The sequence below is a fragment of the Poecilia reticulata genome, chromosome 15 (genome assembly GCF_904066995.2).
Source record: "Poecilia reticulata chromosome 15, P_reticulata-male-v2, whole genome shotgun sequence".
Classification (NCBI taxonomy): domain Eukaryota; kingdom Metazoa; phylum Chordata; class Actinopteri; order Cyprinodontiformes; family Poeciliidae; genus Poecilia; species Poecilia reticulata.
This window is the reverse complement of record NC_088844.1, coordinates 18076015-18197910: the sequence shown is the minus strand read 5'-3', so window position 1 is coordinate 18197910 and position 121896 is coordinate 18076015. Positions and strand designations below refer to the sequence as shown.

Genomic DNA, 121896 nt, shown 5'->3' with positions numbered 1-121896 from the left:
TAGTTTAACATTATGACGTTTTCCATATGAAGACATTTTGTTTTATTGGTAATGTACTTAAAAATGTATAAATTAGCTTTGGCAGAGACCGGCTTCCTTTCTAATACAACCAAAATTCAAGTAATCATAAACAAACAAACAAGGAGAGTTATTTAAAACTGCTTCCTTGCAGAAACATGTCTGGGATCAACACATAAACAAAGCTAAGCATACAGTACATACAGCACAAAATCATTTTTAGGACAGAAGACGCAACAATTTTCTGCTATTATAGCCTTCAGGTGTTTCATGAAAGATCATCTGATTCTGCAGTGCAATGGACAGATAGTTAAAAGTGGCCTCAGCTAAAATATACTTTAAGATTAGGTGCTTTTACCAACTAATTGCTTGTTCTTACAGTATTTTGATGCTTATTTGTGTATTAATACAGATTAGTGACCCCCATTTTTTACTTAATCCACGTTTCAACAAAATAGCCATAAATAAACAAGTTCAAATGAAATTAGCATAATTAAACAGAATTTTATTATTCTTTTTCAAACATCACAGTCTGCGACTTATGGACAACTTGAGCATCACTTGAGACCAGAAAGAAAAGGTCACATAAGGCTTTTTTGGTGTATCTGGACATGGTGAAGCCTCAAATATGGAGAAACATTCCCAGCAGGCAAGTTTTGAAACACCTTCTCCATTACTCTGACACTGCACACTTTTCTGAAGACATTTTTATTAACTTTGTCAATAGTCGGAGCTGTTCAATTTGAATTTTCTCAACATATAATAAGCCCTATAATAAGTAGTTACCCTGTGGTTTACTTTCAAAAATTTCCTCTTTTTGTTTTTGGTATTCTTTTTAAAGCAGAGGTTTTACCTCCGACAACAAGTTAAAACAACATCCATTTTCCATTCTCCTGATCAGTCCTGACCCGGGTGGCTTTAAGAAAACAAATGAAGTCAGTGTTCATTTCAATGCCCACTGGGACAACTTCCAACAACTCTAACCTCTTTGAAACGCCGTTTACATTGACCAGATACAGAAGTTTGAAGTATTTTAAGTTTAGTCCACGCAAACATAAATACCAGTGCCGTAAAGCAGGTTTAACAACTTCAGGTTATCTTTCGTTTTTCTCACTTAATTAAGTCAAGTGGTTGAAAAAAAATGCCCAGAAGTTTCAAAATACTGATTAGAAAGTCATCAAGTAATCACGTGTAAAACTGATTAAGCCAAGTCAAGGTCAGGTTGTGGAGGTGCAATTTTTTAAATAATAAAAAATAAAATCTAAACTATTTATAATTTAAAGAATTAAACAGTGTAAATGTATAAATTAAAGATGTTAACACTGAACACACCATGGCCGTAATGGCACACGGTGGAGGTGGCATCATGCTGTGGTGATTCTGTTCTTCAACAGAAAGAAAGAAATCATTATTAAAGCACAAAGTGGTCTGTTGAAATTATTTGCTTTGTATTTTTCCTATGAACAGGATGAGGCTATTTTCTTGAGACATGTGAAACTTTGAGGCCTTGTAAAATCAGATGGAGTGCTGCCTGATTTAAACATCACTTCATAATAAAGACAAAATAAAAATGATAGTTTTAACCAGGATTCAACCTTTCATAATACACACTCTGACATGAATCCAAATGAAAATATTTCAGTGTTCAGGTATAATTTTAAGAAATTAATGTAAAGATAAATGCTCCAAATTTATATGTGTAATAAGTAGAACGAAACTGTTTCAGCCAGTTTAAGTATTTCCCTTAGGGTATGAAGACATTTCGCTCCTGCAGATGCTTTTCACGTTAAATTCACTATTACTTTACCAAAACTATTAATTCTGGTTCACAGTCCAGGACCAGAGTTGTCCTCATCCAATCAGCACCATATGTAGTAATTTAAGAGCTAGGACTAAAAGAAGAAGAAGAAAAAAGGCCAACAGCTCACCTAAAACACGTTAAACTGACCTGTTTAAACAGGATGAGCTGAGAGGTGGAATCTTTATGGCCACTAAAAATTGTGCATTAAAAATAAAAACATTTGGTTTTTCGACTCCTCAAAAGCAGATAAAACACTGATCTAAAGTTCTTGCTGAAAGTTTCACAGCTATATCTTCAAAAACCCGCCGTGATAGTGATGTTTTGCTCTGTAGTCCTCGTTTGTGCTTGAAGTCGGTCTCTGAAAGCAGCTGCAGACGCGAGAGGCGTCTGCGCAGCCAGACACTGGAGGAGGAACTCCAACAGGAAAAAGGTGTTGGATTTTTTGCATAAGGCAAACTAGAAACTCGCAACCCTATTTTCTTAATTGTCAACAAGTACAAAAAAACTCCCTCCGATCTTGGCTGAATGGTCCTCTACTGACCTCTTGAGGACAAAATGGAGACAGACAAGACATCAATAGGCAAGTAAAGATATGCAGACGCTTTAAAAAGAACTGACATTAGGTGACCAATTAAAAAAACAAACAAAAAAACAATGGGGATCTGAAGAGCAGAGGCAGTGTGGGTTACGAGGTTTTCAGGCTGAAGGAAGAGCTTTGCGGCGTTCCTCATTTGAAGTCAGGCTTTTCTGGGAAGGTGCATCCTGCTCGTCTGATGATGACGTTAGCAGAGTAATGTGCTGCCCGGACGCACTGATCCAGAGGTTTCTCCTGGACAAGTCCAGACAGGAAGCCTGCACCACCCAGAGGACAACGTTACTATGACTGCAGAGGTAAAACAAGAGACACACAAAGTCAAATATTCTTACCTCCGACAAAAGCGTCGCCTGCACCATTTGTGTCAACAATGTCCTTTGGGTCAATCTTCAGGACAGGGAATGTCTCAATCTTATCACCTAAGCAGACAAGAAAAGACTTCAGCCTGAGAACATGAAAATAGAGATTAAAGACAAAAACATCAAGAGAAAGAATCTCTTACTGTGGGCCATGATAGTTTCGTCCTTTCCCTGGGTAAATACAACGATTCTCTGTCTCTTTGTGTTAACTTTGGTTAACGCCTGGGCTTTCTTGGCAATCTCCTTAATGTCTTTAGTCTGGGGCGGAAAAAAAAGTAAAAGAAAACACCAACTTAACAGAACCTGTTAATGGATGCACAAAAAACAAGAACAACGCAGAAGAAAGTCCACTCACCTCAAAGTCCTGCTCCTTAGCAAAAGCTGCTGCCTCCTGAATAAGCAAATATATCACAATCATGATTCTGATTTACATCAAGCACAACAGATCAATATGTAGTAATCACTGTCTTACCGATTCATTGCCGAATAGCACGTCGATGTAAGGCATAACCTGCATGAGGTTGTCCTTGAAGAACTGGCAGATGAAAGGTGCAGAAAGGTTCATGCAGAATAGCTTGTTCTTTTCAGAAGCGTGCTTTGCCACTTTCAGGATGGACTCCAAAGACACAGTCAGGAAGAAACCCTGGAAAAAAAAAAAATCACACCGTTTTTAAAACAGACCGGACATCTAGAGCAACTAATGAATCACTTACAACAATAAATCAACAGGGTTAATTATAACAGACAGAAAATCAGGGCTAATTCCCTACTAATTTCCTACTTTTACAGCTAAATCAATAATACTCCTAATAACACTCCTAAATTAGCCATTTAGCAAGAGGTCCTCAATTGATTCTGGTCCCTCCCCCCCCCATCTTCTTTTTCTCGCTTAATTGTACAATTGTTTAACTAAGCCATTAAGATAAATAGAATTAAAATGATTAAAAAAAGCAAAAACTTAAAATACCTTTTTAATCCATTGAGTCTAACTTTACTATTAAGTGAGATTTTCTCTCTAGTAGTTCAGCCCACTTTTACTTTCGACCCAACCTTTATGGAGTGTTTGTTTAGCTCTACTAAACAGCTTATTACAGCTTATTACTTAAGCTGTAACTTTCCTTCACCTTTCACATCTATCTTCACCTTCTGTCGCTTTAGTTCATTCGTTTCTCGTTTGTTTTGCTCCATCCTTCGTTTTATGTGCAGGAACTTTTTTTTCTGGGGAAGCTTTTCTCCTCCCTGCATTTTGAACACACTTATGAAACCTGTCAACTACATCTCATCTCCACTTCAATGAGTTAGAGATAAAGTAACTCATTAACGCGTTCTAAAGAGATTTTAACAGGTTAATGCACATAGAGATTAAAGAGATCTCAGCTACTCTGGACTGCTGAGCATTCACTAATTTTAGGTCTAAGTGGAGCAGAAGCTCCGCAGCTGCTGCGTTTGGATGTGATTCCTCAAGAGACTTATCGCTCCGTCTTTAATTATTAAAGATATGCAGATTACTACAAACTTCCTCTGAGGTAAAACTGGTTTTAATTCAGCGATTAAGCCTGCATTAGGTACTGGAACTACGCTGTCTGATTGCACTGTATTTAAAGGGATTCTGCCTTTGCGTGGGTGGATATCTGTGTCCTCAGTTTGCAGCAGCAGCACTCATACAAATTAGACACTCAAAATCAGGCATTAAGAGACCTAATTTTGAAGCTCTAAAAAAAAACCTTGGTAGGTTAATACTCACAGCAATATAGTAGACTTTAGCTTTTTCCACCAGCTCCCAGTTTTCTTCCAAGTCTAAATGCTTCTCCTTCTTATAACAGTTAGCAGCTGCTAGGTTAGCTACCAAAGACCTGGGAGACAAAAACAATATAATGAGACACTCATCATTAACACACTTTACAACTCCCCTTTTAATCACTGACCTGTTATCTCCGGTGATGCAAGCAGCGCACGTCCCTGTGGGCTCTTGGTCTTGCTCGTAGTAATGGGCGTCCACATGGGCCTCCGCCGCCTTCTGCTGGAGGATCTCTCCAAACTTATCTTTCCCAATGCAGCCGAAGAACGTGCCGACTTTGTGGGGCTCTTGGATCATCCACTGTGGGTCGCCGCAACAGCTTACATTAGAAACAGGCCAATCAAGTCTTCACGCAGAAACGAACATTTGTGGCATCGGAGTGTGTGTGACTGACCTGAGCGATCTTAATCGAGTTCTGAGTGGCTCCACCGGCGTGATACTCTACTTTGAATTTCTTTACAAGCTCATCAAATCTAAACAAGTGAAAATAAAAAATAAATCTGAATTTATTCATCAAAGCAAGAGTCACCAATATGACATGAAGTTTATATCAATGCAGATTTTAATATTGAAAAATAAAAACTTTTTCACCCCACTTTTATTCTGTAAATATATCTGTAAATACATATTCATTTTCTCTGACTATTAAAAATCAGAACAAGGTCTTGCTTCATAAACGGAGATTATCTCCTAATTCTTTCAATTTCTACTAGATTCAAAACTTCTACATCTGTCCAGAAACCTGCAGCACGTTTTCCTTTGTGGTTCATGCCACTCACATTCAACTCCTTTAGGTTATAATCTTTAGAGAGACAATTGGAATCAGCATTAATCAGACCTCTAAGTGTATCGGCATCGACCTGTAAAACCACGATGTGGTTCATCTCCGGTACCAAGAGAAATCCTTAAACGAGATCTGGGAGATATTTTAATCTACTAAGTTTTCAACAAAAAGATACAAAAAGAGAATAAATCAGAAAATTATTTGCTCTAGTAATAAATCTATCTATGAAAATTACTTAAAAATGAACACTTCAGTGTATCACCATATCTATTTACATAATTAAGTCCAGATATAGATACTTAATTTGGTCCAATAAAAATTCACTGCTGGTCAAAATCTAATGAAAACAAATGAGATCAGCTGATTTTTTTTTTTAATGTGCAACCTTTTGGGTTTAGGTAACGCAGTTAATAGATGTAAACCAACATCCTTGCATGGAATTATTTTTTAAAAAAAATCCAAACAAAGAATAACATCATTCCAATTTTCTCATCTATAGTTTCAGATTTTCACGCTGGTCGGCACAAAACTGTAACTGTGATGTATGGCTGACCAGAGCTGAACTGTGTCTCTCTGTCTTATTGCTGCTCGTTCTTCTGAGAGATGCTCTGCTTGCAGCGCTGCTAAATCACTGTAGTTCCGGTCCAACGGTTCACGCTCCTGGCGCTGCTCATGATTAAACTCATCATTATGTCTGATAGCAAACAGCATTGTTTGCCGGTCCACTGCTAATCTAGATGAGAAATGTTGTTTCGGGTTTTCAGTGACGTAAACCACGAGCCAATCAACAAATGCGGACAGCTGTTAAGCAAAAACGTTTCCATGCAATACGCACAAAAACAGAGAAGAGCCACATAGGATCAACTAATGGAGATGAATCTGGCCAGAGCAGAAGTGGTTAAAGATGCTCTAGTGGAGAAAAGGCTGAAAAGACTAAAGTAGCACAGTCTACTACTGAGATAATTACAGCAGTTCTCCAATTGTGACCTTTAGAAACTTTTATTGTACCTCCCTTATCTGACAAACAAACGTGGATCTGTCCAGCCTCGTTTGTCAACAGTGCATTATGGTCATTACTGTAGATTTGAGCAACTTTTGGTGAGAAGCAATTTTCTGATTTAAGATCACATTAATGCCTCATTAGAATGTTTTCTTGTCTTACCCAAGTTGAGGACTAGTTCAGAGAAATCGGCTGGTGTCTGATGTCAGCTTCATGCCACAGCAAAACTAAAACCAGTGACGACGTCTCTGATTGCAGGATTTTAGATTTTTTTATAACATACTAATGACTCGTCTGTGTCCCTTTGTAGATTTTCTGACAACAGCTGTGACTGGAACATTGTAACATGGCATCTCTGCAGAAAGCAGCGTCATACTTTTCTTTTCTCAAAATAAATACACAACACACGCATGACTGACCGCTGATTATACAATCCATGTCATTTTTTTGTCTGTTGCGTAACGCGCTGCAGCCGTGCTTTCTTGTTTCCCCTTTTGGGCTAAAGCCTGTTTAATTGACTCATAGATTTCAGTTTGCCGGACCTGCAGAAGAACAGTCGCCTTCGCGCTGTCAAGTGTGTGTTTGCAGATATATTATTAGGAACAGCAACAACCCCACTGCTGGTAAAGGTCCTGAGAGGAAGTGAGGGGTTAGAGAAGGGGAGCGATGAAGCAGAGGGGGAAAAACATTTAGTTGTCTGTTGTAAAAAATATATATATATCATATATATCTATATATATAGTCAATATGATGTTGCTCTCAGAGATAATTATGAGAAAGTCTGACAGGGTGAACAAGCAGGTGTCTACCTGCAAAGAGTAACACCTTCTGCTCTACAGATACATAGAAGAAAGAGAGGATTCATTTTAAATCATTTATCCCCTAAAAGATTTAAATCTGAAATGATTATCAACAAAATTTCAAATTCATAAGGGACAAAAAGAGGACGATCGGGTCCAGATCAGTGTGAATAAACTGTCACATTCTGCTCTCTTATCTCCTGCTGTTAAATGTTTGCTTTGTGGCTCTGGTCTCGGCGGGACTGGGGAGGTGAAGTGTCCCGCTCCGTCATTGGACGAGACCGTCTCACTCTGCTCAGCTCGCTGCGCTGCCATTGGCTGTGTGCGCAGGAACAGAGGTCAATGGTAGCAGCTTTCTTGTGTGTGCCTGTTTTGGCTGGCCCTCTCCAGAACAGAGGCGCAAACTCGGGATGAATTCGGACGCATTTTTCCCTCGCTGCAAAAAACCCTGACAGAAGTTCACATGCGTGGATCTGCGCTAATATCGCAGGTACTCTACAGTAAATGTTGGAACACATGAGGTACGAACAGTGCTTTGTGCTTGTCCTCAGCCAGGATCTGATCATTGGGCTTCAGAGAGTACCTGGAGATGATTAAAAAAAGGGGAAAAAAAGGAATATAATATTAATTATTGTGAAAGATTGCAAAAAATGCATTTCCTGAAACATCCAACAGTGTTCATATCATACAATAAATCAATTTCTGTCTGCATAAGAAGTCTATTTCCAAATCAATGTGCTAATCAGAGAGCGATTTCCTTGAAAGAAACACAAAGGTTTGCTGAGGATTAAAGGGCAGTTTTAGTCCTGCTTTATTGAGGCCGAATTAGACCTGAGGCTGGCCGGTTCAGCTCTAATCCAGGAGTTTACGCAAGGGGCTTCTGACAGGACACGGAGCTGGAAACCAAAGCAGCCCTTTGCCCTGTTAAATGTGGTCCACTGGAGACCGAGAGAGCAAACCTTCAGGGCAGATTCAAGACTCAGATGAGTCTCTGGATTACTGCAGGACTGATAACGAGTAATTCATTTTGCAGGGATATTGTACCAAAACAAAGAGCCATGGACTGACAGATAATTTATGTTCAGGATGCATTAAAGCAATGGATCAACTGCTTTTTTCTGTGCTTATTGGCTTCCTTCCTTCCTTATCGATCACAGGCCTAAATGAATCTCTTTCCTCTATAATCTCCCCGTGACCTCACCGATAACAAAACACAGGATGTCAATTGATCTGGAGTCGCTTATTGCATACTTATTTTGTTTTGCCTACTTAGAACTTTTGCAGCAACAAATCGATAAAAACCACTTGCACGGAAAAATAGATTTTTTTTGTATCGTTTTATTTAAACTTACTTGTCCAAGAAGTCTTTATCAACAACAGCACAGATGTCGAGTAAGGGGTTTCCCATCCCAAAGAGCGAGTTGGAGCTGCAAGAAAAACAGAAACGTGGATGAAGTTTTAACCGCTGATTAACAAACTGTAAGGCTTCTCAGACAGAACCGTCTGTGAGAGAGAAAAGCCTGATAAATAATTGAACAAATCTAAAAATAACACTATTCATATGTAGTAACCTTACATTATTTAAATGTTTTTATTTAAATTATTAAAATATGCTGCGGGAAGACATTTATTGTTAGAAATATTTTTATTAATGATTATTTTAAGTATTTATATACATTAAATGTGCATAATATTTATTATATTCATGTAATTTTAAAATAATGGATTAAAAACATTTTCCTAAATTAATGTTTATTACATACAACAACATCTACATTTTTAAAATTGTTACCTTAAATCTTAAAATAATCTACAGAGCTCAGAGTGGAGAGACATTTTTTTTTCTTCATATTTAGAAGAAAAAGAAAACCCTGAGTGTGCAGTACTACTTTTGCAAAAACTGTAACTCCACACAAGAAAAGCAGAAATAGCGCAAACAAAGCAGATGTTTAAACAACATTCACAAAAAAAGAAATAGACGTATGTGATCAGTGGTGAGGATCTGGGCAACCATGTATGCAATTATATTATGACACTCGCAGAGAGCCAGTCCACTGACAGAAGTAAACTGCATATTTCTGCATTTTTCCAAGACAACGAAATTAACTGCAGGGGTTGACCATCTGAAAACGTCATGGTCTTGTGATGCCAACAGACAAGAAAATGAAAAAAACAGACATATATATATATATAAACAGTTACACTGGACGCCTGCACTTTGTTTCATGTAATAACACCAGCGCCTAAAACCTGTTAGGCAATTGGGTAACCTATTACAGAAAGAAAGGTTATGATGTAACCTCTACTCTCTGAGAACAGACAGAACTAACAAGTTAAAACCCCTAGATTTATTATGAGTAAGCAGACCAGGGGGAATGAGGATATGAGTAATACAAAAAGTCAGATTAGTAATGGCGCTTGTTTCGCTCCTGCACGCCTGAGCGTACTCGCCGTTTCCATAAACTTGTCGGTGTTTGTGAGAAAACTGCATATGGCCAAGTGTCGCTGACAGATGCTCGCTCCATATGAACATGTGCTGCCATGTTTCCCAGGAAGCCTCTCTGATGCACATGGAAGCTTTTCAGGAACCAAACGCAAGGAACCGGTCACCAGAGCTACAGAGCAACGCACCAAAATCTGAAATAGACATCTAACCAGAGGACACCGCACCCTTACTATCATCTCCCTCAACACACCCATCTGGTAGTATGCAGTCTGATGATTAATGGGGCTTGTGCAGCCAATTACACTAACCCAGTGCCCAGATCTGCTCTGCTGGTTGTACCTCCATCAGTCTGCTCTTACCTCACAGAAGACATGGTGTTCTTCTCTCCCAGTATGTGTGCACCAGCAAGACACTGACAGACCTGTTGAGCAACCTTTAAAAAAAAAAAAACCGGTTCTGAAAAGACTAAGCTTTGGGGGGGAAAAGAAACAATTTGAGCTCAGCTCAGCGTGCGGGCGGATCAATTCCTTTTCCCTGCATCTACAGCTCCTCCCACTGGGGACCGACTGATTGGAGGCATCTGAAGAAGGGAGGGCCACGGCAACCTGCCTCTGCCCGATGATTGGCTTGCTTTTCAGACTCCTGCTATGTTTTACTGCACCGCTCCAAGCTTCATTTCCCCCCACACGAGAAGCGTCCCGATGACTGCGGCTTATATGAATTAGGCTCTGATCTGATTTCTTCACAGTGAAAGAAAGAAGAATGATAACATTGTCCAATGCAGACCACGTGATCACTCGGCTGTCCTTTGTTGTCTTTGGAGGCTGGCGCAGGACGGATCCTGCGTGGACAGTCTCCAGGACACCGGTCCGGGCCGGGCATGCTGAACTAAGGTTAAATATTTTTTCCCAGCTAGCACAGTCCTCACTGTTGCACTTAAGGGGCGGCTAATGGTTAAATCTTAGCTGTCGGTGTTAAAGAATAACAAGATAAAGACACTTTGCAGCAGGACAGTTCCTCAGTTGGTGGAGGCACACTAACGGACTCGAGAGACCACTGCACAAATGGGCAAAGTCGTTATATAAATGGCTAAACTGTTGCACCTGGGGTAACACTTTACACAACAATTGGTTTGGCACACAAATCACGACTCGGGTAAACGCTGTTTCGTCCCCTGTTGCTGAAAAACAGAGGAGCCGTCACAGCGGATTTTAGTCACCTTAGTTCGGCAGCGGCCTTTTTGCTCGGAGACTCTGTCTTTTCATCCTCGGAAAGTTTGGGTTTCTTTGCTTTGGGTTCATCAGAAGCCATGGCTGTTCAGACTGAGCACGTTGCAATCACCTTCTGAAAAGCGGTCATGCAATGTATGTGTTGAATTTAAACCCCGAGTAGAGACTCGCAGGCATCGATAGCCAAAAGTTGCGCCGTGTTAAAGAAATACATAATTGAAGTTAATATTTATGCGAAGGTTAAGAATTAATTTTACTGTGTCTTCGTATGTTTTAATCTTTGTGTCACATCCACAGTCATTTATAACTTCTCCACTAACTGACAATATGAGGTTTATTGTTAAAATGTATTTGTTCACTTAAGAATTGCTATATTTATTAATTAAACGATTTCTCATTTTATATTTGTGCATGTTTGCTCATTTGCACGTGTTTTGTTTTCCATGCAATTGTTTTCTTCAGTAACAAGTGAATTTGAACAATCTTTAGGGTTCTGCAGCAGGACTATGAAGTAATTTAGTAAACTCTCACAAAGTAATAGATCATACAATAAAACCACGTTTTAGGAAAAGGCATTTCTATCTATGTAGCACATGTCAACACCATGTATAGCACATTTCATTATATAATTGAGAAAGTACCTTGCAGTGACACACCAAGGAAAGTAAGAAAAGTTTGAAACTGAAATGAATGTTCCAGTTAATATAACTAGAACAATTAAAAAAAATCTCAAAATAAGTGAGTTTTTAATCTTTATTTAAAGGTAGTTAATGCTTAAGCATTTTATTTCAGTTTTCTGGAAGTTTGTTCAAGATCAGAAGAGCATTAAAACCAACTGCTGTTTCTCCATGTTTGTTTTTGATTTATTTTGGGGCTGCAGGGACAACTTGAACCAGCACATCTTGTATAAAGGATGACTAATTAATCAATGTATTTTATTTCATGGCAAATTTGGCTCCAAATACAACTACAAACTACATTGTAATTATTAAGGTACCTTAATAATATAACCGTACACCATAATATAACCACATATCAACTGGCAGACGTTCTATTACCCTTTCTTATCACACTGATTTTTAAGTTTATAAGCTTCAAAATCATGGAACTACTTAAACATAGCCTTAAAAATATAACATGGTACAAAGCCTGTGAATTCCCCTGAAAGAAAAGGAAGTGTTTACCACTATTGGAACTACAAATAGTACCTGCAAGACTTTACTCAGGGAATAATATCTCCACGGTTAAATGCAAAGCACCGGATTATAGCTGCCCACAAATTGTGCCTGATTATAAAAGAGGTGAAAAAATCTTTAAGGTAGTCAGTCTACTATACTCATTGTTTTTCCAAGTTGTAAAAAACCCATAGAAATATTTGAACACTTTTTAAAAAAAATTAAGTAGGCTTTATTTTGTGACTTTAACTATTTTTTACACGTCACCCAGTTGAGTTTACGTGGGGCAAACATCTGCAGGCGTCTCCATCAAATCTTGTCAGCACAATCAGCTGCAGTTAGCAGGTAAACTTTTTACAATCTTACAACTTTCATTTTAATATATTATGTTTAAAGCTTTAGAATAATCATGACACTTGTAAGTGTCCGATTAACTTATTTTTATTTTTAAGAGTAAAGCTGGTAAATATGTGCGAAGTCCGACTGCTAACCAGACCGAGAAGTCAACTGATGCGAAAGTTAATTTGACTTAACAGGAAGTAAAGCTGGCTAACAACTTGAAATAATAACATTTTGCGTGTCAGTTACTATAAAAACACACGCGAACAAGTTATGCTTGTCAGTCTGCTGATGCTTAGTTGGTCTATTTAATTTTTTTCAGTAGCAAACCAACAACGATCACCTCACTGTTCCTGCTGAGATGATCAACAGTCTGTTTCTGATCAGCCACTCTGGAGACATCTTCCTGGAGAAGCACTGGAAGAGTGTCATTAGCAGGAGTGTGTGTGACTACTTTTTGGAGGCCAAGGAGAAGTCAGGGGACCCAGAGAATGTGGCCCCAGTGTTACAGACCCCACACCACTATCTCATCTCTATCTACAGGGGCAAACTCTTCTTCCTCTCAGTTACCCAGACTGAAGTCCCCCCACTCTTTGTCATTGAGTTCCTGCACAGGGTGGCAGATACTTTTCAGGTGGGAGTTTAAACTATTTAAATTGATCATACCTGTAATAATTAATTCGTTTTTTTTTAATTTGCAGCAGAATGGATAGTTGCTGCTGTCCTATTTAAAAAAAATAAATAAAAACGTATAGATCAGTTATACAGTTGTGTTAATTTTTGTGATCATGTCATGAAGCTGTAGTATTTTTGTCTTAAGGTTTTTTATTCTTTGAAAAAAGTAGAAGCATAACAAAACTATCAAGCCACACCTTTTTAATGATCTTAGCAAACAGATGACAACAGATGTTAGCTGAGTGATGCACGGTGGTTTTATGTTGGAGGTTGTTATGCAAATGTTTTACCTGGAATCTTTTTCCCTGCACTCTTTGTTTCCTGTGTTGCATTTGAAAAATGTATTTTGCCTTGCATTAGCCGTGTATTTATTAAAAATATTTACACACATTTACAACTGCAAACGTATCTGCAGTCACGGACTGGCATTAGGTTCTAATGTGTATTGATTGGGAGGAGAAAATACTATAGTTTAATTGGGCTTCCACAAAAATGTATAGCTAATTACTTTTATTCTGAGTGGAAAAGCAAGGGTTATTCTTCCTGCTAAATTAAAATATGCATTTAGTTACGGTTATAATCACCCAGCCGGCTAGTGAGCACTATCAGTCCTATTATAGAGCATTTTTCATGTCCATAAGTGTATTCAAGACATTTAAAAACATGTTATCATGTTAACATGATATTCAGTAGATAAAAAAAAATAAACAATAGGTAGACAAATAATTACTAAGGATGAAGAACTGATTAAACAAACTTGTGTCCAGTTTGACAGCACTGGAAGCAAATGCTGAAATGTGCAAAGATTGTAAAATAAAACAAAAACAAACAATAATAAATACCAAAAGTTATCTTAAGGAAGAATGTTCCAAAGATGAGGGATAATATAAATAAATAACTTAACGCCTGACTGTGAGTTTTATGTCTCATTTTAAGCATCAACAGAAGACCTGGAGGTTCTGATGGGTTTGGGGAATAGATCCAATTAGTACACAGCAACAAGTGGGGGAAGGGACAGTTCTTATGTTTCTTTATATGCCATAAAGCTGAAGAAAACTCATGTCACTCCAGAACTTTCTCTGGCATTTTATTTAAAAGTACTCTCCAACATGGAAACAATGTTACAGAACAATTTAGTGGTTTTAAAACCAAAAATTGTTAAAACGATGTTATACCTCGACACCACTAACTCCTCATGCCTTCACTTCTGTATGTACAAGGGATATCTTGCAGTTTTCCAAACGATAAGTCATTGTACTGCAGGCAGAGGAGAACTGATAGGAATCATGTGCATGTGGTTTTATTCATGATGCATCAAATTGTTTTGTTGTGCTTCTCCTTTTGTCAATGACGCACTGTTTTGGTGTAGAAAACAGGAATTGTTCTGCAAACGTACCACTATCGTCGTCGGCTTTGCGTGACTCAATTCTGCCAATTTGAATGATTACTCCTTACAGCTAATGAAAACGTAAACCTCAGTTTCTTACAGAATGAAATAGTTATACAAGGATATGGAGCAAGGTCCATTAAGACCCACAATTTAAAAACTGAAAAACCTGCTTCAGTTTTACTCTAAAGAGACACCAGTCAGAGTTAATCTTCTGTTTTGCCAGTAAGAAATTCCACATGTTGACCCCTGGAGCCGAGAAGGCTGTTCTGGCCTCGGTGAGACATTTTTCTTCTTTATCCACAGGATTACTTTGGGGACTGCTCAGAGGTTGTGATCAAGGAGAACACGGTGACTGTTTACGAGCTTCTGGAGGAGATGCTGGACAACGGGTTTCCTCTGGCAACAGAGTCCAACGTCCTCAAGGAGATGATAAGGCCTCCGACCATCCTGCGGTCGGTCGTCAATACGCTCACAGGTAATCAGAGGTCAGCTGAGGCTGCAAGAGCCAAACTATATGGAAAGTCTTTATTCCTAATTGCGTCCTGTGTTTTCCAGGAGGCAGCAACGTTGGGGGAACGTTGCCTACAGGCCAGCTGTCTAACGTTCCCTGGAGGCGGGCAGGTGTTAAATACACCAATAATGAGGCTTATTTCGATGTGATAGAGGAAATTGATGCCATTCTTGACAAATCGGGTAAAACAAATAAGCGTATTCAACGATATCGTCGAATATATTTGCTAAAGGTTTTAATGCATTTCAGAATGTAACTAGAATCGTGTGTTCTGCAGGTACGACTGTCTTTGCAGAGATTCAGGGTGTGGTTGAGGCCTGTGTGAAGCTCACTGGGATGCCTGATCTCACCCTGTCCTTCATGGTGGGGTCCGTTTTATTTCAGCATGCGCTAGTTGTTGTATTTGACACGGTGCGCCATTAACCGAGTTTTTTTTCTAATCTTTGAAGAATCCACGGCTCCTTGATGACGTGAGTTTCCACCCGTGCGTGCGTTTTAAGCGCTGGGAGTCGGAGCGCGTCTTGTCTTTCATCCCGCCAGACGGAAACTTCAGGCTCATGTCGTATCACGTCAGCTCTCAAAAGTAAGCACAGATGTCCCTGTGTTGTACATTGAGTTACAAAACCATCTTGAGTTTTCTATGTTTTGTCTCAAACTGGATTATGGTGAAGTTTAAAAAAAAAAAAGTTATTACGTTTTGGAACCACTTTTTGTCAAAATTACACCTCCTGGTATTTTGTTCAATGTCTTTTCAGCTTTGAATAGTTAGAGCAAAAATGACAATTCTTGAACGCAGTACTTGTAGTAAACCCATGATGCAGCGGATTGCTTTGTCTCCTGAGTTGTAATTCTTAGTTGACAATGTCTGGCCCTGTGAAATCTCTGTGTGAGAAAATCTGGCCCATTTTAACATGTAATTGAGCAGCCCTGACCTAGAGGATGATTCTTTTTATTTCTCCTCAAGGTCAGTCAGGTTAGATGGAGAATGTGTATTAGAGCATATTCTCTAAATATACTCTCATGTGTGAATCCAGTAGGAAGCCTGGTGCTAATCAGAGTCCACTCGTTGCTGACGGAGGCCTGTTCTGTCTACGTTCCCTGTCCCAGTCTTGTAGCCATCCCGGTGTACGTGAAGCAGAACATCAGCTTCTTAGAGACGGGTTCTTGTGGTCGTCTGGACATCACAATTGGGCCCAAGCAGACCATGGGGAAGACGGTGGAGAACTTGACGGTCACTATTCCAATGCCTAAATCTGTGCTCAGTGTCAATCTCACAGCCACTCAGGGAACCTACACCTTTGACTTAACAACCAAGGTAATCAGCCAGCATGGCCTTCCTCACCAGTGATGCATGACGAAGGGTAACAGACTTTAATTTGCTAGCAATAGATGCTATGCTTGAAGTAAAAGCTGGTAGGAACTCGAATGCAGCCCTGTCTTATCTGTCCTATTATGAACACAGACATTCAAAATTCTATTGGGACTTTGATGTGTTATGAGTTGAAACTAGATTAAGTTTTTTAATAACAAATGCTGAAAATGAGTTGGGGGTGAAACAAAGGGTCAGTATGTAGAGAAGTCCCCATGTACCTACTGGAGTGAGGGTGCTGCTTTAGAGGGAACATTGTTAGTACATGGCACTGTTTATTTTTTATTGAAAATAATAATTTTTCCCTCAATGCATAAATAAATTTACTCTTAAATAAAGCCTTAGTCAGAATATAATTATCCTGTTGCAGTAAAATGGGAATATATCAAAAGACATTTGACATGTCTTTGCCAGGCATGCTAGTAATTGTGGAGGGCAAGTGAAGCATTTTTATATACACCACCGGCTGGTCAGTGCAGATGTTAGAACCTGGCGGTGAGAATAAAAGCGGCGTTTTGTTGTATTATCCCGACCTCAAGCACTCGTTCTGTGGTAGGCGGTCCTTTGGGACGTCGGGAAACTTAACCCCCAGAAGCTCCCCAACCTGCGAGGAAGCATCAGCATTCAGACGGGCGCCCCGAAGCCTGAAGAGAACCCCTCGATCAACATTGATCTGAAGATACAACAGCTGGCCATATCGGGTAAGGATCAAAGATCAGCAGGAACTAAAATTGAGCTTTTACTGAAGTTTAACATTTTGATGTGTCTAAATGGTGACAGTTCATGATGTCAGAATGTGAACATCATAATGAAGAGGGGTGTTTAAATCCTGTTGTGAATTTTGTTGTTCAGCTCCTTATTAAAGAACAGCAAGTTGCGCAAAAAGAAGTGAAACGTTGGAAAGTTAGAAGTGCGTTCAAATGTTTAAAGAAGCTGACATTAAGTGAACCTGTGAACGTTTTAATGAAGTTTAGGTTTATCCTGAAATTTCACGTGAAAGCCAAATATCTCCAACTTTTTGTGAGTAATGTAGCATAAACCAATGCAGACCCTTAAGATTTCATTTTGGACTTAGGAAAATTACTTGTTTGCTTATTTAATACTATATTAAGCAGTTGAGCTATGAAAATAACAATAAGTATTATAAATATGAATATTTATAATGAATATATTATAATACATATAATATATATATATATTGTATATATATGTATATAATATATGTTACTTTCCATGACTATCTCATGGAAGGTAAAAAAAAAAATATTACCATGCAATAATTTTGCAGGAGATTTTAGGAAGCGGACATTGTTGTCTTTAGAGCCTCAGAAGTGAGTCTTTATTTTTCATTATAGAAAGAAAATGATGCAATGTTATAAGCAAACACTCAGTATTCCATGCAACTAATTTTAGGATTTTAAAGTTTGAAGTAGCAGTAAATTCATTGCTAAAAGAGGGCTTTCCACCCTCTTTTTTTTTTTTTTTTTCCAGGTCTCAAAGTGAGTCGTCTGGACATGTATGGAGAGAAGTACAAACCATTTAAAGGGGTCAAATATGTGACTAAAGCGGGAAAGTTCCAGGTCCGGACCTGAGCGAGGGAGGAAAGCTCAGCATTCCGATGCACCAAACAGGGGAGCGAGGGTTACCACACTGCCGAGTCAGCAACAAGTCTTGCTTATCTACATCTGCATGGTCAATAATGAAGAACTCTGCATTCTAACAGCTATTTATTACACCACGTAAACCATGCTTGGTATTGTATTTTAAATTTACATGACTGAACAACTTTGGCCTGCAAAGGGAAGCCTTAAAATCAATGTGATTTCTGTTGATTGTTGGGTTTAGATGTAACGCATCATATGGAGAATTTTCCATTTGCTGCATCAGTCGATATGTACGCACGTGTATTTCTTTAACATGCTCAAAATGTTGCAGAAGGGGAATATTTTTTGCTTTAAAAACAAGCAAGCTCCCTGCCTTACTTTATGCTACATCTCTGAACTTGAACATTACAGTCTGCGCGCTGCCTTAAGAGTTTGAAGGAATACCTTTGAAAAGGTTTTTACATGATACTACCGTAGGTAGCCCATTTTATTATAATAATTTCAGATGAAACTTTGGGGTGAAAATGTATGTACTGCCTACATTCTGAATGGTTGCGATGCAGATATGTCTGCACACATTCAGCGTTTAATTCTGTGGCCTTGTGAGAGGAGTTGTAAGAGCTCTGTAAACGCACACTACAGCACAAGCTGCAAGCTCAGGAGACTTGAGGGAAGCATGTTGAAAACTGTATTATTTAAAGAACACAGTAAAAGTGTGACATTGGGATGGTGTGTGTCCGATTTAGTTATTCGGGTGTTTTTTTTGGGAGTAACTGTAGAAACTACATGTTGTTGAATCCAGCTGTTTTCTATGAGCAGAGAATTTTTAGTCACTATTAGAAAAACATCCTATTTAAGAAGATAATGTAAGAACCTCTAAACCAGATGCCTTATTGTAAAATCTTTATACTCCTCCTTGTGTTTAATTGTTGTCTTTGTATCCAGGCTGCCAGATTAGCTTTTTGTTTGAAGAACCTTTTTGCGGTGCCTTTCTACATGCTGAATTTTCTCCTGCTATTTTTGTGTCAACTTTTATCCCAAAATCTAAATGAGACTTTTGTCCAAAGCTCAAATGCTGTATGTATGATGAAGAAAATGTAATAAATTACCTTTCAATCATGTGCCACACAAGTCTAGATTTATTTTTTTTGTTAACATGACTCATCTGTTATATTATGAACGCATCTTCTGAAATGCAGCTGGTGATGTTATTCAGAGATGAACTGAGGAAACGTTGCAAACCTACATGAGAGGCGGAGAGGAGCTCGGCTTTTCTGACCTCGGTTTTATGCATAAAAAACATGTCGACTCTTGTTTTTATTATAGTCTTTATTCTTTCAAGGCACAGCAGATGTTGGCAGGGCTAGAGGCTATCGGAGTACATTCAGCGTGTGGATTAACGTCTACGACGTACAGCGCCACACGCCGAGTCTGTGACTACTACAGTACGCCTCTTCCCCCCAGAAAGAAAGAAAACGGGTAACAGTCTGTGCTGCAATTCAGAACTTCATCCCTAATCATACCAGGGACGGCTCAGTAATAGTGTTAAAATGAGACTACACACACACACACACTGTCTCAATGAGACATGTACATTTACCCACCCACATTTTTTTTTTTAAGAATTTGTTAATGGAATGAAAATATGCATTTACTCCTTTAGTTGTAAGTACAGTTCTGGTTGGAAATTTCCATACACTCATCCTGGGCACAAATGCCATGTTTTTGGTTGTTTTTTTTTTTGTCTTTTAATCATCCCCAAAAAACAGGAACCCTCAAGCCAAAAACATCTTGTAACGCCACTGTAGTTTTACATCAGCTGAGAGGAAAGAAGCCTGATGATTTCTGAAGAAAATGAATCTAGGGAGACAAATACTGAGCAGTTTTGACACAAAAAGAAGAATGTTTGGAGGAGTTAAGGTGGGGCTTTTAAAAAGAAAAAGAATGCAACACAGACTCAAGCTTGTGCAGTTGATTCTTATCTTAAAAGCCATTAAAGTTGTCTGAAAGAAACCCCCCAGATCAAATAAATTGTCTAGAGCAAGAATGACATTTATGCTGATGAGTGCAAGTAAACTTCTGACTGGATCTGTATGTGACATCAGTTTTTTTTCTTTCAGCTTCTTTTAATTAACGAACTAAAACCACTAACAATTATTTAAATGTTTAAATCTTTAAAAAATATAGTTTGTTGCTCTGGTTATTACAGAACTTCTTCTCAAACCACCGGGGTCATCTAAAAAATAAAAAAAAAGGAAAAATAAAAGTTGCATCAGAGAACTCAGAATGGGACAGCTAAAAGCTACGGTTGCTCTACTACTGTAAATCCCAAACAGTTCAACTGTTGCTGAATGCAGCCACAAAAGAACTACATTTAGATAAAAAAATACAAAGCAGAGAAAACATTCACAAACCTTAGTTGTTTTTTTTTGCTAGTAACAAACATCAACCATTACTACAGCATCTTTAATGAAACTGATCTGCATTATTTTTTTTTATAATAACCTGGATTTTGAGTGTTCAAACAATTCAAAGAGGTTTGTAAATAATGTAAAACAAATCCTTTGGCATCATTAAATGTAAAAGCTCATAAAAGTAATCACATGTTAAACAGCTAAACTTCACTTTCTCACAAATCAATACTGTCATCTTTTTTAGATATTACTAACTTTTAATAACCTTTCTTTTATTTTTAAACCCACAAGATCTTTTCGTTACTGAAATATAAACATCACCAGTGGCAACAGTGATGAGGCACCTCTGTTGATTTCATAGATTTTCAGATGACTGAAAGGAAACATGAAGCTCCCTCAAGACTCTACACTTTAGTGTCAAACTTGGTGAATCCTCCATGAAGCAGACAATTATTGTATATACAACATACATTACAAAACCAGGACTGAAAAACAAAGCAAGTTTCAAACATCCTCTAAGCGTTAAGAGTCTCCATGTCAGAATCTGCTTTTAGAAAATACAAAATGAGTCATGCAAAAAATATATACCTAGGATTTAGATAAAGTCTAATAACCCAAAATACCAAAAATATATATTAAAAAGTCTCCTGATAGACCTGTGTGTTTCCACAGTTGAGAACAAAAGCGAGCCAAGCTAAATTCCCACCCATAAATGAAACCTGCATGGTAACAAATCAAAGACTCCCGCCTAAAACTACAGGGGAGAATGGCTCAAAATCCTGCAGTTTCCTCTTGATACGCCTGCTCAAAATGACAGAGTGTGTTGCTACTTTTACTCGTTGAGAGCAGGTAAGTTCATTGGTACCACGGCGTCTTGCGCACCCAGCGGAGGGTGAATCCTGCGTCTGTGCGGATCTTAATGGAGGCAGCTTCTGCTTCTCGCACCGTCTCCTTTACGGACTGCATCAAATTCTGGGCGTTGTGGACCAGCATCTCCGTGGCCTGGAATGGGAATTAAACGAACGAGGAGCTGTCAGTGAATATGTAACAGGATAATATTGCTTTCCTGAAGTGCAGACGTGTCATTCTGTGTTACCTGCTCTGACTCCTCTTCACTAATGTTTGTTCGTCCCAGCATGGTAGCTTTTACGGTGGAAAGGATCTTCAGCTGAGTGCTGATGGTGGGAATTCGTTCGCAGACCTGCACAAGGGGAGATCGTTTAGAAACTACAGCAATCAAAGTCTCAGATTAAGATTAATCTAGGAGATCTGGTCAAAGGAGTTTCAGAAAACATTTATTTATATTTTAGTTCAAATACGAATTTTGAAAATTATTTATATTTTTCCCTCAAACGTCGAAAAAAAAAAAATCGTATTGCCATTACAGCACTCAAACACCTGAACAGCTTTTTGCATGTTTCGCCAGGTATTTTGCTGATGTATCTTGAGTCGAAGCCCTCCTCGCCATAACCCTAATCTTTAGCTTCCCACGCAGATCTTCCAGTAAATTCAAGTCTGGATTCTGGCTGCTCCACTCAAAAATGTTAAACAACTTACATTTAGACTAAACCTGTTAGTAAATATATATATAAAAAAAAGACTTTAAACCTGAGTCAAATCTGCACTGGTGTATGAATAATTTTGGACCTAGCTGTATTTTTTTTTACCTGCAGCAGGTTTGTCCTGATGCGTCTGTCCGTGCACTGCTTGGCCACTTCTTTAGCCAGTCTCGTCACCTCATCCGAGGCCTTGGCGATGTCTTTTGCGCACTGAATCAGCGCTCGCTTGTTTCCGCTCCCGCCACGCACCAGCCGAGACATTTCAGCCATCAGCAGAGCCATCCGCTTGGCTGCTGCTATGATGTCATTACCCTGTGCAGAGAAATAGGCGGGTGGCGAGAAGTCAAAGCAGCCGTGACCAGAGGAGCAGGGCGTTGCAAAGCATTCACTGGTGAGCCGTGTCTTTGCAAAGTACTCCGATAATATAAAGTGGAACAACAAAATAGTGCTGTGAGGTAATGAATGAAATGACCAAGACAAGCATCAAATGTAAGGATGTTTAACAGCCCACTGCATGCAGTGTCCCAGCCGTTTATCACGTTTTTCACTTTTAACGATCATCCTGACACCACAGTCAAACTGAGGTTAGTTCCTGCGAGGTAATGCCACGGTGCTGAGACGATTAGCGCAAACTTGAAACGACAGGAAGCTGAAGCGGGTTGTCATACTGAGTAAAGCAGGTGGTTAGATGTCAAAGCTGCATCACCCTGGAGCCTTTAGGAAACTGTCATCCTTGGCCTTACTGGTTGGCCGGCCGTAGCAACAAGAGTGAGACTGAAGCTCCTCCACTGAACCGTTTTATTCATGAACATGTGGAGAGGACAGTCGTTGACCCACTGTGAAACTTTAGCAATGGGATCAGCATACCTGTGTGTGTCAGCCATCTCTGAGTAAAAAAAAACACAGCAGCAGTGAAACAACAGCTGCAGCTGGTGGGGCGTGTCCATGGTGGGAGATGCACAGCTGATGGGTTCACGCAGCCACGGTCACCGTCTGCTAAAACTCCAGGAAGTGTTTCTCGTCCCGCATGGCCGTGGTCTGCATGCTTGGGTGTGCTGTGCCTTGCAGCAGTATTCATACCTCTCAAAGATTTGAACATTTTGCCACCTCGCAGCAACAAATCTGAATGCTTTTATATAGATTTTATGGAACAGACCAACAATCGCCACTAGACCAAGTAGTGCACACTTCTGAAGTAAAAGAAAATGATGTGTGGTTTTCAAAATCGAGACGTGCTAAAAGAAAATGAATACTGGTCACCTCCCTGGACACAATATCTGCGATATGAAACTTGCTGTGGCGATCCTTTTCTTCAGCAGAAACAGGCAAAGGTGACGTAAAGACAGACAGAGTTAAATACAGGGTAATCCCGAAAGAAAAGCCGTTAGAGGCTGGAAAAGACATAAGACTCAGCGGAAGTTCAAGTTTGAGCCTAAACATAATCAAATCAAAACATACTTGTGTTGGAATGGCCCAGTCAAAGTCCCAGGCTTAATTTATTGGAGAATTTTTTGCAAGACTTTAAATTTTTTGCTTACAGACACTCTGCTAAGCTTCTCTAAATATGTCTGTATTATGTAAAGGTGGTAGAGACATATCCAAAAAGATGGACACTTTAAACAACTGCAACAGATGGTGCTCCAAAGTACCGACTCAGCGGTGTTGAATACAAATGCATGCCGCACTTTTTAGGTTTTTATTTTCAATAAAAAGAAATCTGAAAACCACATATTCTTTTCCTTTCACTTCAGAATTATGAACTACTTCACATCGATTTGTATTAAGTCTTTGGTAGTGCCCAATCTAAACATTTTAAACGGGTTTGAATACTTTTGCAATGGAGTGTATTTCAGGGTGTGTGTGTGTGCGTGTGCGTGTGCGTGTGTGTGTGTGTGTGTGTGTGTGTGTGTGTGTGTGTGTGCGCGTGTACGCTCTTGTGCATGTACGTGCGCAGACCTTGCTGGACCACTTGCGAGCCTCCTGGTGGAGAGACTGGGCAGCTGCCAGAATGGGCTGATTGACAGGCTGGTTGGACGGCATCATCAGCAGCTCTGGCTCATAGTCATCCTCACCATCAGTAAACTCATCTTCATCATCTACCTCCCTCTCCTCTACTGCCTCCTCATCCTCAGGCTGGGCCAGGCGGGGAGTAAGACGAGTGGAGGGGCGGGGGATTTTTGTGGTGGTCGGAGGATTGACGGGAAACAGGGAGGGAAGGAGAACAAAAGGCGGAGGAAGGGGGAGAAACAAAGGAGGAGGAAGGGTAGGGGGAAGCAAAGGGAAAGCAGGTGGAGAGGGAGGCATTTAGTTCAGTATGAGCAGCATTGAATGAAAGAACAGAGGACAGGTAGTTTAACAGAAGCATGGTGAAAGAACAGGGAGAGGGTGGTGAAACGGCACGCCAAAGGGGCAAAAAACAGCTTTGATGGGAGAGGAAAAGAAAAGAGGACAGCAGAGATCTGCAAGGAGGGCTGCAAGTGCATGAGGGGATGGCTGAGTGGACAGTTCAATGATCTACCATCAAACAGGATCTAACTGCACCCAAAGTCAGCGTCTGACTTATTACTGGTAGGCTAAAGAGTTGAGCAGTGAGCGTGACAGAGCACCTTAATGAATTCACTTTTTTTTTTTGCACCTGTTTTCAAACAGATTTCTCATGTGTACAGAAGATCAAAATCAGCTTTTTCAACAAAAAAAAGAGCTTCAGAGGAACTGAAAAGGAGAAAAGTTATGAGACACAAAGAGATGATAAGAGGATCCTTGATTATCCTTGTTTTTGTCCTCAGTGACAAAACTTGGTCATGAAGTGCCAAAGCTAATAAATCAATCAATGCAACATCAGGTCCTATATTAAGAAACACCTTAATATAGTACATGCAGAACAGACTCCTTGTTTAATCCTTATGTTATGCACTTTTCTTACATTTCTCCATGTAAGTGTGCACGCCTTCAAAATGAACAGATGACAGTTTCCAGTTTTCCTCTGAAAGTGGAGTCGAGCCGCCGAGCTCCACATTTCAGGATAGCAAAAGAAAAAAATTTAGATTTTCTCAAACAAAATCACAGGAAAAGCATCTTGGTGCCAATGGAGAGCAATGGTTCCGCTCTGCAACAGTAGCTTAAATATTTTCACTGAAACAGACACGATTTTATTTCTGTAAAGTTTATGAGTGTGTTTGTTTGAACTGACTTTGCTTGACCACTTGCGCGCTTCGTCGTGCAGCTGCCTGGCCGCCACCATCATGGGTTCGCTGAGCACCTCGCCGACCTTCTGCTCCGGGAACTCCTCGTCCTTCTCCTCCGGGGGAGGGGGACGGGGCGGAGGCACCTCACCCTCTGGCAGCGGAGGCTTAGGTGGAGCCTGCTCATCGCTAACCTGGAAGAGCAGAACTTTACACTCATCTTTATACTTTTTACCCTCATAATGAGCATGAATTTCTTACTTTTCTCTTCTTACTCAAACCTTTCTCTCTCCAGAACACAATCATCTTTAAAAGCAAAGAGTTGCTTCACACGATTCAATTTACTCTGATTATTTTTCTCTTAATTTCCACAAATGTCAATGTTTCATGCATGTCAAAGCAAAAACGGGTATTTCGCCTAACATTTCAAAACTGTATTTTTTTTTCCTTGACAAGACGGAGACCTGCAAGTTTAAAATTAGAAAGCCTAAAGGACACAGTGACGATCGAAGTAATTTCCAAACAGTTGCAGTGTCTCTAAATTCTCGAATTTTAACTCAAAGATGGTTGACTCTAGTTGGGAAAAAAACAAAAAAATTATTATAAGAGGTCCTCAGATACATCTACTCTGGTTTTGTAGAAGAAATAGCGTGCTAATAATAAATGGGCTCCCTGGACAAACCTTGAACATCGTAAAAATCTTTGAGCTTTGGTTTAAAATACATTTTTATTCAGGATGGCTTTTGCTTAATGTACTTTTTGTTTTAGTTATTCTGCAAATACAATTTTACTTGCTTACTTTACTTAAAAACTAGAGAAGAAAATCAATATAAATGTACTTGGGCTAAAGTTTAACCCAAATATCAATGAGATTAATACTGTATATGGATTATCTGCTCCAAATAACTCAAACATATTTACTACAGCCTCTAAATATGTTGATGCTGTGTGGATGGCAGCACCTAATAAATTCAAACTCCACTCATATCTTGTTTTTAAAAATTATGGCCATTGTTTGCTGTATGATCCTTACAATCTGGAGAAATAGTGTCTCAAATATAACAACTAAAACTAGAGAACGACAGTTTTAGTTGAGTAATTCGTATGTGCCTACATGGAGCTGGTCCAGGTCAGGAGGCGGAGGTGGGAAGTCTGGTTCCTGAGGCTGGAAGGCTTCTCTGACTTTTCCCACTGCAGCCAAGATCCTTTGACAAGAGTCCAAATATGCTTTCTGTAGACCTGTGACCAAAATCATTCAGAAGAGAAGGAGGTGAGAGAGAAAATAACAGCAACTCATTATTGCAGCATCCTTGCATGGCTGCATTTGGAGCAGTAACCTTTGTCTTGTATGTTCCCGGCCACAGCCTTGGCGTCCATCACCATGGGTGAGATGGTGTGTGAGAGGATGTCGGACGCATGTTTTACAGTATCTCTGAACCGGGGATCTTCAGAGTTCTCCACTTCCCTCTTGGCCACCAATAAGACCCGGTTAGCTCGTCTCGCTATGCTCGTTGCCCCGGCAACGAGCATTTGGGGCTGAACGTTTGCCATGGCAACTCGGCACTTGTCAATGTCTTTTTTAATGGCTTCCTCAGAAGCATCCAACAAGGATTTGGTGTCTATGGCTTCATCGACCAGACCTAAGGCACACAAGGACGAAAACGCACATCGACTGAACATGCAGTTGCTGAAATTACAGTGAAAATTTAAATTTAAAACGGGTCAAGAAAGACCTTACCGGTCAGTCTCTCCACATTGTCAATCCACTGGTTCTTCATGGTGTCAAAGTGCTCATAGGCCGCTTTGTTTCCTGGATTTTTTAGCAGGATCCGAGCAGCGGAGGTCACCTGGAGATAAACAAACACGACACGCTCAGATTGAGTTCAACAACCATGTGCCTCATCAGTCTGCATCACTATGCAGGCAAAACTAAAATAAACAGGCACACCTGCGGCGTCAGCTCCCTGGCGTGTTTCACGGCAGCATGAATTCCCTCCACGGTGCTCTTATTCGCCGTTCCCACGGCGGCGGCCTTCTCTGCGGTTGCTCCCAGTCGTCCCGCGTGGGCTTCAAAGTTCCCTGCACGTTCTTCGAAGACCTTTGAGAAACACTTGTTTTGGTCAAACCTTTTTAAACAATAACACCAAAAAAAGTCTGGTGTGATAAGAGAACAATTGTTCGGCGCTGAGACCATGTTTTCTTTTTTTGTTGTTGTTGTTTTGTTTGTTTACTGACCTCCTGCCTGTTGGGCGCATCAGGAGGAGCAGTTGCAGCCACCGCCAGCAGCTTGACGGGCGTGGTGGTGTCGCTGAAAACATCGGATACCTCCTGTGTCATCACCTCCTGCATATGCTGCCTCAGGTCCTGGAGGAAGCAGAGAGTGCTGCATCTATCCACAAGATGGAGCTCTGCACTAACGCTTTTTGTTACATCATCCTTAACTGAGTTCTATCTATTCAGGATTATTTTCTCCACAGCGTTTGTCACGCAACTTTATGATCTTAACTTGAGTTCATTTATGTTGAACAATAAGCCCAAGAAAAGCTTTATTTAAATGTAATCCAGCTTTTCTTTTCTTTTTTTTTTTTCTTTTTTTTTAAGTGCAGCGATACCTTGAGGGTGTCCTGCAGTTGTGCCGCTGTGGCTCGTGCATGAGGAGCCTCAGCCTCCCCCCTGTTCGCCATGTCTGCCAAAGCTGTCATCAGCCCCTCTGTTCGGTCGCAGCGCCCGACCATGTCCTGTCGGTACGGACCCAGCAGGCCTCCCGCCAGCCTCTTCCCTTCTCCAACCATTCCTCTGATTGCTGCCTGGCCTGTGGAGTCACGAGAAAAATATCTAAGAACAAGAGTACCTTACCGGTGCTCAGTCAGAACAATGACAAGTGAATATTAAGGCAACAGTGTCAAGCATTGCGTTTGTATTGACTGCAGATTTTTTTTTCTTCTTAAAAGGGAGAAGCTGATTCTATATTTTGTTGCAGAAAAATTTACAGTGTTGTGAAATTATTTGACACTTAAATTATTTATTTTGTTAGCCTGATAGCCTGCATAAATCCTTCCTGAAAAAAATACCAATGGCCTTGAATTTCTCTGGATTCAAGGCATGAAAGATAGATGGAAATATTTCAGCCCACCTAAAATATTTCTATTTCAGATGATTTAAGTGATTTAAGTTGTCGCTTAAATCTCTTTTAGTGATTTGTTGATCTGGTCAAAGAGGAATCAGAATTAATTCATGATTTAAAAAGAGGGGCAATAATATTTGCACATAGGGTTACTTGATGGCTTCGAATACTTTTTCCCACAATACCTTAAATCTTCAAGTTTTGATGCCGTGTAGTTACTCAGGTTATCTCTGTCCAATTTTAAAAGTGTTTCAGATGAGAATCTGAAGCACTTAAGAGCAACAAAAGAAAAGAAAGACAGAATAAATTTCTTCTGGAGAAGAAAATACTCTTTCACAGCACTTTAATACATAGGCTTGGGCTGGTTTCTGTCATCTCATCGAGGTTTAGCTAGGCTCCGACGCTTTGCTCTCACAGATAAGGAAAATGACTCTTTCTAAAGCCATAGACAGCAGTGGCTTGGAAACATTCAGTCACTCTTTCTTTTACAGTGACATTATTAAAACTACAATTAAAAAGCTACAATCTTTGTTAAGATCACTGTATGCTACCTAAGCTAAGCTACTAGCTTAATGAGATAATAGTAGCATGGCAGAAATGCAAAACATTCAGCAATTCAAAACTGCTACTAATTTTAGCCCATGGATATTCCACCAATTTTATTACTTTTTATCATACGGTGAGAGTTTCAAAGTGGCCCGTGCGTGAATGTTAGAGTGTTTAATTTTATCTGTCAACATGGCTGACAGTGAGCAGGTACCTGTGTTCCACTCTATCCTCTCACACTCTGCTCCCAGAGGGAAGCATGGGAAAGAGAGGAAACGATCAAAAGACAAGACAGGAAGACAGCGTAACAAAGGATTAGGAAACAACACTCTGACAGAGTAAATCGAGCCATTTAGTGAATCATGCATGAGTTGAATCACAGTGCAAATGGCAGTTTCCTGAGCGAGTCACTTGCTGTCATTACAGCACGGACAATAAGCATCCCACATCTTTCATCACTACATTTAGTTACTGATGCATCACAGGCTACACCAAAAACACAGAAAAGCAGAACACCGTTACGTCCTTTCAGCCACGATGCATGTGAACGCACCTACACCTCTGTCATCCACCCCGGGATTATTCACCCAGCGCAGAGCCTGCTCCATTTTACCCTCCAGCGTGACAGCAGGCTTCGCTGGTCTCATGTTGGCCACCGCCCGGTTGGTCTTGGACTGCAGGTTCAGCAGAGCTGCTCCAATCTGCTTTGCCAGAGCTCGGGCCTCTGGACTGTCGCCTTTACCCCTGTCATGGTAGCACATGTAGTAAATGACTTCATTGGAGGAAAAAATAAATTTACGAAACATAGAGAAAAAACATTTTTTAAATCCGGCCTTCATACCCATCACCTGGCTAAGGTCTTGCTTATTAACATGTTAGACGGCCTTTTAAAAGGGAAATACCTTTTGGAAGCATTTATTTCAAATTTGACCTTTATTTTTACAATGAAATGAATGTTTTAAAAAAGACAAATAACTTCTCCTTTCACAAAAAAATGCAGAAATATTTCTAACATCAATCTAACAGATTAATCTTAAATTAAGTCTTTATTTTGTGTTCCTGGAAATCACACAGGAATGATGTGTGTTGTTGCATACAGTACGCCCTGTTCCAGATTAGATCAGGCTTGATAATTCAGCTGTGTATACAAGCACAGCCACTAAGCTTTATTTTATCATTTAAATATATATCTCTCCTCATGACTATCCGGTGCTGTATTTCAGTGGGTTGCAAAAATATTTATACCCTTAAAACCTCAGAGAATTACATGACATATGTGACAGACTGAGGGAAAGTATGCATTTTCCATTTTGATGACCATACAACTTAGAGTCAGGAGCGACTTATATGTTTTTTTCCCCACTTTAGGATGCATCTTTTGACTGATGCATTACATATAAATTCATACTGATGGTTATTATCATCTGCAGTCATGAGAAAAGCTAATCATGGGCTGAAAGTCAGACGGCCAGAAATAAAGAAATGAGTCTACAACTGGGTTTCATTTGAGACTCAAAGCAGAGAACATTTTTTTCAATATATATAGTACCTACTTTTGTCACACATATATTTGTAAATTTCGAAGATGTGCCTCCCATTTCACAACTATACACCAGTATTGGTCTATTACATAGAGTCCTATACATGTAAAGTGGTATGAATGCTTTTTGCAAGCAACTGTAGCTATTTTGCTGCATTTTTCTTTTTTGATCAGTTAAACAGCTTGTTTATTAAATGATATTTCCCTTTAAATTCTGCCTGGTATCCTCCTTTATGTGACACCACGACCCTTTTCACCACATTTAAATTCTTGGAAACCTTAAAGTAGGAGCGATGGGCACAGTTGACAAGCAACAACATGTGGATATTTTCCATGTGGATAAAAAAAAGCCACCTATCGGTATCTCATGGTTACAGACTCCATCTGGAAGAAAAGGCCATACGAATTAAATATTTAACCTTAATTATTGTTTATGCTTGCAGTCAGAGGAAATCGTACTGTTTGCGTAGCTCCATGAGCCGGGCGGTGAGTCCTGCTATCTCGTTTATGGAGCGCAGGATGTCGTCCCTCTCCTTGGGGTCTTCACAGAGGTCTGCAATACGTTTGGCCTCTGCTAGAAGCGCTCGGATGTTCTCCTCTCCCTCAGGACCACCATTAGGATCGGCCAACCATGCCTGAAAAAGCAGGATGTAGAAGCATTTACATCTGATGAACAACACTGAACACAGTACGAGCTTTTCTTGAAAATAAACTGAATTAAAAAAAAATTAAAAATAAAAACTGGATGAAGCTGAATGTTTGTTTATCTGACCTGGGCAGCATCCAGCCTCCTGGCAATGGCCTGCTTTGCGTTGATTAGAGCCTCCAGTCTTCGAGCAGCACTGTCCACTTTGCCAAAGAGCAGATCTAAGCCCTGTAAGCACTGGCCTGCGCGCTGCATGCAGCCTGGAGTCTGGCCCTGGCCTCTGTCAAAACCCACAAATACGGTCAACCGAAGTACGAGATCAGAATATGCAACTTAAACACCCAGAAGGAGGAAGCACACACAAACACACTACCTGACACGCAGATCCCCAATCTGATCAGTCATCTGCCCCAGAGCCCTGCTGGTCGCCAGTATGTCTTTCCTCTCCCTCCCGGCGCACAGCTCTCCCACCTTACCAGCTTCGTCCAGAATGACACGCAGCGCCACCTCGCCAGGGTCTCCTGAGGAGGACAGAGAGGCGGAAGCACAGGGATGGGCATGTTGAATGAAACAAATGTGTTCCAGCTGAAGGTTTGTAGATGCCAAGTCTGAATCCAGGGCTACCTGGCTGTCCTTGTGGGTCTTTGAGCCAGCTTTTGGCCTGCACCATCTTTGATTCGATCAAAGCCAGAGATCTTTTCAGGGCCTCCATGTCCTGAAGAAAAGAGAGAAAACAATGATGTGTATTAATTTGGAGTTTAGCTTTTCGATGCAGAATAATATAAACGAAGCTATTTCTACAGCTACGGTACGGCCTGTTGAGTTTTGGACTTGTAAGAAAAAATTCTGTAATCGAGTTTTTGGAAACTGGGTACCAAGGCTTAAGATTTAGGACATATATTGTTTCAAAACTAATGAATTTTACACTACTACTACTAATAGACTACCGCAGCATTGCCCCTCCCCCACCTAGTGCTGTGCATGGTCAGATGGCTGAAACAGGGATATAACACTTTCTCTCTCTTACAAGAAAATATATTTTGAAATATATTCCGAAGTAAATCCAGTCTTGGAAATCACCATCAGCCATGATTTGGGAATCTAAAGAAACCCGCCCACCCATCGATCTGTTAAGCAGTCATCTGCATGCTGCAGATACCCAAGCAGCAAATATCCTGATTAATTAACAAGCTAATCTAAGCTTGTTAGACATGTTTACTCCGTGAAGAGAAGAATTGCAATGTCTGTAAAACAGGGACATTTTCTTGAAAGGGTTAATAAAAACATTACTTTTATAAATACTACTACCATTACTGCTATTACTAATAATATTAGAATAATTTGTGGATAGGAACTGATGATCAACTTTTTTGAGACATATGCCTGAGTCCTTTATTAATAAGTGTCACCAAAATGAAGTGTTTTTATTTAGCTTACAACATGCAATTTTATTTAAAAAGCAGAAGACCTAACATAAGATAAATGATAAGATCTTTAACTTTTAGGGGCCTTGGAGTGTTATCAGCTAATACAGGTAAAAAATAAAGGCTTGTGAAAACTTCATAATATAAGAACTTATAAATCAGTACAATAATCTTCTGAAAAAGCTTTTGCTACATTTACTGCAAATAGTGGATGCTGAGTTGATAGTTATCAGTTAATCTTTATAAACCAGTAATTAGCCAAACGCTTGACTGAAAATGAGAACTGAATAAGAAACGGGAAAATAATGAAGTTCGGCCTCCTCGCACATTCAGAGAAACACTTTTGACTGCTTCCTGCGAGGAAAACAAAAAGCTTTTTCCAGCTGGGAGGAGAATGAAACGCTCAAGTGGAACAGCTCAATACAAGCCATCTATTATGAATGTGTCTGGACAGCAACCAGCTTATTTCTATAATTCATGACCCGGCGTGAGGATGGCAGTCATCGTATGCCAGCACTTTCCCCTCGCGAACTGACAGTAAGTGCTTATCACAGCTCACACACTACGTATGCAGTATCCCCCACAGCAAACATATACAGACAGACATACAGATCATTGTCTGAGGACGCTGTGCGAGAAACATGCAGGGGTTACAGGTTGGACGAGTGAAACAGATTTCACGTCTGCTCTGGACATCACTTCTGCGCAGTTTTTGAGTCTCTGTCAAGCAACAATCAGCTGCTCATTTTTGACCATCGGACATGTACTGACAAACAAATGAACATAAAACCATTTATTGTAGTGATGAAGCACCTTACATCACCACATCTGCTTAGAAGTTGACACAAACACTGGACACACTTGTTTTCGGATACCTGAGTGACAGATATGCAGAATGTAAGCGTGAGGACACATTCCTGTGTCGATCAGACACAAAGAAACTCACACACCCACAAGCTTGCATGCTGGAGACCGCAGAGGGGGAAAGAGACAGGCTTACCTTCTACAGGAAGGAAAAGAATGAAGGAAGGAGGTAAAGAAAGAAAGAAAGGAAAGGGAAAAAGAAAAACCAAGAGTTACACTAGCGAGCAAAAACAAAAATGGAGACAGAAAGTAAAAGAATGAATTTTGCAGAGATGCCCCTCAGTGGGAGAGTGTTAGTCTTAAGTTCGACTTTGTGTCAAATGTTGGTGGGCCAAAACAAAATGACAAAAGTCGTTTTGCTTATGTGTCAAACAGATTTTACCTTGTTTGCCCAGGCGTCTTCGTCCCACGTGGTGAGCTGTAAGACTCTGATGATCTCGTTGATTTCGGCGCTCATCTTTTCAAACGTAAACCTTCGGTTCTTCTCAGCCTCCTCAATGCCGGCTCCTCGGCTGCTTTTGGTTGCCACAAAAATCTTTATAGCTGAAGACACAAATTGGATCGAATTACAGGTATTGCCAGATGAATGTTTTAGATGAATAAACTGTCTGCTAAGTGAGCTATTTCTTTCGAAATCCCTCACTTATTCCCGGTCATTAGGTTAGTGCTGATGCAGAAGCATTTCAGCCTCACGCAATGGAGAATAGATTTGATTTGACCTCAAACATTTGAGAATTAAATCAAGTTTAACATTAGATGCTTTGGCGATTTTGGTCTCCATTTCATGTGATAATATTTTACCAAAGAATCATTCTGCTGGAAACGCTTTATCCATTCCAGAACAAGTTAAGATGTGTGATTGGGATGACATATAAATAAACTGAATTGAATTGAACATGTGATAAAATATTAGTGGAGGTGTATGTACAATTTTGACCGCAAGTAGATTAGAGAAAATCAGAATTCAAAGTTGTATTTTTGTTTTTTCAAAGTCTATTGAATGTGTGTGGTGTGATAATGTCACTCTGGAGACAAAAACGTTTCTTAGATAAATCATTTACACAAAAATTAAAATCACATTGATGATGGGTGTATGTAAACTTCTGACCAGGCAGCATAAGTGAATCATACTGTTGGGATCTGGAACAAAGCAGCACAAACCAACTAAAACGAGGCAAAACGCCTTTGTAAAACTATTTGGAGCAAACCTTTGCGTTTCAGCTGATACTGAAATTTTGCAAAAACTGTGTGACTTATCAATATAAAAATATGAATTAGTGCCTGTATCCCAAGCTAACTTACTTGCAATCTTTTGCAGCTACAGTAATAGCTGAAATGTTTCATCTTCTCAATGTATGTTCAGTATATCAGACTGTAGATGAGGCGGTAGTGGGCGATGCATCGTCAGTCTCGCATCCCAAGCACCTAATGACTGTAATTACCAGTGTTACTATAACAACGGCTGGATGCTCTGCGACCTACGCTGTCGTTTGCCCACACAAGTTCACCCATATGCACCTGAGATGAGAACGGGCAGCAGCTCCTTGATGGTGTTCATGGAGTTGACGAGCATCTGTCGGTGCTCTTGGTGGGTCAGCTCCTGCTGCCGCTCCTCAATCATCTTTGACATCTTCGTCATGCCTGGTGGAAAAAATGGAGACAAAAAGCACGGCGAAATGATTTTCAGCGAGAGTTTGAGGCGAGAGTACGACTCAACCCCTCCTCTGGGTAGGTGGCAGGAAATGTTTTTGTGACTTTGCATTTGACCCAGCTGGTACAGTGATTAACAGACACATTGGAACGTCGTTCCTTCACGAACCACTGAGCTCGAACAATGCCTGAGCCAGTGATGTGTGAGGAAGCCTTGGCATCAGACTTCCCCCCAGCATATTAAGTCACTGCGTTCTGAAAATGTAATTAACCCGATGCTCTGATGATAAATGGTCTGTTTATGATCCTCCTGCCGGTGGAAAGACTCACTAAGAGTATCTTGATGTCAGAGGAGTCAATGGTTAATTCATTTTGTTCCATCTTAACAGATGGATCTTTGACCCAAACAAAAAAAAATGAAGGTTAATTGTTTCATTTAGAAACCTCTTATAAACACATCCAACTCAGTATTGTACCTTTAGGTATGCAAGTCCTTAATGTGATGGTTTAATACACTGATTAGTAAATTACTAAGAGTATTTTTTTAAAAGGTTCACGAACCTATTGATAGGTCTTTAGTAAAGTATCATTAGTGTTCATAGATTACAAACAATGGTTGATTTTATGTCTGTATTTTCTGACTTTAGGCCTAAAGTTGCAATATTTATGATTCCTATATTCGATCAAATTAAGATGCAAGACAACTGTTTGCATTTTCCTCTGAAGAGTGAATAAATAAAATGCTTACAAGAGCACTGTGCTTGCAAAAGTATTCAAATGCCTTGAATGTGATTTCATGTGACAGACCAACAGAAAGCAGTGGATAATTTTGGATCGAAGGTTAAAGATGAACGATTTTAATACATTTTATACAAATTGAAATCTACAGTGAGGCTTGTCTTTGTACTCAGCACCCCCGGCGTCAATGATCATTTTGAACAATAATAGACATGTTGCAGTTAAAGTTGCAGGTTTTGGGAGTATATCTACAAGCTTTTCACATGTAGAAGGGGATTTTTTTTTTTACTTATCCTTCTTTGCAAAATAGTCAAACTGGGTGGAGAATGCACATGAACACCAGCTTTGCCACAGATTATCAAATGGATTTAGTGGTGGACTTCAATGTCATTCTAACAAAAGAACATTCGGTAACACTTTATTTGAAGGGGGGTGAATAAGACTATCATGACACTTTCATAAACATGACATAACACATGTCATGAATATTTATGACTGTTGTCATAAAGCGTAATTCGGTAAATTAATAAATCATTACTGTTTAAACTTTACCTTTAATAACATAAAGTTACCTCATTTTTAAGGGCAATCAGTAATACTTTTATAACAAATTTATATCAGTAATGATTTCTTGGTTAATGTCAAGTTGTCATAAAGACATTTTGAATAATGTCAACTTTGTATTAAAAGTGTCATAATTTATCGAATGACGCCTTATGACAACAGTCATAAATATTCATGAAGGCTTATTCATGTTCATGACAGGTGTTATGTCATGTTTATGAAAGTGTCATTACAGTCTTATTCACCCCCTTCAAATAAAGTGTTACCAAACATTCTTTGATCTGATCTTTTCCATTGTAGCTCGTTTTTATGTTTAGGGTTATTTATTGTGTGTTTCAAGTCGCATGAATATGTTTGCAAGGCACTGTAAATATTTTTTTTTTCTTATTATTATGTTGATGTGGGTCGGCTTTAACTGGATCTCCTCACAAGCTGTTCAATAACTTGCTTTGTGTTTTACTGACCTGGCCCGAGATTTTTTGTGTAAGTGATGAGGTCTTCCATGGTCTCCACCACTTCAGCTACTGTCAGATACTCGAGGATACCTTTACACACACGGATTATCTTACGCACCTGCAAGCACAACGCAATAACAGGTGAGATCTCGCGGAGCAAAAGCCCTTCTTTTCATAACAAGAACAAACGCATTCATTCTGTGAGTTTTTCTCATTTCTGCGGTGTCTGTGTGTGCGTCGACAGTCTTGTGATGTTCATCTTGTGACTGAGAAAAGCTGCTCTTCTGAAAATGAGGCTGGTGATTAGACGTGGTGAGCTTAATCACGTGCCCAATGTGATTTCACTTATGGAGCTGCCATCAAACCTTCATGCAATCACCCAACCACCCCCCCCTCCCACCCCCAACACACACACACACACACATGCACACGCAAACACACAGACATCCTGAATTATGACACAGGGAGGTCATTTGATCTCTGTGATTAGATCTAGCTGCATTTGAGCCTCCATTACAGCTCCAAGAGTTCCTCCTTCCTCTGTGCAGCTTCTAAATAAAGCTTTAATTCCCTGAAAGAGACCAAAGCAAGGGATGGCGAGCATGAAGACACTAATGTATACTGGTGTAAGTAGGAAAGCACACACCTCTGCTTCATCAAAGGTAAGGAGTAGGTCACTCGTTCCAGACAGAATCCCTCTGGATCCATCGATCAGGTAATCCCTCGCAGGAACAGAGTATGGATCTGCCTTAAGCATCTGAGCCGCCTGAACGAGCTTCGAGCACGAGTTCTCCACCCTGAAAACATGCAGCTGGCTTAGAACATCTTTCTACAACAAACGCATTGACTAGTACATACAGTCAATCGCTAAGTAAAGTAATTTGAGAGGGTAAATACTGAATATTTATTTTGGATAATATTCTACATATTGTAGAGACAAAAAAAATTAATTATAAAAAGTATGAAACAAGAAAAATCGCAATCTGTGGTTCTAGGAATTTGACAAAAGAATTTTAAAATAAACTCTTCAGAAACTGAGTTTTTAAGTCACAGTTTCAAAACCAGGTAAGTACTTCCACATGTGAGTGCTGACGTAACATTTAGTATTTATTGACCAGAATTAATTGTTGTCTTGACAAAAAAAAAACACCTTCTTAACTGGTGTGTGTTAAATGAATGTCTGTCCTCTAATTGGAGAGAAAAGGGACAAAGGAAGCACTTTTGATACAAATATTATATATGCAGGAAATGTAGGTGAGGATTTCTCCTCACCCAACAAAAACAGTCTCATCCCACAGCAAGAGCTTGAACAGGGAGTCGACAGCCAGACCATCAACTTGGTGTTGTCAGTGAGCACAAAGTTTGTCAATCAAGAAAATGCTTTCTTTTAAAAGATAATTAGCTGCACTGTTTTTGAGGCAAAATAAGGAGAGAGGTTTTGACTGCAAGTGCCTCCTGATTGTGTGGTAGTATTTTAGAGCCAAATTATGTGTTTCTAGATGTGCCTATAGAGTTTGAATGGTGAGGCAGACAATATGTTTCACAGATACATTGCTATATAAAAAATAAAAAATATCATATTAAAAACAAGTTGAATATGAGGATAAAAGTGAGACTTACACAAGAAATGACCCTTACAATGCTTTTTTTTATTTATTGAGAACTTACTTCAGAGTGTGACTGCTCTGTTTTGAGAGACTTACAATTTCAAATCAATTCAAGTGACAACATGATCAACTTTGTTATCTTCAGTTTGTAAACATTTTAAGAAAAAACGTGGGCTCGACTTCTAAACAGGAATTTTAATCTTCAGTCAGCGATTGACCCAGAGGGGATGCATTTTATGAGGATTCAAATAAAGCTAAATCCCCCCTCATTCTGACCCCATTGGTCAGGGTATCAATGGCCGATGGCTCGTCTATATTTAGGCAGGTTCGCATTCCCACATGCTCCCGCTCCTACGCCCCACAAGCCAGATTTACGGTTTAGTAGCCCGTGCATGCGTGAGAGAAGACCAGCCGATTTGACCTGCTGGAGATGTGAATAATTTCCGTGAACCTGCAAAATGTTTAAAAATTGATCAATAGGCAACAGTGGAAAATGAGGAGTGGGTGGGAAAACAAGCTGTATGTTAATGTGTCAGATAAGTTAAAGAATACCAAGATTTGTACGCAACAAAAATAAAGCAGGACTTTTACTGTTTCAGTGTTCATACAAAATAATTTAAAAAAGAACGGAAAAGGAAAATATCAAAAATCATTCGTATAATTTGATTCTGTAAGCTTGGTTCAAGGATGCAGCTTAATTGTGTTTTTTCTCAGACGTTAAAATTGTCGTGCTGAAATGTCCAAGTGGAAAGTTCTGACCCTGACCTCAAAATGTAACATTGCTATGTACTTGAAGCACAGTGACAGCAGAAGTAATAAGCCTTTTATTTGCACTGCTGATGGTTTGTGTTTTTTCATATATATACTATTCAACCACTGTCAGTTAAGATGGTGCTGCAGTACCGCGAGAGGTACTTGTACCACAGTTTGAGAACCACAGAGCTGGGGCATTAACATTTGCATAAATGCTCTCGGTGAGCACCCTGAGCTTTTATTTCAGCTCTTTGGATGCGAGCTGGAAAACAGCTAACAGCCTCTCAGCAGTCTGGATGCTGGAGCCGGACAAGCACCCGGGCTCGGCCTCAGAAGTAGCTTTTTGTTGTAGCTGGGAACGGAGCCAGTTTTCCTGACATTAAAACGCCTGGAATCCTCTTTTCAACAAGTTCTCTGTGTGCTGAGATAAAGTCCGTCATTTCCAGCATTTTGACCCTGTCAGACAGAGATACAGTGGCGGTCATTTACTTTTCCAGAACATGCGCTCCGGTTCAGCGACAGGCTTACTTAATAAAAGCAGGAGGCATGTCTCTCTTCATCACCTGGTCCTCTGTGGTTTGAACTGTTTCCTTCCCCACCTGAAACACACACATATTTATTCTATTATCATTAGCTGCAGCAAGACAGGAAATGTTTTTTAAAGGGCACTATTAATAGACTGAAAGGGTGAATGAGTGTGTATCAATTCACGCCTATTCCAACCATGCATGCATGTCATTTCTCATGCGCTGGGAAAAGCAGCTTGGGGTCCAGTTCATTTCCCCTGTCTGTTACTCTGCAGGCAAAACTAACTGTGTTTAGTATTAAATCAGATGAAAAACATATGAGGAATTTAGTTTTATTTCATTTTTACAACTTGTAACATTATTACTCGCCGCATGATTCTTCTGAAGATGCTCAGTGCTACTAAACTACATCCTTCACACACAAGCGTGATCAGCCTCACACGGACACACACACCCTTTCCACTGAACTTTATAATCACAGCTTTAATTATTTTAAATTAACTTGCAGCCCTCAAATAGTCAAATAAATGTGTGTGGTCCGGCATTTCAGTCTCCACAGGGATTCTGAATCCCAACAGATTCCTGGTTGAAAGCCTTTGAAAATATAAAATAAACTCTCTCTCTCTCTCTCTCTCTCTCTCTCACACACACACACACACACACACACACACACACACACACACACACACACACACACACACACATATATGCCTGAGCATTCACACGTTTGAGATGCAATTACAGCAAAATGATGACATCAGTTTCTTCCTGCTGCCTCAGTGAAATTTCGTTAATAGACTTTTTGGCTCCAGAGATTCAGGAAACAGCAAATGGGCTGTGGTATCTATATGAGCTGCAGCGATTTCTTATTTTGACCACAAAAATTTTACTCAGAGAGATATGGTTTATTGGTTAGTCTTAGCAATCTAACAAGAAACCATTCTGTTCAGTGTTAGTTGATTTTGCAAACAGAATAAAGCTCCGTAATGCTTATTGTTCTCGCAGTACCAAATGAACAATATTCATACTGTTTGACCTTTCTCATATTTTCCCCACATTACAACCACTAATTGGTTTTACTGGTATTTTTTTGTGATAGACCAAAAACAGAAGTGCATAATTGTAAAGTGGAAGGAAAACGATACTTGCTTTGATTTATTTATTTATTTATTTTCCAAATAAAGATCTGAATAGCTTGCATGTATTTGTGTTCAGCCTTGAGTCAGTACTCTGCACTCCAACCTTTAGCTGCTGTAAAAGCTGCTAGCCTTTGTCTCTAGCAGCTTTGCATATTTACTAAAATGTTGACCAATTCTTCTTTGCAACAGTTCAGTCAGAATACCTGAGAGACAGCCAGAGATTCTCAGATTTAGGTGTTGACCTTGGCAGAGCCAACCAAATTACTCCATAGCAGCTCTAGATGTCCTGCCACTAAAGACTTACGTCCTTTGCAGCATCTAACAGTTTATCTTACTGAATTGCTCTGCATTTAGATCCATCCATCTTCCCATCCACTCCGAGCAGCTCCCCGTCAAAGAAAAATATTCCCACAGAATGATGCTGCCATTACCATGTTTCTCCCTGGGGGTGGTATTTTTAGCGTGCAGTGTTAGGTTTCCATCCCACAGAGCCTTTTGCATGTATGCCAGAAAGCTAAATTTTGTTCTCATCTGGCCAGAGCATCTTTTTTTTCCCCCCATATTTTTTATGCGCCCTTTACATAATGTGGCCAGCTTTAAAAATTTAAAATAATATAAATAATACATAAATAAGAGAATCGTTAAGTACAAACCAAATTTGGACAGCATATGAGCCAAAATTAAAATTGCCGTTAATATCTGCAATAATCTGTATTTTAACATTTGTTTCTTTTATGCAATGCTCTTAAACTTTGTTGTTTTCTTTTTGTCTTTCTACTGACATCCTATAAACTGCTATGGATTGCCATGTGTATGAATGGTGCAATAAAAAAAGAAACATGGATTGTGTCAGCAGGTTATTCTCACCTGGGCTGTGGATCTCTGCAGCTCCTACAGAGTTACCAACAGGATCTTAGCCGCTCTCGCTTAGAACCCTGCTAATCATATTCTATTCCGTGTTTGTCTATCACATAAAATCCCAGAGGGTAAATTGCTTAGATGAAGAAAAATTTTAAACCTTTTTGTCTGATTAGAGGAAAGAGTGACAATTGTTATTTTCATTTGCATAACAGGCTTTGGGAGGAGAAGCATAAGAAGTTTCACAGAATGTCTGCCTGCATTTGAATCACTTACAACTTATTTTCCAGAAACTATGCATTGAATACAAAAATAACACGGTGTAAGAACTGAGCAAGAGTTTAATTTTCAAGACGCAAATTAATTTGGGGGAACTTTAAATTCAGTTTACACTTTTGTGTGAACAAAACACACATAAAAATAAATGAAATAATGGTGCACTTTATTATTAAAACCCTACTTTAAAGTTGCAAAAGGTGAAACTGAAAATGTCCAAATGACCTGATGAAACTGATCTGTCTTGAAAACTTTCTTTGTTCAAAAAATACTCCTAAGGAAAGCAGTTCTACAAGTGTGGCGACCCAGAAGGGTCGTCCAGACAAACTCTGTTTCCTGTAAACAGCAACACTTGCTATTGATTGTGCAATGCATTAATAATGCAGAGTAAAGTGGTTTGCAGAGGACATTGAAGCAGGCTGTATGTGGGGTTTGTGCATCTTTAAAAGAAGTGATGGCTCCAGCAGGAAACTGACAGCTATTGATCACAGCTGTCAAGCTGTGCTTTGTCTCACCTAAGACTCACAACTTCAAACAGTTTCTTCAGATCTTGAATTACACAAAAATGCTTCTGTTGATTGACTGTAACAAAACTCATCCCAGACATTTTTCTATCAGGACCAGCATTACCCTCTGCAGCAATTTGAGTTTCAGTAGTCTGGAGTCTTCTAGTTTTCTGGACCTTGTCAAAATCACTCAGCTCTGAAGACACAACTTTTTACTTGCTATCAAATATATCCCACTAATAAATTTTACCTCTCATCAGTCGTCATAATGTTATGCCCAATGAGTGTGTCAGCCATCATTTTATCTTCCATTCCTTAAAAAGGAGGGTTTGCTGGTGGTTTAAAGACACAGATATCTGCTCTTACATTACAAATAAGAAGTTCACATTTTCGCCTAATGCATCAAATATCCAAGTTTTAAAATAAAAAGGTCACAGTTCATCATGAAGTCACCAACTTTGACTCATCTCTGGTTTGCTTGCCAAAGAGCAAAAAGAAAAGTTTTTTTTTTACATGTTGAGGTTTGGCAGAAACATGGACCTTACTGTCCTTGGTCAGAGCTGGCACATGTATTAAATTACATTTTCTTTTAAAACATTTTCTCTGGCAAAATGTTGGCATTTCTTCCACTGTCTTATCTTCTGCTCATTATGCATCATATCATCACTGTATTTTAGTTGACAGGCCTACTTCTCACATACCTCCTCTCCCTCTCTGTTCAGTAAAGTGTGCACTTCCTTTACTCAGTGCTAAATCTATTTATTCCTCCTCTCCCCCCCACCCCCCACCCCACCTCCAAAGATGCACTCCTGAAGGAGTCCATGTTGACTCCTTCAGGAGCAGACACTTCTATCCCTGAGCCAGCTCTTCAATCAGCATAACGCTACGAAACGCTTGCGCTTCCAACCAGAAGCACCAGAAGCAGCAGTATGTCCCACATCTTTAGCTGAATCTGCATCAGCCCACGCTCAACCTCAGGGGGGGGGATCAAGAGTGACACTGCCTTGAGCGATTTTAAGAGTCTTCGTGGTCCAAGATCTTAAGTGCATGCAAACGCCCCTCCCTTCTTCAGCCCACCCTGGATGGGGTTAACTGTAACCGTATCAGTGCGCTTTGGGACCCTTGTGGTGATGTTGGCATCTTGCTGTATAGCGTACTGCGTTAACTCGGTCTGCACAAGGCTAGATATGAGTCAGCCTTCTAAAATAAAGCCTGTGTGCTCCAAACAGCTTCACTTTTAGGTTTTGGGTGTTCTTTACATCCAGTTAACTTGATCTACCCAGCAACAGAGTGGTGGATATTTCACAAGCTGCGTTCTCAAGCAGCGTTGGTGCTCTCTTGTCACCCACTTCTTTAGACTTGCAAATCTGTCAGCAAATGCATCTTTTTCTCCTCTGCCTAGAGAGAGTAAGTAGTCTGAAAGCTTTTCTCTTCCTTTTCCTAAAAATACACCAGCGATTCTCAACGCTGAGACTTTTAAGTGCATCCTTCTTCGCCTCTATCGTGATATCTTCCTCATCATTCTGCTTTTTACTGTAAATCTCCATCCCGAGAGCTTGTTCTGTGTTCAATAGCTTCCTGTGAAACTCCCTGATCCCTCCTCCCGGACTCTCATATCCATGATGTGATACCCAGCGACAAGCCTGAGGCGGCTTTTAGCCTCCTTCTGCTTGCTGTCTGAATGAAGTACACCCACAAGAACAGAGAGAGAAGGAGAAAGTGTCTGATGGCCAGCGGACATCGAGGGCCCAATCGAGATGAATAGCATTGCATCAGGGTAGATTCACTTTCTTATCTCTAATGCAGTCTGCAAATTACCCATTCATCAAATTAGCACTTGATCTCCTATCCTAAATGGAGTTGATGCAACAATTTTCTTTTTCGGAGTAAACTTGAAGAGCAAATCCTTTAAATTGCAAACGACAAACAAGAAATACGTATAGAAAATCAGGGTCTAAATAATCAAATATCACACCAAAGCATCCAAAATCGCCCTTTAGGATGATTTCTATTGACCACATTTCCCCTGTTTTTATAATGTAAGGGATTAGATGTTTACTTCTGTCTTCTGTTGAATTCTCCTGAGTGACCGAGCGAGTGAGTGAAGATCGCATCGATAACGACCTAGATCAGCACAAATGATGTAGCCCATACTGATTTTTTTTTTCTTCCAGCCAGAGCACACACAGGAAGCGTCAATATCTGACTGAAACTGGGCTCTTTCTACTCAAAACAACCAGTGTGACTCAGTTGTGTCACAGATGAAATAAAGGAGAAAGTGAAGACGAAAAAAGGAATGAATTAAAAAAAACCAACGAGATGAGGCAAATCTTATTGCTGAGTTTCTTCATAAAACCTCAAAGCTTCTGGTAGTTTGACTCGGTTTGTTGAAGCTAAAAAAAGTAAAACATGTCTCCTTGCGGCACAAGTGACATTTCTCCTGTCACTGGTCTCCCATACAGAGGAGCATCCTCTGAATTCAATCCACCCTCATTTCTTCCACCCCACAAATCTCATACGGCTTAGCTGCCATCAGGGTTGCCAGATCTCTCTCTACTGGAGTACCATGAAATGTCATTTTTTTCAAGTTGCTCAAGTCTATATATTCTAAGTTGACATAAGAACATTTAACACAACTGAGCACCAGAATACACATCTGTGTCCAGGCTGTGGTCGCTGGATTCCTCACTGTAAATTCTGCTCAGAGGTAAAACTGTGAAAGACTTCTTTAACATTTCTTTAATTGGCAGAAGCTGTCAAAACAACAAGACGGGAAACACAACACTGCACAATGTTGCGACCACAGCAAGTAACTCTGAGTTGACAACTAATTACTAATTTATTACTAAAGATATCTCCACTTACTGGCTCACTTTCACTCAATTACATGAAGAGAAAGATTGATCATGACAAGTTCCAGACCTCAAGTCTTCAGAGGGCTGGAACTTGTCAGCCCTCAAAAACAGAGCCTTAGGTCTCGGTTTTTGTGACGGAAGTGTGACAAGAGTCTAGGATGCAGAATCAAGTCCCAATCTCTGGGTTATGTTGGCTACTTACTGGTATTATAATGACAATCCATACGTTTTTTTTTCAATCAGTATTAATCATCTAAAAACGGACTGGTCAACCCTGAATTTTACAGTTCAATACTGAACAGAGGACAGGGAGCAGAGGGAGGGGCTGGCCCAGGGGACCATTTGTGATCGAACCGCCACTGGGCATCAACACATCACACAGTTTTTTGTTTGTTTGCTTGTTTGTTTGTTTGTTTGTTTGTTTGTTTGTTTTTAATACTGACCGCACCCCCTCCAACTCCAAGCTCCACTGAAAAGTTGGCAGCTCTCTCTTCCAGTCTGTGCAAAGTTTGACATTTCATGTCGTTCCCTGACAGAAACACACAAAAAAAACCTAAAGCAGGAGCCTGTCACACAAACAAACACGCACACATGCAAGCGTGAACCTCAGTTGGTGCACGACAGCTTTATGTCTTTTTAATGGTGAGTGAGGAACAAGTTGGGATTTCCAAGCCATATTTCTGGAAGCCACAGAAAATAATCAGCTGCAGCTCCAGAACAGTTTTATGGTCTCTTCTCCTCATGATTCACGGAACTGAATGAATAAACCATAAAGCCGGCGGCTGTCTGGACCCCTCATCGATCTAATCGGTTCCCAGAACCGCTGGAAGTTTGGGACAGAAATTTGACGCTCGGGCAGGATTTTCGCCCTGCCTCCACCCCCCGCCCCCCCAAAACTCGGGACTCACCCGCACAAGGTTGCTCACAGCCGCCTGCACCGCGGCCACCGGCACCGACAGGTCCGGGATGGCTTTCCCATCCACCTCCCCTTCCTCATGCATGATGACCAGGTGGGAGATCTGCTGGGCCACCGGCTCCAGGATGCTCTCAATGGTCTTGGTGTGAAACACCGGCATCGTGAACGACTTTCAACACAGCCCCGACGGAGGAAAAATAAAATAAAAGGCAGCTGGTAGCTCCAGCGCTGATGATCTTTTATTCCCTCTCTCTCTCTCTCGCTCTCTCCTGCTCCTCTCCTCCTCGGAGACAGACACCGAGCTGACAGCCCAGCCCTTTCAGAGGAATCCTGCCTCCTCTCCCGAGTACCTCGGTGAAAGCTGGACTCGAGCGGACGGTGTCCTCCGGTGGGAGCGACCCAAATCGTGACAGAAGGAATCACCGCCCTCCGCCCAATCAGAGCCAAGGAATACAGCTGCCAGGCTGCTTGGTGCGCACTGACGCTCTCCCTGCTCTACGCACACACTCCGCAAACTAGAGCTCTTCCTAAATTACGTCATGCGTGCCAGTGCACCCTAAAAGGAAAGTGTTGGGGTAAGTTAATGAGTCTTGATGGGAAGAGACTGTGATTCTCTGAGATATAAGAGAAGATCTGGTTGCAGGTGAAACATCTCCAAGCCAGTGAGGTTTCGCTCCGTGCAGCCCTCAAAAAGGTCAGCCTCTCATGGTGGAGAGCCAAGTCAGCACCTCTGCTTCATAATGTGTGAACCTAAACGGGGGAGTTTCGATCTTTTTTTTTTTTTTTAATGAACCTTTAAATCTCGATCTGACATTTGAGCCGTGTTCACTAAAAGGTAGGTCAGGAGTTCATGTCTCCAGGCCTCAATGTCCAGGTCTAAATAAAGACCAAGGATTCAGCTTGCTGCAGCCTGGAGCTGAAAGGAGTCTCAAAGATCACCACATGGCACCAGCATTTCACTAAGCTATTCCGTTTAAAAACAAAGATAAAGCTGGATATTCGAGTATTTCAACAACCACCTGACAAGTCCAGTGTGAAACTGTGAAACCCCCATGTCATAATGCCTCTTATTTTGCTTTTGGCACTCTGGCTTGGTCTTTCTGAGTGTGAGTGTGTATGGTTGTTGGTGGGGTTCTCTCTGTTTCTGAAATCTGATCCTGTGTTGGGGAAACTGGACACCTCAACAGCAAAACGAGCTGTATTTATACCCCCGACACCCCATACTGACCAAAGGGCCTGGGGCCAAGTGACCCTTGCTGTGTTTACGTATGCAGTGTGTCCTGGTGAGAAGCTGCTATCCAAACGGGACAGACTGGACATTCTGGTGCTCCTGCAGTCTTTTATCTGCCATCTCATCCCTTCTCTGGAGGAATTGCCCTTAAACAGGAGTAAAGTGTTGCACTCGCTTCATCTCAAACCCATATATGGATTTAGCCCAAGTAAAAGAAGCAGTAATATAAACTAATGAGTAACTGATGAGGAGTAAGGCAGGCTGTGATTGGTCCCAGAAGTCCTACTGTTAGCAATCTGTGTATGCGCGCTTGTCTAAACACAGTTTGATAGAAAGCATTGCTTTTGGTCTTCTTAAGAAGCTTTTCAAGTATGCTTTCAGCAGCAACCAGCTGGAATGTGATTCCTTTCAACAAAATGTGCCGGGATGCTTGGGAGGCCACTAATGATTTGTTTCCATTGCTGCAGAAGCGATGTAGCTTTCCCTGTGAAGTGTTCCTTTCACAGAGTCGCAGGTATGGGGTCTCAGCCGGAGAGGTGTGAGTCATAGGCAGCGTGACAAAATGTGACGTTAGACCTGCTCTACCGAGCTGATCTGCTTTGTCTGCACAATGCTGCGCAATGGATACCGTCGTGATAGCCACACTTGTGTTTTCCTTTTTTTCTAAACATACGCTCATTATAAGCAGATGTAAAACCCACCTTTCTGTTTTAGTTACGTCTTTATTGGTCTGATGAGAAATTCTCATCTCAAATATTGTGCTTTCATTAGCTAGAAGCAGAAAATTGTCATAGCTGACAGACACATGAGCCTGTGTGTAATTTATCTATGTTATGGCTTTTATTCGGTTAATTGAGTTATTGAAATAAATGAACTTGACAATAGTGTTCTAATTTCTTAAATATCAAAAATATTCACTAAAAACAAAGTGCATTCTTTTTAAGTCTCTACATTGGCTACCTGCAAATTTTAGAATTGATTTTTTTTTAGGCGTTTTTGCTGTTATCTTGACTCTTAGTGGTCCTAGCCCACACCCCTTCCCAGAAACCATCAGGCCCTTTTGTGAGGGTCTTCTGCTGGTACTAGAGTGAGAACTAAAACACGCAGGGAAGCATTTTTCCCCTTTTATGGCTCTCAGCTGTGAAACAGCCTTGTTGAAAGCCTGGATGTTTTTGAAAGCAAGGATGTCTCTTTTCTCACTCTCATCTAATCCAAGTTTATAGCTGTTTTAATTCAACTTTGGTTATCAAAAAAATATACATATTAATTTTTTCTCTACTAATCTAGATGTGTTTGTACAGTTCCCCATCCCCAAAAAACTGATTAATGTATCACTGTTTTAAATTTGCAGTCTGTCATTTAGCTTTATATCTTTATAATCTCTTTAAAGGATCTTTTGTTACATGATTGATTGATTGACTAACTGATTAGGTATAGTCAAATTGGAGTAGATAAATTAAGAGGGATTGTGTATTATACACAGTCGTAAGAAAATTAGTAGACAACCTTAAGTGTTAACGTGAAGTATTTACCTATTAATGTCTCTTTTTTTTATTTGTAGAAAATACAGTTATTTGTTAGCACCAAAAATGAATCTGATTTACAAAAAAGGCATCAACGCAAATGTGTTCTTAGCTGAAGAAAATTTGGGACACCCTGATCATATTTTTGATCCACAATAAAAAATAAATTATCTTCTGTTTGTTTGCTTTATCACACATATCATTAAATTCTCAAAAACCTCAGTGAGTCATGTGAGCGAGGGTCAAAAATAACTTGGTTCACACAGATGTGATTACTTTTTGATGTAAGATCTAGCCTTGCTTTGGATGTTGAATTATCCATTTATTCATTATTGTGGATGGTGCCACTCCACACTTCTTATATATATATATATATATATATATATATATATATATATATATATATATATATATATATATATATATATATATAAATTCATCCATTTTCTTACACCCTTGTCCCTTGGTGGGGTCGGGGGGGTTGCTGGTGCCTATCTCCAGCTAACGTACCGGGCGAGAGGTGGGGTCACCCTGGACAGGTTGCCAGTCTGTCGCAGGGCAACACAGAGACACACAGGACAAACAACCATGCACACACACACTCACGCCAATTAACCTAACAGTCATGTTTTTTGACTGTGGGAGGAAGCCGGAGTACCCGGAGAAAACCCACGCATGCACAGGGAGAACATGCAAACTCCATGCAGAAAGACCGGGGCCGGGAATCGAACCCAGAACCTTCTTCCTGCAAGGCAACAGCTCTACCAACTGCGAGATGGAAAGCACAGAAAGAAAATGTTTGACTTTGACTCATTATAAGAACAGGAAATGACTAGGTAATCTTGTGTTAATTAATAGGTAATTAATTAACAATTGTTGAAGACTTTATGACTCTCCAGCTTGTCCCAGAGAAATAGATTTACTTTTATTTTTCTTAAATCACAGTTTTTATAACGATTTGAAACTTACTGTTTCTGTCATTGGCAGTTTGAAGTTTTTGCACTTTGAACTCATTCAGTTTCAATATTGTGGCCATTTCATTTTAGCACAACTGTGCAGCCCTCATATATATAATAAATAAATATTATATTAAATCTATTTAATATATTTTATTGATTTATTAATATAAAATAAATATAAAAGTAATATATTTATTTTATGTATGTAGAAAATAATAATAATACAGCTCTTAGGTACACAAGGGATTTAAACTTCAGCCTCATCACATTTTGTGGTAATTTAAAAAGAGCAGGTGTCGTCAGGGAAGTTCATATAATAAAAGCATTCAGGAGGTGGATGAGAATATTTTTGAAATCAGGAACTTGAAGGTTGAACAAAAGTTTGGATGAAGACAAAGTGAAGAGATTAAAAGGAACATATGATTAAATGGAAAATCAAGTGGTGAAGACAGGAGAGGACGGGTGTAAATCACAGCAGAGCCAGTGTGGCTGTGCCTCCCGAGGATGGACAGAGATCTGAAAAGACAAGCAGCAACAAGGATTTAATGACTGCAGCACAGCAACTTCATTCATGTTTAAAGTCCATTGAGGGACTCTTGTGGTGGTACGAGGGCAAGTGATTATAATTCCTGAAACAGACTCAAGCAGTCTGTTTCTCTCGGGTAGAAACTGCTGTGCCCATCGTGTGCAAAGTAAAATGGAAAGTGGCAGCAAGCGAGGTTTAAAAAAAGAAAGGAAAGCAAACTACATCGTTGTTTATCAGTGATGGGCAGGATAAGCATTAATTTTACTGCATACTGAAAGTTGTTTAGTCAGTACAACAGTTACAAGTAGAATAGAAATTTATTTAGAAAGAAATAAAAAAGACAAATATGCGTGATTACTACATATTCAGCTATTCTTTCCCTCCACATCCCGTAAGAAAATGTTATGCAAACACCTAAAATGTGAATTGAAGTTCTGATTCTTGAGCTTCTCCAGGAATCTTGAAGCACTGCAGAAAATAAAAACCATTGTCTTATCTGATTTTAATTATTCAGAGGTTATCAATTACCTTTCTAAATGGATGTTTATTAGGACTTGTCTGAAACATGTGCATTGATTTGTTCTCTTCTCCATAAAACTATCTGCTTCATTCTCCTTTGGGTCAGAGACATCTCTGAGACGAGTGGTTCACCCTGAGATCTTAGTGAGATGGAAAGCACAGAAAGAAAATGTTTGACTTTGACTCATTATAAGAACAGGTAATGACTAGGTAATCTTGTGTTAATTAATAGGTAATTAATTAACAATTAGGTGATTAATTAACAATTGTTGAAGACTTTATGACTCTCCAGCTTGTCCCAGAGAAATGGATTTACTTTTATTTTTCTTAAATCACAGTTTTTATAACGATTTGAAACATACTGTTTCTGTCATTTACAGTTTGAAGCTTTTGCACTTTGAACTCATTCAGTTTCAATATTGTGGCCATTTCATTTTAGCACAACAGCGCCCTCTGGTGTTTGTGCAAGGCGAAGTGCAACCAGTCAGACATCTGAACTACTGAAACAAATTCTCTCGATCTGTTTCGGATTTGTGTTTTCAAAAGTTTCGATGTTCATGTTAAAACCCTAATTTTAACCATTTACTGTAACGTACAAGCATAGACGTATAGAGTCAATGTATTGTGCATTCTGAGCAAAATCTTTCAGATGATAAAGTAGATATTAAGTACAAAACCATGTACAAAACAATTTACTGTAATGTAAATTTCAATTTAATTTTATTAGTATTATTATAATTATAATTATATAATTATAATTACAATGACAATAATATAAGTCTAGTAATATAATTATTATCTAATATTATTATACAACAACAACAACAACAACAACAACAACAATAATAATAATAATAATAATAATAACAAGAAATATTGTAGAAAGACAGAAAGATTATAGACGTGAAATAACATGGCACAATAAGGTTTTAAATGTTTATTTCATATTTTATACAACTCAAACAAATAAGAAACAAGCAGGACCAGCCTTCAGAATCAGCAAAAAAATTTTTTAAGTTAAATAAGTAAAATGTTGAAAAAAAATACATATTATTTTTATGCATAGTTCTTACATATATAAAAACACATCACTGTATATTTACAAAAACTAATTCTTTAAAACTCCTTAAAACAATTATGAAAAGATAATTTTAAATACACATCAAAGCTTGTAAGCTGCCTTCAAAATACAGGTGATATAAATAATTATTTATTTGTCAATGTTTTCAGCTTTAGCTGGTTTTAGCTCAGTCAGTGGTGGTGTATATAACCGTCAGGTCACAACTGTAACCAGAGGGTAAAATTTTTAAGCCTTCTTAATTGTATTGTGTCAATGGCGGGAAAATGTTATAACACAAATTAATGTTGAAAATGCAGTTTGACCTTACAGCAAACATTGTCCTACTTTCCCAGCCAAGTAAAACCACCAAGAAGCAATCTTGACTAAGCTCAAGTAAATTTTAACTTTCTGTCACTGTTCCTTTTAGGCTGACACTCCTATTGTGCAGCCAAACCTGCTGCATCAGCACATGCTTAACACGTACTGGACGCCAGATTTTCCTCTTATAAACATGCATTGGCCAGAAGACTACTTAACATGCGCTGGAGTTTCATTTTTGAGGATACATCAATCCTTTTGTGTACTCAGAAAGCCCGGTTTTGTCTGCGATCCAGTCGTTGTAGTGAGTCACCTTTGTGTAAACACCTGGCTTGTTCTTACTGGCACAGCCTTCACCCCAGCTCACCACCCCAAAGAGAAACATGCGTCCTGACGCCTGACACACCAGTGGGCCCCCGGAGTCTCCCTGTGAAAAGAGGGTCGGTGAGTCAATAATAATTTATCATTAATAAATAAAAATGTGTCATTTAAGGAATATTTCTATGTTTGGATAAATCAGATATAGAGAAAACGAACATTACTCATTGTTATTTACAGTCTGGAAAGAATTATATGTGATTTCTCTAGATGTCCACAGATATTTATACACTTCATCATGTGCTTACTTTGCAGGAGTCGGTGCTCCAATCAAGGCTCGCAGCGCACATCATGTTGTCAGTGAGTAAAGCTTTATAGGACTCTTCAACTTTGCAGTTGGTGGAGGAGAGCAGCCACACTGTAGCCTGTTTCAGCCGATTAGAGTAAGACCACGAACCTGCAGACGGCACAGCATGAGGTGTAAGCGACACTGAAATGGGTGTTTCACTAATGACTCTAAGGATATTCATATTGCTGTACTTACTAGAGCTTTCCTTCCCAAATCCTGCAATGCTGCATGTGACTCCATCAGGCAGGTAAGTGTTGAGCGGAGGAAGGCAAACTGTCCGAACAGAAGCTGTCTTCAACGCACCTTGTCCGTTTGCATTTGAGATTTTCAGTAGAGCTGTAATGTAAATTTCAATTTAAGTTCTGCACATAGAGATCTTTCTTATTAATGTCACATCTGCAGTCTTGAAACATCTTTATGGATTTTTTTTTGTACACAATTTACTTTTTACATTTTGCCACCGGAAAATGACAAACATTCAGGTATATTATTGGGATTGTATTGTATGAATACTTCACAGGGGAGGACATTAATAAACCAACAGCATCCTGGGAACTAAGCAACACAGCAGACAAGACAGGGATAAAGTTCAAAAACAGGTTTTTTTTAAGAAGATTGTGCAAAACTGTCATTCTGTGAGCCAAAACCACATGCAGTTGTAATTGCACTAAAAGAAAAAGTGTTGAGTCAGGCAGGCTGACTACAAATACATGCCACAGTTTTCTGAAAACTGTCTCTAAAAAACACTGAAAGCCACACAGCCCTCCTTGATATTGTGTTGGTCTGTCACATAAAATCCCAATGAAATACACTAAAGTTTTAGTTGCAATATGGCAAAATGTGGAAAGGTTCAAAAGGTATGAGCACTATTGTAAGCAAAACATGTTCATACACACCAATGTCGTTATCGAAGTTGGACGGGTTGTATTTCTGGTGGATGATGAGTTTCTCCACAGAGAAAGGCTGCTCCCTGTCAGGATCTGTGCTCTTGATGTCAGACTTTCCCAGATACACCTTCAGACGCTGGAGACTGGTTTGGTTTCTAAATAGGCGCACACATAAAGTGGTTCAAACACTCACGAAACATCTCATGTGAACTTTGTTCCCGTGTGATAATTAGCAGAGGAAGTGGAAGTGGGGGTTGCGTTTTCTCACCCATCGAGGAAGCAGTGTGCAGCTGTGAGAACCCAGCCGGGCGCGATGAGAGAACCACCGCAGAGGAACGTCTTTTGAAAGATAGCAGCGATCCACGGTTGTGACTCGATGGGTACGAAAGAGCCTCCCACGATCTTATTCGTCCTCCGCTCAGAACCCTCGCCACATGTTCTCTCTGGGGGGATCAAAGTGTGTGTGTGTGTAAATACCTGATGCATGAGCTCACCTGATGCCACTGAGATATAAGAGGATTTTAGAAACAAACCTGTATCTACAACTCTGCGAGGTGTTGTTGTTGGTTTTGCAGTTACTTTAGGACCTGTGTTACGGCAAAAAACACAGGCACGATTAGATACATTTAAATCAAATGCAGAGAAATGTGTCTTAGAGGAGTTACAAATCTTACATCTGGGAATATCGCAGAACTCCTTCTTGACCTGCCATCTTTTTTTAACATAGCACCACGGCCTCTGTCTGTTGTTGGGATTCCTAGAATTGAAGGGTAAATATATTAAAAGTTTGCCGTTTCTTTCAAACGCGTGGAAGCATTACATGTAAAACATGCGGTACCTGCAGTAATTATGGTTGCCAACTCCATTTGAATCGTCCCAAAAGTTGCTCCATTTGAGACACCTGTTACCATAAGATGATACAGAGACCATTCCCCTGTAGCTTGTTCCTTTCCCAAACCGACAGTCTGGTGATGCTAAAACCAAAGCACACAAAAAAAAAATTAATCAATGAGCATTAGGCTGTTCGGCCCCCTCCTACCATTCATTGGGGCTTATTTCAGGAAATATACATATGGCATCTGCAGCTCCTATCCGTTTGATGCTAGTCTGTCCTTGAAAAGTCTAATATTTTATTGTCAACATATAAGGTAATTTTCCTTAGCCATTCCACCACTCTACTAAAATAAAATCTGGATCATTCTAGCCTTTGCTGACAGGGTTGAAAATAAGGAGCAGAGAGGGAAATGGTATTCAGACAGAGATGGGGGGAAAAAAATCATTGGTAACTCACCCTGCCTGTTTGTAAAATAGCGTCGAGATAACACCTAAAAGGAGAGAAGATGTACAAGAGATTCAAAAAATGGATGTGTTTTCCTATAAAGTTAAAGTTGTTGTTTTTTTTCACTTGCTGCTCACCATGTTGACATTGAGCGCTGCAAGGATGGAGAAGATGACTAACAGGTTCATCATAAAGTCTGGTTTTACTTCTGCTTATTGGGGATATTTTTGTCTGTGAAGAGGAAAAAATACAGAAATGGACAATTGTAACAGGATGAATTGGTCTAAAGTAAACTTCCCATGGTCCTAATATGGAGATTATTATAAAGCACTTGATGACACAAGCGATATTTTGAACTAACAACTCTAAAACAGATTCTCAACATGACCTTTCTTACTTCTTGGTTTCAAACTTAAAAAAAAAAAGAAAAAAAAAAGAAGAAAAAACTCAGACCTCTGAGCCACTATCTCATTCTGCACTAGATGGTAAAGTATTATAAGCAAGTTACATTTTCTAAGTATTGCAAGTTATCTGTAGCATGCACATTTATTTGTTTCAAACTTATTTAGTAAAAATAGTGCAAACTTCTCTGGTTGCTGCATCTGTTCTGTACTGTAAACGTAGTTTCTATCAATACAATGAATTCGTATCAATTTAGGTTAGTAGATTATGACACTTTACATCAAATTAGTTACGCAGCATGCTCATACCAAACATTTTTTTCCTTGATCTTCCAGATATATTTGTTGACATGATAAAAACATATATATTTTTACACAGTGAAAGATTTAATCTTGCAGTATTTCATGGAAATCTTAAAACATGCTGGTGGTTTTCTGCTCACCTTTTTGACGCCTCTGTTCGACTTCTTTCTGCTTTTGCTGACGTGATAGAGAGCTGTGGCTAAACTAAACACACACTTGTTTTCGTGGTGCTGTTGCAGTGCTAATCCTCCCTCTGCTTCTTCCAATTTAAAGATTTTACAAGGAGGAGGGGCTAAGGAGACTTAATGAAAACATTACATACGTCCAGAAGCTGAGCAAATCAGATTATTTGTCATGTCCTGTGACACATACTGAAACACCCCCTTCCTCTCAAAGAGCAGCACTTCAAAAAAAACATATCCAAAATAGGCAATGTCGTCAAAGAAAGCATCTGACAGGAGACATGCAGGATTATTGATGGAAATAAGTGACAAGAAGTGACATTTAGGCATTCATAGGCATCTTACAAAGTGCTCAATTGTATGGTTTACATTTGAATATTCCTCTAGAATGGAGGCATTCATCATTATGGAAGTACTCCTCCAGACTCAGATTTAGATTTATTTCAGAATAAATAATCAGAGTTTAAATTTGGAACACTGGTTGTACCAAAGACCGACTGGTTTAGAACTGCAAAACAGGGCAACATTTCAGAGCGGCCTCAAACTTTACTCCTATTGAAAATACGTGGAGTCACAACCAAAATACATTGACTGTACCATTTCAGACAATAAACAAATATTCTGCCAGAATTATGCAACAAGCTTGTTGATGAATACAAAAAGTGGGAGATTTCTCGTAATTTATATATTCAGATATAAATAGGCGTGTGAACTTGTTTGAGCATGCATGTTTATTTTTGAACTTGATTGAAACTTGTGAACGTATGTTGCTTGTTTCACAGTCAGCTAACACCTTCCCACAGTCTAAAATAAATGTAAAATTCCTGCATAGGAGGGGTACAGATTTATAACGTTTATTTAAATGTTCTTACAAATAAAACCACAATAATCAATTATTCTTTGAAATTGGCATGACAGTGTTGGCTAGGAAAAAAGTCCTGAGTATTTATTTCTATGCTGCAGTCAGCATGCCTTTCCTGTGCATAAATGTTTTCCTTTAAGGCACTCCAGCTTCCTCAGCATAGGAGTAAGCTCATTAAGTTTGGCTATGTGATAAAGCTAACTTTGGGTGTGCGTGTGTGTTCGTCTCCTACTTTCTATGTTTGTGGCGCTAAATGGAAGATACTGATGATCCACTTGTGTTAGAATTAATCTCACATTCAAAAATTCAGTACGGACAGAAATGTCGGAATGCTTTTTGATGAAATGGCTCAGAAACAAATCAACGTAGCTTCAGACAAGCTGGTCCTGGAGTGTTAACATGCGTGCCACCCGTATTGGTCCTCTGGTAGACCTAAATCTCAGTTTGCCAATCCTTTCCAACGCAATGTACAACTTCCTCTAAAACAATGGGCATTGTCTCACATTTTGTAGGGGAATTTTTGAGTTGAAATCTCCCTCGTATCTGACTTCATTAATGACTGCTGCCTGTGTTACTCATGTTTCCTCCACTTTGATTGTGATAATATCTTTTGTGCAAGGATGTTGTTAACGTTATTGCCATGAAAAAAATAAGCTTTTAATCTCAATGAATTTTTATCCTGGTAAACTAAAGGTTAAATAAAAACAAACAAACAAACAAAAACAAATGAGTTAATTAGAAGCATCTTTTAAAAAGTTGAGTAATGTACCCCGTGTTAATTATTTCAGACAGCAAAATCTGTCCCGTGTAGGTGTTTTGTGAAATAAGGAACTAAATGGTGAAGTTGCCTCATCCAGGAAAACCCAGGATATTTGAGGTCAACACAGCTGCAACCAATTCTGTTTGATAAATCATTTTTGAGAAAAAAAAAGAAAAAACTCCACACACCTGCAGACATGTTACACTTGAATTAAAGCTCTAGACTGTCTGAGTCACTGATATATTCCCCCAGATTTTCAACATTTCAGTATTTATTGCAGCTGTGAGAGGAGGGGAGGAAAACAATCAAGTATTGTCCTGGTTTTGATAAGAAAAAGTTGACACTACGGCTTTAGCCTGCCTGTGTGAAAGGACATTTCTGAGTTTAGGCTTATATAAATTGTAAGCTGTAAAAGCTGCAACTATAAATCTATTCAAGTTCTATTTAAGTCAGGTTTAAGACATGAGGAATTACCAGTAAACGTAAAATTAATTCACATTTCTGAGTTTTTCTATTGTGTTCTTCCTTTGTACTTCAACCTAGCCCATCTAGATTTTTGCAGGAAGCATACACATGCGTTGATAGACAAGGAGAACGGAAAAAAAGTGACTAATGCCTCTGCGGAAAAAATAACAGAATTATGACATGTACATAGAACTGCAATTTATTTGGGTAAGGGTGTGAATACAACTTCTTTAATTAACCCTTCTTACTCGAAAAGAGAGAAAAATATTCCTATTTATAATTGGTTATTAACTGTCATCTGTAAACATCATTTCACACCTTTTAAAAGGTGCTATCACATTAGAAACTGTGGCGTAGAACAGGTCAGTGAACTACTTTTAACAAGTAATTTCATTCTGAGTCACAGTATAAATAAACTCACATGATTCAGCTTCTCTATTTGCTCACAAGAGAGATTTAGCTGCTTCTCCTTTTCAGGAAAATTTAAAAAATGAGTAAATTGGGTGCTTTGTGGATCAGTGGTAGAGCTGCCACACCACCTGGGGAGGCTGCAGTCCTCAACGCAGCGGTCCCAGGTTCAATTCTCAGCTCTGTCATTTGCTGCATGTCTTCCCGTTCTCTCTCTGCCCTACCTCCTGTCCAGTTACCATTGAAAAGGGGTAATTAGTGCCAACAAAATGTTAAAAATAGCTTTTAAAGGCATCCTGCAAAACTAGAGTTGCAACTTTCTTGTCAGGAGGAATGGATGAAAATACTAGGAAACCACTGTCAGTTGCTTGTGCAAGGATACTTAGTGTTTAACCTAGATCACACAGAGCGCTAGTGGGTTGCCATAGCTCCCATCAGATTAAAATTTACATTTTTTTATGTCATGAAATATTTGATAAAATCTGATTTTGATTAGGGCTGCACAGTGGCGCAGTTGGTAGAGCTGTTGCCTTGCAGCAAGAAGGTTCTGGGTTCAATTCCTGGCCCTGGTGTTTCTGCATGGAGTTTACATGTTCTCCCTGTGCATGCGTGGGTTTTCTCCAGGTACTCCGGCTTCCTCCCACAGTCCAAAAACATGACTGTCAGGTTAATTGGTCTGTCTAAATTTCCCCTGTGTGTGCATGGTTGTGTGTCTCTGTGTTGCCCTGTGACAGACTGGTGACCTGTCCAGGGTTTACCCTGCCTCTCGCCTGAAATGTTAGCTGGAGATAGGCACCAGCAACCCTCCTGACCCCACTAAGGGACAAGGGTGCAAGAAAATGGATGGATGATTTTGATAATATTTTATCTAAATGCAAAAATCACTCTATTGTGAATGTAGCTAACATCAATAGTTAACTACATAAAAGACAAGACGATGGGAAATGGTGAAGAGCCCATGACCTCATTTCACATCCTGTAAACAAGTAGGTGAAAGAACTGGACTAAACAGGTAGGAAGGCCAGTTCGTCAAACACATCCTCTTGTCTAATTGAGTCTCATCAAAGAAGCTTCATAAAAAGCTATGAAAAACACTTTTTGGTTACGTTGCTTCACTCTGGTCAGCGAGGAGAACTAGGAGGCAGAGATCCAGCAGGTTACCAACATGATGCAAAGCAAATAACCAAACAGATGTTACGTTACGACTCTCTGATTTTCTTATTATGTACATTGCAAAGATGTATTTTTAGACTTCTGCAAGTTGAAGTTTCAGTTTATCGGTGAGCTGTGAATACAGTTCCTTTTTTTTTGTCTTGCTAGGAAAAAACTTTCTGAGAAATGGTTCAGCACCCACTCAGATAAATTTTGACCACAACAACAACCACATTTTCCAGTTGTGAACACTGTTGGTTACTTAGGGTATGTCATAGAGAAATATAAGGACCTATAAACAGCTCTCACCTCCCTCATCTGCAGAAAAAAAACAATGTGGTGGCGCCACTAGTAGTTTGAAAAGAAATTCCACCAAATACTACAGACATAAATGCAAACAAATATAAAGAAAGCAATATAATAAAATAAAACAATAAAATCTATTGTTGTTCTTGCATTTAGTAAATAAATGCAAGAACAACAAGTAAATTAGTAAATTTTGGTTTTACTAACTGATTTGACACAATAAAAGGTTAGTCTGATTTAATGCCAGATGGTGATTAAAAAAAGGTTGTGCCTTGTTTTTTTACAAGGAATGTCAATTTCTTGTTCCCACATATGCAACAGCATGCGTATTTCACCTCTTACTGTTGAATGCTGCAAATTTATCTTTTTTTAAAAAAAGAGCTATTATGTGCTGAACTTCCTTAAGCAATGCTTGAACAAAACATCTTCTAGAAGCTGGAAGTATAAGTTTCTTTTTATTCACTTTTAAGCCAGAAATAAATTAATCTGTTATATTGCCATCACCATCACACACCCACACACACACACACGCACACCTCCACACTCACACACACACACCCACGCACGCACACACGCACACCTACACACACACACACACACGCACACACACACACACACGCACGCACACACACGCACACACACACACACACACCTACACACACACACAAATGCACACACACACACACACACACGCACACACACACACACACACACACACACACACACCTACACACACACACAAATGCACACACACACACACACACACACACACGCACACACCCACACACACACACACACACACACGCACACACACACCCACACACACACACCCGCCATGCTCTTGTTTTAGTTTCAATATAAGATGTAGCATATTAAATATTAATAATTATTTTGTAGGATTGTTCTGAGTTAAAGATATTACACATAAATAAACTGCACTGACTTATTATTTGTAATATTTGTGGCCATGAAATAATTAAACATGAGGTTAATTTGCTACGTTTGGAAACAATTGTACGATATCATCATATTAAAAGTTGAAATGGAGCCTAAAACCCTCACGTCACTTTTCTTGAAGTAAATACCAATCGCAGCAACATCACAGACGATTTGCATAACATTTGTATTCATCATGACAAAGAAAGCAGCCGGGCTTTGTTGCACCAGCTGGTAGAACAGAACCGTAGCCAAGTCATCACATTTCGCCAATGATTGCATATTCTTGACATGTGCAATGAGCTTATTGTTTAGTTTACCATTGCAAAATTTGAAGTTCCTCTGAAAATCTGAATCATCTGTAAATGTAACACATCTATTGCACATAAACATGAAGTCTGGCTTAGACAACAAAATGACGTTATTTCAGCTTAGTAGTGAAAATACAACTGCCATTAACTTCTGCTCCTTTTTGTGTGAATTTCATAGCATTTCTTTATGGACTTTTGGAAAGTAAAGTTTCATTTCATTTAATCCAAAGATCAGACATATTCAGGTGTGTTCTTTACTGTAGTTTTTTTTCCCCCCTTGCTTTTAATGAAGTTAGTTTCATATATTTTCTTATATTTTCGATGTTCTTTTTGCCGTTTAATAATAACACGTGTATAAAGTATTTATTTGTTTACCTGTGAGGACCCACCAAGCACCGAACACTCACAGACTGAACCTTTTCTCCTATGGTTGCTTTGAATTAGATTAAAACCCATACTGTTCAATAAAATATTTACCGTACTTGCAGCCATGAATGCATGTGGCTAAAAGGGTTTGTCTCTGATTCATCCTTAACACTTCTAAATCTTTCTCACCCACATTTACCTGTTGAGAAATTTCCAAAGAAGTAAAGCTGATTGTAGGTATGATGTTGTCAGTAAATGAACAGCTTTTGTTTTGTCTTCAGTTTCTGGATTGGTTATTGCGCTACCCACCAAAGCCACTTTTTATTTCCTATTGTGGTTTGTTTTCTTGAGAATTTTCCCGTCAGTGACACAGCTGGGGCTTATTTTTATGGTCTGACAAAACTGTTTTTAAATTTACCATGAGATCAGTAGCCTACATTTTTAAAATCCACCTTGTACTCTGTTAGTTGATGTTTTAGTTGCCAGTATAGTGAGATAGGATATTTACATTTTCTGAAAATAAGCACCTCTTTTTCTCGCTGAAGCTAAATCAGACAAAGCTGGAACATTCATCGTCAATTGCTTGCTAAATGTTTCATGGCAATATGTCAAAAACGTTTTGAATTAGAGAATGATTTTATTATTTTGGGTAAGACCATTTTCCTTTTTCACAGGGAACTTTTTAACAACATTAATCTTTTCTGCTGTAGGTATTTATTTAAATTATTTAGACCAATATTTCTCATGACAACCGCCAGAAGTGAATGAACCACCAGCAGACTATAGCTAAATTTACTGTTACATTTACTTGAGTAACTTTTTAGGAAAAAAAAAGAGTAGTTTTACTGCACCATAATTTTGACTTTTGATTGAGTAATAGTATTATAAAGTATCAACACTTGTACTTTAAGTTAAATGTCTGGCTGCTTTTCTGAATGAATAGCCAAAAATGCACCACACAAACTAACTCACCTAAAGTTTATGTTAAAGTGAAACTACTTTTTTACACAAGCTTCTGCGTTGCAATGTCATTGTCTATTAACCTATCTGAAGTCAAGTGGACATACGTTAAAGACTACATATTGTCACTGAAAGTACTTTAATCTATTCTAACATAATTGCCAACTGTAAGTATTTGTTTGATAAGCTAATAAAATAAAATTCTATGTTTCCTTAAATGTATTATGAAATAATGTCATTTGTATTTTTTTTTATAATTCCTACATCTTTTCATAGTTTTATAGTTTTGTCTTTCTGATCACATCATTTTATGTGAAATATCAATACAATTTTATTATCTAATTAGATGTTAATGGTCAGTACTCGAGCAATTGCCTTTTTACAAAATACTTTTATACGGCTACGTGATTAATTTCTCGGATGGCCACATTTTACTTTTAAGTGAATAAAAAGTAGTTTAGTACAAGTTTGGGGTTTGTAATGACCCCAAACGTGTAATTTGGCGCCATCTAGTGGCGGTGCCAGACTTCTTCGTCTGCGTAATTGCTAGGGAATTTCCTAACTTTAGTAGTAATAAAAAGTTTGTTCAAAAGTAGTAACAAAAAGTTACTTTTTGTACTAACAAAAAGTTACTACTTTTGAAGTTTATGGAACATAAACTGTTCCATAAACTGTTTATAGAACTGTTTATGGAACAGTCTATGGAGTTTATGTACTCTTTGTTATGCGGTTCTTACTTTAACGTGAGACAAAAGAGAATAAGAAATCTCAACAATTCAAACAAAAACACGCGCATCACATGTTGCACCAAATGTCACGTTTTTTCAGCGGTGTGAAACACGCATGCGCACAGCTCCGCTCCTTACTTTCACTTTATCGCTGACGTTGGAGTCGGTGAAGTCACTCTCTGTAAATTCCCACCAAAAACAACAACAAACTATACACGCAAACTTCACCTTTACAGTCATGGTAATCTGGTGAAGTTATCATTTGGCCGGGGCACCGTCTTCTTACACAGACACTAACTAAAATGAACAGAACCCGTGAACAACATGGTTAGCTAACTGAAGAGACAATGTTCTGACAGAAACAACAAGCGGTTTTTGGCAAGTGGCGACTCTAACCTCAAGGAAAGGTGAGTTTAAAAGGTTTGTAGTGCGATGGCTACCTTTAAGAGACCTATTGTTTAATATAATGAAGGTGTTTTAAGGTTTTTAAACTTTAGCGATACTGATATTGAGTACTATAATAACAGCTGACCAAAATAGCTTTTTAGCCCCAGTAACACCAAGTCTGAGGTGGCATCCTTTTATGGATACTTATGAGAGGTAAAATCTTTATTATGTTGTTATTTTCATGTGAAATATGGTGTAACAGTCCTTGTACAAATGTTTTTTTTTAGTTTTGACAACCCCTTTTAAGATTAGACGAGTGAATCTTAAAGCCATAAATTTGTTTCACAACTCGATAAATTAAACGTCATTGAAAAGTGAATGTATTTCAATAGTTTGACAGGATAAGGGAAACTCAAATTTCTTAGTTTATTTACACACAGACTGTCGATTTAAATTATTATGGCTTACAGCTGTTTCTCAGAAAATGTGAATATTTTCCCAAAAAACTATTTTTTTTAAAACTGAAATGCTGGCTTTTTAAGACATATGTCTAATTTTTAAGTTAGTCTTAGACATCGTAATGTGAAGAGACAGGTTGTTTCAACGTTTAGGCACAGCTGCAACAAATCTGATCACTTGATCTCCATAAACATTTGGGAGTGTATAGAGTTATGGGTGATTTATCGAACTAAAGCACCGATTCAGCTTCACACTACAAAATACCTTATCTGTTCCTTAATGTTTACAGTTGAATTATTTGCACACCATGGAGCGTCCTACCCTGAAAAAGAGCCCGACATGCATCAGTTGGACAAATAAAGAAAGACTCGGGGTGGGAGGCTTTGGACACGTCTACCTGTACCAACACAATGTACGTTTTAAAGAATCCATCTGTTGTCCTGGAGAGAATTAAGTCCAGGCTGATCTTTCTCAAATTATACTCCTCGTGTATTTTCGGAGCAGGAGACGGGCGACAAGATTGCTGTGAAACTTTGCCGCCTGGACCTGAGTATGAAGAATAAAGAACGCTGGAGCAGGGAGATTCAAATCATGAGGAAGTAAGGGTTTTAAGGGTTTTATTGTATGATTGCGTTGGTCATGTAGTCTGTTAATAATTTACACCCCACATCTCAAACTTGCCAAAAAAAAAGCAAAAACAAGTTTGTTGCCATTTTTGTTTTACAGGCTGAATCATGTGAATGTTGTTCAGGCCAGAGAAGTCCCAGAAGATGTGACCTCCATCGCTCTCAATGACCTACCTCTGCTCGCCATGGAGTACTGCGCCAAAGGAGATCTACGCAAGGTACCAAAGGATTGTTTTATACAAAACTTAAGTGTTTTGTTTTTTTAAACTTTGGAGCTTAACAGATCAAGTGATTTTATTTAGGTGCTGAATAAACCAGAAAACTGTTGTGGACTGAAGGAGAGTGAAGTCCTGTCACTTCTCAGTGACATTGGTAAAGTTTTCACTTTGATTAAAAGCTCACTTAAATTGCATATTGATAATATATGTAAACTGACTTTATTTTGTGAAAACAGGCTCTGGTATCCAGTATCTCCATGAAAATAAGATTATTCACAGAGACCTAAAACCAGAGAACATCGTTCTGCAAGAGATTGATGGAAAGGTTTGCAATTTTTTTATTTTCTTACACGTATTTTGCCAATATAGTGTAATGTTACTCCTTTGTTCAGTGTTTAACTGTATAAAATGAGGTTTTCTGCTCTGCAGCTTGTCCATAAAATCATAGACCTGGGATATGCAAAAGATCTGGATCAAGGAAGTCTTTGTACATCCTTTGTTGGGACTCTTCAGTACCTGGTAAGTGAGTGTTGCATCAGTGACTGATGTCTTCTCAGATAATAGTCCGAAATCTTAACCTTAACTTCTTGTGTATGCGTGGCAGGCTCCAGAGTTGTTTGAGAGTCAGCCATACACTGTGACTGTGGATTACTGGAGCTTTGGGACGGTTATTTTTGAATGCATTTGCGGTTTTCGACCTTTTCTGCACAGCATGCAGCCGGTACAGTGGTAAGTCAATGATACATAATCGTTTTATACTTGGGATCTTAAGAGTCCTCCAGGTTAGGTAGAATTGTTCATTTCCAGCAACTCATCAATTTTGATAAAGATGCAATGATGTCCACCGTATTATCCTGTGTAACCAACCAAAGGTCATCGCTGTCAAAGCTGGCTGTTCGTAACAAATGATTGGAAAGTTGAGCGGAATATTCTCCAAGCTGTTTAGACTCTGCCGAGAAACACGACAAACCTTCAGGCGGTCGCGCATATCATCTCTAACAAAGTTGAACTGCCTGCACAACCTGTTTACGGTCCAGGTGTTTCCTGATGCTGCCAGAAAGTTACACTGTCTCCAACCAAACGCACGTTTCACAAAGATGTTTTTATTGGAGAACCGAACGGTTTGTGGCATCAAATAACATGCAAATAAGAGGGCAGCAAATTTTCAAATGATGACTTTTGACGTCTTTCTTGACATGAACGAAACAGATCTGATAATAATTCAGCAGGAACATCACAGTACTCAAGAGTTGATTTACTAAGAAACCCAAATAATATTAAATGTGCTTCTCTTACTCTGAACAGATAAATAAATCATTTCAAGAAAGAGGTGAGACATGTTGCGTGAAAAGCGTAAAATATGGCCATGCAGGACTGCAGACTTCCATCTCAGGATTGTGGCACACTCTGCCAGAAGATAACCGCATTTGGCTCCGAGGCCAGAGTTTGATTCTTTCAGTTCCTTGATCCACTTGCTGGAATGTTCTGCAGTCAGTTAAAGCAAATACATGTTGAGCTTCATTTCTGATGACGACATGAGCTTGTCAAATAGGCTGGCTAAAAGTTTAGTAACGGTGACCAAGCCGTCTGGGAGCTGAGCCGACTTTTAGAGCTTGTAACAAATTGAAGCTTTCAGAAAGAGGATAAAGTGATTGAAGATAAGGGAGCCGGCACTGCATACGAGTCATAGAAAGGCTCCTTTTGAACATTTTGAGGGATTTAGGATTTTTTTTTTTTTATTTGCATATTTTCTTTGTTTTGAAGGATAAACAAAGTCAAGAACAAAGGTCATAAAGACATTATGGCGGTAGAGGACATGAATGGAGAAATTCGGTTCTCGGCACATCTGTCATATCCCAACAACCTGAGCAAGTAAAGACAGACATACACTTTTTTCGGATCTACCAGTGAAGAAAAACTAGTGTCCCAAATATGTGTGTGTGTGTTTTCTCTGTGTTACCAGGCCGCTGCTGGAGCCAATCGAGAGTCTCCTTCGGATGCTCCTACTCTGGGATCCTGCTTCCCGTGGCGGAGGTCCAGATCCAAAATCAAACAAGCCACAATGTTTCACCTTACTGGACAATATTCTCAACATGAAGGTTGAAAACATGATTTGTATTCTTGCCTGAAAGCTTTTATCTAAACTACAGCCAAGCGAATCTCTGAACTATTAACATTCTGCTTGTGTTGTTTCAGATTATGCACGTCTTGGACATGACGTCAGCCCAGCTGCACTCGATGGTTTTGGGCGTCGAGGAGAGTTTTCTCTGCCTGCAGCGCCGTCTGGAGGCTCAGACTCAGGCGCACATCTCTCCCGAGAATCAGGAGCTGCTGCTGGAGACGGGAAACACCCTCGACCCACGGTGGGCGCCCATGCAGTGTCTGCCAGACGGTTTGGTATGTGACACAAATAAGTCCGACATATAGTTGCTTATGCTGCCGCGGCAAACAGTGTCCACTCTCTTTAGCCACATGTTTTGTTGTTAAAATAGTCCTGTTCTTTGTCTTTGATTTGAAGCAGTGAATTCATCTTTGTTTTTGTGGAACTTTGCGTTTCTGAAAAGGAACAAGGTGTGTGATTAGTTTGCAATAACAAACAAAGCAGTGGATATGAAGCGAGCATGGAAATCGTGGTGTAGCAGTAACCCACATGTACCAAATAAATGCAGTGTCGTTTTATACCTGAACATATGCAGATTGTTTAGTGCTAACTTTTAAAAAGTGACATCAAAACTAAACAGACAGGACTGTTTCTAAACTCTGTTGTTTGGGAAGGTTAGGTTTTCTCATTCCTTCATGATAGACACCTTTTAAGAGCAATAAGGTATGTAGCTTGCTCTGCACTTTACTGAAGAAATGTCAACCTGAATGTTAGCATTCCTGGTATCAGCTAGAGTCCAAAACCAACTGACTGCACCAAAATGCTACACAGCATATCAGATTCAATCATGACTAGAGGAAAGTTCCCAACAGCTGCACTTTCATGGAGCATTCAAGTACAGCTCGTACACTAGACTGTCTTAATATCAAAACAACTCCAAGGTGATTTTATTCCCAAATGTGCGCATAGTCTAATTACAAAAATCCATCCGTTAGCCCCTCCTCCATCTCTCCCTCCCCAGTTAATTCTATTGTAGCCACTTTTTATTTGTCTATCTTGGTTGAATCAAACTAAAGCAAATACCAAACATATTTTGTTGTTCTTGTTGTTTGTTTAGTTTTTCTGTGTACCATTACAACCCTAATGGAAGCTATAGACTAAAATTTGTTTTCCTTCAGACTATCTGGCCATACGTCCACGTTATCTGGGCAATGTACTTTTAAATTCTATTACTTTATCAAAAACTAAGAATAGACTTGCACCCAATGTCAGTGTCTTTATTTTGTTTTTTTTCTTTTTTTAAAAGTTTTGTTTCTTGGCACTTTTAGCGCGGCTGGGACACCTCCATAGTGTTCCTGTTTGATAAGAGCCTTACCAAGTACTCAGGACCCCTGACTGCCAGACCCCTGCCAGACAGTGTTAACTTTATCGGTAAGACATTTTACTCAACACAACAGGATTTTTTTTTTTTACTTCTGGGAAATCGACAGTTAAATTTTAGAAATAGTTAAAATTTCTTTGTGTAAAATGTGAAAGATTTTGACTTTTTTATAAGACGCTGTTCAGACTTGGTATGAACGCACATTCTGACTGATGTAGATGACGGTAGTCAAACCTCCCTAGTCACACATGATGTTATAATCTGACCTGAATGATCAGATCCATGTTTCCTGCTTTGCTTGCAAATAAACACACAGTCACTCCATACAGTGGAGCAGTAACAACAAAATTGCATTTGCATTTCAGTTTTTCCCACAACAGCAAAAACATCAGACTGCTGCCAGCTGCTCTACACGTGTTTATTGTTCACTGAGATGTGTAATTTTTTTTAAATGTATTTATTTATTTTTTATGCCTCCTGTTTTATGCTCAGTCAGGGAAACAAAGACACAGCTGCCCCTTTCTCCTCTTAGAAAGGTGTGGGGGGAAGCCCTCAGCTACATATGTGGTCTTAAGGAGGACTACCTGCGGCTGTACCAGGGGCAGAGAGCTGCAATGTAAGTGCCTCGAAACGCCCTAAACACACCAACTCATTCGAACTTGCTTACTGTATTATTCATATGTCTGCAGGCTAAGTCTGCTGCGTTACAACTCCACCTTGACGCAGTACAAGCACCGCCTCTTCTCCTACTCACAGCAGCTCCATGCTAAGCTAGCCATCTTTAAGACCAGCATCCAGCAGGATCTCGAGCAATACACCAAGCAGAGCAACAGCGGCATCTGTCAGTAGTGATTCATTTCTTCCTGTGATGCGCGTAGTTGTTTTTCTGAAGACTCAAGTGAACTTCCTGCTTCTGTGTGTTTTATGTGAAGCCTCAGAGAAGATGCAGCGGGCATGGCAAGAAAATGAACAGAAGGCCGATGAGTTTACACAGGTGTGGAATCTGTAAACATCGTGGTGGCGTAACACAATGCAATGCTCTTGAAGAAAATACAAATCAGTGCTAAGGAATATTTTGTGCTGTAGGTTGCAAACGTGTCGGGTCTTGACGAAGAGATATTGGCGCTACATTCTGAAATCGTGGAGCTGCAGCGGAGTCCGTTTGCCAGGAGACAAGGAGATGTGATGGAGAAGTTGTCAGTAGCTTTTTTTTTGTGTCCATATATTTATGACATTGCTTCTTTCTTCTCTGTCAATTGACTTTTAAGTGTTTAATCCAGTGATTATGCCTAATAAAAACATTAAAGAGCTTTATAAAAAATTTATAAATGTTATAAAAAATAACACAAAAATTATAACCGTGGTGCTCACTTGTTTACTGTTTGTCTCTTTTCCAGTGAAGTAAAGGCTGTTGAACTCTACAAGCAACTGAAAACTAAATGCAAAAGTTAGTACAAAAGTTACGGATTAAAAACGTCAAATTGATGCTACCTGGAATTGAAAATAGAATAGAATTTAATAGAAAAAGGATTTATTGTGATATATTTGTTAGGCAGAATTCTACATAGCATTTATTTCAGTTTATTTTCAACATTATGTTTTATGAATTATTAAAAACCAAATTTATGTTAAGACCAATGAAAAGTGAATTTTCAATACAAAAATGTGAACCTGCTTTAAGTGTGTCCATGTATATGAAATATCTATTCTATACTTGATAAAAGCTCTTTTTAATTCAGCTTCTGGGTTAAAAAAGGCAGTTGGACTGTGATACACTGAGGTGTTATCCCAACTTTTTCTGCCACAGTTTTTCCTTCCACTCAACTTTCTATTAATGTGTAAACTTTCTTGTGGATGGTGTCCATTACTTGCTGATGGATAGCCGTTTTCCCTATGATTGTGATGGGAATAACATGGCATTGACATAAGAGTTTTAAATCATTTCCCCATTGGTTTTATGTAATTTTGGTTTTTAATTATCTTTAAGCGATTACCATCAAATGTAACGGCTGCGGAACACTTTAAAAATCGAACTGTGTGTAATTCCTTTTTATAATGTATCTGACTTTCTGAACTGAATTACTGAAATAACTAACATGTTTCCTGCAGGTAACGACCCTCCACATGGCTACAGTGATAGCTCGGACATGGTGCGGACGATACTCCAAACCGTTCAGAATCAGGACAGAGTTTTAAAAGACCTCTACACTCATCTAAGGTAATTTATTTGCATGTTTTATTCAGGCACACTAACAAACTGGTAAATCTCAGTGCAGCCGAATGGCCGTTTTATTGCGTTTCTATCTTTTTTTAGTGCAATCCTGATGTGTAAGCAGCGCATCGTGGATTTGTTCCCTAAACTCGAAAAGGCCGTTGTGAACATCAAAGCTGCGGAAACTGAAGTGATGCAAATGCAAACAAAGAGACAGAAAGAGTTCTGGTTCCTTCTCAAGATTGCTTGTGTAAGTGTGCTCAAAAAATACTGCAAAATGAAATCTAGTCATGTAGCTTTGTACCTTACAAAGTGTGTGGTTTTGTCTGCAGGCTCAGAGCAACTCTCAGCTTAAACACAAACAGCCAAGTGACGGGTAAGATCTATTAAATGCTCATGTCATTGTGTTGCAATTAATGTTATTTCTTTTCTTATTTTTCACATTTGTGTGAATTTACATGCTTCCATTTGTCTTTCACTTTGCTATTGGTGCAACTGAATTTCCACAATGAGGGACAATAAAGGATATTTCTATTTCTATACTGTGCAAAGACAAATAGCCAAAGGCCCCTCCCTCTGTTCATTCAACCTTGTGAAATGTTACAGGAAGAGAATAAGTGATGCTCTAGTAGCTAAAGTCTTTGCACAGTTTTCCCTTTTGAATAAATGCATTTAATAGTTTTATTTTTAAAATGTATTAGTAAAAATATGATACCATAGTAAATTATTTAATAAGTGTGGAGTATAACCACACAGCAGGTGATCTGGTCCTTTAAGTTTAGGATTGTTGGAAAGAGAGAACTTCCTGCAGATTTAGCCTCTTGTCTTTTTCAGTGAAACGGTTCAACAACTTCTGGATGAAAATCAGCGCTACCTGAATCATCTTACATCCCTGATGCAAGATGTCACCCAAGAATTGAAGCAAAATGTTATGGTCAGTACAAAGCAGCTAATCATTATGCTAACTGATGCGTAGAAGTACTGCAGGTAGGGAAGTGAGTCGATTAAGTAAGTTAGGCACATAACTCCTAATTTCTGCCTATTAATTACATTTTTCACTGAAAAAAAGGATTTCTGAGCCTAGACTTTTTTTTAAATGGCTGTAGGGATTGAACAGATTTCTTTTTTTCCCCTTTTTAAACACTTTTACTTTGCAATGCAAGAAGACACCTTTCTCATTTAACACAGTACACAAATGATCAACCTTTTAAATGTGTATTTCGCTAAAACTTAAATTTGAAGTTATTTTTTAAAAGTAATGAAAATGCAGATGTCTGACTCTGCAAACCAGTGTTACCGTAAGTGAAAGGTTGTTGGTAAGTGCTGTTTTAACTGGGTTTTTTTTTTCTTTCTCCACAGGATCAGGACTGGAGCTGGGTTGAGTTCGGAGCAAACAAAGTTGATTCTCAGTAGCTCTAAAGAGCTTTCAAAGAATGTATGCTTTGATAAGTACTTTTCCTGGGGTCAAACTATCCGTCATCTTTCTGTTTTGAGTCGTGTAATTACTATAAATCCTGTAAGACAATAATATATGAAACATCATGACAAAGTAAGCTATGCATGTTTTAGGTTCATATATTACAGAATGTTAACAAATGTCAGCTAGAACGTATTTATTTTTTCCGAAATTAATTTGAGTTTGACACTGTTTTCGATAAAACTGTGCACGGTGAAATATGAAGAGTTTTATAAATGTTGGAAACATGCAATGATTCACCTCTGTTTTCTTAATTGCTTACCTCTTTTAACTGTAAACGCAAACCAATTAAAGGCTGCTGGTAATATTTTCAGAAAGGAGATGAGAGAACAGAGCTAAAGATAAATTCAAAATGCTAGGTTAAAAGAATGAGCATAATATAAGAGACATAACCATCTCATGAGAAATCATGTGAAATACTTTTCTCAACTGTAAAGGGTTGGGATTGCAGAATGAGCGTGAGATTGATTTATTTACAGCCCAAATGGTGGCAGTTCTTAGTTTTGATGCAATTAATGAAAAAGTGTGTGTGTGGGGGGGGGCAGGTGGAGGAGATTTTTATTTTGTGACTTGCTGATTAGCACTCCTCAAAGCCAAGCAAAAGAAAATTGGCTGGTTCTGATATCTATATATTTTCAATGCATCACCCATGATTACTCTTATCTCCACTGAAAAACCTAAAGGAAAACAGCATTTCCGAGGATGGAAAAAATAACATTCTTTCAGGAGCTGAAAGGTTAACTGTCAACGTGCCTGCACCCAATCTCAAAAATATTCTTATCTTAGAAAAATAAACTTCAACCCGCATACTTACGCTTTCACTTTAAGCATCAAGTGTTGTACAGAAGAAAGAACAGTTCAGGAGCCGAAAGACCCGGTTTTTTATGTTGATCTGCGCCTAAAGATCCGGATCTCAGAAAGCATTCGGAATTCCCAGCCCAGCCCAGGATCGCTGACAGAAAGCTGCGGGAGGAGGAGGCGGTGTGAGGGGGATGGGTCACTGAAAGATAAAACCAGAGGCGGCGACGGTTCGATATTGTGGTAAATTTATGTCAATAGCCAATCGTTTACTTTGTCGCTTACATGGTTATGTTTATGTTTCAGCAATGTAGAAGGTGAGGTAGTTTGTTAGCTTTCTGCTAAAGTTAGCGTTAAGCTTAATATGCTGACAGTTGCTGACTTCCGAACAAGATAATGAGAGCTAGCTAGCTAAGTCTGCCTACCAGGCTAGCCTGATCAAATTAATGCTCGGTCAGCGTCTCTTATCTGCTGTGTTGACTGCTCTGACTGATGCATAGGTGTAGTAAAAATGTGCTATCCTGTTATTTCAAATTATATTGAACAGTTTCAGTATTGTACTCATCCTGCAAGCTAATCATTTCTTGTTAGCATTAGCCTAGCCTTACCTAAACTCACCTGACTTGACGATAGGATACATTATACTTGCTGGGTGAAAGGTTGTGCTGTGGGGATCTCCAAAATGCAAATGAAGGATATTGTAGGCCAGTTTTTACGTCTGTTTAAATTGAACTGTGGGCTTCATCTACAAATAATGTCTTTGTTTTATCTTTATCATCAAGGTCTCATGGGTCAATATTTCCTCTGCAGCTTTTGGTTGCCTTGTGTAACAGATTGGACGGGACAATATGTTACTTACAGGTCACAAGATGCATCGAAACCTTTCAATATCAGACTTTCAGCATTACTTTGAGCAATAGTTGGCCAGGAAATGGGAAGTGGCTGGGACCTTGTCTGCAGACAGTTTCTGAACGCATCTGTTAATTTATGGTTTGATTGACACACACAGCTGTTTATGCTTCTTTCTTTTCCTGAAGGTGACAGCAAGTGAGGATGACGATGCCGCATGTAGGGGCAGTATTTGCAACAATGGCAGGGATGATGGCCATCCTTTTGCACTCCTCTATTCACAAGATAGAGGAAGGACACCTTGCTGTTTACTACAGGTATTGTTGTATGTAATACTATGGCTCTATTTGACACTTTTAAAACGTTAAAGTGTATGATATCACAAGTCTTTGCATTTCTCTTTCTACAAGATCAGTCAGAATAAATAAGTTGTCATATTTAAGAGGGAACAGTTCGTACACAGCTGTTGATCAGGATTTAACTGTTATTTCAGAGCTGATTAATTAGTGTTAACATTTTCTGCTAGTGATTGGTGCCATTCACCAGTATCTGCGTCTGTTCCCTGTTGATCTTTACAGTAATTAAGAGATTTCCTGATGATTGCAAGCAGGGTTTGGACATCTTGCCATGCAAATAAAAATCACAGTATCTTTCTGGTACTAAGAAAAAGCGTAAACTTTTAGTCTTTACTGATGACATCCACACAGTGTAGCCTGTTAGTTTAGATCAAAGTGCCTCCAAAACTCCAGTCAAAACTCCATTCTTTCTTATTTTTGCACCTATCCATCCATGTATGTGGTCAATTCTGACCTAAGAATTTGTTTATATTTGTTTCAGAGGTGGCGCGTTGCTGACCTCTCCCAATGGCCCAGGATATCACATTATGCTGCCTTTCATCACCACATACAGATCAGTGCAGGTAATTTCTGCTTCTTTTTTTTTTAAATAGAGGGGTTGAAAAGGTCTTAAGATTTACAACGTCATCACAGAGCCACAAGATAAAAAAAATTATGTTTCTGACAAATCATAATTCCAAGGACATTAATGAACTCGTGCATTTTATGTATTTGACAACATCACATTGTTTTTAATAAGATATTATAAAAATGTGTATTATTGGGTCTCTGTTTCAGACTACGCTTCAGACCGATGAGATCAAGAATGTGCCTTGTGGAACAAGGTACACTTACTGATAGAATGTCTTTTTGGAAACAGACCCCACATCCAGAAAATTATTTTATTAAAAATATATATATTTTTTCTATTCTCTTTCTCTACACAGTGGAGGTGTGATGATTTATTTTGACAGGATAGAAGTGGTTAATATGTTGGTCCCTTTAGCAGGTAAAACATGTTAACATTTCTTTTAACATGCACATTCACTTGACTATCCTCAGTCTGCATAGTTTTTGCCTTAACGTTCTGAATCTGTGTTTTTCAGTGGTGGATATTGTTAGGAACTACACGGCTGATTATGACAAAACTCTCATTTTCAACAAGATTCACCATGAACTGAACCAGTTCTGCAGCGTGCACACTCTGCAGGAGGTCTACATCGAGTTGTTTGGTAAGAAATTGGCTTTGCTTTAATGTAGTTTTTAGTTGTTGTTTTTTTTTCCTTCCTAAACCCTTCAAGTGGTATTGATTGCACATTGACACAATTTGCCTTTTTGTGTCTCACAGATATTATAGATGAGAATCTGAAGACTGCATTACAGAAAGATCTCAATGCGATGGCACCTGGACTAACAATTCAGGTATTTAAAAAAACAACAACAAAAAAAACCGCTTCACTTGAACTGTGATTTCTTCATTTCTCTACTTCATGACACAAAGTTGGTAAATGATTAATCATTGAACTAATAAATTTTCCTCTTTTTGTTCACTTGTTGGTTAAAGGCAGTCCGTGTTACCAAGCCAAAGATCCCAGAATCTATCAGGAGGAACTTTGAACTGATGTGAGTTTATAAACCTAAAGTACACATTTTTTTGTGAATACTGTTATTTATTTTAACCCACCCTCTCAGATGAAAGATGACAAAATGCTTTTAAAAGCTTTTGTGTGTGTGTGTGTGTGTGTGTGCGTGTGTGTGTGTGTGTGTGTGTGTGTGTGTGTGTGTGTGTGTGTGTGTGTGTGTGTGTGTACAGGGAGGCTGAAAAGACTCGCCTGTTGATAACGGCGCAGACTCAGAAAGTGGTAGAAAAAGAAGCAGAAACTGAAAGGAAGAAAGCCATCATTGGTAAATCTGTTGTTTTACTGAATCTGCTAATGTCTTGGTGCACAATTAACAGTTTTCTTCCCTGTTTTACCCGACAGAGGCTCAAAAGGTTGCTCAAGTAGCAGAGATCCAGTACAAGCAGAAAGTCATGGAGAAAGAGACGGAGAAGAAGATTTCTGAAATAGAAGGTTAGCGTCACGTCGCTGAGACTCTCTGAAGTCTCTGTGACGTCCTCGATGGTTTTAAAACCGTTTCTCTGTTTTAGACGCTGCGTTCCTGGCGAGGGAGAAGGCGAAGGCCGATGCAGAATACTACACTGCTGCCAAATCTGCAGAAGCAAACAGGGTAAGAAGATGAATAAATCACTTCTACAGTGGGATCCCACTGGAGTTACAGTATCATTGAGTAGCTCATTTTTGTCGCTAATAAAAAAAAAAAAAGAAAAACTGGATAATAAAGATTCAATGGTATATTTCTAATGGTTATTTCTTGTTTTGCTGAGTATTGGTTGCAACTAATGAAATCCCAAAATTCGGTTTCTCAGAATTAAACATAAGACTAATAAAAACAGATTTCTTTTTCTTCACTGACTGTGAAAACGTCACATCGGGCCTCGTGTGAAGGCCCGATGAATTAAAAATTTAAAAGTTTAATGTTTTATTCAGTGAATTAATGAAAGACTTATTTGTTTTGTCAATAAGCACAAAGCTGCTGTGTGGACAGGATTCAGTTTAGTCCATTTGACTGACAGAATATTTAAAAACTGCATATTATATTTGATAAATGAGGCCAGATGGCAATTTTATAGAAACAAACCTTCACATCCTCCTCCTACCTTTGACTTTTTTTTTAGCCTCTCGAAATGTAACGTTTTGATTACCCATAAAAATATCCTCCTCAGCTGAGTCAGATCCTGAACCTGTTATTAACTCCTCCCACCCTTCTCAAGTCGCCCCAACACCTGTATCAGGTTTATTTTCAGCCATGTCGTGCTAAGAGACAGCGCTAATATTTTCATGAGATGATCAGCATTAATAATAAGCTGTTTTTCTTCTAAATCTTTGCAGCTGAAATTGACACCCGAATACCTGGAGCTCATGAAGTACCAGGCCATAGCGGGCAACAGTAAGATCTACTTTGGCCAGGACATTCCTAACATGTTTGTGGACGGGACGAACGGCGCCGCTAAACCCGTCCCCTCGCCTACTTTACCCAAAGCTGAACCGGAACTGCCTAGAGCGAAGTAAAAAAAGTCAGAGTGAGTCCACAGCTGAGCCTCTGCACAGGGCAGGACGACCTGATGCAAAAAAAGCGGTCTTGTCACTGAACATGCGTTGCTTCGCCGCTAGTTTGGTGAACAGCAAACTTCAGTCTTAAATCTACATGGCAGAGAGGGAGAGAGAGAGAGAAAGTGAAAAGTAAGAGTTTGGGACACACGGTGTGAGTCTTACAAGGAAAGAGAACGATGTCGTCCTTATGTCTGGGAAGGTGACAAAAAGTACTTACACCTGCTTTTTTTTTTCTTTTTTTTTTTTTATAAATCAGTGCAGCGTTTAACTTTTGCTTTTGGAGCCGTTTTCATTACTTATGTGCAGCAGCTGTGATTTGTGATCGCCAGGAGTTACTGCTTTTCTAACCTCTGGTTTAGCTACTTTGAAACTTGACTGGTGACACTAATTAAGTTGGATGGAGATGGTTTCCAAGTAATTCAAGTCATCTGTGCCATTTGTTTTCTTTTAACAAGTTAGTGGTTGACTGTCCTCTCTTAATCCACGCCTGAGAACCAATTGATTAACACCTCATGTCCCATGCTGCTCGTGGTGAAGTTTTGGCACTTAGCCTGGTTGAATACAGATGTTTCAACATTAAAGATATAATAAAAATAATCTCAGCTGTTATGGGTCCTACCTTAATCTTCCTTTGACTCGGAGAGCTCGAAGCTTTGTGGAGGAGAGCAGTGGATAAATCAGATTGTTGGCTGTTTGCTTAAAATTTATTGATTTTTTTTTGTAATCTGTTGGTTTGCTGACTTTCTGTGACACTTACTGTGAAGGAAAAGGGACATAACTCATATTTTTTGTCTTATAAAACTAAATTAAGATGCTTAACGGGGAGTAAATCGGTGGAGGTGTGGGAATTTGTTTTGTCAGGATGTCGGCATGCTTGTTTGGTTTTGATTAACAGGGCTATGCATGTTTTGTTTTTGTTTTATTTTTATTTTTTATTCAGATAAATAGAACCCATGATTGTCTCTTTACACAGCTTGTTCAGATGTAACTAAATGTAAATTCTCAGGACGGTTTATTTTAATCTAATCATTGTTTGATTTATTGTTGAGCAGCGCTTTGCTTTTACGTCAAAAAAAAAAAGTAGTAAAGCAAAACAGTTTTCAAGAATAAAATGAACAACTAAAGGATGAAGGTTTGATTGCACCCGACACCTTTTTGTATGCAGACAACTCGCAGTAGCTGTCTATATTGTGAGGATAAGGTTTTGTTGAGGTTGAAGTAATTGCGTACAACTTCCAATTTTGTCATTGTTTACTTTTTCTACTCTTAAAATTTGACTGGAAACTTCCTTATAATTTGCTAATGACTGTAATGTTGATGGGTTTTCAGGGTCTAATGGCAACACACAGCTCCTGGTCCGTAAAATATCAGCAGTGGGTTTAAAACGGAACATTTTTAACCTTAACTTTGCTTTCCGTCCGTCTGAATTATTGTTTTTGTTCTCCATTACTATCGAGAACAAAAATAACCAAACTTGCTACAACTCTACAGAAAGTGAGGCTAATTGAATATTAGGATCTTCAAACTCAAACATTTAATGCATAAACTGAAGAAAATACTTGAGGTTTCAGCTCTTTGACTCGCTGGAAAAAATATTTGGTTGTTTATCGCTGTTCCTCAGAAGTGCTTCACTTCTGTAGCATGGAGTTTACTTCTGGTTCCCCCTGATCACGTATTCCAGCCTCCGGTGTTTGGTGGTTGACTGTTTTGTCTCTTTGTCCACATCTTTCTGGTTTGGGGTTCAATTGTAAGGCATTTAAGATCATTTTTAGCAAGGCAGCCACCATTTAACACACTACGTTTCCTTGTTTCCCCCTCACAGCTTAAAAAGTCAACTTTTTAATCAAAGTACCATGAGAATATTTCTGTTGCGCTCAGGTTTCATTGACCAATACATCAAATTGAAAGCTCGCTGCTTCTGCCCTTAAACAAGGGCCGCTCTCATAATGAACGACTCGGCAACATGAACGCTCATGGCTGTCGTCTCTGTTGGTTTTCTATTACTCCACTATACCTGCCAGCAAATTATTGGCTTCCACCCAGATCAGTGATTGGCCTGGTTAGTGATGTTGCACTGCTATTATTTTCAACACAACTGTGTTTGTTCAGTTTTATTGTAATTTAATTTTAATCTAATCCCAGGAACAAGCAGCTTCATTTTAAGATAAAGGCTGATATTGTAAGTTGGTGCTAGAATTTAATGGGTGTTTTTTTGGGGTTTTTTTTTAATGCTTTTCTTTCTCTTTAGGCTTCTTTAACTTTAATCATCGTTTGCTATACAGAATTCAAGCCTTAATTATTAAGGGGGAGGGGTGACTCCCAGAGATACACTCACATCTAGTTTCGTCCTGTAAACTTAAAAAAAGGCACCACCTGGATTCTAGTGGACTGAAAACGCAGCTTGCGGTGGACACTACTAATGCTCGTTTACCTGACCTCTACGCTCTGCATTGCTTTGGTGACGGGCTCAAATGTTGATGCAAAAGGAGGGGTATGATTCACTTATGAATTTTTTTTTTTTTTAATATTTTGTACAATCTGTGAAATTGAAACATTGTCTTCTTGTTTTAAAAGGTTTTTATGCAAACATGTTTTCCAGTTTTGACAATGTTCTTATGTAATAAGTAAATAAATAAATAAAATAAAACCTATTTTGGTACCTCTCCTGTCTGGTTTGATGTGTGAGTGTGTGTGGGTTGGTTGATGGGTGGGTGGTCAGTGTGTAGTACTCCTCAGTGCCAGCAGATGGTGAGTTTACAGCGTGCTGAACAAAGGCAGCCAGCCTCATACATGGTGATAAAAAAAAAAAAAGGAAAAATTTAGCAAGTAGAGGGAAGTTGGTGAGAAATAGTCCAACTATGGGGTTACTGCATATGGAAAATATGCAATTTTTGAAAGGATGCAGAAGTTGAATATGCTTGAGAAATGGAGAGCGCTTACACTTCATACCCTCTTTAAAATCAGAAGCACTCATCTATGATTTTTTTTTTTTGTCCAATTTCCCTCAGTGCTGCATGTTGTCAGACTGGACTTTATCGTGAAATAAGTGACCAAGCCTGTAACATTAGCTGACTTCAATTTGTATCATTGGCCAGTAAATCCTGTTTAAAACACTGAAAAGTCTTTATTTTGAGATCTTTAGTAATTTTTAAAGCTTTTTAAATGTTTGCTGATTATTGGCTCCTTTTTGATCCCATCTCATTATACATCAGCTTCTTTGGAATCTAGTTATTGGTTTTAAATTGTCCTATGACTTTAAATCTGTAAAATGTCAAAGATGAGAGTTTGAGGATCATAAATTAGCATCTTTCATCACAGTTCTTTAAAAAGCTGTCAAATAGCAGCTTGGTGAGCAGTGTGTCTCCACTAATTTGTGGAGGACAAAATGCAAAGAACATGAGTATTAACAGTGTCCGACAGTCACGTTTTAAGGAGCTGCAAATAAAAACTGACTCATCCTCTTAAGGTGTGGCCAACGTGTTTTATTTATTTATTTTTTAAGCATCTGTACATTTGAGATGTATCGGGAGAAAAACAGCTTAGCCATAAATAATTTTCATAAAGACCAACTGGCAGAAATCACTGACTCGTCTACAATAAAACATGAAGATAAAAGAACCTTAAGTGTTATTGATTGTTGCTGCATCATCAAGAAAAAACTATGACCTTATGCAGTTTATGCACACATAAACTGCAAAAGGTTTATGTGTGCATAAACAGTTTACACACCTCTGTCAAAATGGGGTGTATATGTAATGTAACAAATGACACCAGAATAACTGTTTTAGGACTTTTCCTTACTCTGAATGTGACGTGCACCCTGCACAATTCAACTGAAACCGATACAGAGAAAAATGGAAAAAGGCTGCAATGATCAGGTTGCATATCCTTAAATGAATTAAATTGAATCATCCTTTGATTTAACTTCACACACACAGTCGTGTTTTCACTGTGGGGACTTTACATTGACTTCCATTCATTTTCTACAGCCTAACTCTTACCCACAGACCTATAACCCCTAGATAAAAACCATTTCCCCTCATGAGGACCAAGAAAATGTTTTAAAGTCATATAAAAGCTTAAAAGATGTTATCAAAAACTTGCATCTTAGTGCACAGTGTTTTATTTAACTGTCACACATACAGTTTACTGTGACTCATCACTTATAGATATATTTCATAAAACAGACAACATAAGTATTTTGAACAGCTTAATGAGTGATGGCTTCCTCTCTGGCCCTCTGGAGATCTCCGGCATCCTTTAACAATCAGATCATGAGTCCTTGCTTCCTCAGGGATTGTGGTTAACTGTTGTTTGACCCCTATTTATTTTTTTCCTGAGAGAAATCCAGTCTGTAAGTGGAGTAAATATGAACAAACTTCCATTTTGGTTCATTGCTCCACTGAAGGTCTGTTTGTTTGTCCGACAGGCTGTGCCAATTCATTTGGGTGGTCTACCCATTTGATATCCGTGTTTTTCTCTCAGGGCTGTGAGGGGTCGTTTCAGCTTCCTGTCTGACCTGTCACTTTTCTTTCCTTCCTTTTGTCCCAGATCTACCCAAGTCATATCCTCTAAGATACAACAAACCTTGGCACTTTCCAGCATGTCCCTCCCCAGTTCCATGAGGGCGCAGCCCCTCATCTTAGACCGAATCCGGCCCTGAGAAAGCAGTGTGATACCAGTGTGAATCATCCGCAGTAAACTGCACTTTCAATGGTTGCTCTGTTCTGCTGATTTTTCTCACATTCTTTTCCTGTGTGTGTGTTGTTGCTACTTCCCAGGATCCCTCACCGACAGAGCTCCTTTCTGCGTCTGTGATAATTATCAAAACATTACTCAAGACTGCTCTATAATTTACTTTTGTGTGTGTGGCTGATTCTTATCTAAGCCCCCCTCCTTACTCTCCAACGCTGTGAAAATATGTATGCCTTCATTTGGGAAAATGATGTCAAGTCATACAAACCATGCATTGTAACCTGGAAAACCGGATTAAAGCTACTAGCTTGTCTTTTCTCAACCAGTCAAACTAACTGTAGCTACAGTTACAAACCATCAAACCTCTAAGTAAATGTGTCTCTGGTGACATCACATGAGGCATTAGACAACAGATCAGACATCTTCTGTGAATATCCATTTGTGCATTTGCATTTTTCAAGTTTTTTATTTTTATTTTGGGCATGTTTTAAATCAAATTCTCCGTTCAGAGGTGTTTACTTACTTTCTGTATAGTTGCAGCAACACCTTAGCAGCAGCTTAGCATGTAATAAGAGCTTCAATTCAGGTATTATTTTTTGCCTCTTGACCCAGACTGCTCAGTTTGTTGATGCTTAGAGTAACGTGTGAAAATACTTAATGGATTCTTTTAGATCATTTGGCAGACATTAAATACATTAAATACATAAAAGCTGTTTGTTTGTGCAATGAACAAAGTAAAAGCCGGTAATCGGTTCATATTTGTAGGTACTGCAACTTCAAAACCGCTTAAATTCTTATAATATCTGCATGGAATAACAGACCATTACCCCTCCCCCACTCGCTTCTGCTCACTGCTTGTCAGCTGGCTGTAACAAAACCACAACACTTTTCTCCGCTTTTGAAAATACAGCATTTCTAGTCATGAAACAATCATATTGTGGAAACTAAAGTAACGCGACTGATCACTTTTATGAAAATAACCATTTAAAATTGCAATTAGCAAGCCATATGAGTGGCTGTATAATCAGCCACCTGCACGATTGTGATTCACAAAGCTAGCAAAACTATTCACCCAGATATTATCAGCTTGTGATACTGGTGTTCCTTCGTAAAGAGTACTAATGTAAACAGGTGTAATAATATTAAAAAGAACAACTTGAGGGTGTTTATTCTCTTTTCTTGAGTCTGTATCAAAAAATTTCAATGGTGTATAAATGTTCTAGAAAATACATTTAATATATAGTAATAGATTTTATCAATAGTAGGAATATTTTTTCTGTTTCTGTTGCAAATATAAACACGTCTATCATGATTTTCTTTTTCTGTTTTAAAATTTTATATAGCTAGCAGCATACAAAAATGTGCTATTCATTTTCTGTTTTTATTCCAGGACATCAGTTTGTGAGAATCTCCCACTGACTTTACTAATACCAGCAAATCAGATTGATTATCATATGCTTTCTGTAATGACGCTGATTCAAACACACACAAATCAGAACTAATGTGTTTAACTAACTATCTTACATAAACAGTTCAATAGTTTACCATGATATTATATTTCATATTCTACAGTGAAGCTGTCCGGTATAATGTTAATTGGATAAAAGCCATCATAAAAGAAGGTAAACCATATTTTTCAACTGAAAGAAAAGTTTGTTTTTAGACTGCAGGATGAGGAACACTTGACTATATTTGGTCATCTCTGGTCAGTGAACTGATTCATTCTGAAAGTTTATCACTGAACTCTAAAAAGGACGTCAATAAGAACTGTTTTCTATCTTAGGATCATTTTCACACTTAGGTACTGTTTTCTTGAAAATGACAGTTTTAATTAGAAAGTGACTCAAACAAACCTACAGCTGAAACTAGTTTGCCTGAGGGTGCTTTCCTGTCAGAGGTTCAAGAGCCGCTTTGCTCACACATCCGGGGTGAAATTACATTGAAATAAATTACTGCATGACATGTAAAATCAAGAAATTCCTTACATTTTTTTAAATACATGCACAAAGATATGCAGTTTTGAAAAAGTGATCCGATTCAGTTGCGCATCGCTTGGATCGTGACTCCGATATGCCTATTTCTAATAACTGCACAGTATTATCTGCTATAAATTGTTTCAACTTTGTCCTAAAGATATTTAAGATCAAATGAGACACAGCGTCATTCACGTCTATCAATCTGGAAAAGGTTGCTTTGACTCTTCATAATAAGAACCGCCATAAACAAATGGAGAAAACACAGAGAGTAGTGGACTTTCTGGCCTAGTCAAAGTTCAGACTTAAATCTGGCGGAGATGCTGTGGCATGACCTTTTTGAAATCGCCCCTCGGAGAGAAAATAGAGTTATTTGAATTGAACTGACCTTAAATTCAGTGTTTATCTCTAAAACTCACAATAATGCAGAATTAATAGGACTGCCGCAACATAATATGACTAATTGCCAATTACATAAAAAGTTTTAGTATTTTAATTTTAGGACAACTAGTCAGATGATTTGGATATTTTTTTCCTTAAGAAATTAAATCATTATTTGGAAACCTCATTTTGGATTTCCTAAGGTTATTGTTGTTTCAACCTGAATGTTGTTTTTTTAATGGTAATGGGAAGAAAAGGAATGAAAATAAAGACATTTATAACAGGGCAATTAATCTTATGTACCATATATCTAATAACTTATATATTTTCAAAAAATAATTTATCATAATTTAGACCCAAACGTGTTCATAATATAGAATAAAAGGAAGGACGGACATGTAGTTGTTCTTTATTAATTACATCTTAAAACAAATACCTTTTAACATAATTAACATATTGATTCTCCTTCATCTTGAGTATTATAAGTATATATTCCAGAAAAAACACAAGTGTAATGACTGAACTCCAAAGATGTCTTGCTGTCTTCTTCAACAAGAAAAGAAGACAGCAAAATGCCAGATCTGCGTGTGAATGTGAGTTGCTTTTTAATCGAGCACCTGTAGTTTAGTCATGTACGTCTCTGGAAAACATGTCAGATGTTCAATGCGCTTGTCCTTCAATTGAACCAGCTCCTCCAACTTGCTCACTTTCAACTGGAGAATCTAAGTACAAGAAAACAGAGAGAGAGAGAGACCATGTCAGTCTGGAGGTAGTTTACCTAAAGAGGCATGAACTAGAAGGAGAAGTTGGAAATGTAGGTCATCATTCTGCTTTTTTCCCCCCTTTTTTAAACAGATGTGGCAAAAGAAAAAAAAAAAAGATTTATATCCGCTGAGCCGGTGGTGACTCACGGACTGCTGCTGACACAGGGTGTGACACATCACACACACACATACACACACATCCACACACTTGGACAGCAACATGAGCAAGCTTCCCCTCACACAGAGCTTTATAAAGGAAGATGGATGTTTTTGCAGATGTTTCACCAGTCAGCAGCTTGAATTGAAGTGAGCTTGCATGAGTGTACCTTCACAATTTCCTGAAGTTCCTGCACCTGGAGTTCTTTTTCCAACATGACTTGCCGGGTTGCTGAAAGGTTCATCTCTGTGAAAAACGTCACTGGTTGCGGGTTCCTTTGTGATTTAAAAAGCGAACAAATCAAATGTTGGTTTATTCTAATCGTCATCACAAGTAGAGCAACTGAATAAAAAATAAAACTTTTAGGTTCAATTCAAAGTAACAGTTTTCCCATACACTGTTGCCTCTGTACTCTTCATCTCTGCCAGCTGAGCCGCAATTCTCGCTTCGGCCTGTTGAATTTCTACATCTAACAAAAAATAAACACACAGCAAAAGCAGAGAAATCTTCAAAGATTCATTTTAACAAATCTGGTGAGCATAGTATCTGAAAGTACAGAGGAGTACAAAAGGAAACTGAGACAATGTCAGATAAGAGAAAATGCATGTCTGTCAGTCAACAGTGCTGAGCTCTCACTGCTTGATAAGGACCATCTGGATGTTGGGAGCTGATAAGGAGACCTGCCTTGCTGATAGAGGATGGGTGCAGATGAAAGAGGAAAGCGAGAGAGTACAAAAGGGAGGGGGCAGTGGTCTGAGGTCAGCTTCACAGAGTGAGCTTACTGGGGCAAACGAAGTTTAGGAAACGGAAGAGACGCATATCCCCAATTCACACCCTCGTGCTGCGGCGTTTTCTAATCAGACTTGGGTCTGATGTCTTCAAAGGAGGCAGCTGCTATTTGAGGGGGGGTGGGGTGGGGGTGGGGGGGCAGAGGGCTGTCAGGACGACCAGTGATCTCAGGACAGGCAAGACAATAGATTTAAAAGTCACAACAGTGCTAGAAACAGCAGTGATGGAAGTTGGTAAAGAGTTTGTAGAAACCCAGAAAGGCCATTTGAAAAACAGATTGTACTGAATTAAAATATAGATTTTTCTTAATCTTGATTTTCTTTTTGTTTTCATATCTATTATTTTTAAATCATGTTTCCCTTCTCTTTCCATATTTTTTTAGGAAATGTTTTTTGTTGCAAAACTATTTCTTACTTTATTTCACATATCACCAGTCGTCACTGGTGATATGTGATCACCAGTGACGACTGACTAGTGAGGAGCTGTTTATTTTATCGGTATATTAAATTAAGTGTAAGCTACAGCAGAAAACTACAGCCAAGCTTGGTTGTAGCTGTGTTGGTTTGATTTGAATTGTCGTGTAAAATAAAGACACTAAAAATCCATAGCATGTTTATTTTTTATACTGGGAGTTCTCCTTTTTTATGACCCAGTGGGTCTTAATATGCTTTTTTTTTTACATATTTTATTTCCACTTGAGGTTATAAAAATAACATTCTAACAATTTTAGCAATTTATTCTGACAATGTCCAAAACAAATATTGAGCAGTAAAAGCAGTCAAAGTAAACGCAACATTTTTTTTATTTTGTTCAGGTACCTTTTATCATTTTCTCTCCTCAGATGTCAAAACCGCTAGCGTGACTTTTGATAGGGGTTTTAAATTTGATAAGTAAGTGGCCTCTGTCATTATGTCAAGCTTTTACCAACTCAGACCCAAAGGTCAAAGGTTATCGCTCTCCCAAAGATCTGGGGAGAGTATGCCATGCTTTTACATCTCTAGAGCCTGTATACATACAATAAACATTTACTTTACATAGAGTGAAGTAGACGTTACTGATATTTATAGGGAGCAGATATTATTCTGAATATTTATATTTAAAAAATGTCTTGTTAGATTAAAACCTGTAAAACAGATTTGTTAGCCTGAGTTGGACTCCAAATAATATTATTCTTTACTTTATATATTTTTTTTTAATTATTTCGTTTTCATTTAGCCACATCCTTTTGTGAAGAGTATCCACACTGCTTGTAACGATCATTACAAGCAGTGCAATGATCAACGTTTGCTTTTATTGACTTGTTCAGCCATTTAGTCAACTTCCATTGTTTTTACGAGAGCTCTATAAATAAACTTTGAGTTAAGCTGAGTACAGCGCCACACTAGAAAGTCCAAAATGACACTTTTTAGACCAAAAAGACTAAAATAGAAACATTTTGGGCATTGTCAGCTAACATTTTCCACAACATATCCTGTTAACGTTTTAAATCCTGCATGTATGGCATTCGGGAAGTCAGCAGAGTCATCACACTTTGCTTGAAATCAGCACTTTAGCTTGTGTAATAGCATTTTTTGTCATCAACCTTATGATAGTTTGGTAATTGTTCTTCATCACCATCTTGTGATGATTCGCTCCCATGAAAACCACATTAAAGATGGAATAGAAGCTTTAAGATAGTACCTGAAAACGGTTTCTCCTCGCTCCTGCTGCCAAAGTAATGCTACGTAGGAAGGAGATAACAAAAAATAAAAATAAAATAGATCAGAGATATTTATATTTGCTTCCACATTAAAGTTTTGAACAAAATGTGACTTAAAGTTTTTATGTGCAAATACAAACTGGTCTACTGTTGGTTGTTTGCAGCAGTTTCTTGTCTAACTTATCCTTCAGGAAAAACAGCACTGGCAGTATCATCCCAGGAGTGCTTGAAACAATCTTCTCCATCGTTTCCTCTGCGATATAAAAGTCCAACTTGGAAAACACCCTCCTGACCATACAGAGAAACATATGTTTCTACTACAAAAAAATAAAAAAAAAGGTCAAAAGCAGACGGCATGCAATTTACTAATGAGCCCACAGGGGCAGCTATGTTTACAGTAGGGGCTCATAAATTTGTAGTTGGCTGTGTGTAACTCCAGTTACCAGGATGTGGGTGAGTGGGTGTATGTCAGTGTTTTCTGATGACTTGATGAAAAGGCCCAGAAGAAAGATTTAACTAAGTTTATTGTGAAGGCCAAGCTTTCTGTCTTTTTTATGATTTGTAAAAAATAGGTAAAACTTGTTTTTTTTTCACTTTTGAAGACATTTCTATCAGCTCTTATAAAACATATTTACCATTTTATATTCATGTTTCATGTTTTGGATTTGATCAGAGTGGCAATGAACAGTTTAATCGATGATCAATAAATTCCGGCTTCATATTCAGATAGCCGAGACATTTGAATGTAGTTTAAAGTCCTGCGACTTGTTGAAAAAATGAATGGAGTTTCAAGGTTGAAGTAGGCAGAAGTAGTACGTTGTGTGTGGAATTTTGTAGAATTTCAATGTATTTCAATGGGGCTGAAATTTGCACAAAAGCACAAATATTTAAAAAAGTAAAATAGTGAAGTTTAGCACAAAAAAAAAAAATAGCAATAATGTCCAGAAAAAGCAGAACGTTTTGATATATGAATTAGCACAATTAGGTCTTAACTGATAAATATAAATGCACCAATATGAATGCATTGCTATGGAAGGTCCCAATAATTCCCAGGAATCAGCTGCGGATTGTCTTACTTGTTGAGGAGGCTCCAGTTGCTGAGTTTCTGCTGCTTTTTGCAGGAAGTAATATAGTTGTGAATGTCAACCATCTTTGGGAAATAATACTTGACAATCTCCGCAACCATCACTGCAGGAGGGTTCAGCATGTAGACACACAGAGTACCCGAGTAAATAAAAACACAAACTGACACGGACAAACCGAGTAAACAATCGGCTAACATTTACAGACACAAGACAAGATCTACCTCCATCACTGAAGTCCCTGTTGATGTGTTTTTTGGGCCTGGAGAAAGGTAATTTATCTATCCATTCAAGCGTATTTCGCTCTTCCTCATTGCTAAGTGAATGAGTCATTCCCCGAACAATGCGAATCTCTGAGCGTAAAACAGTTAGCTAGTTAGCTGTCTGCTAAAGTGTTTGTTTCAGAGGTTGCTAGGTAACCACTGTTGAACCAATAAAATGGCTTCTGAATGAAAACACGAAGGAATAAATAGTTTGGGTTTATTTATTTATTTAGACGGAATACAAATGAAGGCACAATCTTTCAATCACCGTGGTTGCAGACAATTGCGAAATATATTTTAAGAATTACAATCATGACGCAAGAATTTATCTATTAATTTTGATTTAAAAAAAAAGAAACGTAAATTATAATGAAAGCTATACAATGAATAAAGTGCCAATGATAGTGCTGAATGGCACAATACAGAGCAGCTTGTGGAGTTATAACGCCTCTGCTACTGATGCTGTAATGTAAAACCCACATGATAGACGCAAATACCAGGAGGAAATATCAAAAGAAGATCATAAAACACAACAAATAAAAATCAAACAAAAGGGAAAAACAATTTAAAGTATTGCACAAAAAAAAAACACTTAACAGCATTCATTTGGCAGCCACACGCCAACCACTCTCAGTAATAAAAACATAAATAGACATAAAAGTGACCATTTGAAAAATAAAACAACCATGAAAGCCCGCAAACAGAATCAAAAGTACAAAAAAATTACATAAATGACCAATAAATTGGTTAACAGTGGGCCAAATCAAACAATTCCTTAAAAATATAAAACATAAAAAAAGAAAAAGAAGGAAAAAAGATACATAAAAATTATACACAAAATGATGTAAACTTCTGCTTGATGTAAAATCTGCCAGAGGAGTTTTGACGGTTTTTATTGTTCTCTTCAGCCAGCGTGTCTCTGTGATTCATATTATTATTTAAATAAAGTATAAAAGTACCAGAACCAAATTAGAACTAACTACCAATTTAGTTTGCCAGAGAGTGTTTACATTCTTTGTAACTTTTCCTCTCAGTTTAGATCATGTACCAGAAATGCAGTCATGTACATGAAACATGAAGAATCTGATCATTTCCCTGTACATACATGTTTTTTTTTATCTTATAACATCCCTCATTATCTCCAGAGATAGTTGCAACAGTATTTTGATTTTGATTTTTTGATCTCTAACTATCCAGATTAACATCTTATCCCAGCTTCTGAAAACAGAATATGTGCAACCATGCTTAGGAAATCTAGTCTCATCCAAGGTATGTGTAAACAAAGACATTGATAGTGCAGGCGACTTACAAAAGCTGGGGAAAACCCAACACAGTGAATAATTTCCCTATAACACTAAATCAGTCATCATCATAGCAGCAGCGCCATTTGTCATCCGTTAAGCACTTAAGTTAAGTTTTGTCAAACATTGCTTCAGGTACACCAGCTGAAGACTGGCATGAGCAGGACGCAGATAACAGGTCATCCATGGGGAGACTGTAACATTCCTGGTTTCATTATGCACATCTCCCTGTGGGTCTTTTTCCCCCACATGTAAAACAGATGAACGTCTCCAAGGAGGATCTTATTGGTCCCTCAGCATCTCTGCCAGAGAATGTCAGTATTTACAACAGTGTGAATTATTCCCACTGTCATCTCGGCCTGCTGGGGGGCATCAAGGGAGCTCTCCTACCAAGCTGAAAAAAAACCAAAACACGAATAAACAGTTAACACACTCAGTTTAGATAAGTGGGCTTCAGTCTTCTTTATCCAAACATGTCCGGCTGTTTAATTCACAGAGCAGCGGTCGCAGTTATTAAGCCCCGAGACGACTCCAACAGTGAACCGCTGCTTATTCATTACACTGCTATGCTGGGGCAATGCCAAGAGCCACAGATCTCTATATAAACGTGCATGCCTTTTATAACATTTAGGGATGTCTGGATGGCAATAGCAGCTATGTCAGAGGTTGGAAAGTCTTATTCACTCTGTCTGCCTTGTGAGTACATACCAGCTGAGAATGTGGCAGGGCAGACTGGACTGGAGAGGGCTTTGGCTTCAGCGGAGGCATCGGAGGTTTTGGCTTCATGTTCTTAGTGGCAGAATGTTAATTATTAAAACAAAATACAAGAATAATGAAATTCATGAATGTAAATAAGACGACTTGCGTCACTTACTGGTTTTGATGCAAGTGGGGGTAGTGGTCTAGAAGGTGGCAGGGGCTTATTCTGTCAACAACAACGACAACAAAAGACAACCTCAGGAAACTGAAACTATTGTCACACTCATTTTTGTGGGCAATCAGTTTTATTTGGCAATTAGTACTTTGAAATGCTATTGTGTTGATTCACCTCGGAATAAATTGGCAGCTTTGAAACATTTGGTGGCTGCATGAATGTCCTTGCAACCTATAAAAGAAACATCTATTTAACTCTTGCAACACCAAAGGGGCAGAAAATATAATTTGTCGTACATCCCAACAATCATGGCTTTACAGTTTTTAAGGTATTTAAATAAATAAAAAAACACAAGTGTCTAACATTATCGTTCATTTTATTTAAAATAGAAAAGCATTAAATATTTGCAAAAATCTAACATACTAATAGTTTCAGTAGCAATAACGATAACTAGGCCTATTTTTCCTGTGACATGGCTGGACATGACTTTTATTCTTAATTGGTGCAAGTTAAGAAACCTGGCTTGAGCTAAATATGAACTAAATAACACATATTGTGAAAATGTTCTTTGTTTTTTGTTACTCTGCTCTCTGTAAATTAACACTAAAAGCGAATAAGGTGTTAATATGAGCTGGCGAATTACTTGTGTTATTTGTCTAGGTTTCTCATAATTTTCCAACTTTTTAAAATCAGTTACTTTAAAAAGAATGAAACATGATGCTGTTATGTTTGGCTTCTGCAACATGCTCACCATCTCAATTAAAGGGCTTTAAACAGCAGGAATGACATGCAGAAACCTTGCCCACGACTATAATCGACAAAAGACAAATGGGCAAAAAGAGAAACTCAGATTACCTGGTGAACCTTTGATAAATGAGATGCAACTGGTTCCTTCTCTGGAGGCTGAAAATTGAAGAAACATAAGAAAAAGAAGTAAAACCATTATTATGTTTTCCCTTTGGCCTCAGTTGGCAGCCTTAAATTTGTACCCATAACCACTAAAGGTAATATTCAGTGTGATATATCATAGACGATGTAAGTCAAAACACATGCAGTCTCGGGGTGTGACTGCAGCTGGGTGTTGAGGCTTTGGGCTTACCGCTGGAGCTGCCCTGCAGGGCTTCAGAGCTGCAGTCTGTGGTTTGACAGCAGCGGAGAACAGAGGTTTACAGGGCTGAGAAACAGACGACTCCACAAACGTAGGCTGGCTGATGTGAGTGGACCCGAGGCGAGAGCTGCCTCTCCTGGTGCTTGACTGAAACACTGGGTTGGATTGTCCAGAAGTCACAGGAAGAAACCTATAAAAAAAACACAAATGAGATCAAATCAAAGACATAAGTGTTAAGTAAAGCTAACTTAAAGAGGTGTCTGCTGCTGTCTCACCTTTTTGTCGGTGTCCTTTTTCTGATGAAGCACGTCAGACTCCCAATAAGAATGACCAGCAGGAGAATTAAGCCAACGATCACTGACACAATGACAATAGCCAGGCCTGACTCTAGACACACACACACACACACACCAACACACAACCGGTTATGATGACGTATATGAAACAACATACATCATCTCTCCTGGAGACAAAAATTCAAAGTAATGTCATTTGTGTGGACTAATGGGGGAAATTGAATTAATTCACCGTTTGTTTTTGCTCATGAGGACAGACTGTTGTAGAGTCTATGAATATTAAATCATGTAAGAAACAGTCATGTGCAAAATCAGAGTCCTAAAAAGGTTAAACATTTAAAGAAGCAGATTCACATGGGATAGAAAAGCATAATAACAATACCTTCAGTCAGCTCTGACTGCTGTACAGCACAGAAAGGCAGAGCCCAGCCTGGATCGCAGTGACATTTACTCTCATGGTTGCATACCTATCAGAGATCCCACAGTTAGCAGCGTAACTATGCTCTCACAGGACTTTAGGCAGGAGCCAAAAGGCATTTTTAACATGCATAGCTTTACATTTTTACAACAAAGATCAACTATCCATGAAACATGGCTGAGCTACGTGGAAAGACACACAGGCAGATCTGAATCTTAACAACAAAGGAAACAACAGAGTCAAGGAAATCAGAGTGAGAACTGACACTTGAATATGCCAACATGTTATATTTGCAAGGTTCAGCACAAAAAATTGTTCAACTCATTTTATAATCAGGGATGATAAGGTATTCCTTGTCGCTGCTAAAGTCATTAGAGTATTTTGATGACCATTTGAGTAGAGATTTTGGATGATGTTTGCTATTATTTGTGTCTCTGATCTGATATTATTATCATTGTCCCCTGCTGCTGTTTTGTATGAGCTGTGCATTGAAGGTCTGTAACACAGAAATGGGTTTAATAAAAGTTAAACTCTTAATTGTGTCTTGTTTTGAATATTTTTTCACTTTTTAACACCACATTATATTTTGTGATTAACACTACAGTTGTGTTACTTTTAACACTATATTTTAACCCCAACATCATTGTAATGTTAATATGACACCTAGCATTGTTGAATGTTAACAATGTCTGGTGTTAATTTTACACGAATTTGGGTGTTAAACTTGTAACACTTTCAAAAGTGTTACTTTAACACCAGCTGACTTGGACACATATAAACACTTTGTTGGTGTTAAAATGAACACTGTGGATGTTAATTTAACCCTGGCATTTTTACTGTGTAGATTTAAAGGAAAGTTCACCAGCGGAAAATCTTTTCATTTATAAAATGCAAGCAACATCTTATTGTAAGACGACTATTTATATGCGGGTCCAAAGAGTTTTGAGGGTTGTGTCTTGGGAACACCAGTTAGATCGCTGTAGTGCAGTTAAACCCTCAGGACGTAAACACAGACTGGTTCGGTGGAGAAAACTGAGACTTGCATAATAACTCCAAGGCGCCATAATATTAAGTTTTTACGAGAAATGGCTGACACTCATGTGCATCAGAGAGACAATGTTGGTCAGAATTGTAATACAAATTGCAATGTCTAATATAACTGCTGCCAGAAAGTTTTACTATGCATTGCTTTTAAATTCCTACGTAGGGTGCCACTTTGTTAAGTCTCCCAGCCACTGCAATCAAAACACATTGCCCACTCCCCTTCCCTGGAATAATCGTTACATAAACTCGATTGATTGGACCTCCAGGCTTTGCTTCCACTATGTTTGTAAGCGTGGCCACTGCGCCGTGCACTGATGCTCCAGTTACAAAGGAAAGGCTGGGAAAATGACAGATGGTGCCGCACTGTGGTTTATGACCTTGACAGTTTTACATAGGCACTCACCCCATGGTTGTTACATTTGGACGAGCAGTCATTTGTTCCATATGCTTTGATGCTTTTGATATCTTCACATTTTTGATTGTAGCATACCTGATAGAGACATTACAAATACATTAAGTCCTTTGGGTTTGTAATGACAGGGATTTTGGTTATTTTAACCGTTAAAAACTATTATCTCACCATATTGTTGCCACACTTGGTACCAGTAGGCACCATGCCCAGATCGGACGGGTAGTTGTCTTCGGGGTTCATGGTTGCCTCATTGCAATTTATTCTGTTTCCTACTTTGTAAAGGGACTTCCTGGATGTTATGGGAAAGTCCCATCCTCCAGAACAGAAAAGCTTTCCACACGATTGATCTCTGAAACCCCAAAGCAACCACAACAAAAGCTTAAAAAAAGAAGATTGCATAAAACATTTCCTTCAATGTGGCTTTTAGTTACATACCGACTGGAACATTTTTGATTAAACAGTGTCCTTCTGCAGGTTCCATACTGATAGAAGCAAGCGTCTACGGCGACTTCACCGTCTAAACAGATCGGTGAAAATGCAGACAGTAAGGGAAGTGTTCAAATATCGGGATGAAAGAACTCGTAAAACAAACTAATAGAAGTATTTCACCTGGTCCCCAAAGTCTCTTGCAGTGATCTTGCCGAGATGGACACTGCCCGTTGTAGCAGTATCCTCTTCCACGGTTGCACGGCCGGCCGTTTTGGGTGAACGCATCAGTGGGACAGGCAGCAGAAAGGCCCGTGCAGTACTCTGCCAGGTCACAGTCTCCGGCTTTTGGGCGGCAGATGCTGCCTGTCGGCTTCAGCTGTAGTGCGGACAGAAACACAGATGGTGATATACTGACTAGTCAAATACATCCACTCACACAAAATCTGCCAGACGGAATAGTCATTCTGTGTCTAGATATACAGTTACATAATTAGCATCAGTCTGACTCCTCATCTAGCGAGTAGTAGGCTCAGTGAGTAGTACTTACTTGGCATTTGTGGCAGCACTGTCCTTCTGCGCACTGAGCTCCTGCATTCAGTTTGCAGGTTGTTGCGTTGCAGCAGGGATTCTTGCATTCCTGTCAAGACAAAAATTGGAAATCAGCTTCCTGTGTGTGCTTTCAAGCGAGACGCAAACGTCTACCTTTTGAGCGTGAACAAACCTCCACAGTGCCACAGTCGCACTCCTCTCCAGGCTCTAAGAAGGCATTTCCACATACTGGGCCTCCATAGATGCGATCGGCGGAAGGAATATCAAGCAGACAAGCAGGATTGATCTCCTCCAGGAACCTGCTGAGCTGCTGTTGACTGCAGCTGCTGAACTGCTTGGGATACACGAGGCTATAGAAAGAGAAATTAAATATAAAAATCGATAGAAAAAACTTTATTTCCGCACTAAAGTATTGAAGACATAGGGTGTAAAGTGAAACTAACTTTACCTGCTTAACTTTTCATTTACTTAAAAAAATGCACTATGTTGACTTGGATTATCACATAAAATCCCATTTGAAAAGTTTAAGGGATATGAATTATTTTTGCTAGGCTTGTTTGAGCTTACCCAACACTTTCAGCCATGATGCAGCCTTTCTTTGATGCCAGGGAGCCGCAGACACAGTTCTCTGTATCATGGGACAAACCCAGATTGTGACCCATCTCATGTGCTATGGTGGAGGCCACTCCAATTGAATTGGTGTTATGATCCTGTGAAGCCAAATACATTTCGGTATGTAATCACTGATATCACACAATTCTTTATCATAATCTCTTAATTTTCAAACTTTTTACAAAGTGAATTTTTTTTCAGCATGTTATAATTTATTACCTCATTGACAGCTCCAGAGTTCGAGGTGCACATTGCATTAGTGTTAGCTAATCCGACAGTGGAGCCCTCAAAATCCACGCCTCTGATCGAAGACGAGGAGAGAGGGGAATATTTAGGTAAACACTCAAACAGCGCGAACATCAGTTCTTTTTAGTTGGAGTTTTAAATTCCTAGCTTCTTACGTGATGAACTGTGCGTTGTCGTGTTTGGTCCTTGGCAGGAGGTGCCGCTGGCGCCACTCAAGAAATCGACCGAGAGTGACCTCGGGGTTGGTGCTGACCTCGATCTCATCTTTGTACGACCACACATGCAGGCCGACCAACATCACCCGAACACCCACGGGGCGATACAACTGCAACAGCAAAGTAGAATCTGCAGTGATTCGCAAATTTTACCAAATGCGAACGTGTGTCTGGACACTTAATGCAACGAGTTGCGGAAGTAACAGAAAGTCGCTGCTGAGGGGATATGTGTGAATGTTTTCAACTTGGGTGTGAGGACTCACAGTTAATGGCAGTGAGAGAACTTTTAGTTCTATTTTAGTTATTAATTAATAAAATATGAGAACAGTTTCCTGCACGTTTTCCCAAACTAAAAGTAGAGATATATGTAAAAGACCAAAAACTCGTTATCTTTCTGTTTGAAGCCACCGTGAAACAAACATACCTTGTCCACATGGTTTGCTACTTCAAGCACTCTGGCCTCCACTGCTTTCGTGCTGCCAAACTTCTTGTACTAGAAGAAGAATTCAAACACGTTTCGCAAACAACTATCTCCTTCCATATTTTCACTGATAGAAATCTGTAATATTGAGTCAAAGAATAAAATTAATCAAACCTCTGTGTTGTCCACCACTACTGCCAGTTCCACAGTCTTGGGTTTGGCTTTATGGTCTTTGGTCTGGGCTCTGCTTTTCTAAGTGACATAAAACATAGAAGACATAATATTTTTTGTATTAAATTGCTTAAGTTACTTGTTTTCTTTCTTTTTCCCCAGATTTATAGTTAATGAAACAACAGACTTTTGGTGCAAATGCAGAAAAAGCCAAAAGTTTTTTTTTTGTTTTTTTTTGTCAGATTTCTGTGATCTTTGTAAAATGTAGAATAATTTTCTGGTTTCAGACAATTTTATCTGCATGTGTTTTATTGAATGTTATATTTTTTTCATGCGCTTGAAAGATGCACAATGTCTGAAACTGTCTGCACCATGAATTATTAGCTGTGTAAATCCACATAATCTGTGAATGTGTTCGTGCGGTGTCCTCACCAGACTGCCAAGCTGGAATAGTCCAGACGGACGAGCTCCATGGTCATAGAAAGTGGTTGTGTTTCCATGGGAACAGGAGCTCCTCTTCCTCCTCAGGTGTTTGTAGTTGTAGACGGCATGCAGATCGTCGTCACTGTGAGCTTTGTCCTGCTGTCCCGTCGTCTCACCAGGCAGGGGTTCAATGAGGTACATCTGGTCTTGGAGAGCAATGAATCCTCTGTAGATGAGAGCAAGAAGGATGAAGTGCTGCAAATCTAACTGGTCATGACTGAAATGATGCCATGTGACAGACGTCCCTTAGATTTTTACTTTCCTATAGGCCTGGGCCTAGTGAGATCCCGGAAAAAAAGTACTCTATCTGTCTTTACAGAGCACAGAGTACTGCAGACTTGCCTCTCCCCCACCTGTTGCTGCGTGCTGCTGATTAGCTAGCTAATAGAAAGCTGTTACTTTTTCTCATCTCCATTCAGAAAAGACCAACTTGATTGTTTGCAAATAATTCTGGTTATAAGAGTTAAGGTGCAGAAACTGAAGGAAACCCACTCATCACATTTATTAAAGTATTTATGTCAAAAGAAAAACATTCGAAGTAGTTTTTTTCAAGCTTTTAACAAAAAATAATAATAAAAAGGTTTTATATTTTCAGCTCGAATGTTTTTTTTGTTATTGTGTGCCCATATCTAGTTTTCATTTGCATAAAAAAAATAAGAAAATGGGGGTGGGGGAACATAAATGTATAAACAAACAAATTAATTAATTAATTAATTAATTAATCTCATAATGAATGTGGAAAAATGTAAAATTAAGCATTTTCATATCGCAGGACGCCTTGAGTCCATTCTTCACGTTGAATTGGACACACTGACCAATGTGCCACAGCTGCTCAGTGAAATCAGCCCCTCCTTAAGCAGACATCTGGTGCTGCTAAGATCTAAGAACAACATTTTTGCTTACTTCATTCCTGAGCACAACCCAATGCTGGCAGAGGAGTCCTCCACTCCCACAACATGTCCATGGTAGTAGCAGTGGACCTATAAAGGAATTGAGTTCCTATTAATGTTGAAGAATTATTGAATAAAAAATAAATAAATTCTGGTAGAAAATGTGATTTTACACCACGTGAATGAGTCATAGCATTGGGGTAAGACAGGAAATGTACAAATATGTCAGTTCCTTTTCTAAAGAAATACATTTTTGTCACAACGTGGAACTTTGATGATGAGGAATGTACACGTCATCTGATTTTTTTGTAACAATAAAGATGATTGTGATAGAAGGTTTGGGATGTACAGATCAGTGTGGCCTAGAATTGTAAGAACAGTCAAGGATCTGCCTTTGATAAAAAGGCTTTCTCTTATATTTAGCAGAGACAAGCTGTGACAGAATTCAGTGCCAGGCCAAACTCTCTCTCTCTCTCTCTCTCTCTCTCTCTCTCTCTCTCTCTCTCTGTAAAGTGTTGCATAATTTTCTGCTGCTTATTAAGCCAAGCCAAAACAAGTACTTTCTCCTATAATTCAAGTTTTACCAAATAACATGGAAATAGCAAACAGGAAATGGACATACCTCATGGTTAGAGGTAGTTGAAACTTGGGTACTCTGATCAGAATTGTAGGTCACAGTAAGACTTTTCCCAACAAGACCTCTGAAAAGGTGACGATTTATAAATGATTAATAGTAATAGATTTAAGAAGAAGAACAAAAAAAGAAGAAAAAAAACAACAAAAAGAAAAGAAAGCAAGAATAGACTTAGAGAGACTTAAAGTATTCTTACTTGTTCTTCTCCAGGTGCAGAGTGTGGTTTTTCCCAGCAATACTAACAGAGTACTGAACTACATCTGGGTATTTCTTCATAAAATAACATAAAGCGAAGAAACAGTGTGTTTAGCGCAAGATGGGGACATTTTAAAAGGTACTTGTTGGGTAGGATGTAAAGTTTGTTACCTTGTGTGCAGCAGCAACATCGTTTGGAAGAGGCATGCCCTGCAGCCTCTGAGGTGTCGCTGTTTGGTACTTTATCACATGAGGCAAATTCTTCACATTACCGGCAATTATACCTAGGAGTATCAGAGATGGTTGTTTACAGATTTATAGCGGAAGTAAAGACAGAAAGAAAAATATGAAGAAGGGAAGAAAGAAAAAAGGAAGAAAGGAAGGAAGAAAGAAAGAAAAAATGAGGGAAGAAAGAAAGAGAAGAAAAGAAAGAAAGAAGAAAAGACACAAAGAATATAAGAAACAAAGAAGGAAATTTTGCTTACCCCATGAGGAAATGAAAATCCATATAAAATAGCCAGAATGTGTCATGTTGCTCTGTCGGACGGACTCTGTCATTGTCAGCTTCCAAGCTCAGAGGAAACGTCTTCAGTTCTCCGCCCATTTGATATGTAATATCCTGGAAATTAACATCTTAAACTGACCTCCCAGGTCAGCCAAAAGAACTGTGCCATTTTTCTTTTTTTCCAAGTATCTTCTGTTATTTTGATGCGAAAAAGTAACCACAATTACCAACATGTTTTAGTTGGCATTACAAAAACAGTCACATTAACAAACGAAGCATTCATTCGGTCGTCAATGTGGCCTCCCAATTATTTGATTATTCAGAATTTTTATTTTATTTTATTTATTTTTTTATTTTTTTTAGATTTTCGCGGCCAGTTTGAAACAAAAGTTTCTTGGTTATAGCGTTCAGTTGTTTAATACAGTCACATTCCTGAAAAGAGCTTCCCGCAGCAAAATGCCTTGTTATTTTGTCGCCATCTTGTGGTGTAAAAATGAAGGAGGATCATGCTTGAAGAAAAAGCTAATAAATAAACTGGTCGAGAAACAAGATATTTCAGGAGGTCCACAAATCACATGCAAATAGAGAAAGCAAGATAAGATTTTGTTTGTATTATGTGTGCCTTTGTGTTAAACTATGGATTCAGACAAGCAGCAAAAACCACATAATGTTTTACCATGTTTTCGTTTTGTCTGGTGTTACAAAAGACAGATAATTTTCTAAATGGTAAGAAACAAAAGCTGACTGTTCTAAATTGTAGAAATTTAGACAGCATTTCCACGTAACATTCATGTGACTGAATGAAAAGCGGTTTTGTTTCCAGGTCCGATATTAGTTTGACCAGCAGGTGGCGGTAAAACAACATTTTCCTGTCAACTCGGAAACTGCTTGAGTGACGTAATCTCCCCGCGCCAAATTCTAACCAAAACAAACGCAGAAACCGTTCGGCTGCCAATGATTCAACGAAGAAGTTATGAAAACGTCCGTACGTGATGTTGCAACCAGACTTGGTCCAGTTTATAGCGATGGGAGGAAGTCAAACTCATAACGGCGACGAAGAAGAGGGTTTTAGAGGAGCGGCAGAGCAGCAGGTGGAGGGAAACCCATTCACTTTTAGTCCGCAGCTCCTCCGTCTGCACAGAGACCATCAGCTGTTTGAGGTAACAACTTCACACGGAGCTCCACCGGACGACAAGACGTTTGTAGGAGCATTAGTTACCATCTGTAATATAAATCTTTGTTGACAGGATGGAGATGTTTTCAGACACATGTATCTGCAGGACCTGTTCATCTCGGAGGCAGAAGAACAGCCAGTGCCCAGGTGGGTTACAGACAAAACTCTGGACAGGACAGCTGTGGCAAAAAAAAAAAAAAACCTTTGACACTGATGGAAATCTTGCGTTTCACAAACTTTACTCCGTCAGTTGAACTGGTAGCAGTTTGGGTTGGCTCTAGATTGTTGTGAATAGTGATCAGATGAAATCAATAATCAGTGTTATTGAAAAAGATCAGCAGCATGATTGCTTTGAAAAATGGTGCTGCTTGAAATTGTTTTTCTTTTGCCAACTTTGGTAACTTCCAAGGAAACATATTGTGTCATCATCACTTTGCAGCCCTTCACTGGCAAATATATTATTATAAGTAAGGTGCCAAAGAAACAAGTGCCAGAAATGTCTCCTAATACAAAATCAACTAATTAATTGCCACCAGTGCAGAGCTCGCTGGGGAATGGCAGTAGGCAAGTAAGTGAGGCAAAGACTTTTAGATGTTGGCCTGATTTCAAAAAGGGGAACAAAGGAGCAGCTTCAGTAGACAAACTGGGATTTTCTCAGATTTAGCGTCTCTCAGACGGGGGTGTGCTACATCTGGAAGAAAAAGCAGCACAGACAAGAAAAGGTGGCCTCGATGTTGGCTCAGATAGTTCTTAGTCAAACTGTGACTAATTTTCCCCCTCTTCCTCCTGACCTCTTCCTCAGTGTTTCAGAGTTTGGCTGTCACATCTCCGGCTGCAGAGCCGTCTTCAGCACACTGCATGAGTACGAGCACCACTACAACTCCCTGCACCGACACGTGTGCTGCTCCTGCCGCCGCTCCCTGCCGAGCGCCCGGCTCCTGGACATTCACATTCAGGAGTGGCACGACGCACTTTTCACCATCCTCGCCCAAAAACAGGACATGGTGAGCCCCGGATAATCTGATGGCCGAAGAATTGAACGAGTGATTTATTTTAAGCAATATTAAATCGTGCTTTTTTTTTTTGGAACCTTGATTCCTTTCAGTATCTGTGCCTTGTGGAAGGCTGTGGACAGAAGTTTAGGACAAGTCAGCAAAGGAAGGACCACCTGATAAGACTTCACAAGTATCCACCGGACTTCAGATTTGACAAAAGCAGAAAAGAAAAAGGGTAATACTTCACATCCTATAGCACGTCCACTAGATGGCGCTAAAATGTTTGTATGCTCACTTAGCAGGTCTGTACACAGTGTAAATGACTAACCGTTTTTTTTTTTCTCACGGTTTGATATCAGAGTAAACTCTTCCTATTTTAGGTCATTGTTGTACAATTAATGCAGTCCAGTGGAATACTAATGAAATATTACAAGGTTACTTACCTGTTTTTTAGAGGGTCCATCTGAACTTGAAGTAGCTATTGCACACATTTTACCCTGAGAATGACCATAGCACTACCGTCAGCCTCTATAATGTATGCAAATGATATGCGGTCCTGAAGCTCCACCCATCAAGCGTCTGTGGACTCCAAAACAGGGACAGAGAATTGGAAGATAAAAACAGCAGCACTGAAAAAAAACGGTCAGTGATATCTTGCCTGATTTTGTTAGATTTTTTCATAACATCATCCACAGGAAGCTGTATGATGTGTTACCATTAAATACATCCAGAGGTGTGTCTCCATTTAGTTAATAGAAAATTATCTAAAAAAACCACACAAAAAAAAACATTCTCTTTCTTACGCTGGCATTGAGCAAATAGAAATAGTTTTGAAATCCTAGCTAACTTAAAACAGGAAAAGTTACATCTGATATAAAATAATTTCCGGTATCCCCTTATATAGGGTAAATAAATATCTTGTTTCAACTCAACAGTTTGTATTTAAAATAAGATCTTCATATTTTTTTTTTCTCCTTTGCAGCTTTTGTGAAATCATTCAGTGTCCTTATTTTTAAAATTCTGTTTTTTTTTTCTGTTAGAACCAGAGAAGCAAGCGGAGAGCAGAGGACGGACTCGGCCGTGGAGGCAGCAGACGATGTTTGTAGGTCGGAGGGTGTGTGTGAGGTTATGTGCGGCGTTGAGTCCAACCAGCTGGAGCAGGAGGAGTCCATGGAGACGCATGCGAGCATTGAGGAAGCTGCTCAGTCTGAGGACTTTTCTGCTTCAGCTCAGACCCCAGAAACAAACACAGAGCGACTGAAACCAAAATACTCCTACAGGTTTGTTGTTTTTTTAAAGCCCTAAATTGTATAAAAATCAGTTTAGGTTTGTGTATTGAAGAGAACCTTCAGTCCACTAAAGATAAACATTTAACCTGTATGTAGTTAAGTCAGATTAAAGTAAGTTTTGTGAAGCATTTTCTGCAGATTGTCTTATATATATATATATATATATATATATATATATATATATATATATATATATATATATAAAAAACAGACTAATTTAAAGGGTTTGTTCTGTTTTTCACAGGGTGCCTAAAACTGTGTGTTTTGGTCACGGCTCGGTCCGAGGCTTTAGAGGCCAGAGGGGCAGAAGGAAATGAAACACAGCACCTGACCACTCTGCTTTCTGTGTTTTAAAATTAAAATGTGATGCACTTTGTTGTCAGTAATTCAATTCAATTAAAGCTCTTTTTTGCATCCTCAGATGAGATGCGAGATGATTGACATGCTTCCTGCTGAAAAATGTGATGAAAGGATGCAGTGAAGCTCAGCACTTTTATATTAAGGATGTATTTGATTTCACAGAAGTGATAGGAAATTAGAAGAACATTTACATCTTTTAGTAATAGACTTTAATGCAAATTGTGTTTTCAGTCTTATAAAAAAAACACTGTACATTAAAGACTGCTGTGGGATTGATGATTGTAAAAAAAAGAACAATCCAAAATAGTTGTAATTATATTTCATAAACTAAAATGAAAGTTCTTAAATCAACCTTTTTCTTTTCTTTTTTTTTTAGAAAAATAAAACATGAGGACAATATATGGTTTCATTTGTATTGCTGAGACAGACATGGATTTATACCTCAGAATAGCATGTGGTTGTGTGAAATGACAGCAATTAATATATTAAGGAACATTTTGCTGTGAAAATTAGGAAAACACTCATAACAGTCAAAGCCAACAGACGAACTATGGAAAATCAATCAAACTCCATCTAGATATCAATATCCCGTTCAGTTTTTCAGCTTGTTTTGTTATTGTGTCCCAAATCGTTATTAATTCAGGATAAAATCTAAATCCAAAATACAAGCTGTGACACATCACATAAGATGCAACACCTGATCCGCAAGTTTCTAAGTGAGTAAATTTCCGTGTTTTACTTGTAGTCTGTTTAGCAGCAGCAGATTGTTTCAGGTGTGTCTAAAAAACAAACAAAAGTTGTTCCCAGATAGTGAAAAGTAAGAAAGTAGCCCTTTTGCTTGGCATCAAGAAAGAGAAAAGTTATTTATTTAAGATAGTAGGTTGAGTTCGGACCCCATGCGGTGCTTGCTCGGGCCCAAAAAATTTACGTTGAACCCCTTTCAACTCAAGTGCAACTTTAATTATTCAGTAAAATCTGTCAAAAGTTACTCATCTGTGATAGTATGTACTAATACCAGCTGTTCAGCTTTGATGCTTGTGTGTCTTAAGTCAGTTAGGTCCACAATTTTATTTATTTATATATACACACTGCTCAAAAAAATAAAGGGAACACTTTAACATTGAAGTGAACACTGAAGTGTTCCCTTTATTTTTTTGAGCAGTATATATATAAAACCCTGGTGGATACAGTTCTTCTGCCTGGAAATAATAATTATATTTTGGAGCGGCCAAATTCCAAAACATTCATATTTTGAAACCAGAAGTTTGAATCTGACAGAGAATCTCAGAAGACTTGGATTCACCAAAGATGAATCCTCATAAGATCAGCAGAAACAACCAAGAAGCTGGTCAACAGCTATAGGAAGGTTTTGATGCTATGATGCCAGTATAGATTCTCTCACTGATCACAATTATACGCAATTATAAATAATTTTCAATTAGACTTTTTTTTATAATTATTTGTTAAATTGTTACTCCTTTTGTTTTATCTTTTAATAGGTACTTGTCTCATTTGCAATCAGGAGCAAACTTTTTGGATGAATGGGAATAATTTTAAATAATCTGGCAAAGGGTGTGAATAATTTTGAGCCCAACAGCAGCGTTTTAAAACATAGATCATCTTTCAAGACACACACAAAAGAAATCCATATCAATTTAAAATGATGCTCTATTTTTAAAAAACTGGTTCTATTGATGGTTCCAGTTCGGTGTCAGACTTGTTTAGTCAATTTTTAGGGTCTTTGAAAAAGGAGGATGAGTTGTTCTGGCCTTCACTTCTTATACAGGTTTAAAAAGAAATACTTAAAACTGCCATTTTCCCAACAGTTCAGTAATATGTTCGCACTATAAATCATGATTTGGAATCTACTTGTAAATTTTCTTTTCATTTTATTCTTGAAATTAAAATATATTGGTTGTGGTGCCTTTAAATAGTTTATGAGCCATAAAGGACAACTACACTGAGAAGCCAGTTTTAGTCATACTGCTTTAGGGTTATTTCCATATAATTTGTTAATCATAGCGAGAGTAAATAAGACGGCAAAGTTCTTAAAAAAAATAGAAAACTTGGTACGGACTCAGGAAAAACATTTTCTAAAGCTCCGCAACGTCAAACATGCAAGTCTGGATACCTTTCAAAAAGATATTCTCAATCCTGAACAAGTTGGCCTTTCAAGATAAAAAAAAAAGTAACTGCATCTAATGGAATTAAGCTTTAGTAAATTAAACCGCTTACAACACAGTGGAGTGCGATTTAATTTTCATCTTTTGCGTAAAATGTGCGCAAAAGTTCACCAAGGAAATCAAGTTTGCTGCCCTAAAAATAATTCATCTTTTTTTATATAAATGTCATCTGGGCTTACCTCTTTAAAATCTATTACTCCATCAAATTTATTTCCAAAGAAATAAGGTAGACCACCCTTGTAAACATATATGTGTAAAAATATTTAACTATAGCGATATAAATGTCATTGAACTTACAAGAACTGTAAAAAAAGAAAAAAAAAAAAACAGTTTTATCGGGATGGATATTTTTTTGTGACATTTGTTATTTTCTTTCTAAAAACATATTTGAACAACGCTTTTCCAACACAGCGTCCTGGATATTAGTTAAGACAAGTAATACATCCCGTAAGGCCTGCTGAGTAGTCCGGGTACGGGGAAAGCAGGCCGAGCTCCGTACAGAGGCGCTGCGCCCAGGGGCGCGCTCAGCGGGAAGGGGAAGGCGAACGCCGGCAGCAGCGGCTTTGCGGCCAGCTTTATCTTCTCCAGCTCGGCCTCCTGCAGTCTCTTGGCTTTGGCTCGGCGGTTCTGAAACCAGATTTTGACCTGGGTCTCTGTGAGGTTCAGGGAGCTGGAGAACTCTGCTCTCTCCGCGATGGACAGGTACTGTTTCTGACGGAACTTCCTCTCCAGAGAGAGCAGCTGGGACGTGGTGAAGGGGGTCCTGGGTTTCCTGTTGTTCTTGTGTTTCCGCAGGTTGCACGTAGTTGGGCTGGGGATTCCTGGAAGCAGATTGATCAAGTGAGAAACGGCATGCTCGTTGTGGCAACTGCGTTCAAGGTGGATCATTTTATGTCTATCAGTGATTCTTGAGAATAGGGACAAAACAGGTCCTATGGATAAAGCACAAAATTTGAATAAAATATACACAAAATATAATTTTTTCAAATATCTGACTAAACTAAACGGGGTCATGTGAGCACAACAATGTATATTTTCCTGGTGCTTGCTGAATATTTTTTTATTTTAAACATTGTAGTCGGTGGATGATGCCTGTAAAAGCCTTTGTCCAGGAGCAGAACTCAATACATTATAATCGTTTAAAATAATTAAAGAAATACTAAAATTATATATTATGACAATTAAGTATAAGTAGTCATATAAATAATTATAAAAGTATAAATAAATTGAATTAAAAATCATTTTTATATATTTTCCAACTCCATTGAAATTTGTCCTTAGTTTTTGTCAACACCGTCAGAAATGAAAAGAATGTAAAAAAAAAATAAAAAAAAAAATCAGGCATTATTGGGGGGCACCAGAACTTCTGAGGACCCCATGACCACTTCCTTTCTCTTCCTTTGCTAAGAGGGCTAGTTAGCTCTGGTTAGCTTTTGTTATTCTTTAGTTTTTTCTTCTTTTTATTCCTAAGTTTTTTGTCACAACCATGATGTGTCAACACCATAACTGACAATTTACAAAACTTTGATGAAATTTTGTGAAATAAAAGCTTAATTTTGGTATAATATAAAGATCTAATGGACCTAATGAGCTACAATATGGCCTCCTTAGGAATAACATCATATAAATTGAGGTAGTTTGGCTTTTTGTCAACTCCGTCAGATGTCAACTCCATCAGTTTTTGTGACGCTTTCAGTAAAATTGTCAAATCTCACTTAAATGTGCAATTAATTCATTTTAATGTATTTTACATAAATTGCATTACTTCACATGTATCAAGTTTTTCATTTTACTCGCTAGTTTGTCACCACCTTCAGTTCTGTCAACTCCGTCAGATGGACTTTTTGTTGTTTTTGTTTTAAATAATATTTATTTTGTTTCTTGAGAAACATTTGTCTGTAAAATGAGTAAAAATATCACTAACAGGTCATTAAAAATTATTTTTTATTTATTTTTGTCAGATGGTGATAACAACGTTCTAGGTCAGGTCGATTAAAAATGTAATTTAAAAATAAAATGTTGCAACTGGGAGCCTGCACCTTAGCATCTTTACATTTCCAAAACATTATTTGTCGTATCTGCATACATAAGGTTGAGAAATAACAAAAAAAAATTATGGGAAAATTAAAACCCATTTTGTCCCTATTCTCAAGAATCACTGATATATGGAAAAAGGGTGTGGTTTCTTGTGTCACTTAACAAAATTAACATTAATCAACCTTCAAGTTTTTTTTTTTTTATGTAATGTGAGCGAACAGCAAAATCACATTTTATAGTTGATTTTAAATCGTAGTCTCAGTGGCCAGCCAACATGTGTGTGTGGGCCCCATATGTGATTATTTTATTTTATTTTATTTTTTTCAGGTAAAGGCAAAGAGTTGTCCTGCACCAAAAAATATACAAAATGCAAATGGCATGAGTCCAGTATGTAACATGTGGCGCACAATATCAAGCCATTTACTTCTCATTTCCCCTAGTTTTTTATTTTTTTCTGGTTACTTCTATTAAGCAGAAAACGTCAAAAAAAAAAAAACTTTCTTGAAGAAAGAAAACATATTTGACCTTCTACTTGATACAATAAAGTTTTTAAAAAATAAATTTTGAGACCCATTCAAATTAATACAGTTTTGCAATACTTTATGATTAAATCGTAAAGTATGAAAGTTATGACATGTGACAGTAAACATCTCTAAAGAGTTTAATTTATAGAGATTTTTTTTGATTGTCCAGTAACCGAACTGAGGTACAACCTAAATGCATGAGATGTGAAATGTATTATTAATAGTAGCAAAAATAATGATAATATCTCCAGCTCACTTGTGTGTGCATGGTATGGCTCCTGGAGCCAGGTCCTCTCCTTGTCGCTAAGGTCCACCGCCTCCAGTTTGGACCCACAGATCCCTGTCGGTGACGCACACTCGGTCTCCTCCGTGCGGACGCAGCCTGACTTCAGGTCAGAGGAGTTGGAGCTGCTGCACGGAGAGGTCCTGTCCGATATGAGGGATTCCACACTGAAAGGCAGCTCGAAACCTTTGGTTTTGCAGCTCCTTCTGGGTGCCATGTCCAGCTCCTCGGCTCCAGTTTCTCCAGCGGCTTTATCCTGACGCGATGTGTCCAAGGCCGGTGATCCTTGCGCAGGATTCATTACGCACGACTGCGGTGCCATGCAACCACTTTCCCCCCGCCGCTCTCCCCGCTGCTTTTTTAATGTTTGCGTGTGTTCACTTGATGAAGATCACTGTCATCGTTGTGGTTCCGCTGACGCTGCGCGTCCGCTGGTAAGCTGAGTTTTACGCACAGGCTCGCATTTTCTTCAGTGAAGAGCCAGAAGTTTCTCTCTCATCTTACCGCGGGCGAATCAGACATTAAAAGTCGTCCACGTGACTCTGCTGGCGCGCGCTCTGATAGGACAGATGAATGATGAGGTTGGCTTCCTGTTGGTGGGCATTGACAGATGTAAAACTTGTAAGCGATGGCAGATAACTAATTCAAGGAACGTGGTGCAGATGAAAACTTTCCATGATTTACTAGAGACCTGAGCAGCTCAGACCTGCGATTTTTATTGTATTTCTTATTCTTGTTTTTAATCTTTATATAGTTTAATGTTGATTTTTGTTGCACAGTGCTTTGTGGTTTTATATCTGTGAAAAGGATTTTATAAATAACCTTTACTTACTTTTATTCTTCTCCACTTTTTGATGGTCAAATACTCCTTGAGAAAATCAACTCCATGTATTAACAAAAGTAGACTCTGTGAAGACAGGGCTATTTCTCTGACTTGCTCATTTGTTTCTGGAGCTTAATACTTTTAGAGAGCAGCTTAACCCGCGAAATGCATTTTTGTTTTTCAGCGCAACTTGATTTGCCAGAATGTTTTACTTTACTTTGGCAGTCAATTGTGAGCGAGTCAGACCTGCGGTCCAAAGTCAGGCTGTTTACATAAACCAATACAACAATTATGGTTTGAAAACCTATTAAATTCACTCGAAACGGCATGGAAACAACAATGGATTAATTAACTGCGTCGATCCGGACTGTGTGCGCATGCAGCAAGCTAACATAAAGCATGGCTCTGCGATCACATTTTAGGATGTTAACTCAAGTAAAGCCAGTCCAAGGTCAATGGAAAGGGCTCATTTTAACAAGATGTAAATTAATTTTGCTCGAAGGAAAGTCTATGTCTCTTGATCTAGGAAGGCCTTTATATTTAGAAGTAATTACACTCTGAAACTGAAAAAAATCACTTCTAAACTAAAGATTTTTAATATTTACATATACCCTGTCAGGTGTGTCCGCAAGAAGCATTAACTAAGAAGTCACAGGAGTGTGTGCTTATTTTTTAAAAATTCAAATTTAGCACAAACCCTGGAATATCTGGGTTTGCATGTAGGAGCTTAAATGTTCCAAAACTTTAAAAATTAACAATCGAAATCCCAAAATGTGCCTGGTGAGAGAATATCTGCTTTGCCACAGCACATATGCAGAAAGTGTTCCATAAGGTGTACACAATGGTTAGCTAACTTACTGATATATTTGAACGCAAGCTCTGCAAAACAATGTGAAAATAAAATACTGTTTGCTTATGCCATGGGCCGGCTCATCATTTGATCGCTTCTGAGTACAACAAATAGTAAAGACTTGTGAATTGGTTGTGAATGGGTAAATTCCTGCTTTACAACGTGACTAAATGAACAAAACACAGACCCAAAAATCTCATGAAAGTTGTGTTACAAAAGCTCCTTTTATTAATAGACATTTTCACTGAAGTGTGCAGGAAAATAAACATAGCTTCAGTACTTTTTTGTAATTAAAAATAAGAGTTTATTAACAATGGATGGATATTAATTATCCATCCATTGTCTTCCATGCTTATCCAATATCAGGTGATGGAGGCACCATGTCCAGAGGAGAACTCCAGTAATAACTCCCTATCCTTATAGCGACATCCTCTGGCTCATTCTGCGGGATCCCAGTGAGGTCTGAATCTTCCCTGGGGTCTCCTCCCAGTGGGTCATGCCTGGAAAACCCCCAAAGGGAGGGGCCCAAGCAACATGCTGAACCATGGCAACTGACTCTTTTTGATGTGGAGAAGCAGCGGCTCTACTATGAGCTCCGCCTGGATGGCAAAGCCCCTTATCCTGTCTGCAAGGCTGAGTCTAGCCACCCTTTGGAGGAGCCTCATTTGTTTCTTTGTATCCAGGATCTTGTCTTTTTGGTCATGATTCACATTTCAGGTCCGTAGGGGAGGGTCAGAATACTCAAGGACTAGTAAATTGAGAGCTTTGCTTTTAGGCTAACTGCTTCCTTCACCACAACTGTTTGTAGCAGCACCCACATTACTGCAGATGAAGCCCCAATCTGTCTGTTCATTTCATGTTCCATACCATCATCACTCGTTAACAAGACACCAAGATACTTAAGCTTTTCTTCTTGAGACAGAGACCAACCTCCAAGCCAGACAGGGCAGTACACCTGAGCGAGCCCCTTCTCCATGGTCGTGGCTTTAACTAGTCCCAGTCCACCCTGGCCAGATTACTATGCTGTTCCTTCCCATTTTTTTGTAGAACCACCTCATGTGATACAAGCTGGACCTAGCTGGGTATTAGTCACATGCGATTTTATTGTTAGCAAACTGCATTCGTTGATTTACATCAGACCATAGTAGCTGGTGCGATGACGATAACTTTCTGGTCAAACTTTGAGGTCCAAACCTTTTATCAATAAGAAGGATAAGAGGGCACAGAGCGACAAGACAACCCCCAACGAACAAATATATCAGAAGTTTTCAGAAAAACTAACATCCCAAGGGTACACACGCAAAATGGCATCATTGGAGCATCGACTAGCACCTTCACGCTCACAGATCGCCCACGTTCTCGCATTCCCCCCACCAACTCCCACGTTTCTGCTCATATTCACTCCCACACAATTAGGAACACACTGACAATAGCAACACACCCAACTTCGCTAGAACCAAACCAGATGTTAATCAGCTAGAGTGAAACTTTACAATAAAGAAGCGCCCCTTACAGAACCACGGCCTCAGATCTAGAGGTAGCTAGGACTCCCATCCAGCCCCTTCACACTCAAGCCTTCACTCTACAGTAAACGCAGAAGATGCCAACAGAACCACACCGTCTGTGAAACGCAAAGATGAGACCCTGAGTGTCTAAAACCAAACATCCTCCTCTGCGCAACTAAACCTTTAGATCCTGTCCACAAACACCACAAGCTTTCTTCTCAGTTATTCAAAATAAAATAATCTGATGAGTTTGTGCATACCACGTGTTTAAGCTGTTTAAATCTAAGCTGTAGAGCATAAAGTAGTGACACGGCTTGTTGAAAACTGTTTTAGAAGACAGTAGTTTATGGTCCTGGTTCATTAAAGCAGCATGGCTGTTCAAGCTGTGATTTACCGCTCTCAGTGTATTTCCAAGAGTGATTGTCACTGTAAATTTTCAAATTGTGGCCTCTAATTTAATTGTCTATGCCCATATATTTCAGCCTGTTGTGCTCATTGTCTGCAGCCCCTTTGAGAGTCTCTAAAGGGCCTTATTGAAGAGGCTCGTCCAAATTAGTTTTGTTCCGGAGCTCCTCGCACCAAGTCCAATAACTCCCATTGAAACCAAATATGTGAGGCTTTTTGACTCTGCTGCTGGACAGGCCTGAAGCAACACACTGACTTTCTGTCTGTCTCCGTCTTATAGGACAATTGGTTAAATGGAGTTAACCGTTTCCCTCCCTGAGGTATGTTCCTGCTTTGATCCTGCTGTGCCTGGCGCCTGTCTGCTCGGTCTCCCCCCTCTCGCTCTTTGTGTGACAGTGATAGATTGCTGGGTAACCATACAAGCTTTGAATGACTGTAATTTAGGGCAACATTACATTCTCATCTACTTACAGCCAATATTATCACTCTGAGATGAAAGAAGGTGCACGGCTGTCTATAGTCTTTTATTTTTCTTCTATTGTTGAAAAAGAAATGTGTATTTTTATTTCTTTGCTGACAGTTCGCATGCAGACATCTACAGCATTGATTGCCTGTATAGTTTTATAGTGTGTCTCCCTATGTTTGTTATTATTAAGAATACAATACCGGTGCAATTTATTTGTGAGTGTTTTCTTACATTCTATTTCCTGCTTTCATGCACAAAGTCCACAACGTTTCTTCCCTTTGCATAAAAATGTCAACACTACTCCTAAACCTATTGGCCTTGCCCCAAAGGAGAATAGCTTAAGAGTTAATTGAGGTTTTCAAAAATGCATTTCCTTTCCAAGCAGACATGTTGAAGCAGGCTCTGTTTCGGATTACAAATCTTTGACTTCTAAACCTGAATCAAATGCATTCAGAGATATGTGAAGACGGTTGAATTTTATTAAAATGACTGTTAGGTTGCAAAAATCAACAAATGCAATCTAATACAAATGCAAAGACAAATATTACAAAATATCACTAACAAATATTTTTTGCACAAAAATATGTTATGTGTTATGACCTACACAGTCATAGGGAAGGCTGCTGATGTATCCGTTAGTCCAGCAGATAGTCACCGGTTCTCCCACAAGGAGGTTAAGCCACCAAAGCCTCGTTGCTAAAGAAGCTAGCTGTTCACAGAGTGCTGTGCTGAAAAAGATTAATGGATTATCACTCTTCACTCACTCTTCCTGTTCTGTCATTTAAAAACTGATAAGAATCACACAACAACTTTCCTGGAACAAACTGGGGTCATGCATTGTGCTAAACAGACCGGTTTCCACTTCTTGCATTCGTCTTGTAGGTTTGAAAGATCAATGCGGTGTTGCACAGGCTCCAAGAATATTAAAGTGAAGCAGGTCTTGCCTCCCGCTCAGTTTCTCTCAGGCCAGCCAGCCAGAGATCAATTGGCGACCCTGAGGACTCCCCTGCCATGTTCCTCCTTATCTGAAGGAAGAGTTGAAGGAAACTACATCAACATGTCAGTTTCAGTTGCTACTAACTCTGCCTTCACTCAGGTTCCAGTTTAACCTGCTGAACCATTATGACAAAGGTGCAACTTGACCTTCCTCTCTTGGTTATCATGGCGTACATTTGTCAAACTGTCACAGAATATAGCTGAGCCACATTGTTTTCACAGTACAGAGTACACTGCTTTGTGAAGTTCTTCATACCACTTGAAAGTTGGCACATAGTCTAGCAATACAAACACAAACCTGAATGTATTTTATTTGTACTGTCTGAGAGAAACCTACACAAAATAACACATATGACATTTTTTTTTTTTTAGAAATGTGTATCAATCGGATTCAATCCCCTTTCATGTAACATTCCTAAATAAACAAAAACAAACCTACTGACGTTTGGTGATCAACATAAACTGACAGGTTGAGGTAAGAGTAGGAATCTGAGAAACAGCCATGGGCTCGAAAGTAGCTCTGGAGGAGTTGCAGAGATCCTCAGCTCAGGTGAAAGAAGCTATTGACTCGTCAATAGCTTCTCCCAATAGCATAACTTATAAGGTTTCAGAACTCTTTGCTTTTTGCCACAAGAGAGCCACAGCAAACATACTGAAGATTCTCCCAAAGTTGACCTGGCCTACATCCGAAATACGTGTGACATCAAAACAACTGCAAACATCGCTATCAACACATTCGGAAACATGATGTTGGGTTGCTTTCCCTCTGCAGAGATAGAGAAGTCGGACAGAATCGATGGGATCAGATCAAAGTTTGTTGAAGTTTGCTGACATAGGAGGCGGTTACTTACCCAGAGCGCTACTCATGGAAGAAACGCTGCTGCAATGGAGACTCGCATGGCAGATAAGGCTTGAAATTATTGTAATTAGCTGACAGGCTGCTGATTGGTTAAGTGCTTTTCATTTATCTACTATATGTTAGCATGACTTTTAGAGGACGGTGCTGACAGGTGAGCTGAGAGTGGTTTATTGTCCCTGTGTGTGTTTTGTACCTCTCAGTTTGGATTTGGTTACAAGCGGGTGAGTTCCACATGGCGTCTGATGGAGATGAGCTTGCTCTGACAGACGGGGAGCTCTGCACCGAGTCTTGCCCACGGTGCCAGGTGCTAACAGACAAGTGCAGATACATGGACGCCATATTGTTGTGGTTTGGGAGAAAATGGATGAGGACAAAGGGAATTGGACACCCTCTCTGGACTCAGAGAGAGATGGGTGTTACAGCGAGCTCAGTGATGGTGCTGACAGCAAGGGGGTCATTATACTCCCAGAGCTCTGTGATAATGATGATGAGGAGGATGATGATGTTGGAAAATAACCCAGGAAGACAGGCTGGGGATGCTGGGTTATGATGCAGCACTGTTGATTTAGTTCCCATTTGAGTGAAAGTCATAGCAAAGAGAGCAGGAAATGATGCTTTTAGTTTGATATACTAAAGCTTAGTATATCAATCTAAGTTTTATGATATACTTAGATTGAACAAATTTAGCTAAAGAAGTCTAGGTATTTTAGACCTTTTAGAGTTATTTCTAGTGACTTTCTGGTAATGTCAGTGACTTAATTGTCCAGACCCCGCTATATTTTTCTGTTCAATATCTGTTCAGAACTGAATTTGTGGAAAAAAACTTGAAAATGGATTCTCAAAATTGCTCTCCAGCTACTCAGATTGAACTTGAACTATTTTTACAAATAATATTGAGCAAAATATAATTATTTTGATTGGCAAAGCTGTTGCTTCTGCAGAGAAAGGCTAGTGGTACAACGTATTGGCCGATGCAAACCTTTTAGAAGATTTTCAAAATCACTTGTGCTCAACTTCACAATTAACTTGGTGTTAACTCTATCAAACATGCATTTTGTTTAATTCCAACAAAATGCATCAGAGTTTCTTTTTGCAACATCATAAAATGGAAAAGAAGCAGTGTGGATACTTTTACATGGGTTTATAGGCTGATTCAGTCCTAAAAACTCAGACCTAGTTTCAAAAGTAAGATCAGTTTGACACCATAATGCATCAGCTTACTTAACCTACAGTGTACATTTATTATTTTTTTAAAAAGTCACATGTATAAATGTTACACAGGAGAACCCCTAAAATGTGTGCCAGTACTAAGCAGCAAGATCTGAGATCCTCAGTGTTATTTGCTAAGCACTGAAAATAAATAGGTCATTAATAGCCATAAATTATTTGGCTACACTTTGAAGGTTGTGGTTTGTTTTGATCTATCCACAGAAGTAGTAGCTGCCAGTGCCGACAATGCCCCCCCCCACCCAACATATTTCCTAATCTGTTCTGACTCACACTTGCTTCAAAAGATGTTCCAGGCACGTTGATTATGCCTGTAAATTATGGTTTCATCTATCAGAGCCTCAGATAATGTTCACCACATTAGAAGAAGCCAAAACTGGAACAAATTGGGGTTTCATGCTTTACTCTGGGGCATTGTTGTTGTTCCTCTAAATGGTGGGAATTGCCCATTGGATTTATTTCCTCTCAGTGATAATGAGGTCATATGCCTCTCCAAACCTTTAGGAAATAACTGTACTTTTGTTCAACTCCGATGTTAAAGGTCTCGTGTAAATACCTTGCTTAATTTAAAAATATTAAGGTGCTAGCTTAATTTTGGGAGTTTCTAATTACGTTGAGAGGCTGAACAAATAAGATGAGATTACAATAGATTTCACGTCGTCTCATGAAACCCTGAAAGGAATAGGAGGGTGCAGCAGAGGCCCCTGAATAAACAACCATTAAATCCCTCTTGCACCACTATGAGGAAAATCTCCAGTCTTTGCATTAAAGCAACCAAAACACAAAGCCAAGACAAAAAGAGACTTTAAAGAACTAGGGAAAATGAAATGTTTGCCCACCTTACCCTTTCTTCATGTTTTTAGGTCTGGAAGATGTGTGTAAACTGGAAAAAAGCAGAGGTAGATGTGTGAAGCAGGAGACGGAGGGGGCGGGGGGGATAAAGTAGATGAAGGAGAAGATGAAAGCTTTGTTGTGTTGATGCTTAATGAGCTGGAAAACACAATTGAACTTCTCTGACTGTGGAAATTGCTGTGAGGGCATCGTAAATTAGCACCAGTATGGGAGCTGGCCCGCTGATAGAAAGAGGGCTTTGTGTGGTGAGGACATCCTCAGAGGCCCAAAGCGGCTGAAATCTTCAGCGTTTTTCATAGAGAGAACTGTCACTAAAGTTCACCAGTCATTCTTAGATATGGACAGATAGTGTTAGAGAGTTAGCTTGTTTCTCTGCTCTTAAATCTCACCTGATCCCCATCAGCGTAGAGGCCTCATTATTCAAAACAGTAAAGCCACAAAACGGCTAAAAAAAAAAGGCAAAGATGTGTCTAATTCTCCTCTGATATTCGGAGAGCTCCAAAGGATGGCTTTGCAGGCTTGGCACATGCCTTCTGTTACTAAGTGGCTTCATATTGAAAGGCTCTGCAGCCGCTATTCTCTCTCCCACCGGGTGCCAGCTTCTCTGCCCTGGCAGCTGCTGGGCTTCAGAATGGACCCATAGTTTCAACTCCGCAGGTGAGCTGCACAGCCAAAACAGGGCCCCTCAAAGGCCTTTTCAGAGTCTCAATAGGAAACTGACTTGGGGAGAGAGGAGCGGGCACACAATGGCCGCCTTCTCTGGACACAGAGAAGATGGAGATGAGCTATTGGGCTTGTGCTTTAGTGTTCCTTATTGCCATGTCGGGGAGAGGTGAGGAGTGAAGAGAGGAGAGGATGAGTCCCCCCTTTTTGGGTCTTTGAAGGCGTGGCTCCTTCTGCTGTTGTGTCCTGACTCCCCTGCATGTTTGAAACCGGATGAAGCACAGTGTTTTCTTCCATGTCCAGGAGGACACTGCTAACTACACAATCCTCTTTCCTCACACCTTATTTTCGTGTCCTTTTCCTGACAAGTTGGACTTTAAGAGCTCTTCCAGTGCGTGGAAAGAGGATAAAAGACCTGAACTCCTGATGCTCTTTACTACCTACCTGCATTTTTGTAACTGAAGACAGCACAGTTACTTGACTGCACTAAAAAAAATACAGTTTAGCGCATCGATAATTCTACCGAGAGCGGCTGTACTGATGAAACTCTGTGGAGATTTTGTCTTCTTTCTTTTGGAAGCAAAACAACAATGAACAGGTTTTATTTTTGGTCATTTCCATGGAAATATTAAAAGTTTTGAGTTATTTCACAGGAAGTGCTAATAATTCTGACCTTACCTGTAATAAAAGATTGGAAACAGATAAGGCCACTAATTGAACGATGCTGATGTTGTGTTATCCTATTTTAGTCATATGACATGGAAAAGCTAGCTGCCTACATGTTCTAGGGGAATTTTACGCAACAAAAGCAATGGAAAGGAAAAGCTAATTGTCCCTTGAATTAGATTTAGTATGTTGTAAAAACGGTAAGAAAAGACAAGTACTGCTTTCCTCATAACCATTTAATTCTTTATCCACAAATTTAATGGGAAAGTGATAACTTCTCTGCTGTTTCACACGGACAATCATGGGACTGTTTTTCCAAACATTTGTTTCAGTCACAGAAGTTTACCAGCACACACCACCAGATGAGAGTCACAATGTTTTGGGGGTTTTATTGATGCATAATTCTTTCCACGGTGGACACAGAGCTTATAATTTTACTCTCTCCCAGCCGAAGAAGTCTCGGGACAGACCCACAACCCATAGGAGGGACTAAAGATCCCCTCCGGACTGTGAACACCTTGGGGTCTTCCAGAATGAGCTGGAAAAGGGTTGACGAAAAAAGCAATGTCTGGCTTTCCCATGATGGCTTGTGGTGAACTGCAAACAGACCTTTTCATTACTTTCTCTCAACAGTGGCTTTTTTTTTTTTTACCACTCTATCATAAAATCCAGACGTGTGGAGTGCACAACTAATAGTTGTGTTGTCAACAGATTCTCCCACAGGACTTGTGGATTTCTGCAGCTCCCCAGGCTCTTCTTGGCTGCCTCTTTGATCAATGCGACCCTCACCCAGCCAGTTCAGATGGATGGCCGTGTCTTGTTAGGTTTTGTGTTGTATCATGCTCTTTCTATTTCTAGAAAATGTTTTGAGCAGTGATCTCTGGGATGTTTGAAGGTTTGAATGTTGTTTTAGTTTAAACTTCTCCACAGTCTTATCCTCAATCTGTCTGCTGTGGTTCTTCGTGACGCTGTTTGTTCACTAACGTTCCCTAATAAACGTCTGAGGCCTTCACAGACAATCTGGATTAGTAGGACTAGGTTGCACTCAAAGGGACTTTAGTTATTCTGCGGTGACCTTAAAACCAATTGGTTTCACGGCAATATAAGTTAAGGTATCAGAAACTGTCTAAATATGAACACACGCTCAATTTCTTGCATGTTTCTGGCAAAAGAAACACAAAAAAATCTTCAGAGCCATATATTCTTTTCTTTTCGCCGTACAATTATTTTCTAATTGTATAATATTTGAATAAAATGTATTGAAGTTTAATGAGACAAAACATCACAGATTCATGCGAGTGTTAGCTTTAAGAGGATGTTGACTCCAATTAGTGAAATCAAATGTGCTCAAATCGGGACTCCACTTTTATCCTGATGCAGTAATTTAGATTGTTTTGGAAAATTGTGTAAATTCCCGTCAAACTTAAGGATAACAATTGTTATTTTAACTATAACTTTCAGTCGTCTGCCAAATATTTCCATATTGTAGACTTTTAGTTACTGTTTACATTTCTGAAGCAGCTAAAACAACAGCAACTTCTGAGAGATTATTGCGCCTTTAGCTCTCTAATATCATCATGTTGGTGAAAAAGATGCTATCAGTCCCTGTCTCATTTTTCCTCTCTCCTTCCCGCTCCTCTCCTCTTCTTTAATCAGTTCCACTCTGTTATTGCTGGCCTGAGGCTGCTTGCCTCCTTGCTAAACTGCTTTCATAAGCCTGACACCAAAGCCGGCTCAGGTGTCCATTAGACCTTTTAAACACTGTGCAGCTGACCTCGCCGTCATTAAGGAATCACTGACATGACGCTGTTCGCACCTTCTGAAGCCAGGAGTTGCTTTTCCTTCTGAACATAGCTGACCACTTTCGGAAGGTCAAGCGAGCTCCTGTTGAAGAGGAGGGCGGCTGACCATAAAGGATGCTTTCAGATCCAGCAAAGACAGTTCAACACGAGTTCTCAGCGGCGACGTACTCATAAAGCAACATGCTTCATGTTTCAACGAGGACTTCAGGAGAAAGAAGCATTTCCTGTCATGAGCCCAGCTGGGAGTGATTAAGAGAGGTTGGTAAAATCCTGCTCTGGCATGCGTTTCCTCAGGGAAGTTCACAGGGCTATGTAAACCAACAATGTAACAGTAACCCTCGCAGTAACCCTGCTCAGTCAGATTCATCGGGTGCAGGCGCATTTACAGCGAGCAGCACACCAAGCATCATCATTGTGTTAGTTTAATTCATGGTGACTTTTAAATTTCAATCTTTTCCGATGTAAAAAAAAAATAAAAGTTGACGGTAATTGCTGGAGCACATTGGAGTAGGCGCTTACATAAGGAGGAATTTAAAAGTTTACATGCCTCTGTTGACAATCCATGATAATGTATTTTAAGCCATGTTAGCGTAACATTTATGTGCAATTCAACAAAAAGCAAAGCTATCTGTTAGGGGAAATAAAAAGATTCTCAGCATTAAACTAAAACTTTATTGAATTTTGATTGAATTTCAACAATCACTCTTTCTGTTTGTAGTCCTTCAGCGAGCGCAAACTCGGTTTGGTAAAAATTTCCCATGCCTACTTTGAAGAAGTTCTTTAACTCTCTCCAAATGAGGGGAAAATACAATCCCACAAATTCTCTGTCAAATTGAATTCTGGTCTCTTCTTAGTCTCTTTGCCCATCTTTTGAGCGATTTGTATGTATAGCTGGACCACTGCAATGGCAAGCAAAGTGGTTTATGCTGCATCTTATGCTTTTCAAGCAAAAATCTGAAGGTTTAGGTTCAAAGCTGACTGAGTTTCTGCTCCATTCATAGTTCATCTGACGAAATTTACCCCACAGCAAGATGCTGCCACCATATGTTTCACTGTGGGTTTTGGTTTCATCACACTATAACATGCTCCCTCACAAGGTTTGAATTGTTTCTCTGGAAGAAAAAAGCTTCCCGTCCTAAACCTTAGCCCAGTCACATGGAGTATAATTATTTATGTTCTCACACTACAAAGAAAAAGCCATAATAAGTCAATTTTAACCACACAAAATGGACATGCAAAATCTAAACTTGTCTTTTTGTCAGACAAGTTTAATCACTTTACTGCAAAATGTGACTTTATCTGACTTTAAGTCATGGATAATAATTTATTCCTAATCTCTCTTTAATTTGCTTGATTGTGCATCTTAGATTTGGGTTTCTGTTCTCCTTTGTAAGGTCTTTAATTTTTGCCTTATTTTTTGTTTTATTCTTTTAGCATGAATAGTGTGGTATTGTTTCCACACTAATCCATATGGTAGCATATTTGCAGGTATTAAAAGAACTGCACTGAATCCTAAATTGAATGTCAATTTGCATATTCATCTCTTTGTATATTACTTCTACTGACTTTGTTTTTAATTTTATAGAATAATTTTACATGCAGTTGTAAATATACAAAAGAACTGTAGTATTCAAATTCACCCTAATAAAGAAAACCAACTAGGGCAAGCCATTAAATTCGTGCCACATTAGTTGTGTTTTGAATTTTCATTTTTGCGACATTGGTGTTTGAAATGTGAGGCAAAACGCTTCACCTCATATCCTCCCTCCTTGGCTAACGTTGTTTTGTTGTAGCTCTCTTAAAAGAGAGCATAAACAGACCAGGTTTGTGTAAAATGTTGTCTGTATTGAAAGCAGAAGGAGGCACATGTTTCTTCAATAAGGATGAAAGAACCTTGCTCTTGTAACTCAATCTTTCTGTAGCAGACAGCTTTTCATTAAGGAACAGCAGGGTCCTCTCTTTAAACCAGGAGCATCAGGATAGATGGAGCCTTGACACGCAAACAGAAACCGACGCACACTCAGAGCGTGACAAACAAACCCCGAGGATCTATAGATCCGGTGAGTCCAGAGGAGTTGGAGAAGTGGAAAAACACGTGTCCCACCTGTATTCATGCCTAGCACCTGTTCTTGCTCAGCGTTTCTTTTTTGTAATATGCTCCCCTCTGTGT

General features: G+C 39.0%; 10 protein-coding genes across 17 annotated transcripts; 4 read left to right on the top strand and 6 right to left on the bottom strand.

Annotated features, from left to right (window-relative positions):
* Nucleotides 1-502: 502 nt before the first annotated feature.
* Nucleotides 503-10972, bottom strand: adka (adenosine kinase a). Of its 2 annotated transcripts, none has more exons than XM_008429768.3 (11): nucleotides 10821-10972; nucleotides 8508-8582; nucleotides 7685-7738; nucleotides 4966-5044; nucleotides 4699-4871; nucleotides 4518-4626; nucleotides 3246-3416; nucleotides 3129-3164; nucleotides 2917-3031; nucleotides 2747-2833; nucleotides 503-2671 (listed from the first exon to the last, which is right to left on the bottom strand). In XM_008429768.3, exons 1-11 carry the CDS (start codon nucleotides 10910-10912, stop codon nucleotides 2547-2549), a joined length of 1116 nt encoding a protein of 371 aa, XP_008427990.1. In that variant the 5' UTR covers nucleotides 10913-10972; the 3' UTR covers nucleotides 503-2546. The 2 variants fall into 2 exon arrangements, with proteins under 2 accessions (XP_008427990.1, XP_008427991.1); XM_008429769.3 differs by lacking the exon at nucleotides 10821-10972 and adding an exon at nucleotides 9961-10222.
* Nucleotides 10973-12109: 1137 nt separating this feature from the next.
* ap3m1 (adaptor related protein complex 3 subunit mu 1) lies at nucleotides 12110-19014 on the top strand. 2 transcript variants are annotated; one of them, XM_008429767.3, is made up of 9 exons: nucleotides 12110-12350; nucleotides 12670-12978; nucleotides 14713-14884; nucleotides 14965-15102; nucleotides 15198-15283; nucleotides 15370-15503; nucleotides 16028-16235; nucleotides 16846-16990; nucleotides 17781-19014. In XM_008429767.3, exons 2-9 carry the CDS (start codon nucleotides 12706-12708, stop codon nucleotides 17879-17881), a joined length of 1257 nt encoding a protein of 418 aa, XP_008427989.1. In that variant the 5' UTR covers nucleotides 12110-12350; nucleotides 12670-12705; the 3' UTR covers nucleotides 17882-19014. The 2 variants fall into 2 exon arrangements, with proteins under 2 accessions (XP_008427989.1, XP_008427988.1); XM_008429766.3 differs by having other exon boundaries at nucleotides 12667-12978.
* A 190-nt stretch (nucleotides 19015-19204) lies between these two features.
* LOC103476978 (vinculin-like) lies at nucleotides 19205-46511 on the bottom strand. Of its 4 annotated transcripts, XM_008429760.3 has the most exons (23): nucleotides 46029-46510; nucleotides 39488-39558; nucleotides 37246-37396; nucleotides 36609-36717; nucleotides 34711-34833; nucleotides 33575-33735; nucleotides 31529-31619; nucleotides 31278-31425; nucleotides 31031-31184; nucleotides 30718-30893; nucleotides 29272-29462; nucleotides 28933-28959; nucleotides 27661-27860; nucleotides 27284-27412; nucleotides 26997-27146; nucleotides 26787-26895; nucleotides 26386-26688; nucleotides 26163-26287; nucleotides 25057-25242; nucleotides 23823-23999; nucleotides 21975-22178; nucleotides 21404-21508; nucleotides 19205-21309 (listed from the first exon to the last, which is right to left on the bottom strand). In XM_008429760.3, the coding sequence occupies exons 1-23, from the start codon at nucleotides 46194-46196 to the stop codon at nucleotides 21163-21165; spliced, it is 3405 nt and encodes a 1134-aa protein (XP_008427982.1). In that variant the 5' UTR covers nucleotides 46197-46510; the 3' UTR covers nucleotides 19205-21162. The 4 variants fall into 4 exon arrangements, with proteins under 4 accessions (XP_008427982.1, XP_081472773.1, XP_008427984.1 ...); XM_081616647.1 differs by lacking the exon at nucleotides 23823-23999 and having other exon boundaries at nucleotides 46029-46511; XM_008429762.3 differs by lacking the exon at nucleotides 28933-28959.
* Nucleotides 46512-51716: 5205 nt separating this feature from the next.
* On the bottom strand, nucleotides 51717-59846 carry LOC103476977 (urokinase-type plasminogen activator). The gene is made up of 11 exons (XM_008429758.3): nucleotides 55850-59846; nucleotides 55143-55236; nucleotides 55018-55051; nucleotides 54565-54700; nucleotides 54401-54483; nucleotides 54260-54313; nucleotides 53995-54169; nucleotides 53736-53881; nucleotides 53035-53175; nucleotides 52799-52947; nucleotides 51717-52599 (listed from the first exon to the last, which is right to left on the bottom strand). The coding sequence occupies exons 2-11, from the start codon at nucleotides 55194-55196 to the stop codon at nucleotides 52405-52407; spliced, it is 1167 nt and encodes a 388-aa protein (XP_008427980.2). The 5' UTR covers nucleotides 55197-55236; nucleotides 55850-59846; the 3' UTR covers nucleotides 51717-52404.
* A 3390-nt stretch (nucleotides 59847-63236) lies between these two features.
* On the top strand, nucleotides 63237-72238 carry LOC103476976 (inhibitor of nuclear factor kappa-B kinase subunit alpha-like). The gene is made up of 22 exons (XM_008429757.3): nucleotides 63237-63552; nucleotides 64281-64403; nucleotides 64496-64590; nucleotides 64718-64835; nucleotides 64920-64989; nucleotides 65072-65160; nucleotides 65265-65354; nucleotides 65440-65564; nucleotides 66600-66707; nucleotides 66799-66934; nucleotides 67032-67232; nucleotides 68265-68367; nucleotides 68810-68933; nucleotides 69007-69158; nucleotides 69250-69311; nucleotides 69404-69513; nucleotides 69715-69764; nucleotides 70427-70535; nucleotides 70632-70779; nucleotides 70862-70905; nucleotides 71364-71463; nucleotides 71889-72238. The coding sequence occupies exons 2-22, from the start codon at nucleotides 64299-64301 to the stop codon at nucleotides 71940-71942; spliced, it is 2193 nt and encodes a 730-aa protein (XP_008427979.1). The 5' UTR covers nucleotides 63237-63552; nucleotides 64281-64298; the 3' UTR covers nucleotides 71943-72238.
* Nucleotides 72239-72922: 684 nt separating this feature from the next.
* Nucleotides 72923-79820, top strand: erlin1 (ER lipid raft associated 1). Of its 2 annotated transcripts, none has more exons than XM_008429755.3 (12): nucleotides 72923-73047; nucleotides 73842-73970; nucleotides 74491-74572; nucleotides 74787-74833; nucleotides 74936-74997; nucleotides 75095-75220; nucleotides 75337-75410; nucleotides 75553-75611; nucleotides 75802-75893; nucleotides 75971-76060; nucleotides 76138-76217; nucleotides 76940-79820. In XM_008429755.3, the coding sequence occupies exons 2-12, from the start codon at nucleotides 73858-73860 to the stop codon at nucleotides 77117-77119; spliced, it is 1005 nt and encodes a 334-aa protein (XP_008427977.1). In that variant the 5' UTR covers nucleotides 72923-73047; nucleotides 73842-73857; the 3' UTR covers nucleotides 77120-79820. The 2 variants fall into 2 exon arrangements, with proteins under 2 accessions (XP_008427977.1, XP_008427978.1); XM_008429756.3 differs by having other exon boundaries at nucleotides 73046-73121.
* Nucleotides 79821-84792: 4972 nt separating this feature from the next.
* On the bottom strand, nucleotides 84793-89130 carry spef1 (sperm flagellar and cilia associated 1). Its single transcript, XM_008429754.3, has 7 exons — nucleotides 88926-89130; nucleotides 88696-88807; nucleotides 87760-87907; nucleotides 87601-87640; nucleotides 85528-85600; nucleotides 85301-85406; nucleotides 84793-84932 (listed from the first exon to the last, which is right to left on the bottom strand). Exons 1-7 carry the CDS (start codon nucleotides 89032-89034, stop codon nucleotides 84816-84818), a joined length of 705 nt encoding a protein of 234 aa, XP_008427976.1. The 5' UTR covers nucleotides 89035-89130; the 3' UTR covers nucleotides 84793-84815.
* A 182-nt stretch (nucleotides 89131-89312) lies between these two features.
* On the bottom strand, nucleotides 89313-100565 carry adam8a (ADAM metallopeptidase domain 8a). Of its 2 annotated transcripts, XM_008429753.3 has the most exons (25): nucleotides 99748-100565; nucleotides 99434-99546; nucleotides 99264-99337; nucleotides 99056-99134; nucleotides 98447-98523; nucleotides 97493-97709; nucleotides 97064-97141; nucleotides 96893-96961; nucleotides 96409-96578; nucleotides 96227-96308; nucleotides 95963-96105; nucleotides 95568-95745; nucleotides 95394-95483; nucleotides 95027-95222; nucleotides 94853-94934; nucleotides 94586-94766; nucleotides 94409-94495; nucleotides 92926-93010; nucleotides 92523-92634; nucleotides 92239-92437; nucleotides 91995-92042; nucleotides 91314-91370; nucleotides 91140-91190; nucleotides 90974-91054; nucleotides 89313-90659 (listed from the first exon to the last, which is right to left on the bottom strand). In XM_008429753.3, the coding sequence occupies exons 1-25, from the start codon at nucleotides 99818-99820 to the stop codon at nucleotides 90615-90617; spliced, it is 2667 nt and encodes an 888-aa protein (XP_008427975.2). In that variant the 5' UTR covers nucleotides 99821-100565; the 3' UTR covers nucleotides 89313-90614. The 2 variants fall into 2 exon arrangements, with proteins under 2 accessions (XP_008427975.2, XP_081472229.1); XM_081616103.1 differs by lacking the exon at nucleotides 91314-91370.
* Nucleotides 100566-100667: 102 nt separating this feature from the next.
* Nucleotides 100668-103645, top strand: znf511 (zinc finger protein 511). The gene is made up of 6 exons (XM_008429752.3): nucleotides 100668-100927; nucleotides 101015-101088; nucleotides 101744-101945; nucleotides 102047-102171; nucleotides 102977-103216; nucleotides 103470-103645. Exons 1-6 carry the CDS (start codon nucleotides 100760-100762, stop codon nucleotides 103540-103542), a joined length of 882 nt encoding a protein of 293 aa, XP_008427974.2. The 5' UTR covers nucleotides 100668-100759; the 3' UTR covers nucleotides 103543-103645.
* Nucleotides 103646-105882: 2237 nt separating this feature from the next.
* Nucleotides 105883-109447, bottom strand: msx3 (muscle segment homeobox 3). Its single transcript, XM_008429751.3, has 2 exons — nucleotides 108586-109447; nucleotides 105883-106589 (listed from the first exon to the last, which is right to left on the bottom strand). The coding sequence occupies exons 1-2, from the start codon at nucleotides 108932-108934 to the stop codon at nucleotides 106195-106197; spliced, it is 744 nt and encodes a 247-aa protein (XP_008427973.1). The 5' UTR covers nucleotides 108935-109447; the 3' UTR covers nucleotides 105883-106194.
* Nucleotides 109448-121896: the final 12449 nt, after the last annotated feature.

What these genes read in the sequence shown, in the direction of transcription:
- LOC103476976 (XM_008429757.3), top strand. Translation starts at nt 64,299, where the DNA reads ATGGAGCGTCCTACCCTGAAAAAGAGCCCGACATGCATCAGTTGGACA. An exon ending in CCAAAGGAGATCTACGCAAG is followed by an intron (nt 64,836 to 64,919) that starts GTACCAAAGGAT and finishes GATTTTATTTAG; the next exon opens with GTGCTGAATAAACCAGAAAA. An exon ending in GTCACTTCTCAGTGACATTG is followed by an intron (nt 64,990 to 65,071) that starts GTAAAGTTTTCA and finishes TTGTGAAAACAG; the next exon opens with GCTCTGGTATCCAGTATCTC.
- spef1 (XM_008429754.3), bottom strand. Translation starts at nt 89,034, where the DNA reads ATGACTCATTCACTTAGCAATGAGGAAGAGCGAAATACGCTTGAATGG. An exon ending in CAGGGACTTCAGTGATGGAG is followed by an intron (nt 88,808 to 88,925) that starts GTAGATCTTGTC and finishes ACCCTCCTGCAG; the next exon opens with TGATGGTTGCGGAGATTGTC. An exon ending in AACTTCAGGAAATTGTGAAG is followed by an intron (nt 84,933 to 85,300) that starts GTACACTCATGC and finishes TCTTGTACTTAG; the next exon opens with ATTCTCCAGTTGAAAGTGAG.
- znf511 (XM_008429752.3), top strand. Translation starts at nt 100,760, where the DNA reads ATGTTGCAACCAGACTTGGTCCAGTTTATAGCGATGGGAGGAAGTCAA. An exon ending in GAAGAACAGCCAGTGCCCAG is followed by an intron (nt 101,089 to 101,743) that starts GTGGGTTACAGA and finishes CCTCTTCCTCAG; the next exon opens with TGTTTCAGAGTTTGGCTGTC. An exon ending in AAAAGCAGAAAAGAAAAAGG is followed by an intron (nt 102,172 to 102,976) that starts GTAATACTTCAC and finishes TTTTTCTGTTAG; the next exon opens with AACCAGAGAAGCAAGCGGAG.
- msx3 (XM_008429751.3), bottom strand. Translation starts at nt 108,934, where the DNA reads ATGGCACCGCAGTCGTGCGTAATGAATCCTGCGCAAGGATCACCGGCC. An exon ending in GCCATACCATGCACACACAA is followed by an intron (nt 106,590 to 108,585) that starts GTGAGCTGGAGA and finishes ATCTGCTTCCAG; the next exon opens with GAATCCCCAGCCCAACTACG.
- LOC103476977 (XM_008429758.3), bottom strand. Translation starts at nt 55,196, where the DNA reads ATGATGAACCTGTTAGTCATCTTCTCCATCCTTGCAGCGCTCAATGTC. An exon ending in TCGCAGAGTTGTAGATACAG is followed by an intron (nt 54,170 to 54,259) that starts GTTTGTTTCTAA and finishes TGATCCCCCCAG; the next exon opens with AGAGAACATGTGGCGAGGGT. An exon ending in GCACACTGCTTCCTCGATGG is followed by an intron (nt 53,882 to 53,994) that starts GTGAGAAAACGC and finishes GCGCCTATTTAG; the next exon opens with AAACCAAACCAGTCTCCAGC.
- adam8a (XM_008429753.3), bottom strand. Translation starts at nt 99,820, where the DNA reads ATGACAGAGTCCGTCCGACAGAGCAACATGACACATTCTGGCTATTTT. An exon ending in GGGTTGTGCTCAGGAATGAA is followed by an intron (nt 97,710 to 98,446) that starts GTAAGCAAAAAT and finishes TCTCATCTACAG; the next exon opens with AGGATTCATTGCTCTCCAAG. An exon ending in CCCTGCCACATTCTCAGCTG is followed by an intron (nt 90,660 to 90,973) that starts GTATGTACTCAC and finishes GTTTTTTTTCAG; the next exon opens with CTTGGTAGGAGAGCTCCCTT.
- ap3m1 (XM_008429767.3), top strand. Translation starts at nt 12,706, where the DNA reads ATGATCAACAGTCTGTTTCTGATCAGCCACTCTGGAGACATCTTCCTG. An exon ending in GGGTGGCAGATACTTTTCAG is followed by an intron (nt 12,979 to 14,712) that starts GTGGGAGTTTAA and finishes CTTTATCCACAG; the next exon opens with GATTACTTTGGGGACTGCTC. An exon ending in GGTCGTCAATACGCTCACAG is followed by an intron (nt 14,885 to 14,964) that starts GTAATCAGAGGT and finishes TGTGTTTTCCAG; the next exon opens with GAGGCAGCAACGTTGGGGGA.
- adka (XM_008429768.3), bottom strand. Translation starts at nt 10,912, where the DNA reads ATGGCTTCTGATGAACCCAAAGCAAAGAAACCCAAACTTTCCGAGGAT. An exon ending in GATAAAGACTTCTTGGACAA is followed by an intron (nt 7,739 to 8,507) that starts GTAAGTTTAAAT and finishes AATCATCTCCAG; the next exon opens with GTACTCTCTGAAGCCCAATG. An exon ending in AGGCGACGCTTTTGTCGGAG is followed by an intron (nt 2,672 to 2,746) that starts GTAAGAATATTT and finishes TGGGTGGTGCAG; the next exon opens with GCTTCCTGTCTGGACTTGTC.
- LOC103476978 (XM_008429760.3), bottom strand. Translation starts at nt 46,196, where the DNA reads ATGCCGGTGTTTCACACCAAGACCATTGAGAGCATCCTGGAGCCGGTG. An exon ending in CGCGCAAGTGGTCAAGCAAA is followed by an intron (nt 24,000 to 25,056) that starts GTCAGTTCAAAC and finishes CGCCTGGCCCAG; the next exon opens with CCTGAGGATGAGGAGGCAGT. An exon ending in GTGAAGAGGAGTCAGAGCAG is followed by an intron (nt 21,310 to 21,403) that starts GTAACACAGAAT and finishes TTCCCATTCCAG; the next exon opens with GCCACGGAGATGCTGGTCCA.
- erlin1 (XM_008429755.3), top strand. Translation starts at nt 73,858, where the DNA reads ATGACGATGCCGCATGTAGGGGCAGTATTTGCAACAATGGCAGGGATG. An exon ending in GGTCTACATCGAGTTGTTTG is followed by an intron (nt 75,221 to 75,336) that starts GTAAGAAATTGG and finishes TGTGTCTCACAG; the next exon opens with ATATTATAGATGAGAATCTG. An exon ending in CACCTGGACTAACAATTCAG is followed by an intron (nt 75,411 to 75,552) that starts GTATTTAAAAAA and finishes TGTTGGTTAAAG; the next exon opens with GCAGTCCGTGTTACCAAGCC.